Source organism: Notechis scutatus, unplaced genomic scaffold (genome assembly GCF_049901735.1).
Source record: "Notechis scutatus isolate UNSWTSFEM ecotype Mainland unplaced genomic scaffold, rNotScu1.2 NSCUSCF32, whole genome shotgun sequence".
Classification (NCBI taxonomy): Eukaryota; Metazoa; Chordata; class Lepidosauria; order Squamata; family Elapidae; genus Notechis; species Notechis scutatus.
In genome coordinates this window covers 57,501-165,000 of record NW_028263155.1, presented here as the reverse complement: position 1 = coordinate 165,000, position 107,500 = coordinate 57,501, and the positions used below count along the sequence as shown (strand labels likewise).

General features: G+C 54.4%; 4 protein-coding genes and 1 long non-coding RNA gene across 6 annotated transcripts in view; 2 read left to right on the top strand and 3 right to left on the bottom strand.

Moving 5' to 3' along the window:
- Positions 1-4,570, bottom strand: part of LOC113432482 (arf-GAP with GTPase, ANK repeat and PH domain-containing protein 3-like) — a 21,285-nt gene extending 16,715 nt beyond the window's left edge. The window contains 1 exon segment of the mRNA XM_087948901.1: positions 4,395-4,570. Coding sequence (XP_087805027.1) covers positions 4,395-4,570 — 176 coding nt within the window.
- A 9,190-nt stretch (positions 4,571-13,760) lies between these two features.
- LOC113432571 (arf-GAP with GTPase, ANK repeat and PH domain-containing protein 3-like) lies at positions 13,761-50,189 on the bottom strand. 2 transcript variants are annotated; one of them, XM_087948910.1, is made up of 9 exons: positions 49,584-50,189; positions 22,020-22,078; positions 20,585-20,672; positions 17,621-17,706; positions 17,350-17,491; positions 16,718-16,852; positions 16,443-16,570; positions 15,416-15,571; positions 13,761-13,848 (listed from the first exon to the last, which is right to left on the bottom strand). In XM_087948910.1, the coding sequence occupies exons 1-9, from the start codon at positions 49,891-49,893 to the stop codon at positions 13,786-13,788; spliced, it is 1,167 nt and encodes a 388-aa protein (XP_087805036.1). In that variant the 5' UTR covers positions 49,894-50,189; the 3' UTR covers positions 13,761-13,785. The 2 variants fall into 2 exon arrangements, with proteins under 2 accessions (XP_087805036.1, XP_087805035.1); XM_087948909.1 differs by lacking the exon at positions 49,584-50,189 and adding an exon at positions 25,921-26,752.
- On the top strand, positions 27,021-27,721 carry LOC148128505 (uncharacterized). The gene is made up of 3 exons (XR_015746354.1): positions 27,021-27,091; positions 27,427-27,576; positions 27,647-27,721. It is a non-coding gene; the product is annotated as an uncharacterized LOC148128505 (long non-coding RNA).
- Positions 50,190-61,101: 10,912 nt separating the features above from the next.
- On the top strand, positions 61,102-63,352 carry TMUB1 (transmembrane and ubiquitin like domain containing 1). The gene is made up of 2 exons (XM_087948900.1): positions 61,102-61,110; positions 62,866-63,352. The coding sequence occupies exons 1-2, from the start codon at positions 61,102-61,104 to the stop codon at positions 63,232-63,234; spliced, it is 378 nt and encodes a 125-aa protein (XP_087805026.1). The 3' UTR covers positions 63,235-63,352.
- A 7,368-nt stretch (positions 63,353-70,720) lies between these two features.
- Positions 70,721-83,274, bottom strand: SLC4A2 (solute carrier family 4 member 2). Its single transcript, XM_087948899.1, is given in 30 exon segments — positions 70,721-70,920; positions 71,060-71,233; positions 72,206-72,375; positions 72,491-72,565; positions 72,568-72,743; positions 73,029-73,177; positions 73,179-73,199; positions 73,379-73,468; positions 73,642-73,745; positions 73,748-73,801; positions 73,804-73,840; positions 73,976-74,170; positions 74,507-74,655; positions 74,744-74,912; positions 74,914-74,955; positions 74,957-74,970; positions 75,145-75,370; positions 77,023-77,064; positions 77,066-77,208; positions 77,300-77,422; positions 77,881-77,919; positions 77,922-78,035; positions 78,038-78,063; positions 78,473-78,608; positions 78,964-79,165; positions 79,394-79,530; positions 82,042-82,253; positions 82,477-82,604; positions 82,701-83,059; positions 83,271-83,274. Coding segments are annotated over 30 exon segments (3,591 nt in total). The 3' UTR covers positions 70,721-70,839.
- Positions 83,275-107,500: the final 24,226 nt, after the last annotated feature.

The following is a 107,500-nucleotide window of genomic DNA, read 5'->3' as shown; positions in this document are numbered from 1 at the left end:
CCGCCAGCCGCACCCCAACCGTGCGGGAGCGAGAACGAGCCAATGGAGGAGCCTTGGGTCGAGGAGGAGAGGCACCCCAAACGCCGGCCGGCGCCTAAGCGGTGCTAGAATCCCCACGCCGGACACTGGCCAGCTCCCGATGGGCGTGTCGCGAAGCATCTCCCGGGAGGCGAGATGACCTCCGGGACCCTCTTGCAAGCTAAGCGGCAACGGGCCGGGCCTCGAGACGCGTGCCGGAGCCCTTCGGCCCTAGGCCGGAGGGTCCTCGGGTGGGTTCAGACCCGGGGGAACCGCTCGGGTGCTCCCCCAACCCTCCGGCTTTTCAACCGCCTCACCCGCCGGCAAACAAACCCACCCGCCCGGCCATGGAAGATGCAGTGAGGGAGGCTGGGATTCAGCACGGTTCGCACCGGTTTGGACGAACCGGCTGTTGCGAATCGGATGCCCCGTTTGGTGAACCGCTGTTCGGACGGCCACCCGGCGTCCCGCCAGGGGCCCGTTTTGGATGCCCTGGTTAAGCCCAGGGCCTGGGTGGCGGCTCGGGGAGGGAGGAGGCCGGCTAGGCGATGCCCACCATGGCGAAGGCCTCCCAGCCAACCAGGCGGAGAACCGGTCGGTCAGTGTTTCGGAATCCCACCCTGGCTGGGATGGACCTCTGGGGTGGAGTGAGCTGGGGGTGCCCCAGGACCACCCTCCCACCCCCGCCCGAGCTCAGAGCAGAGGAAGGAAGGAAGGAAAGAGGGAGAGAGAAAGAGGGAGAGAGAGAAAAAGAGTAGAAGAGGAAGGGAAGAGTGAGTGGTTGAGAGACAGAAAGGAGACGGGGTGTGATTAGTGGGAGAGGAAGGAGGGAGGAAAGACAGGAAGAGAGAAAGAGAGAAGGGGGAGTCAAAGGGAGAGAGAGAGGGAGAAAGAGAGGAGGGTCTGAGGGAAGAGAAAGGAAAGAGAGAGAGAGAAAGGGATGGTGAAAGAGAGAAAGAAAGAAAGAAAGAGAGAGAGACAGAAAGAGGAGAGAAAGGGATGGAGAAAGAGGGAGAGATGGAGAAAGAGAGAGAAGAAAGAGAAAGAGAGACAGAGAGAGAGATGGAGAAAGAGAGAATGAGGGGGAGAGAGAGAGGGGAAAGGAGGAGGGTCTGATAAGTGGAAGAGGAAGGAAAGAGAGAGAAAGGATGGTGAAAGAGAGAAAGAAAGAAAAAGAGGAGAGGAAGAGAGAGGGGAGAAAGGGGGGGTCCTGATTGGTGGAAGAGGAAGGAAAGTGGTGTGTCTGTGTGTGTGTGTGTGAGAGAGAGAGAGAGAGAAAGAGAGAGAGATGGAGAAAGAGAGAAAGTGAGTGAGAGAGAGACGGAGAAAGAGAGGAAGGTTTTGATTAGGGGAAGAGGAAGGAAAGAGAGAGAAAGAGATGGTGAAAGAGAGAAGGAAAGAAAGAAAGGAAAGAGAGAGAGAGAGAGAGAGAGAGAGATGGAGAAAGAGGGAGATGGAGAAAGAGAGAATGAGGGAGGGAGAGAGAGGGAGAAAGAGAGGAGGGTCTGATTAGTGGAAGAGGAAGGAAAGAGAGAGAAAGGGATGGTGAAAGAGAGAAAGAAAGAAAAAGAGAGACAAGAGACAAAAATAGAGGAGAGGAAGAGAGAAGGAGAAAGAGGGGGTGCTGATTAGTGGAAGAGGAAGGAAAGTGGAGTGTCTGTGTGTGTGTGTGTGAGAGAGAGAGAGAGAGAAAGAGAGAGAGATGGAGAAAGAGAGAAAGTGAGTGAGAGAGAGACGGAGAAAGAGAGGAAGGTTTTGATTAGGGGAAGAGGAAGGAAAGAGAGAGAAAGAGATGGTGAAAGAGAGAAGGAAAGAAAGAAAGGGAAGAGAGAGAGAGAGAGAGAGAGAGATGGAGAAAGAGGGAGATGGAGAAAGAGAGAATGAGGGAGGGAGAGAGAGAGAAAGAGAGGAGGGTCTGATTAGTGGAAGAGGAAGGAAAGAGAGAGAAAGGGATGGTGAAAGAGAGAAAGAAAGAAAAAGAGAGACAAGAGACAAAAATAGAGGAGAGGAAGAGAGAAGGAGAAAGAGGGGTGCTGATTAGTGGAAGAGGAAGGAAAGTGGAGTGTCTGTGTGTGTGTGTGTGAGAGAGAGAGAGAGAGAAAGAGAGAGAGATGGAGAAAGAGAGAAAGTGAGTGAGAGAGAGACGGAGAAAGAGAGGAAGGGTTTTGATTAGGGAAGAGGAAGGAAAGAGAGAGAAAGAGATGGTGAAAGAGAGAAGGAAAGAAAGAAAGGGAAAGAGAGAGAGAGAGAGAGAGAGATGGAGAAAGAGGGAGATGGAGAAAGAGAGAATGAGGGAGGGAGAGAGAGGGAGAAAGAGAGGAGGGTCTGATTAGTGGAAGAGGAAGGAAAGAGAGAGAAAGGGATGGTGAAAGAGAGAAAGAAAGAAAAGAGAGACAAGAGACAAAAATAGAGGAGAGGAAGAGAGAAGGAGAAAGAGGGGGTGCTGATTAGTGGAAGAGGAAGGAAAGTGGAGTGTGTGTGTGTGTGTGAGAGAGAGAGAGAGAAGAGAGAGAGAGAAACAGAGAAAGAGATGGTGAAAGAAAGAAAAAGAGAGAGAGAGAGATGGAGAAAGAGAAATAAAGGAGAGGAAGAGAGAGAGAGAGAAAGAGATGGAGAAAGAGAAAAAAAGAGAGACAGACCGACAGACAGACAGACCCGGGTCCAAGCCGAGCCATCGGCGCCTTCCCTGAGAAAGAGCCCAAGGCCGCTAACCCCGAGAACCAAAGGCGAGAGAGAACGTTTTGTCGGCTGGTTGGTGTTCCGTAAAGGCGGTTGGGTTGGAGCGCCGAGCTTTCTCGCCGCCGGCCTGAAGCTCCTCTCTTACTTCTAACCAAGGCCCAGAGCGGAGGCGCGCGGCGGGGGGCACGGGGGAGGGAGAGGAAAGCACCCCCAAACCCCATTCAGGGCCATCCGGGAGGAATGGAGGGCGAGATGGTGAGGTTTCTGACTCAGTCTCCAGCTGGGGTGGACAAACCGGACGTTGCCCCACGGACCGGCAAAAAGGACGAGAGGAGCGTGTGCGTGTGTGCGCGTGTGCGCGCAGGTTGCGTTCTGGAGCAACTCCCCTCCCCCTGCTCCAGAGGGCAGGCAGCTCTGGCCGCCCCCTCCCCAATTTCTGCCCTGCTTCAATGTCATCGCCCCGTCGCGCCGAGCCCGGCGGCGGCGACGACCAGCGAGGCGGCGGCGAGAGAGCGAGAGAGAGAGGAGACCTGGGTCCCGCCGTAAGCTTTGTTAATTCTCCCCTCATTACATTTGAAATTCCACAATCAGTGTGCACTGTAATTGTCGAATTTGATGCTAATGATTAATGAATTAAACATGGATCCATCAATTAGTCCTTGGAGAATAATTCTGCATAAAGCAGCGGATAATGTAATTACAGTAACAAAGATAATGAGATGTTAACATCCACGCGGGGCCCCGACGTGACAAGATCACAGCAGGCAGGGCAAAGCCGATGGGGGGGGCGGGCGCTCGGAGGGAGCCAGGCGCTTGCCGTTCTCTGCCCCTGCGGCGCTGGGAAGGCCGGTGTGTGGGTGTGTGTTTTCACGCGGTCATGTCTCAGCCGCAGACCTTCCCGCGGGAAGCAGCCTTCAACCTCCTCTTGCGGGACGGGACGTCCCCCCCAAACTGTGGATACGGGAGAAGGGGACAAGGCTTAGAGGGGTAAGGAGGGCGGGGGGAGGAGAAGCTGAGAAGAGGCCAAAAGGAGGTTCCTCCCCCGCCCCCCTCCGCCGTCCCGGGAGTGTCCCGTTGCCTGCTGATTTCCCGACGGCTTTTTCGCTAGCCAAAATCAAAGCCCGACGGAGCCAGCTCGGCGCGCGCGCCCCCGAAGAACGAGGAAGGTGGACGAGGAGCGAGGAGGGGTCCATTGCCAGGGGAGGGTAAGGGGCCACCGAAGAGGTCCACGGTCACTCGATCTGGCCCTCCGAGCCCCCTCCGAGTGGTCCGGGCCAGACGACAAACATCGGGGCCACGGGCACCTATGGCACCCGCTGCTTCTTCTTCTCCTCCTCCTCCTCCTCCTTCCTCCTCCAACTTCCCAACTTCAGAGGCCTTGCGCCGATGCTCAGCCGTAATGGGGATTTAATGCTGGTGATTTGCATTTAATTAGACACGGAACACCGTTAATCGAGCCGCTCCTCCGTCGTCTCCTCCTCCCTTTTCCCTCCATCGCCGCCTCCTGCCTATTCAGAGCCCATTAGGGATGCCGGAGGAGGAGGAGGAGGAGGAGGAGGAGGAGGAGGAGGAGGAGGAGGAAGAGGAGGAGGGACGGGGCTGCCGCCACTGTCCACACCCCCGCAATCCAGCCAGACCCTGGCCCTCCCGATCCCTCCTCCCCCCTCCGCCACCCAACCCAGCCCTGGGGCCCTTACTGGATCCGCCGGGGAAGGGCAGAGCACTTCTCTCCTTGGCCAGGCCGTTGGTCTTGGGGCTGGCGCTGGGGACAGAGCGGCGGGGCCGGCGGCCGTTGCCGCCGGGGCAACCTCTTGCCGGGCACCTTCACCGTCGTCCTCAGCAAATCGATTTCCTTCCCGTGGACATTCTGCATGTAGTCCTGCCGGGGGGGGGGGAGGAAGGGAAGACAGGTTGGATTGGCCCCCACCTCCCTTGCTTTCACACACACACACACACACACACACACACACCCGCTTTGGGCCGGAGGCCTGGGAATCCCCCTCCGCTGGCTGGGAAGATTCGGGGAGTTCGGCTCCGCCTGCCTCCCGCAGGTCCCACTTTTGACTCAGTCTTTCCTTTGGGAGGACAGCAGTCGACAAGCTGCTCCCCCGCCACACCAGGCCCTTCCCTAGTCCTGCACACCCCCACCACCGCACCCCACCGGGAGTCGGGCGGGGAGGGTTTCCCTGCACTCAGCAGAAGCCTGGTCGTGGCCGGACGCTCCGCGACCAGACCGCGCCCCCGCGTGCCGCGTGCGCCCCGCTCGCCCTTGCCACCCACGCTCGGTCACACACCTCCCCCGACGCTTGCCGCATTTGACTGCCACGCCATAAAACCGCCCGATTCCTTTTCCCCATGCCTCCTCGCTAATTACGGCAAAGGCCCGTTCTCTCATTTCCTTTTATGACGGGAATTAACAACGAGTTCAAAGCGTGGAAAGCTATTAAGATGTGTGATTAAGCCACATTCAATTAGCTTCCACAAACAATTTAATTGATGTTGCAGATAGAATTAACAGAAGGTGATTGTGTGAACGGCTTCGGTGGCTGCAGAAGAAGGGGAGGCGCTGCCAGCCGTCGCCTCTTCGCCCACGCCTCGGCGTAATCCTCGGCGGGACGGAGGGGAGGGAGACTGGGGGGGTGGTCCCAAATCAGGAGGAGGAAGAGACTGGTGTACGTAGCCCTCGTTCTCCTCGCCTCAGGCGTGGCGGGGGTGGCGAGGGCCGGGGGCAGAACATTGGGAACTACCGGCAGTGCCGTCCCGCCGTTGCGGACAGAGGGAAAGTCCTTGGCTCAGCTGGGCGTCGGGCAAAGCCACAAACTGAAGTGAGAAAAGTGGGGAGTCCGCGGCGACCAACCCCAGGCGGGAGCACATCCTCCCTTGCCGAGTTCTCCCCCGCCCCGCCCGCCCGAACTCACATGAAGGCTGGGGTGGTAGGTCAGGAACGCCGTTGTCGCAGAGGGTCACGTACTTCTTCTTCCACTCCTTGTTCAGGGACTTCCCGCTGCGTTTCAGAAGCACCCCCTGCAGACGAAGAGTGCCGGACATCAACGGGACCTCGGCGGCCCTCCCCCCGTCTCGCCTCCCCTCCCCTTCTTCCAAGCGCTCTCGCGAGCTGCGTCGGAGGCGGCGTTTTTCCACCCCACCCCCAAACCGAAGCCGGCCTTCGTTCCGGCTGTGCGGCAGACGTGGTCGTCCAAGCAGGGAGGTCGCGTGTTCCTTTCCTGTCCCGTCCTGGATACGAGCCACGGAGTTGCCTCGGGACCGCAGCTCCGTGGAGGATGGAGGGCGGCGTCCCCCTTTCTTCTCGCCGGTCGGTCATGCCCAGGCAGCCCCCTCCCGGGACAGACAGAGGACCCCCCCCCCCAACGATGCTCAACCCACTTCCCGGCGTCCATGCGGAGATGTTCCCCCTCAACCCGCCCACCAAAAGCGAAACGTGGGGCTCCTCTTCCAGGGCGCCTCAAATCCAGATCCCGGACCGTCCCCCAGATTTCAACGGATCGGACGCTCGCCGGCGACGGAGTAGATGTTGCCCTGCTAGGTTGGCCAGAGGGCGGGGGGGGAGGGTAACCAGCCCTCCCACCAAAACGGCCGCCCAAAACCAGAGCAGGCCACAACCCCCTCCCTCTCTCCCCGCCAAGCCGGTTGTCGTCCCGCAGACCGAGTTTGTCCCCTCGTCCTTGCGGAAGAGCCTCTGGCAGGGGCCCTCCCCTCCCCCAAAAGGGGGTTTCTTGGGTCCCGGAAAACAGCGCCCCCCACCCTTTGTATGCCAAAGCTCCCTCCCCCAGGATTGAGCGGAGGGAGGGGAAGAGAGCCGGCCTGATCGAGGATGCGAGAGAATCCGGGCCGATGGGAAGGCAACGATTACGGGGAAGGAGGATGGCCTTGAGGGCTCCTTTCTTGTAAGCCCATCAGGCTGAGCAAGCCACCGGTGGCCCCTTCCTCTGCTTCCTCCCTCCGCACAGCCTTGACCCCCTCCCCCGCCCCCCCGCCCGGCAGAGCAGGAGGCTCCATTTCTTCTCTCTTCTTCTCCCCCCACCCCGTTCCCAATTCCCAGGCCCGGCGTTGGTGGGAGAACCCCCTCCCCTCCTCACTGCGGAGGCGGCAGGCGGTCGGCAGCGGCAGCAGCGGCGACAATATCCGGGGGTAATGAAGCAGGCAGAGCCAATGGCCCCCCAGGACCACTTTCCCCCCACCACCACCGCCACCAGCCTCCCTTCCCGCACACTTTCTCCCGAAGAATTTTAACACCAAACTTAATTGTAAAGTCGCGGATTGATTGGAAAATGCAAATGGCAATTTAAATGTAATCTAAGCGCCCAGCACGAGGCCCGGCTCCCCCTCCGAAGAGGAGGAGGAGGAGGAGGAGGAGGAGGAGGAGGAGGGGAGCCCCAATCTAACCCCCAACCCCCCACCCACCCCTGGCCCAGCCTCAGGGGAGCAGGCACACAGACAGGCACCCCTCCCCGCACACACGCACCACTCGGACAGGAGGACGGGCCGTCCGTCCCAGGGACGCCCCACCACCGGCACCCCTGCTGGCTCTCGGGGGTGGGGGGAGGCTCCCAGCTAAGATTCTGCCCCATTTGGGGCACACACACAGGCCTCCTCCAAATCCCACTCCTGGGCTGGCCCCTCCCCCTCCCCCGTCCCCTGGAGTCCCGTTTTGGATGCTGGTAAGCGCAACCGGGAGAGGAGGAGGAGAGAGGGAGGGAAAGAGAGAGAGAAAAGAGAGGGAGAGGCCAGCCCTCTCTCCTCTCCTCTCTTGTCTTCTCCCTCTTTCTCTTTCCTCCCTCTCTCCTCCCCGTCCCTCTCTGTCCCTCCCTTTCCCTTTCTTTCCCTCTCTCTGTCCCTCCCTCCCTCTCTCCTCCTCTCCCTCTCTCCCTCCCTCTCCTCTTTCCCCCTCTCTCCTCCTCTCCCTTTCTCTGTCTCTTTCCCTCCCTCTCCCTGTCTCTTTCCCTCCCTCTCCCCTCTCTTCCCCCTCTCTCCTCTCTCCCTCTCTGTCTCCTCCCTCTCCCTCTCCCTCCCTCTCTCCCTCTCTTTCCCTCCCTCTCCTCCTCTCCTTTCTCTGTCTCTTTCCCTCCCTCTCCCTGTCCTTTCCCTCCCTCTCCTCCTCTCCCCTCTCTCCTCCTCTCCCTTTCTCTGTCCTCCCCTCCCTCTCTCTCTTTCCCTCCCTCTCCCTCTGTCTCTTTCCCTCCCTCTCTCCCTCTCTCCCCCTCTCCTCTTCTCCCTCTCCCTCTGTCTCTTCCCTCTTTCTCCCTCCCTCTCTCCTCCTCTCCCTTTCTCTGTCTTTCCCTCCTCTCCCTCCTCTCTCCCTCCCTCTCCCTCTGTCCCTCCCTCTTCCTCCTCTCCCTTTCCCTCTGTCTCTTTCCCAACCTCTCCCTCTCTTCCCTCCCTCTCTCTCCCTCCCTTTCCTCCCTCTCCCTCTTCTCTCCTCTCTCCTCTCCCTCCCTCTCCCTCTCTCCTCCCCCTCCCTCTCTCCTCCTCTCCCTCTTCCCTCTGTCTCTTTCCCTCCCTCTCCTCTCTCCTCCCTCTCTCTCCTCTCCCTTTCTCTGTCTCTTTCCCTCCCTCTCCCTCCCTCCTCCTCCTCTCCTCTCTCCCTCCTCCCTCCCTCTCCTCCTCTTTCCCTCCCTCTCTCCTCCTCTCCCTTTCTCTGTCTCTTTCCCTCCGTCTCTTTCCCTCCCTCTCCCTCTCTGTCCCTCCCTCTCCTCTGTCCTCTCCCTTTCTCCTCTCTCTCCCTCCCTCTCCCTCTCTCTCCTCTCTCCTCCTCTCCCTCTCTCCTGTCTCTTTCCCTCCCTCTCTCCTCTCCCTCTCCCTCTCTCCTCTGTCTCTTTCCCTCCCTCTCTCCTCCTCTCCTTTCCTCTCTCTCTTTCCCTCTCCTGTCCTCTCTTCCTCTCCTCCCTCTCCTCCTCTCCTCTCCCTCCTCTCTCCTCCTCTCCCTTCTCTGTCTCTTTCCCTCCCTCTCCGTCTCTGTCCTCCCTCCCCTCTCTGTCCCTCCCTCTCTCCTCCTCTCCTTTTCTGTCTCTTTCCCTCCCTCTCCGTCTCTGTCCCTCCCTCTCTCTCCTCTCCCTTTCTGTCTCTTTCCCTCCCTCTCCGTCTCTGTCCACTCCCTCTCCCTCTCTGTCCCTCCCTCTCCTCCTCTCCCTTTCTGTCTCTTTCCCTCCCTCTCCTCTGTCCCTCCCTCTCTCTCTCCTCTCCTCCTCTCCCTTCCTGTCTCTTTCCCTCCCTCTCCCTCTCTGTCCCTCCCTCTCTCCTCCTCTCCCTTTCTCTGTCTCTTTCCCTCCCTCTCCCTCTGTCCCTCCCTCTCTCCTCCTCTCCCTTTCTCTGTCTCTTTCCCTCCCTCTCCCTCTCTGTCCCTCCCTCTCCTCCTCTCCTCTTCTTCTCCCTCCTCCCCTCATCTCTTTCCCTCCCTCTGTCTCTTTCCCTCCCTCTCCCTCTCTGTCCTTCCTTCTCTCCTCCTCTCCTTTATATGTCTCTTTCCTCCCTCTCCCCTCTGTCTCTTTCCTCCCTCTCTCTCTCTCCTCCTCTCCTCCCTTCTCTGTCTCTTTCCCTCCCTCTCCCTCTGTCTCTTTCCCTCCCTGTCCCTCCTCTCTCTCCTCTCCCTTTCTCTCTGTCTCTTTCCCCTCTCTCCCTCCTCCTCCCTCGTCTCTCCTCTCCTTTCTCTGTCTCCCCTCCCTCTCCCTCCCTCCAAATCCCTCCCTCTCTCCTCCTCTCCTTTCTCCCATCCCTCTTTCCCTCCCTCTCCCTCTGTCTCTTTCCCTCCCTCTCCCTCCACCTCTCTCTTTCCTCCCTCAATCCCTCCCTCTCTCCTCCTCTCCCTTTCTCTGTCTCTTTCCTCCTCTGTCTCTTTCCCTCCCTCTCCTCTCTGTCCCTCCCTCTCTCCTCCTCTCCCTTTCTCTGCTTCTCTTTCCCTCCCTCTCCCTCTCTGTCCCTCCCTCCCTCTCTCCTCTCCCTTTCTCTGTCTTTCCCTCCCTCTCCCTCTCCTGTCCCTCCCTCCCACTCTCTCCTCTCCCTTTCTCTGTCTCTTTCCCTCCCTCTCCCTCTGTCTCTTTCCCTCCCTCTCCCTCTGTCTCTTTCCTCCCTCTGTCTCTTTCCCTCCCTCTCCCTCTCTGTCCCTCCCTCTCTCCTCCTCTCCCTTTTCTCTGTCTCTTTTCCCACCCCTCTCCTCCTCTCCCTCCCTGTCTCTTTCCTCCCTCTCCTCCTCTCTCGTTCTCTGTCCTCCTCTCCCTCCTCCCTCTCCTCTTCTCTGTCTCTTTCCCTCCCTCTCCTCCTCTCTTTCCCTCCCTCTCTCCCTCCTCTCCCTTTCTGTCTCTTTCCCTCCCTCCCTCTCTCTTTCCCTCCTCCTCTCTCCTCCTCTCCCCTTTCTGTCTCCCTCCCTCTCCCCTCTCTGTCCCTCCCTCTCTCCTCCTCTCCCCTTTCTGTCTCTTTCCCTCCCTCTCCCTCCCTCTCCCTTTCTCTTTCTCTTTAGCTCCCTCTCCCTCTTTCCCTCCCTCTCCCTCTCTTTCCCTCCCTCTCCCTCCTCTCCCCTTTCTGTCTCTTTCCCTCCCTCTCCCTCCTCTCTTTCTCTTTCTCTTTAGCCCCTCTCCCCTCCTCTCCCTCTCCCTCTCTGTCTCCCTCTCTCCTCCTCTCCCTCCTCTCTCTTTCTCCTCTCCCCCCTCTCCCTCTTCTCCCTCCCTCTCCCTCTTTCCCTCCCTCTCTCCTCCTCTCCCCTTTCTCTGTCCTGTCCCTCTCTCCCTCTCTGTCCCTCCTCTCTCCTCCTCTCCCTTTCTCTGTCTCTTTCCCCTCTCTCCCTCTCTGTCCCTCCCTCCTCTCCTCCTCCCTTTCTCTGTCTCTTTCCCTCCCTCTCCCTCTCTGTCCCTCCCTCTCCTCCTCCTCTCCCCTTTCTCTGTCTCTTTCCCTCCCTCTCCCTCTCTCCTCTCTCCCTCCCTCATCTCCCTCCCTTCTCCTCCTCTCTCCTTTCATCTCTTTCCCTCCCTCTCCCCCCTCTCTCTTCTCCCTCCCTCTCCCTCTTTCCTCCCTGTCCAGGATGGCCCTAACTCTCCTCTCTTTCCCTCCCTCTCTCCTCCTCTCCCTTTCTCTGTCCCTCCCTCTCCCTCCCTCCTCCTGTGTGTCCAGGGATCCCCCCAGCCAACCGGAGCGTCCCCCCTCCCCTCCTCCCCTCCCCTCCTCCTCCCACGAAGGCAAAGCAAAGCAGGATGAAAGGGTCGGCGACATGGTGCCCGCCCGGTGGCCTTTTCTTCCCTCGCCCGAAAGGGCAAACCCACACAGGTGAGAACGCCCAGACGGGACAACAACCGCAAACACCGCATGGAGAGACACAGGCAGGCGCCCCCTCCCCAACACGGAGACCCTGCCTCCCCGGGAAGGGTCTTTGGAGGAGGACGGGGGGTGGGGAGGAGAGGGAGGGGGAGAAGAGCAATGCCAACCTGCTTAATGGGGATGGCCCGCCCACTGCCAATCATGTCCGCCTTACTCTCGGGGGGTTTCCGCTCGAGATCGGGGCCTTTCCGAGACTGGAAGAGAAGGAAGAGAGACAGGTGAGCGGTTAACCTCCCCCTCCCGGGGAGGAGGTTAGGAGCCGCTGTGTGGGGAGGGGGTGGGGGAGGGATGGGGTGAAAGCAGAAATGGAAGCCCACCCCGCTCCTCGTCCGTCCGTCCGTCCGTCCCGGGGAAGCCCAGATGAGACACACACACACAAACACACACTCCAACCCCGTCCAAACAACACAAGGCCACGGGATGGGATGGGAGCAGGAAAGCGGCGGTGGCGGCCAAGGGAGGAGAGGGGTTTTTTTTGGGGGGGAGGGAGGGAGGAGGGGGGAAAGCCGGAAAGAACAGCACCAGGCCCTTCCTCAGTCCAACCGTTTTATTGGGCGAAACACAAGTGGCACCTTACAAAGGGTGGTCAGGCAAGAGGTCAGGTTTGCAAAAGAGAGAGCGAGCGTCGGCCGCGGAAGAGCTTTTGCTTTACACTCGGAGCAGGCGGAGGACGGGGAGAGGGAGGGAGGAGGGAGGAAAGAGAGGAGAGGGAGGGAGAGGAGGAGAGAAGAGAGAGGAAGAGAGAAGAGAAGAGGAGGAAAGGAGAGAGAAGAAGGAAAGAGAGAGAGGAGAAAGGAAAGAGAGAGGAGAGGGAGGGAAAGAGAGAGAGAGAGAGAGAGAGAGGAGAGGAAGCGAGAGAGAGGAAGAGGAGAGGAAGGAGAGAGGAAAGGAGGAGGAAGGAGGAAGAGAGAGAGGAGAGAGGGAGAAGGAGAGAGGAAGGAGAGGGAGAGAGAAGGAAGGGAGAGGAGAGAGAGAGGAAGGAAAGAGAGAGAGGAGAGAGGGAGAGGAAAGAGAGAGAGGAGAGAGGAGAGGAGGAAACGAGAGAGAGAGGAGAAGAGAGAGGAAGAGAGAAGAGGAGAGAGGAAGGAAGAGAAGAAGAGAGAGAAAGGAGAGAGAGAGAGGAAGAGAGAGAGAGGAGAGGAGGAGGGAAAGAGAGAGGAGAGGGAGGAAAAGAGAGGAAGAGAGGAGGAGGGAGGGGAGGAAAGAGAGAGAGAGGAGAGAAGAGGAGGAGAAAGAGAGAGAGAGAGGGAGGAGAGAGAAGGAAGAGAGAGGAGAGAGGAGAGAGAGGGAGGGAGAAAGAGAGAGGAGAGAAAGAGAGGAGAAAGAGGGAGGGAAAGAGAGAGGGAAGAGAGAGGAGGAGAGAGGAGAAAGAGAGAGAGGGAGAGAAAGAGAGAGAGAGAGAGGGAAAGAGGAGAGAGGAGAGAGGAGAGAGAGAGAGGGAGAGGGAGAAAAAGAGAGAGGGAGGAAGGAGAGAGAAAGAGGGAGAAGGAGAGAGGGAGGAGAGAGAGAGGAGAGGGAGAGAAAGAGAGAGAGGAGAGAGAGGAGGGAAAGAGAAAGAGAGAGGAGAGGGAGGGAAAGAGAGAGAAAGGAGAGAGAGAGAAGAGAGAGAAAGAGGAGGGAGAGGAAGGAAGAGAGAGAGAGAAAGAGAAGGGAGAAAGAGAGGAGAGAGGAAGAGGAACGAGAGGAGAGAGAGGAGGAGGAGAGAGAAGAGAGGAGGAAAGAGAGAGGAAAGAGAAGAGAGAGAGAGAGAGAGAGAGAGGAGAGAGAGAGAGGAGAGAGAGGAGAGAGGGAGAGAACAGAGATAGGGAGGGAACGAGAGAGAGAGAGAGGGAGGGAAAGAGAAAGAGGGAGCGAGGAGGGAAAGAGAGAGAAAGAGGAAAGAGAGAGAGGAGGAGAGAGAGAGAGAGGAGTCAAGTCATCACCAATAAATAAAGGGGTCCATAAATAAAGCCGGGGATGTACAGTCCATTGAGGAGGCGTTTCGACACAGGAGAGAGAGAGAGAGAGAGAAGGTTCGCGCGCGAGAAATCACGGCACCATCGATTGGACAGTCAGAACCAACGCCAACGGCAGCAGGAGCGCTCCTCGTCCGGGCCGTTTCCCCACCAGCCCGCCAGCCGTCCGTCCGTCCGTCCGTCCGTCCCGCCCGGCGCACATTAGAAACTCCGGCCACTCCGGACCCGGGACAGGGCCAGATCGACGAGCTCCGAAGGAGGAGGAGGCGGCTGCTTCGCTCAAAGAAGAGGCGAAGAAGAGGAGGAGAAAGTCCCATGCAGGAGGGAGGGGAAGGAGGAAGAGGAGGGAAAAAACGAGAGCGAAGAGCGGCGGGCGCGGGAGAAAAAAAAAACCACAGCAAAGCGTCCTCGGCCCTCTCCTCCGTCTCCGGGCACTTTTCCGTCCGTCGTTCCGAAGGTGGCGCCTCCGTCGCCGCGAGGACTTCCGGGTTAAAAGTGCAGCGCTCAAGAGGCTTGACGGAGGGGTGGGGAGGGGGAGAGGAAGGGGAGGGGAAACAAGAGAGGTTTCCTGCGTGTTTTTCCTGCGTGGAAGGGGACCCGAGCGAGCGAGCGAGCAGCAGGCAGGTAGGCAGGCAGGCGGCGGGGCAGGCCACTAAGCGAAATCACTCCCAGTGCCTGCCCGGATCCGGCCCTGCAGAGCAACGAGAAGGGAGAGAGATTGGTATTTGAGCGGCCTGCGGCGGGAGGAAAGCCGGGGGGACACGGGGAGGGGACACGGGGTGTAAAGGAGGGGTGGGCGAGGGTTGGTCTTCTAATGTGGAAGGACTTGGAAAGGCCGCTTGGTGGACACAAAGGTGGAAACATTGGCGCAGATCTGCAAGCGTGGCGAGAGAACAGAGAGGGAGGGGAGGCAGGTTAGAACGCCGGGCGAGAGAGGGAGACCGGGGCGGTGTGCGGCACCGCCAGCCAGCCAGGCAGCGAGAGTGGCAGAAAGCAGGCGTCGGGCTCCCTCTGCTGGCCACAATCCACCCCCCACCGCACTCTTGTCGGGAGTCTCGTACGAGCCGTCGGGGGGAGGAGGAGGAGGAGGAGGAGGAGAAGCAGGCAACGGGGACGGAGGGAGGAAGGAGTAACTCAGCCTCGAGAAGCAGGACAGCTGTCCCTGAAACCCCCTGAAACCCCCAGCGTTGAAGCGCCCCCTCCCCCGGAGGCCCAGCTGGTTACACCTGGGCGTCCGGCAGCATCAGCCAACAAGCGCGCGACGTCGTGGAGAAGGCAGGGTTGCCGGCAGCGCAAAGCCATTCCAGGGGTTGTTGCGAACCGACAAGAAGCAGATGCTCGCTCCCTTATCCCCCGACCACAAGCGGAGCGATCGAGCGGAGCGGGTGGACAGCAGCTGCGGGAGGCGGGGGGGGCAGCAGAGGGAAGGGGAGGGAGCGGCGTGCGAGGGAGGGCAGGAAGGCCGAGCCCCCAAAAAAAAAACGGAGCACAGACGCCCCTCCGAAGCCAAAGCATGGATTTGGGGGTGGGGGGAGGACAGCGCATTCACACGAGGACAGTCAAAATGGAGGCCGGTTTCCCTCCCCACCCGCAGGTCCTCCCACCCAGTTGCACAGAGGAAAGGGGGGATTCCCTCCCCTCCCCCAGTGTGAGGTCTTTCCCCGCTCACAGAGCTGGCCAGCCAAGGTCCCAGCGCGGGTGCAAGCAAAAAAAAACACCAAAAACACACAGAAGGAGGGCTCCTCCTCCTATCCTGGCGGGGGGAAGGGGAATCTACGGTGCGGGGTGGAGGGCTTCTTCCTGGATCTAGTTTTGATAGCCCCCCACAGTGGGGGGGCATTTGCCCTCGCTCCCCTCTCCCCCACCCAAAAACTCATTCGCCAAGCTCGTCTCGGTTGGACGTCCTAACTAGGGGCGGGAGGTTGTCACGGATTGGGGGGGAGGGGGTTCTTAAGGACTGGAAAAATCCCTCCCCTCCCCTTCTCGGCAAGGCTTCCCTCCCCGCCAACCCCCCCCCCTGTTCCTGCTGCTGCCGACGTCCACCCAGAGTCCTTCCACCCCGCCTGGAAACTCTGCCGTTTCGGGGGTGGGGGTGGAGGGATGACAGGGGGGTCATGACAGTGAAGCAGGGACAGGAATTGGGGAGGGGGGACGGAGCAGCCCAACTTTTGGAGCGGAGGAGGGAGTTGCTCCCTCTCCCCCACCTCGTCCTTCTCTCCGAGAGGAGATTTTGGGGGCGAACAGAGCGTCCCCGCCCGGTTTGTCCACCCCAGCTGGAGACTGAGTCAGAACCTCCCCCTGGCGGCTCACATCAGCTGGGCCGTTGGAGCCCCGCGGGGGACAAGGCCGGCCCTTCACGAGAGAGGAGGGCTGCCAAACTGTAGTGGGGGTGTTACCCCTCGCCACCCTCCTCCCCACGCCCCCGGCCGCGCAGGACTCACTGTGAAGATGTTGGACCGGCGCTTGGACTGTTTACGGATGGGGGTGGGGGTGTTGGAGGCCGCGATGGTCTCGATCCGGAGTTCCCGCTGGCTGATGCTGGGCGTGGAGGGCACCGAGGAGGAGTAGTCGCTGAAGGCCCCACCCCCGTTGGCAGCCTGGGCACACAAAAGCAGGGCACGCGCGCCGTGAGCCGCGCGCGGTTCCCTCCTCCCCCTCCGGCGGCGGGCTGCCCACCCAAATCCCGACCCCGTCTTCTTTTTTCCCCCTAAAGCCAGGAGTCGGCCACCTGGGGGCTCCGGAGCTGCATGCGGCTCTTTCGTCTAGTCGGCAACGCAATTTTGGAGCTTGCAGTTTGGGGTGGGCGGCGGAGGACGCTGTGGCAAGGGGCGGCTTGTCCGGTCGACTCTCCCAAGGGAAAGCGCTCCAGCAGGAGGTCCAAAGAGACGTCGAGACTCTAGAGCAGAGGTCGGCCACCCCGCGACTCCGCAGCTGCAGGTGGCTCCGGAGCCCGATGTGACTCTTTCGCCGCTTTTGCTGCGGGCTCCCCGTTGCCCGTCGGCTCCCCGATGGGTTGGGTCTTTCGGTGGGGACAGGTAGAGGGAAAAGGACGCCGCTCGATGGCGGGGGAACCGCCGCCGGGTCTGGTGGGCTCCTGAATTGAACGGGCGGCTTCTGGTGACGACCTTTGGGGCTCTTGGAGGGGTGAAGGTGGCTGACTCCTGCCTTAAGCGTCTCTCCCCCTCACCGTTCCCTCTCCTCCCACTTCCGTCCAGTCGCCGCGCAAAGGAAACGGGGTGCCTAAGAAGAGTGGGGGGGGGGGGGAGAGCCCCGGGAGGGGAGAACCAGTCCCGAGACCACGACCCACGACCCACGACGGCCTCAAAACCAGGCAGCGCCGCCGGGGAGGGTGTGCCTGGAAGCCGTGCCGCCGTGCGCCCGCCGGCTCCCAACCCCTCACGCCGGTCTGGGCAAGCCGCTCCTCCTCCACCCCCTTCCCCTCCGCCCTCCCCCTCTGCTCAGCCCCACCTGGTTAATGTGGACGGTGGGCACGGAGGTGCCCGAGACGGAGGAGTGGCTGGGCGAGTTTGGCAGCGACTTGCAGGGCCCGATCGACAGCTGCTGCTTCTTCCTCAAGGCCACCACTTTCTGGGCCACTACCGGGGGTGGGGTGGGGGGTGGAGAAGAGGAGGGGGGGAGGGGTTGAGACTGGGGTGTCCCGGCCCATGGGCCCACGGGTTACAAGGGTTCCCCTCCCCCTCTCCTCCCTCCTTCCCGGCTTCCCCCCCCCTCCGCCGCCATACCGTCCTGGAAGACGCGCTCCACATTCAACCCGTAGGTAGCGCACGTCTCGTAGTAGGTACAACGCTTCAGGTCGTTGGACAGCTTCCGTGCCCGGGAGTCGTCGATCACCCGGGGGTTGGTGGCGCTGATGGCGTCTGGAGAGGAGGAGGAGGAGGAGGAAGAGGAGGAGGACAGATGGGGGGGCGGAGAACCACGGTGGTTGCTCTCCACCGGCCGTCTTTGGAAGCCATCGGAGCGGAGCCGTTCACACCGGTTCGAACGACCCGGTTGCTACGTTTGACGTCCGCTTGCTACGTTGACCATCGGCCGACAACAGGAGTTGAACCAAACCGCCTCACCCTGCACCGGAGTCTGCCCGCCGCCCGTTTCGGATGCAGGTCAGTGCCGGAGCCCGCCCAAAAAAAAAATGGGCCGAACCGAAAGTCCCGGAAACGAACCGCCCTCCCGGAAGCCCGAGCGAAGCCTCCGCCGTCGGCGTTCCGGTTGGCGGCGCCCACCCAGGCACAGGGCCGTAAAGCGGTGGCTGGGTTTTTTTGGGGGGGGTGGCATCCCCACCCCTGGTTGAAGGTCCTCCCGTTCCGGCCCCCGGGGTCAGAACGGCGGTCGTTGTTTAGGGTTGGATGGGCCTTACCTTGGGTGCCCACGAGGACCATGGGCACCTCCATCGTGTTGCGGTAACTGCAGAGCCGCAGGTAGTAGTTGTACACCGTCTGGAAGCTGATCTCGTCCTCCAGGCTGAAGACGAAGACCACCGCGTCCACCCAGGCGGCAAACGCTGGCAAGCGGAGGGAAGGCAGAGGCCTTGGTCCGGCAAGCTCCGTCGCGGGCGAGAGCTTCCGCTTGGCGGCTTAGCCCCTTTGGGCCAGGGCGGGCCGACGGGGAACCGACGGAGCGGTGCTTACTTGCAACTCGGGGGGTCCGCCTTCATCACGAATCAGCAAAAGGTAACTCTGCCCGTCCACCACGATCTCCTTCTTGAATCGGCCGCCTGGTGACGGAGACGGAGAGAGGGAGTAGCGCCCGCATCCGGTTGCCGGCAACACAGCGGCATCCCCTCAGCCCGGCTTGGGGGCGGGTGAGGACAGGCGGGCAACCCGAGAGTTCGGCGTTATCCTGCCCCCTCCCTCCCCTCACAAAACCGGCCCAGAACGGCTTGCCAATCCCCGAAACGTCCGCCGCATTTCGGAATCCCCCCCCTCCCGGCCGGGAGCAACCTCCACCCGGGTCAGCCCAAAAGCCGGAGGGTGTGTGTGTGTGTGTGTGTGTGTGTTTCTCTCCCAATACGACCACTCCTCCCCCACCCCCACCCCCAAAAAAGAAGGGAGACGCGGTGAGCACGGGGAGGGTGGGAGTTGCGGCCTGCCGGCGGCTAGCGGAGCGGGAGACAAAGCGCCGTCCCGACCATCTTCAGCTGCCTTCGGAGATCAAGCGGGAAGAGGAGCAGGAGGAGCCCGTTTGCGCAGGCGCCGAGCTGCCCGGCGAACAGGAAAGAGCGACGGAACCGGGCTCGACTCGGGAGGAACGGCCACGGGGCGGGAGCAGGGAGGCGGGGAATCGCCCCTCTCCGTAAGGGAGCAAAAGAGGAGGGGCTTTTTGCCGGAACTCCTTTGTCGTTGCCCGGGTGAAGGTCGTGGCGGTGCTCGGGCGACGTGCTGCTGGGCCCTTCCCTGTTAGCACCGTCTTTGGAGTCTCGGGCCTGGCGGCCTCGCTTCCTTGCCCCGTGTTTGGAGTCTTGGGTAGCGACTCCTTCCTTGTCAGCACCGTGTTTGGAGTCTCGGGCGGCTCCTGCCGGGCCCTTCCTTGTCAGCACCGTGTTTGGAGTCTCGGGCGACTGCTTGGAGCCCTTGCATGTCAGCACCGTGTTTGGAGTCTCGGGTGGCGACTGGCTGCCGGGCTCTTCCTTGTCAGCACCGTGTTTGGAGTCTCTGGCGACTGGCTGCGGGTCCTTCCTTGTCAGCACCGTGTTTGGAGTCTCGGGTGCGACTCGCTGCGGGCCCTTCCTTGTCAGCACCGTGTTTGGAGTCTCGGGTGGCGACTGGCTGCCGGGCCCTTCCTTGTCAGCACCGTGTTTGGAGTCTCGGTGGCGACTGGCTGCCGGGCCCTTCCTTGTCAGCACCGTGTTTGGAGTCTCGGGGGCGACTGGCTGCCGGGCCCTTCCTGGTCAGCACCGTGTTTGGAGTCTCGGGCGACTGGCTGCCGGGCCCTTCCTGGTCAGCACCGTGTTTGGAGTCTCGGTGCGACTGGCTGCCGGGCCCTTCCTGGTCAGCACCGTGTTGTTTGGAGTCTCGGGCGCGACTGGCTGCCGGGCCCTTCCTTGTCAGCACCGTGTTTGGAGTCTCGGGTGGCGACTGGCTGCCGGGTCCTTCCTTGTCAGCACCGTGTTTGGAGTCTCGGTGGCGACTGGCTGCCGGGCCCTTCCCTTGTCAGCACCGTGTTTGGAGTCTCGGTGGCGACTGGCTGCGGGCCCTTCCTGGTCAGCACCGTGTTTGGAGTCTCGGGCGACTGGCTGCCGGGCCCTTCCTTGTCAGCACCGTGTTTGGAGTCTCGGTGGCGACTGGCTGCCGGGCCCTTCCTTGTCAGCACCGTGTTTGGAGTCTCGGGTGGCGACTGGCTGCCGGGCCCTTCCTGGTCAGCACCGTGTTTGGAGTCTCGGGTGGCGACTGGCTGCCGGGCCCTTCCTGGTCAGCACCGTGTTTGGAGTCTCGGGTGGCGACTGGCTGCCGGGCCCTTCCTGGTCAGCACCGTGTTTGGAGTCTCGGGTGGCGACTGGCTGCCGGGCCCTTCCTTGTCAGCACCGTGTTTGGAGTCTCTGGTGGCGACTGGCTGCCGGGTCCTTCCTTGTCAGCACCGTGTTTGGAGTCTCAGGTGAGCTGCGGGCCTTCCTTGTCAGCACCGTGTTTGGGTCACTGGCGACTGGCCGGGTCCTTCCTTGTCTCGGTGCGACTGCTGCCCGTGTTTTGGAGTCTCGGGTCCTTCCTTGTCAGTGGCGACTGGCTGCCACCGTGTTTGGAGGGCCCTTCCTTCTTGTCAGCACCGTGTTTGGAGTCGTCTTGTTTGGAGTCTCGGGTGGCGACTGGCTGCCGGGCCCTTCCTTGTCAGCACCGTGTTTGGAGTCTCGGGTGGCGACTGGCTGCCGGGCCCTTCCTTGTCAGCACCGTGTTTGGAGTCTCGGGTGGCGACTGGCTGCCGGGCCTCTTGTCCTTCTTGTCGTCTCTGGAGCGGCGACTCTGCGGGCCCTTCCTTGTCGCACCGTGTTTGGAGTCTCGGCGACTGGCTGCGGGTCCTTCCTTCGCCAGCACTGCTGGCTGCGGGCGCCTTCCTGCCGGGCCCTTCTCGTCAGCACCGTGTTTGGAGTCTCGGGTGGCGACTGGCTGCCGGGTCCTTCCTTGTCAGCACCGTTTTGGAGTCTCTGGCGACTGGCTGCCGGCCTTCCTTGTCAGCACCGTGTTTGGAGTCTCTGGCGACTGGCTGCCGGGTCCTTCCTTGTCAGCACCGTGTTTGGAGTCTCGGGTGGCGACTGGCTGCCGGGTCCTTCCTTGTCAGCACCGTGTTTGGAGTCTCGGGCGACTCGCTGCCGGGCCCTTCCTTGTCAGCACCGTGTTTGGAGTCTCGGGTCCTGGCGACTGGCTGCGACGGGTCCTTCCTTGTCAGCACCGTGTTTGAGTCCGGGTCAGCACCGTGTCAGCACCGTTGGAGTCTCGGGTGGCGACTGGCTGCCGGGTCCCTTCCTTGTCAGCACCGTGTTTGGAGTCTCGGGTGGCGACTGGCTGCCGGGTCCTTCCTTGTCAGCACCGTGTTTGGAACTAGCTAGATAAGGCCAGGGGCTTCCCGGTTCCCCCCCCACGCCCCGCGGTGCCGGCACTGACCTTCCGGGGATTCCTCCTGCACGTAAGTGCCGGTGAGATAGCGGTGCACCAAGGCCGACTTCCCGCTGGACAGGTTACCCACAATCCCCTGCGAGAGGAAGGGGGAGACTGAGAAGAAACCACGACTTTTCGTGCCCCCACTCCTAGCGACGGCCAGAGAAAGGGGGGAAACTACCCAGGAAGGCCCGAATTTCGGGGAACGGCAGCTTCGGGGAGGGCTTCTAGCCCTCAACAGGGCAGGGGGGCATCCAGAGATTCTCCAGCCGAGCCCCGGAAAGGGGAGGGGAAACGCCAGCGAATGGGTGGATGCCGCAGGGTTACCCCAACCGCCCCCTTAAGCCCAAGATGGCTGCCCCAGTCCTTTCGCCCGGATTTGGGCCACTGTGTGGATCGGGGATGGGTGGGGGGGGGGCATCCTGTGGACATCCAGCCGGTCCCACTTCTGGGGCCCCTCAGCCCTGGGCAAGCCCCTTTCTCCCTGCCCTCCCCCCACTCCCTGCCCCTACCTCCCCTGAATGGTAGAGCCAAAGCCGCCGTGACCCCGTTCCCTAACCGTTCAGGACAAGCTGGATGATCTCCGAGGTCCCATTCCTGGGGAGGGGGGGGAGGGGAAGAACAAGAAGGGCCTGCCTCCCCAATCCCCATTTTCCCCCTTGGAGTTATTGCCTGGCCAAGATACAAGCCCAGAAGGCTGGTTTAAGTCTGGGTGGGTGGGCATTCAATATAAGAGAGTTGGAAGGGACCTGCTCGGTCATCTAGTCCAACCCCCCCGCCCAAGCACCATTGGGTGCCCCCACCCCACCCCCTCTTGCCCCCGCTGCCCTGGGCTCCCCAAAGGCCGAGCTAGGAAGGGATGGCACCCCCTCCCTCCCCTTTTTTCTGCCCCCCCTCCTCCTCCTCCTCCCTACTCGGGGTTGGACTAGATGACCCCTAAGGTCCCGCTCTTGTTCTTCCCATGAAATTGCCCCCGCTGCCCTGGGCTCCCCGAAGGCCGAGCTAGGAAGGGATGGCACCCCCTCCTTCCCCCTTTTTCTGCCCTCTTCCTCCTCCTCCTCCTCCTCCTCCTCCCTACTCGGGGTTGGACTAGATGACCCCTAAGGTCCCGCTCTTGTTCTTCCCATGAAATTGCCCCGCTGCCCTGGGCTCCCGAAGGCCGAGCTAGGGAAGGGATGGCACCCCTCCCTCCCCCTTTTTCTGCCCCCCTCCTCCTCCCTACTCGGGGTTGGACTAGATGACCCCTAAGGTCCCGCTCTTGTTCTTCCCATGAAATTGCCCCCGCTGCCCTGGGCTCCCGAAGGCCGAGCTAGGAAGGGATGGCACCCCCTCCCTCCCCTTTTTCTGCCCCCTCCTCCTCCTCCTCCTCCCTACTCGGGGTTGGACTAGATGACCCCTAAGGTCCCGCTCTTGTTCTTCCCAGGAGGTCCGTTTTACTTACGACTTTCAGCTCCGGGACGGAACGGCTGAGCGTCCACTCCTGGCTGTTCACAAAGGAGTCTGTAGGGAGCGAGAGAGCGACAGAGGAGGAGGAGGGGGTTTGAACCCTAACGGCTCCCCAAAAGGCCCCTTTTCCCTGCCTCTCCTCCCCCTCCCTCTCTCAAAGCGAGGGGGTCCTGCAAAGGTCGTCTAGACCACCCTCCTACCTTCCACCACCCCCTCTTTCCCGGTGGTCCCGAAGAAAACCCCCCCTCCCTCCCTCCCAGAGTGGGAAATGGCCGCCCTCCTGCCACCCCCTCATGGGAGGAAGCCATTCAAGAAGGGGCCCCACGAAGGTCATCTAGACCACCCTCGGGGGACCCCTCCATCCATCCCAGACATCAGGAAGCCTCTACCCCCCACCCCACCCCCAGTAACCCTTATGGGGAGGAAGCCTTCTGAATTCCCCCGCCTCCCCGTCTCTGCCCCATTCGGTAGGGCCCCACGAAGGTCATCAAGACCACCCTCGGGGCCCCTCCATCCATCGCAACAACACCCCACACCCCACCAGAAACCCTTATGGGAGGAAGCCTTCTGAATTCCCCCTCCCTGTCTCTGCCCCATTCAAGAAGGGGCCCCACGAAGGTCATCTAGACCACCCTCGGGGGCTAGCTCCATCCATCCCAGACATCACCCCACACCCCACCAGAAACCCTTATGGGGAGGAAGCCTTCTGAATTTCCCCCCCTCCCCGTCTCTGCCCCATTCAAGAAGGGGCCCCACGAAGGTCCTCTAGACCACCCTCCTACCTTCCCCTCTTTCCCAGGGGTCAGGAAGAACCCCACCCCACCCCACCCCTCCTACCCTCCAAGGAAGCCGTCCCTAGAGGGTGGAAGCAAGTGGGCCTGGGTTACAGAATCCTACAAGCCTTCCCCCCAGCGGGGAAGGGACCATGGAGGTCATCCAGCCCAACCCCGCCCCAGGGCGATTCCAATCGCTTCCTGAAGGGATGAGGCTCCTGGAGAGGGGAGGTTGGGTGTGTGTGTGTGTGTGTGTGTCTGGGGGTGTGTGTGTCCCTCCCTAAGGCCACTCCCTCCCCCTCCCCTCCCTTGTCTGCCCCCGCAGAGCAGCTGCCAGCTGAGCCAACACCCAAACTGGTTCTCCAGGTCTCCTCCTGGCAGGCGGCCCCCCTCCCTTCCAAAACAAGAGAGAGGGGGGCCAGAGCATCCCAGGTTGAGGGGAGGAGCAGCGGTGGGGAGGGGGGGAGGAAGGAGAGCCCCTCCCTCCCTTCCCCGGGCTGCCCCCCCAAAGCCCCTCGACATCCAGCGCTCCTCCCCCCTCCCTCCTGTCCTTCCTCTCCTGCAATCGCCCAGCCCCTCCCTCCCTTCGCCTGGCATTCAGGGTGCCCCCCAGGCTTTGGAAATGGACCGGCCCAGACCCAGGAAAGGAAAGGGGGTGGTGGGGGCTTTCTTCTGTCCATCCATAGGGGTGGGGTGGGACTTCCTCCTGCCCTGGGACCCAGCTCTGCCCACCCCCACCCCTTTCCGGTCCGGGCCGGTCCATTTCCAAAGCCTGGGGGGGTCGCTTGTCTTTGCCCCCCAAGGCTGGACGGGAGGGGGGGTGGAAATGAGAGGGAGAAAATGTCCGCCGCTCTCTCATCCTCCTCTTCCTCCCTCCCACACTGCTTGCATTGTGGCACGAACACGACACACACACACACACACACACACACAAACAGTCCTGCTTCCCCCCCACCCAGAGCGAGACCTGGGGGGGCGGGGGTTGGGCTAGATGACCTCCAAGGTCCTTTCCAACACATACACATACACACATATCCATTTTGATACATATTTGATAGATAAGATATAGAGATTATATATGGATATAGATTAGATATGGATATAGATTAGATATATAGATTATAGATATAGATTAAATATGGATATAGATTAGTTATATAGATTAGATATATAGATTATATATGGATATAGATTAGATATATACATTACATATAGATATAGATTAAATATGGATATAGATTAGATATATAGATTATAGATATAGATTAAATATGGATATAGATTAGATATATAGATTATAGATATATAGATTAAATATGGATATAGATTAGATATATAGATTAGATATAGATTAGATATATAGATTATAGATTAGATATATACATTAGATATATAGATTAGATATGGATATAGATTAGATATATAGATAAAATATATAGATTAGATATAGATATAAATATAGATTAAATATATAGATTAGATGTAGATATAGATTAAATATATAGATTATACATGGATATAGATTAGATATATAGATTAAATATAGATATATAGATTAGATATAATAGATCCATATAGATTATACATAATAGATCCATATAGATATGGAGATAGATTAGATATAGATATAGATTAAATATAGATATAGATATATACATTAAAGATAGATATGTATTAGATATAGATATAGATTAGATATATAGATTAAATATACAGATTATACATGGATATAGATTAGATATATAGATTAGATATAGATATTAGATATATAGATTAGATATAATAGGTCCATATAGATATGGATATAGATTAGATATATAGATTAGATATCGATTAGATAGAGATATAGATTATAGATATATACACAATTAGATATGGATTAGATATAGAGATAGATGAGATATATAGATTAAATATAGATTAGGTATAGATTAGACATAGATATATACATATAGATTAGGTATAGATATAGATTAGATATATAGATAGATTAGAAATAAACATAGATTAGATATAGATGTAGATTATAGATATATACACATAGATTATACATTAGATATATAGATAGATAGATTAGATATAGATTAGATATAGATATAGATTATAGATATATGCACATAAATTACATATAGATTAGATATAGATTATAGATATATACACACAGATTAGATATAGACATATACATGCAGATATAGATTAGATATAGATAGATATATAGATTAAATATAGATTATAGATTAGATATAGATTAGGTATAGATAGAGATAGAGATACAGATATATAGATTAGATATAGATATATACATATAGATTAGGTATAGATATAGATTAGATAGATTAGATATAAATCTAAATAGATTAAATATAGAGACAGATTATAGATATATACACATAGATTAGATATAGATTAGATATATATGTAGATTAGATATATAGATTATAGATATATGCACATAAATTAGATATGTTAGACATAGATATGGATTACATATAGATATAGATTAGACATAGATCAGATATAGATTAGATATAGATAGATTAGATATAGATACATAGATTAGATATATATATAGATTAGATATATATAAATTAGATATAGATACAAAGATTAGATATATATATATAGATTAGATATATATAGATTAGATATATAGATATACATATATTTGATATAGATTAGATATAGGTAGATTAGATATAGATATATAAATTAGATATATAGATATAGATTAGTTATAGATAGATATAGATATATAGATTAGATACATATAGATTAGATATATATAGATCAGATATATAAATATACATATACGCCCTCTGCCAATTGGGGAGGAGACCATCCAAAGGATGGGGAGGGTGGAGGTGGAGGGCACAGAGATGGGGACCCCCCCCCCCCACCTTCAAGAAGGGATTGGCCTCCCGATCTGGGTCAGCAACGGCGCTCGGGGGCGGAGGGTTGGACTAGATGACCTCCAGGCTCCCTTCCAACTCGGGTTAAAACTCTTTATCTGCCCTGAGTGGGGTGGGGGGTGCAGGAGGGGAGCTGGGGGGGGACACAAGAGGGGAGGGAGAAGGGGCTCTCCAGAGGCTGTCTAGACGCTCCCCTCACAGCGTCTCTCCTTACCGCGCCGTCGCCGGGCCGTCAGGACGGGCTCGGCGGGGCTCCCGGCCAAGCGGTCCCGGCGTCGGAGCCGGCTGCCCAGCTGTCTCCAGAACCCGCCTCCGAGCTCCTCCGCCTCGCTCGGCCCCGCGTCGGCCTCGCTCCGGCTCCGGCGCCGGGTAGGCCTCGCAAACAAGGCGGCGTCTGCGCCTGCGCCGGGAAAATGGCGGGCCCGGCCGCTGAAGCTTTTGCGGAGGCCGCTGAGGCGACGGCCGGCCGCCGCCCCGTCGAAGAGCTTCTTCCCTCCGTCGCGGGCGGCTACCCCACAGCGAGGCCCCCCGGAGAAGCCGCCGCCGCCGCCGCCGCCGGCCGGTCCTCCTCCTCCTCCTCCGCCTCCTCCCGCCCTGTCGGGCCGCCTAGCCGACCGCCAACCCAGCAGCAACTCCAACCAGCCGGGCCTGGGCCTGTCGGGCCTTGCTTCCGGCGAAGCCAAGCCGGGCGTAGGAGCCAAGCGGAGCCCGTTGCCCGGAACGCAGAGGCTCCTCGGCCTCCTCTTCTGCCGCTCGGCCGCCTCCAGGGCCGCCTCGACGGCCGTCGGGACGCCGGGCAGGTCCAAGGAGGCGCAGAGGAGGCTCCGGGCCCGGCGGGGGGGGCCCCCGACCGGCGGGGGGCTCCCGGGACGGAGGGGAGCCCTCCGCCATGAGCCGCCGACGGGACCCGCGAGGCCAAGGCTTCCCCCACCCGCCCCCCGCGCCCGGGCCTGCCCGGGCCTCGCCCTGCCACAGCGCCCGCGCCCCGCCGACATGCCCCGACTTGGCCCCGCGGGCGCGGCGGCGGCGCGGCGCCGCCCTGGAAAGCCCGGCGCGGATCCTCCTGCCCCATCCAGAGTTAGATTGAGGGAGGGGTTGGACTAGATGACCTCCCAGGGTCCCCTTGCAACTCCACCATCCTGTAAGGGTCTCCGATGTGAGCAGGGGTTGGACTAGATGACCTCCTAGGGTCCCTTTCCAACTCCACCATCCTGTAAAGGTCTCCTGTTTGAGCAGGGGGGTTGGACTAGATGATCTCCCAGGGTCCCCTTCCATCTCCACCCTCCTGTTAGGGTCTCCTGTTTGAGCAGGGGGTTGGACTAGATGACCTCCCAGGGTGCCCTTCCCACTTCACCACCCTGTCAGGGTCTCCTGTTTGAGCAGGGGTTGGACTAGATGACCTCCTGGGTCCCTTCCAACTCGGTTCCTCTCTCTACGGATCCGGAGTTTGATTGAGGGGAGGGGTTGGACTAGATAGCCTCCTGGCTCCCTTCCGACTCTTATCACTCTATGATATTGCTGCTTGATGAGTGGGTTGGACTAGATGACCTCCTGGGTCCCTTCAGACTCACTATGATATTGCTGCTTGAGGAGGGGTGGGACTGATGACCTCCGGGGTCCCTTCTGACTATCACTCTATGATATTGCTGCTAGATGACCTCTGGGGTTCCTTCCAACTCGCTTCCTCTCTCTAAGGATCTGGAGTTAGATTGGGGGAGAGGGTTGGACTAGATGACCTCCCAGGGTCCCCTTCCAACTCCACCATCCTGTAAGGCTCTCCAATTTGAGCAGGGGTTGGACTAGATGGCCTCCTGGGTCCCTTCCAACTCAGTCCCTCTCTCTAAGGATCCAGAGTTAGATTGGGGGAGGGGTTGGACTAGATGGCCTCCTAGGGTCCCCTTCCATCTCCACCCTCCTGTCAGGGTCTCTGATTTGAGCAGGGGTTGGACTAGATGACCTCCCAGGGTCCCCTTCCAACTCCACCACCCTGTCAGGGTCTCCAATTTGAGCAGGGGTTGGACTAGATGACCTCCCAGGGTCCCTTCCATCTCTACCATCCTGTCAGGGTCTCCGATTTGAGCAGGGGGTTGGAGTAGATGACCTCCTGGGTCCCTTCCAACTCGGTTCCTCTCTCTACGGATCCGGAGTTAGATTGAGGGGAGGGTTGGACTAGATGACCTCCCAGGGTCCCTTCCAACTCCACCATCCTGTAAGGGTCTCCTATTTGAGCAGGGGTTGGACTAGATGGCCTCCTTAGTCCCTTCCAACTCGCTCCCTCTCTCTAACCATCCGGAGTTAGATTGAGGGGAGGGGTTGGACTAGATGGCCTCTTGGGTCCCTTCCAACTCGGTTCCTTTTTCTACGGATCCGGAGTTAGATTGAGGGAAGGGGTTGGACTAGATGACCTCCCAGGGTCCCTTCCAACTCCATCATCCTGTAAGGGTCTCCTATTTGAGCAGGGGTTGGACTAGATGACATCCCAGGGTCCCCTTCCATCTCCACCATCCTGTAAGCGTCTCCTATTTGAGCAGGGGGTTGGACTAGATGGCCTCCTTAGTCCCTTCCAACTCGCTCCCTCTCTCTAACCATCCGGAGTTAGATTGAGGGGAGGGGTTGGACTAGATGGCCTCTTGGGTCCCTTCCAACTCGGTTCCTTTTTCTACGGATCCGGAGTTAGATTGAGGGAGGGGTTGGACTAGATGACCTCCCAGGGTCCCTTCCAACTCCATCATCCTGTAAGGGTCTCCTATTTGAGCAGGGGGTTGGACTAGATGACATCCCAGGGTCCCCTTCCATCTCCACCATCCTGTAAGCGTCTCCCTATTTGAGCAGGGGGTTGGACTAGATGGCCTCCTTAGTCCCTTCCAACTCGCTCCCTCTCTCTAACCACCCAGAGTTAGATTGAGGGCAGGGGTTGGACTAGATGACCTCCTGGATCCCTTCCAACTCGCTTCCTCTCTCTAAGGATCCGGAGTTAGATTGGGGGAGGGGTTGGACTAGATGACCTCCTGGATCCCTTCCAACTCGCTTCCTCTCTAAGGATCCGGAGTTAGATTGAGGAGAGGGGTTGGACTAGATGACCTCCCAGGGTCCCTTCCAACTCCACATCCTGTCAGGGTCTCCGATTTGAGCAGGGGGTTGGAGTAGATGGCCTCCCAGTGTCCCCTTCCATCTCCCCATCCTGTAAGGGTCTCCGATATGAGCAGGGGTTGGAGTAGATGGCCTCCCAGGGTCTCTTCCATCTCCACCATCCTGTCAGGGTCTCCGATTTGAGCAGGGGGTTGGAGTAGATGGCCTCCCAGGGTCCCCTTCCATCTCCCCCATCTTGTAAGGGTCTCCGATTTGAGCAGGGGGTTGGAGTAGATGGCCTCCCAGTGTCCCCTTCCATCTCCCCCATCTTGTAAGGGTCTCCATTTGAGCAGGGGTTGGGCTAGATGACCTCCTTGGTCCCTTCCATCTCCACCATCCTGTAAGGGTCTCCGATTTGAGCAGGGGTTGGGCTAGATGGCCTCCAGGGTCCCCTTCCATCTCCCCCATCCTGTAAGGGTCTCCGATATGAGCAGGGGTTGGGTAGATGGCCTCCCAGGGTCCCCTTCCATCTCCCCCATCCTGTAAGGGTCTACGATTTGAGCAGGGGGTTGGACTAGATGGCCTCCCAGGGTCTCTTCCATCTCCACCATCCTGTCAGGGTCTCCTGTTTGAACAGGGGGTTGGAGTAGATGGCCTCCCAGGGTCCCCTTCCATCGCCACCATTGTGTAAGGGTCTCCTGTTTGAGCAGGGGTTGGACTAGATGACCTCCCAGGGTCCCTTCCATCGTGTAAGGGTCTCCGATTTGAGCAGGGGTTGGGCTAGATGACCTCCTTGGTCCCTTCCATCTCCCCCATCCTGTAAGGGTCTCCGATTTGAGCAGGGGGTTGGGCTAGCTGGCCTCCTGGGTCCCTTCCAACTCGCTCCCTCTCTAACCATCCGGAGTTAGATTGACGGGAGGGGGTTGGACTAGATGACCTCCTGGGTCCCTTCCAACTCAGTTCCTCTCTGTAACCATCCGGAGTTAGATTGAGGGGAGGGGGTTGGACTAGATGACTTCTGGGGTCCCTTCCGACTCTGTCATTATATGGTTGTGTGGGTCTTGTGCTTGAGTAAAGGGTTGGATTAGATGACCTCCGGGGTCCCTTCTGACTCTCTCACTCTGGTTTTGCTGCTTGAGGAGGGGTTGGACTAGATGACCTCCGGGGTCCCTTCTGACTATCACTCTATGATATTACTGCTTGAGGAAGGGGTTGGACTAGATGACCTCCTGGGTCCCTTCTGACTCTGTCACTCTATGATATTGCTTGCTTGAGGAGGGGTTGGACTAGATGACCTCCGGGGTCCCTTCTGACTATCACTATGATATTGCTGCTTGAGCAGGGGTTGGACTAGATGACCTCCGGGGTCCCTTCTGACTATCACTCTATGATATTACTGCTTGAGGAGGGGGTTGGACTAGATGACCTCCTGGGTCCCTTCTGACTGTCACTCTGATATTGCTTGCTTGAGGAGGGGTTGGACTAGATGACCTCCAGGGTCCCTTCTGACTCTGTCACTATGATATTGCTGCTTGAGCAGGGGTTGGACTAGATGACCTCCAGGGTCCCTTCTGACTCTGTCACTCTATGATATTGCTTGCTTGAGCAGGGGTTGGACTAGATGACCAGCTGGGCCCCTTCCCACTCGAGAGACCCTTCCCACAATCTCCCAGTTAGAAGGGACCCCAGAGGTCATCTAGTCATCCAAGTCCCCGCTCTAGAAGGAGAGAGGGGGGGATCCCCAGAGAGCCTCCAAACGGATCCCTCCTCCCGGAGAGAGAGACTTCCTACCCCAAAGGAGCTCCCCCCTCCCTTCGCCGGAAATGCCAGCAGAGTGCAGAGTGGGGCTATGGCCACCGGAGGGCAGCAGAGACCAGCCATAGAGGCACTGGGTTAGAGAGGAAAGAGGGCAGCAGCTCCAGGCAGCCGATTCCCAAGTTTTTTTTTTTTTTTTTAAAACACAGTTAAACCCTTTCTAAAAAAAAATTCCTATTTTTAAAAAAATGTTCCATTAAATTAAGTTGGGTGAAAGCCAATTCAATTTCATTCAGTTGCATGAAGTTAAATTCAGTTGAATTAAAATGGAGTTGGAAGGGACCTGGGAGGTCATCTAGTCCAACCCCCACCCCCGCTGGAGCAGGAGACCCTGGCAGAAATATAGAATAGTGGAAGGGACCTTGGGAGGTCATCTAGTCCAGTACATTACATTAAATTGAGTTGGGTTAAATTAAATTAAGTTGACTTGAGTTGGGTTAAATTAAATTAAGTTGACATGAGTTGGGTTACATTATGCTGAGTTGAGTTAAATTAAATTTAAGTTAAATTGACTTGAGTTGGGTTAAATTAAGTTGAGTTGAGTAAAATTAAATTGAGTTGAGTTGGATTAAATTAAGTTGAGTTGAGTTAAATTGAGTTGAGTTCAGTTAAATTACATTAAGTTAAATTGACTTGAGTTGAGTTGGGTTAAATTGAGTTGAGTTAAATTGAGTTGGGTTGAATTAAGTTGAGTTGAGTTAAATTAAGTTAAATTGACTTGAGTTGAGTTGGGTTACATTAAGTTGAGTTAAATTACATTAAGTTAAATGACTTGACTTGAGTTGAGTTAAATTGAGTTGAGTTAAATTAAATTGACTTGAGTTGGATTAAATTGACTTGAGTTGGGTTAAATTAAATTAAGTGAAATTGACTTGAGTTGAGTTGGGTTACATTAAGTTGAGTTAAACTAAATTAAATTGAGTTGAGTTGGGTTAAATTAAGTTGAGTTGAGTTAAATTAAATTGACTTGAGTTGGATTAAATTGACTTGAGTTGGGTTAAATTAAATTAAGTGAAATTGACTTGGGTTAAATTAAATTAAATCATTGAAGCATATTCATTCGTGTATTCACTGCAGCTAGAATGGGATTTGCACAAGGTTGGAACAGTGAGGAGATTCCGAGGGGAAGAGAAGAAGGTGATTGGAAAACTACTACGCTGTGCAGAACTGAAGAGCTAAACGTTAGAAATCCAAGAGAAGAAGGAACGACGGGAAGATGAGATGATGTGGGATTCATTTTGATCAAGGGCTGGAAAATAAATAGGGAAGAGAGAAACTAAAGAGGACCAGCATAAAAGTGTCAACGCGGGGTAAGAATGACAATGGGAAGAAGATGGGGAACGTTAGAAGAATGAGATGTACGATGTCAGATTAGCAGGTCACTGGCACTCTATGATATTGCGGCTTGAGCAAGGGGTTGGACTGGATGACCTCTGGGGTCCATTCCGACTCTGTCACTCTTATGATATTGCTGCTTGAGGAGGGGGTTGGACTGGATGACCTCCGGGGTCCCTTCTGACTGTCACTCTTATGATATTGCTGCTTGAGGAGGGGGTTGGACTAGATGACTTCTGGGGTCCCTTCCGACTCTATCATTATATGGTTCTGTGAGGGCCTTGTCCTTGAGTAAAGGGTTGGACTAGATGACCTCCAGGGTCTCTTCCGACTGTCACTCTATGATATTGCTGCTTGAGGAGGGGTTGGACTGGATGACCTCCGGGGTCCCTTCTGACTCTCTCACTCTATGATATTGCTGCTTGAGGAGGGGTTGGACTAGATGACCTCCGAGGTCCCTTCTGACTATCACTCTGATATTGCTGCTTGAGGAGGGGGTTGGACTAGATGACCTCCCGGGTCCCTTCCGACTATCACTCTGATATTGCTGCTTGAGCAGGGGTTGGACTGGATGACCTCTGGGGTCCCTTCTGACTATCACTCTGATATTGCTGCTTGAGGAGGGGTTGGACTAGATGACCTCCCGGGTCCCTTCCGACTATCACTCTGATATTGCTGCTTGAGCAGGGGTTGGACTGGATGACCTCCGGGGTCCCTTCCGACTATCACTCTATGATACTTCAGCTTGACGAGGGGATTGGACTGGATGACCTCTGGAGTCCCTTCCAATTCTGTCATTATATGGTTCTGTGAGAGTCTTGTGCTTGAGAAGGGGGTTGGACTAGATGATCTCTAGGGTCCCTTCTGACTCTCTCACTATGATATTGCTGCTTGAGGAGGGGGTTGGACTAGATGACCTCCTGGGTCCCTTCCGACTATCACTCTGATATTGCTGCTTGAGCAGGGGGTTGGACTGGATGACCTCTGGAGTCCCTTCCAATTCTGTCATTATATGGTTCTGTGAGAGTCTTGTGCTTGAGAAGGGGGTTGGACTAGATGATCTCCAGGGTCCCTTCTGACTCTCTCACTATGATATTGCTGCTTGAGCAGGGGGTTAGACTGGATGGCCTCTGGGGTCCCTTCCGACTCTATCATTATATGGTTCTGTGAGGGCCTTGTCCTTGAGTAAAGGGTTGGACTAGATGACCTCCAGGGTCTCTTCCGACTGTCACTCTATGATATTGCTGCTTGAGGAGGGGGTTGGACTGGATGACCTCCGGGGTCCCTTCTGACTATCACTCTATGATATTCTTGCTTGTGCAGGGGGTTGGACTAGATGACCTCCGAGGTCCCTTCTGACTATCACTCTATGATATTGCTGCTTGAGCAGGGGGTTGGACTGGATGACCTCTGAGGTCCCTTCTGATTATCACTCTATGATACTTCTGCTTGAAAGAGGGTTGGACTAGGTGACCTCCAGGGTCCCTTCCGACTCTATCACTCTATGATACTGCTGCTTGAGGAGGGGGTTGGACTGGATGACCTCCGAGGACCCTTCTGACTATCACTCTATGATACTTCTGCTTGAAAGGGGGTTGGACTAGGTGACCTCTGGGGGTCCCTTCCCCACTCTGTGTCATTATATCTGATTTCCCTGACGCCCAGCACCCTCAGCCGGCGGAACTCCTTGCCACCGGACCTTGCGGACTGTCCACCGGTGCAAGAGGTGGGTCCGCCCTGCTCTAGGGGGGTCCAAGCAGGTAGGGTTGGGCTGGAAGACCTCTGGGGGTCCCATTTCCAACTCAGTCCAGCTAGCAGGAGAATGGGGCGCCCCCCAAAGCCATCTCCCGACGGTGAGGAAGGTGTCCCATCGTCCCCTGCTGCAAGGAAGGGAGGGCAGTGGAGGAGGTGGGGGGGGGGGAAGCCCCCAGACAGGAACCTCCTCACCGCAATGCCAAAGAACTTCCTGCCGAAGCCACAAAGTGCTTCCTGTCGGCACCACCGGCGGGTAACAGGTTCTTAAGAGATAATCAGAGTCGGGAGGGACCCCGGAGGTCATCCAGTCCAACCCCCTGCTCAAGCAGGCAATATCATAGAGTGACAGTCGGGAAGGTACCTCGGAGGTCATCCAGTCCAACCCCCTGCCCAAGCAGGCAATATGATAGAGTGGCAGAGTCGGGAGGGACCTCGGAGGTCATCCAGTCCAACCCCCTGCCCAAGCAGCAATATCATAGAGTGGCAGAGTCGGGAGGGACCCCGGAGGTCATCCAGTCCAACCCCTGCTCAAGCAGCAGTATCATAGGTGACAGAGTCAGGAGGGACCCCGGAGGTCATCCAGTCCAACCCCTGCTCAAGCAGCAATATCATGAGTGATAGTTAGAAGGGTCCTGGGAGGTCATCCAGTCCAACCCCTGCCCAAGCAGCAATGTCATAGAGTGGCAGAGTCGAGAGGGACCTCGGAGGTCATCCAGTCTAACCCCTGCCCAAGCAGCAATATCATAGAGTGGCAGAGTCAGGAGGGACCTCGGAGGTCATCTAGTCCCACCCCTGCTTAAGCAGCAATGTCATAGAGTGACAGAGTCGGGAAGGTACCTCGGAGGTCATCCAGTCCAACCCCTGCTCAAGCAGCAATATCATAGAGTGGCAGAGTCGGGAGGGACCTCGGAGGTCATCTAGTCCCACCCCTGCTTAAGCAGCAATGTCATAGAGTGACAGAGTCGGGAGGACCCCGGAGGTCATCCAGTCCAACCCCTGCCCAAGCAGCAATATCATAGAGTGGCAGAGTCGGGAGGGACCTCGGAGGTCATCCAGTCCAACCCCTGCCTAAGCAGCAATATCATAGAGTGGCAGAGTCGGGAGGGACCTCGGAGGTCATCTAGTCCCACCCCTGCTTAAGCAGCAATGTCATAGAGTGACAGAGTCGGGAAGGTACCTCGGAGGTCATCCAGTCCAACCCCTGCCCAAGCAGCAATATCATAGAGTGACAGAGTCGGGAGGGACCCCAGAGGTCATCCAGTCCAACCCCCTGCCCAAGCAGCAATATCATAGAGTGGCAGAGTCGGGAGGGACCTCGGAGGTCATCCAGTCCAACCCCCTGCCCAAGCAGCAATGTCATAGAGTAGCAGAGTCGGGAGGGACTTTGGAGGTCATCTAGTCCAACCCCCTGCTTAAGCAGCAATGTCAGAGTGAGAGAGTCAGAAGGGACCCCGGAAGTCATCCAGTCCAACCCCCTGCCCAAGCAGCAATGTCATAGAGTGGCAGAGTCGGGAGGGACCTCGGAGGTCATCCAGTCCAACCCCCTGCCCAAGCAGCAATGTCATAGAGTGGCAGAGTCGGGAGGGACCTTGGAGGTCATCTAGTCCAACCCCCTGCTTAAGCAGCAATGTCAGAGTGAGAGAGTCAGAAGGGACCCCGGAAGTCATCCAGTCCAACCCCTGCCCAAGCAGCAATGTCATAGAGTGGCAGAGTCGGGAGGGACCTCGGAGGTCATCCAGTCTAACCCCTGCCCAAGCAGCAATATCATAGAGTGGCAGAGTCGGGAGGGACCTTGGAGGTCATCTAGTCCAACCCCTGCTTAAGCAGCAATGTCAGAGTGAGAGAGTCAGAAGGGACCCCGGAAGTCATCCAGTCCAACCCCTGCCCAAGCAGCAATGTCATAGAGTGGCAGAGTCGGGAGGACCTCGGAGGTCATCCAGTCTAACCCCTGCCCAAGCAGCAATATCATAGAGTGAGAGAGTCAGAAGGGACCCCGAAAGTCATCTGGTCCAACCCCCTCCTCAAGCAGCAATATCATAGAGTGATAGTTAGAAGGGTCCTGGGAGGTCATCCAGCCCAACCCCCTGCCCAAGCAGCAATGTCATAGAGTAGCAGAGTCGGGAGGGACCTCGGTGGTCATCTAGTCCAACCCCTGCTTAAGCAGCAATGTCATAGAGTGAGAGAGTCAGAAGGGACCCTGCAGATCATCTAGTCCAACCCCTGCTCAAGCAGCAATGTCATAGAGTGGCAGAGTCGGGAGGGACCTTGGAGGTCATCTAGTCCAACCCCTGCTTAAGCAGCAATGTCACAGAGTGAGAGTCAGAAGGGACCCCGAAAGTCATCTGGTCCAACCCCCTCCTCAAGCAGCAATATCATAGAGTGATAGAGTCGGAAGGGACCCTGCAGATCATCTAGTCCAACCCCCTGCTCAAGCAGCAATGTCATAGAGTGATAGTTAGAAGGGTCCTGGGAGGTCACTTAGTCCAACCCCCTCAAGCAGCAATATCATAGAGTGATAGAGTCGGAAGGGACCCCGGAGGTCATCTAGTCCAACCCTTTACTCAAGCCCAAGACCGTCACAGGACCATAGGACACTCCCCCCCCCCGTCTTCCCCATCAGGCTCCAAAGGGCGGCCCCCCTCTCCCCATTTTGGAATGCTTAGATATCCAGGGGGAAGAGGGGGAGGGCCTGTCACCCACCCACCCCACCCACCCCCGGCCTTGGCGCCTTCGCCTTCTTTTCGCCTTTCTCCCTGCCGCCCCCGCCCACCCGGGAGACGGTTTCTATAGCGACGGCGGCAAAACACCCAGTGGGAAAAGAGGGAGTGTGGCAGGAAGTTCGGTGAACAGTCTCCCCAGAAGAGGGAGGGGGGTTGCTGGAGGAGGAGTGGGGTGGAAGCAGAAGTGGAATCGGCTACTCCAGCAGCTTCGGAGGGAGGGGTTGTCTCCTGGCGGAGCAGGGGGTTGGGCTAGATGACCTCTGAGGTCCCTCCCAACTCTATCACTCTATGATATTGTCTGCTGGAGGAGGGGGTTGGGCTGACAACCTCCGAGGTCCCTTCCGACTCTGTCACTCTATGATATTGTCTGCTGGAGGAGGGGGTTGGACTAGACGACCTCCAGGGTCCCTTCCGGCTCTCTGATATTGCTCCTTGAGGAGGGGGTTGGACTAGACGACTTCTCAGGTCCCTTCCGACGCTACCACTCTATGATATTGTCTGCTGGAGGAGGGGGTTGGCCTAGACAACCTCTGAGGTCCCTTCCAACTCTCTCACTCTATGATATTGCTGCTTGAGGAGGGGGTTGGACTAGACAACCTCTGAGGTCCCTTCCAACTCTCTCACTCTATGATATTGCTCCTTGAGGAGGGCGTTGGACTAGACGACCTCCGGGGTCCCTTCCGACTCTGTCACTCTATGATACTGCTGCTTGAGGGGTTGGACTAGATGACCTCCAAGGTCCCTTTCCAGCTCTGTATATTCTATGACTCTGTAAAGATCTCCTGCTTGAGCAAGGGGGTTGGGCTGGATGACCTCCGAGGTCCCTTCTGACTCTGTTATTACATGATTCTGGGAGGCTCTCCTGTTTGAGCAGGGGGTTGGACTAGATAACCTCTGAGGTCCCTTCCGACTCTATCACTCTATGATATTGCTCCTCGAGGAGGGGGTTGGACTGGACGACCTCCAGGGTCCCTTCCGACCCTGTCACTCTATGATATTGCTCCTTGAGGAGGGGGTTGGACTGGACGACCTCCGGGGTCCCTTCCGACTCTGTCACTCTATGATATTGCTCCTTGAGGAGGGGGTTGGACTAGACGACCTCTGAGGTCCTTTCCCAAATACCATCACCCGTCCTTCTCCGTGGGAAAAGACTGCTCCTCGCTGGCCTCCGTTGCCATCTTGTCCGCATTCTCCATCTTGCCACTCGTGGGTGGGTGGGCTCCTTCCCCAAATAATCCTCCCCCCACGGATCACACCGAGACACCCCCACTCCCTCCCCAAAGCCCCCACGATGGACGCCAGAACCGGAGTGCCGTCCGCCGTCCGCCTCGATCGGAGGGGGGAAATCCAGACGAGCCGCTGCTTCCCACCAGGACATCGAGACGGGAACCAGCCGAGGCTCCGAGATGGCGGAGCCCTTCCCTGTGTGTCCTTCCCCCCACCCCGGCCGTCCCAAATTCAAGGGCTGCTCCGGAGCAGTCCAATCCACCGGGATCGTCCGACACCCCCCATAAAGCCCTCCGCGATTCCCCGTCCGCGAGAACGCCACACACACACACGACGGGGACATCACCCCCCGCAGACGAATGGAAGAGACGAGCGGGCGAACGAAGCGAGGTCTCCCGGTGGGGATGGAGAAGGTTTGGAAGGAGGATACTAGCTTGAGATCTTGCTGTGGTGGTGGCAGCCCACGGCGAAGCCTCCGGGGTTAGGGATGGGGGGTGGGCCATGGTGGTGCCCGAGAGGAACCAAAGCCCACCCAAGGGTGGAGGGAGTCTCGGTCCGATTGGGCTTCTCGACAGGAGCGCCCGCCGTTCAACCCTGACCGAGACGAGACGGTTCCCAGGACGGGAACCAAAATGTCTTAAATTGAAGGATCCGGCTAGGAGGACAAGATTGGATTGGGGGTGGTGAGGAAAAAGGCCACTCCCTCTTTTCCTGCAGGTGGCCCAGAACCCAAAATTGGGAGGGGGAGGACTGCGGACAAACCTTTTGCTCCCGAGCCGCACCTGCGCCCTCGATGCCAACTTCCGAGGATGGCCCAATCGGGCCACGCTGGCTCTTTGCACCCGCTGAAACCTCCCAACCCCTCCCAGGTAGGACCGGGAAAGTCACCAGTGCTCCCCGCCCCGAAATAACAGCTTCCGGTGCTGCTCGCTAGGGGTCCAAAGAACAGAACCACAGAGTCGGAAGGGATCGCGGAGGTCATCTAGTCCAGCCCCCCCTCCCATCCAAGCAGGAGAGACCCTTACAGAAACTCGGAGCTGGAAGGAACCTTAAAGGTCATCTAGTCCAACCCCCCCTCCCCCATCCAAGCAGGAGAGACCCTTACAGAATCTCGGAGCTGGAAGGAACCTTAAAGGTCATCTAGTCCAACCCCGCCACCGCCGCCCAAGCCGAAGACCCTACCCACGCCATTTTTGACCCATTCCTTTCCCTGCACTGACCCCCTCTGCCTCAAGGGAGGGTTGATAGCCCCTGCCCCCTTCCTCCGGAGGGATTCTGAAAGCCCCCTCCTCGCGGACAGCCCCTAACCCTAACCCACAACCGGGAAGAGACGCGGCTGCGTGGCCTCCCTCTGCCTCCTCCCCTTCCACCTGGCAAAATTTAAGGAACACACCCACCCACCCACCCCCGCCGTCCCGAGGAAGGAGACGCAAAGACCTCCGAGAAGCTCAACCGGGGTTTCATCGGCCTGGACCTCGACCGAAGCCAAACAAAACAAGGGAATTCTGGGAGTCAAATTCTCGTCACGGCGGAGAAAACCCTGGGAGTTTTGTTCCGCTGCTCCGGATCGTTCTTCACCCTCCGAACCCGCCCTTCAAGCTGGCCCCCCCCAAACAGCCCAGAAGATCCCACCCACCCCAAGGGGTTCCTTCGGGCAACCGTCTCTTTCACCGCCCCAAACCGGATGCCAACTCCCCCCATTGCGGGATGCCCGCAGCTGAGAGACACCGGAACGAGAACAAAAACGGGAAACGCCGGCGCTTGGGGAGACCAAAGAAACCACGGCGGGCAAACCAGGACCCAAACTCCAACAGCCTTGGGTGCCAACCGGCAGGCGGGCACCTTTTGGGGCATAGGCGTCCAATGGAAGACCCCCTCCCCTCCCAGGTCTGGGGTGGGGGGTCCTCTCTTACAAACCTTATTTTAAAGTCACTCGCCCTCGTGGCGGGGACATATCGCATTGCACCTCGCTCGGTAAGACCCCCCAGAAGGGAGGAATCAAGGAACACGCCATCCTATGTGGTGGATGCGCCCCCGTAGCAAGTAACTCTCTTTTAATCCTACTATATCGTGCGATATTCATGCCGTATCGGGTTTTTTTTTTTTTTTAAAAAAAATCAACGTATAGAACGCGAAGGAGGTGCGTTTGTGGTTGATTTTCGTAGTCCCAATGTGCCCTGAAGATGGCATTTTAATTTGGGGGTACGAGGTGCAAGGACAATAAAGGAAAGGACACTTAATACGGATGAGGAAGTGGATTGAGAAAAGAACTAAATAACAATATAACAAACAAGCATGTTAAAAAAGAAAAACCAGATTAGGCAGAATAGCAGGGAAATAAGACCAAAAAAAACCAACAATATCTAATGCTACATTTAATAGCTAGAATTGTCTTGGTGCAAAACTAGGGGGAAAAAAAATGGTGTTACACCGTCGGACGAAAGTATGATTGGAGTCTACCCAGATGGGATAGGCACCAAGCAGCTTTAGGACAGCTTTTTTGCTCTCTCCTCCTTGTTCCCACAGCAAATAACGCTTTCAGTTTCCAAACAGCCCTCCACTCTCTTCACACCCTGACAGGATGCTAGCCAGATGAAGACCAATGGATGCTGGGAGGCAGAAGCACAATTCCCCCCCCCCTTATTTTCCTCGCCAAAAAACTAAGCCCCACCGCATAGTTTCGGAGCGAAACTACCTGGTGTATCTAGCTAGTAAAGGATAGAGGAGAAACCGCATATTATTTCATTTGGAATGCATGGTGTAATTGGTTCGATAGTAGGCATAAAGATATTACAAGTGGAACAATATATATAAAGGAATATATAGGTAGATTCCTTTATATATATTGTTCCACTGTAATATCTATCTATCTATCTATCTATCTATCTATCTATCTATCTAGATATAGATATAGATAGATATAGATAGATAGATAGATAGATATAGATATTACAGTTATATATTATAATTGGTTCAATAGTAGGCATAAAGATATTACAAGTGGAACAATATATATAAAGGAATATATAGATAGATTCCTTTATATATATTGTTCCACTGTAATATCTATATCTGTATCTGTATATGTAAATGTATATGTATGTATGTAGTATATGTATATGTATGTATGTAGTATACGTATATGTATATGTATATGTATGTATGTATATATATATATAGTTATGTTTTTGCAGGTATTTATATGAATGGTATTTTCTATTAAGCTGTGGGAAAATACCTGAAAAAAACGAAATACCAAACATATAAATCCATCCATCCATCCATACATGTATATATGTATATTCCTGTTACCTAACCAAGCATACCATTTTTCCCAGACCGTATAGTATCCCTTTTCTGGTACATAGGTATATGTATATATAATTAAAATGGATGGAAAGCACATGTATACCGATACCGAAAAGTTGCCAAGAATGAAAAGGGTGTTATAAAAGGAGGAAAATTGTTTTATAAAAATAATATTAAAAGAGAGAGAGAGAGAGAGAGAGAGAGAGAGAGGGAGAGAAAGCTTACGGAAGTGAGGATGCCTAGAAACCTTGGAGGTCAATAAACCAACATGAACTTGTGCGGAAATGAATAAACTTACAATGGACTTGCAAAGAGATGGAAGGAAAAAAAGAATATTAGATGGTCTGGGAAAAATGGTATGTTTGGTTAGATAAGAGGAATAAAAGACAATGCTAAATGTAAATGATGTATATAGGTGTGTATATATATGTGTGTGTGTGTGTATAGACATACACATACACACACACACATATATATATATATAAACACAATACAGAAGCCTGATGATGGCAGATGAGATTCTGCCAAGACGTTGCTACAAATTTAAAAGCACAACTATAATGACGTGGGAAAATATCCGAACAAAGCTGAATACTATATATATATATATATATATATATATATATATATATATGTTTTCTTAAGTTTCATGGGTACTTACATGTATGGTGTTCGGCTTGGTTCGGTATTTTCCCACGTCATTGTAGTTCTTTTAAAGTTGTAGCAACGCTTCAGCGAATCTCATCTGCCATCATCAGGCTTCTGTATTATAATCTCTGTGGTCAGACTTTTACAGAGTATTATATATATATATATATAATATATATGAGTATTATATATATACTTTATATATAATATAAAGTATTATATATATGAGTATTATAAAGTATATATATGAGTAATATAGAGTATATATATGAGTATATATATATATATATATATATATATATATAATACACACACACACACACACATACATACACACATACATACATGTAAATGAATATGGAAAAGTCGATGCCACAACTTACTATGAAAATTGTAAATACGATTTGTTTTTCAAATTGTAAAATTCAATAAAATTTATGTGTATATATATATATGTTTGTGTGTGTAACAAATATGTATGTATGTATGTATGTATGTATGTATGTATATCAATGAATATGGAAATGTCGATGCCACAACTTACTATGAAAATTGTAAATACGATTTGTTTTTCAAATTGTAAAATTCAATAAAATTTATGTGTATATATATATGTTTGTGTGTGTAACAAATATGTATGTATGCATGTATATCAATGAATATGGAAATGTCGATGCCACAACTTACTATGAAAATTGTAAATACAATTTGTTTTTCAAATTGTAAAATTCAATAAGATTTATGTGTATATGTGTATGTGTGTGTATATATATATATGTGTGTGTGTTTGCATATATGTATGTATGTATGTAAATTAATATGGAAATGTCGATGGCACAACTTACTATGAAAATTGTAAATACGATTTGTTTTTCAAATTGTAAAATTTAATATTATTTATGTGTATATGTGTATGTATATATATATGTGTGTGTGTGTTTGTGTGTGTATATATATATGTAAATTAATATGGAAACATCGATGCCACAACTTACTATGAAAATTGGAAATACGATTTGTTTTTCAAATTGTAAAATTCTAATAAAATTTATGTGTATGTGTGTGTGTGTGTGTGTGTGTGTGTGTGTATATATATATATATATATATATATATATATATATATATATATATATATATATATATATGTAAATTAATATGGAAACGTCGATGCCACAACTTACTATTAAAATTGTAAATACGATTTGTTTTTCAAATTGTAAAATTCAATAAAATTTATGTGTATATGTGTGTGTGTGTGTGTGTGTGTGTGTGTGTATATATATGTATGGCATTCAGCTTTGTTCGGTATTTTCCCACGCCATTGTAGTTGTGCTTTTAAAGTTGTAGCGACGCTTCGGCAGAATCTCATCTGCCATCCTCAGGCTTCTGTGTTCGGTTATTTTTGTGTGTCAGGGTTGGCAGGATTAAAAAGAACCCCCCGCCAATGGCTGGTTTGCTTTTATTATTATTATTATTATTATTATTATTATTATTATTATTATTATTATTATTTGGGGAGGTTCTCTGAGCCCAGAGGCTGGAAAGATGCCCGGCCAGGCCATTACAGAGGCCTCTTCCCTCCCCGCCAGCCTGCTGCCCCTCACGCCACTGGCCTCAATGGCTCTTCGGGCCTGGAGGAAGGAAGGAAAGAGAGAGTGAGTGAGAGAGAGAGAAAGAGAAAGAAAGGGAAAAGGAGAGAGAGAGGGGTCTAGTGGAAGAGGAAGGAGAGAGAGAAAGAGAAAAGGAAAAGGAGAAAGGGGTCTGATTAGTGGAAGAGGAAGGAGAGAGAGAAAGAGAAAGAAAGGGAAAAGGAGAGAGAGAGGGGTCTGATTAGTGGAAGAGGAAGGAGAGAGAGAAAGAGAAAAGGGAAAAGGAGAAAGGGGTCTGATTACTGGAAGAGGAAGGAAAGAAAGAAAGAGAGAAAGAGAAAGAAAGGGAAAAGGAGAGAGAGAGGGGTCTGATTAGTGGAAGAGGAAGGAGAGAGAGAAAGAGAAAAGGGAAAAGGAGAAAGGGGTCTGATTACTGGAAGAGGAAGGAAAGAAAGAAAGAGAGAAAGAGAAAGAAAGGGAAAAGGAGAGAGAGAGGGGTCTAGTGGAAGAGGAAGGAGAGAGAAAGAAAGAGAGGAAGAGAAAGAAAGGGAAAAGGAGAGGGAGGTGTCTGATTAGTGGAAGAGGAAGGAAAGAGAGAAAGAGAAAGAGGGGAAGGAAAGAGAAAGAGAAAGAAAGGGAAAAGGAGAGGGGTCTGATTAGTGGAAGAGGAAGGAAAAAGAGAAAGAAAAGGGAAAAGGAGAAAGAGGGGTCTGATTAGTGGAAGAGGAAGGAGAGAGAAAGAAAGAGAGAAAGAGAAAGGGAAAAGGAGAGGGAGGGGTCTGATTAGTGGAAGAGGAAGGAAAGAGAGAAAAAGAGAGAAAGAGAAAGAAAGGGAAAAGGGGAGAGAGGGGTCTGATTAGTGGAAGAGGAAAGAGAGAAAGAGAAAGAAAGGGAAAAGGAGAGAGAGAGGGGTCTGATTAGTGGAAGAGGAAGGAAAGAGAGAAAGAGAAAAGGAAAAGGAGAAAGAGGGGTCTGATTAGTGGAAGAGGAAGGAGAGAGAAAGAAAGAGAAAGAGAAAATGGAAAAGGAGAAAGAGGGGTCTGATTAGTGGAAGAGGAAGGAAAGAAAAAGAGAGAAAGAAAGGGAAAAGGAGAGAGGGGTCTGATTAGTGGAAGAGGAAGGAAAGAGAGAAAGAGAAAGGGGAAGGAAAGAAAGAGAAAAGGAAAAGGAGAAAGAGGGGTCTGATTAGTGGAAGAGGAAGGAGAGAGAAAGAAAGAGAAAGAGAAAGAAAGGGAAAAGGAGAGAGGTCTGATTAGTGGGAAGAGGAAGGAAAGAGAGAAGAGAAAGAGGGGAAGGAAAGAGAGAAAAGGGAAAAGGAGAAAGGGGTCTGATTAGTGGAAGAGGAAGGAGAGAGAAAGAAAGAGAAAGAGAAAAAGGGAAAAGGGAGAGAGAGGGGTCTGATTAGTGGAAGAGGAAGGAAAGAGAGAAAGAAAGAGGGGAAGGAAAGAGAAAGAGAAAGAAAAGGGAAAAGGAGAAAGGGGTCTGATTAGTGGAAGAGGAAGGAGAGAAAGAAAGAGAAAGAAAGAAAGGGAAAAGGAGAGAGAGGGGTCTGATTAGTGGAAGAGGAAGGAAAGAGAGAAAGAAAGAGGGGAAGGAAAGAGAGAAAGAAAGGGAAAAGGAGAAAGGGGTCTGATTACTGGAAGAGGAAGGAAAGAGAAAGAGAAAGAAAGGGAAAGGGAGAGAGAGAGGGGGTCTGATTAGTGGGAAGAGGAAGGAAAGAGAAAGAGAAAGGGAAAAGGAGAAAGGGGTCTGATTAGTGGAAGAGGAAGGAGAGAGAAAGCAAGAGAGAAAGAAAGAAAGGGAAAAGGAGAGATGGAGGTGTCTGATTAGTGGAAGAGGAAGGAAAGAGAGAAAGAGAAAGAGGGGAAGGAAAGAGAAAGAAAGAAAGGGAAAAGGAGAAAGGGGTCTGATTACTGGAAGAGGAAGGAGAGAGAAAGAAAGAGAAAGGGAAAAGGAGAGAGAGGGGTCTGATTAGTGGAAGAGGAAGGAAAGAGAGAAAGAGAAAGAAAGGGAAAAGGAGAGAGAGAGGGTCTGATTAGTGGAAGAAGAAGGAAAGAGAGAAAGAGAAAGAGAAAGAAAGGGAAAAGGAGAGAGGGGGGTCTGATTAGTGGAAGAGGAAGGAAAGAGAGAAAGAGAGAAAGAGAAAGAAAGGGAAAAGGGAGAGAGGGGTCTGATTAGTGGAAGAAGAAGGAAAGAGAGAAAGAAAGAGAGAAAGAGAAAGAAAGGGAAAAGGAGAGAGAGGGGTCTGATTAGTGGAAGAGGAAGGAAAGAGAGAGAAAGAGAGAAAGAAAGAAAGGGAAAAGGAGAGAGAGAGAGGGTCTGATTAGTGGAAGAGGAAGGAGAGAGAAAGAGAAGAGAGAAAGAGAAAGGGAAAAGGAGAGCGAGAGGGGTCTGATTAGTGGAAGAGGAAGGAAAGAGAGAAAGAAAGAGAGAAAGAAAGAAAGGGAAAAGGGAGAGAGAGAGGGGTCTGATTAGTGGAAGAGGAAGGAAAGAGAGAAAGAAAGAAAGGGAAAAGGAGAGAGAGAGGGGTCTGATTAGTGGAAGAGGAAGGAAAGAGAAAAGAAAGAAAGAAAGAAAGGGAAAAGGAGAGAGAGGGGTCTGATTAGTGGAAGAGGAAGGAAAGAGAGAAAGAAAGAGAGAAAGAAAGAAAGGGAAAAGGAGAGAGAGGGGTCTGATTAGTGGAAGAGGAAGGAGAGAGAAAGAAAGAGAAAGAAAAGAAAGGGAAAAGGAGAGAGAGGGGGTCTGATTAGTGGAAGAGGAAGGAAAGAGAGAAAGAAAGAGGGGAAGGAAAGAGAAAGAGAAAGAAAGGGAAAAGGAGAAAGGGGTCTGATTACTGGAAGAGGAAGGAAAGAGAAAGAGAAAGAAAGGGAAAAGGAGAGAGAGAGGGGTCTGATTAGTGGAAGAGGAAGGAAAGAGAAAGAGAAAGGGAAAAGGAGAAAGGGGTCTGATTAGTGGAAGAGGAAGGAGAGAGAAAGCAAGAGAGAAAGAAAGAAAGGGAAAAGGAGAGATGGAGGTGTCTGATTAGTGGAAGAGGAAGGAAAGAGAGAAAGAGAAAGAGGGGAAGGAAAGAGAAAGAAAGAAAGGGAAAAGGAGAAAGGGGTCTGATTACTGGAAGAGGAAGGAGAGAGAAAGAAAGAGAAAGGGAAAAGGAGAGAGAGGGGTCTGATTAGTGGAAGAGGAAGGAAAGAGAGAAAGAGAAAGAAAGGGAAAAGGAGAGAGAGAGGGGTCTGATTAGGTGGAAGAAGAAGGAAAGAGAGAAAGAGAAAGAGAAAGAAAGGGAAAAGGAGAGAGGGGGTCTGATTAGTGGAAGAGGAAGGAAAGAGAGAAAGAGAGAAAGAGAAAGAAAGGGAAAAGGAGAGAGGGGTCTGATTAGTGGAAGAAGAAGGAAAGAGAGAAAGAAAGAGAGAAAGAGAAAGAAAGGGAAAAGGAGAGAGAGGGGTCTGATTAGTGGAAGAGGAAGGAAAGAGAGAGAAAGAGAGAAAGAAAGAAAGGGAAAAGGAGAGAGAGAGGGGTCTGATTAGTGGAAGAGGAAGGAGAGAGAAAGAAAGAGAGAAAGAGAAAGGGAAAAGGAGAGCGAGAGGGGTCTGATTAGTGGAAGAGGAAGGAAAGAGAGAAAGAAAGAGAGAAAGAAAGAAAGGGAAAAGGAGAGAGAGAGGGGTCTGATTAGTGGAAGAGGAAGGAAAGAGAGAAAGAAAGAAAGGGAAAAGGAGAGAGAGAGGGGTCTGATTAGTGGAAGAGGAAGGAAAGAGAGAAAGAAAGAAAGAAAGAAAGGGAAAAGGAGAGAGAGGGGTCTGATTAGTGGAAGAGGAAGGAAAGAGAGAAAAGAAAGAGAGAAAGAAAGAAAGGGAAAAGGAGAGAGAGGGGTCTGATTAGTGGAAGAGGAAGGAAAGAGAGAAAGAAAGAGAGAAAAAGAAAGAAAGGGAAAAGGAGAGAGAGGGGTCTGATTAGTGGAAGAGGAAGGAAAGAGAGAAAGAAAGAGAAAGGTCTGATTAGTGGAAGAGGAAGGTAAGAGGGAGAGAGAGAGGGAGAGAAAGAGGGAGGGAGGAGAGAGGAGGGAGAGAGAAAGAGAGGGAAGGAGAGGGAGGAGAGAGAGAGAGAGAAAGAAAGAGAGGAGTGGCCTCCCCTCCCTGCCTCCATTCTGGCCTGGGGATCCCACCAATGGCTTCCCAAGCAGGAAGGCTTGCAATGGAGCAGGAACTGGGGAGGGAGGGGAGACGGTCTTGCTGGCCCCCTCCTCCTCCTCCTCCTCTTCCTCCTCCTCCTCCTCCTCCTCTTCCTCCTCCTCCTCCTCCTCCTGTGTCTGCCAAAACTCCCCCTACTTTTGGAGAGGGCCAGGAAGGCAAGGCTGGTGTTTGTGTGTGTGTGTGTGTGTGTGTTCTGCGCCCTCCCCTCCCCCCCGCCGTTTTCCTCCCCCTCTCCCGTGCCCACCCACCTCAAGGCCCATGCGCCTGGGCAGAGCCCCCGCCCCCCCCAATGCTCCACGACCTGGAGGAGAGAGAGAGAGAGACTGCAGGATCTCTCACCCACCCACCCCCTCCCCACCCCGCTCCCCATGGATCCCTTTAGGATCCCCTCCGCAGGATCCCTCCAGCGCTCCGCCACAGGGCAGCTTTTGCCACAGGGCAGCTTTTCCTGAGCTGGAGGAGGAGGAGGAGGAGGAGGAAGAAGAAGAAGAGGAGGAGAAGGAGGAGGTGGAGGAAGAAGAAGAGGAGGAGAAGGAGAAGAGGAGGAAGGAAAAGAGGAAGAGGAGGAGGAAGAAGAAGACAAGGAGGAGGAAGAGGAGGAGGAGGAAGAAGAAGAGGAGGAGGAGGAGGAGGAAGAGCAGGAGGAGGAGGAGGAAGAAGAAGAAGACAACAAGGAGGAGGAAGAGGAGGAGGAAGAAGAAGAAGAGGAGAAGGAAGGAGAAGAGGAGGAGGAGGAAGAAGAAGAAGACAAGGAGGAGGAGGAGGAGAGGAGGAGGAGGAAGGAAGGAGAAGAGGAGGAGGAAGGAGAAGAGGAGGAGGAGGAGGAAGAAGAAGAAGGAGAAGAGGAGGAGGAGGAGGAAGAAGAGGATAGATATTTATCTATCCTCTTCCTTGTCCTCTTCTTCTCCTCCTCCTCCTCTTCCTCCTCCTCATCCTCCTCGTGCTCTTCCTCCTCCTCCTCCTCTTCTTCTTCCTGCTCCTCCTCCTTATTCCTCCTCCTCCTCTTCCTCCTCCTCCTATTCCTCCTCCTCCTGCCCCCCCAGAAGCCGACAATTCAGGCGCTGGCCAGCTCCCTTCCTCCGTCCTTCCTTCCCGCAGACAAAGGCCTTTCCCAGCCTTCCCGCGGTTGGTGGTGGTGGTGGTGGTGGTGGAAGGAAGCGTCCCCCCTCCCCCCCGACCCCCTCCCGACCCCCTCCTCCTCCCTCCTGAAGAGGTTGGGGGAGGGGGAGGGAGACGACCTCCCCCCCCTCCCCCCTTGCCGCCCTCCCTTTCTCCCCTCGCTCCTTCGGCTGGGGTGGGCTGCGTGGTCGGGAACCCCCTCCCCTTCCCCCTGAAAGATGGGAGCCCCTCCCCTTCCCCTGAAAGATGGGGACCCCTCCCCTTCCCCCTGAAAGATGGGGACCCCCCTCCCTTCCCCTGAAAGATGGGGACCCCCTCCCTTTCCCCCGAAAGATGGGGACCCCCTCCCCTTCTCCCCGAAAGATGGGGACCCCCTCCCCTTCCCCCGAAAGATGGGGACCCCCTCCCCTTCTCCCCGAAAGATGGGGACCTCCTCCCTTCCCCCCTGAAAGATGGGGGACCCCCTCCCCCTTCCCCTGAAAGATGGGGACCCCCCTCCCCTTCCCCCTGAAAGATGGGGACCCCCCTCCCTTCCCCTTCCCTGAAAGATGGGAACCCCCTTCCCCCTGAAAGATGGGGACCCCCCCCCTTCCCCTGAAAGATGGGGACCCCCTCCCCTTCCCCCTGAAAGATGGGGACCCCCCTCCTCTTCCCCCGAAAGATGGGAGCCCTCCCCTTCCCCCCCGAAAGACGGGGACCCCCTTCCCCCCCGAAAGATGGGGACCCCTCCCTTCCCCCGAAAGATGGGGACCCCTTCCCCCTGAAAGATGGGGACCCCTCCCCTTCCCCCCGAAAGATGGGGACCCCCTCCCCTTCCCCCGAAAGATGGGGACCCCCTCCCCTTCCCCCTGAAAGATGGGGACCTCCTCCCCTTCCCCCGAAAGATGGGAACCCCCCTTCCCCAAAAAGATGGGGACCCCCTCCCCTTCCCCCTGAAAGATGGGAACCCCCTTCCCCCGAAAGATGGGGACCCCCTCCACCTCCTGGGTCCCCCCCAAAAAGAAAGGGCGGTGGGGGTGGGGGTGGGGAGGCCGGCCCTTTGTCCCTTAAGCGCGGGGTCCCTAGGGAGGGGGCGGCTGACTCTTCTCCCCCGCCCCCCAGCTTACCCTCAATGGAGATGACGTGCTCGCGGATCTGGTTCTGCAGCGCCACCTCGTCCACCCGCTCGATGAGGTCGTAGATGGCGTAGATGTTGGGGTGGACGGACTCGAAGCGGCCGATCTCCGCCCGGATGGCCGCCGAGTTGGAGAGCCCGAACTGGGGCGGGGAAGGCGGGACGGGCCCGCCGGGAGCCCCTGGGGACGCCAAGCTGGACGCTTCCCGAGGGTGAGGAGCCGGAGGAGCCGGAGGAGGAGGAGGGGGAGGAGGAGGAGGAGGCTGGCCCGGGCTCGACCCGGGCCCGCCCGGGAAGTTCATGCGGCGGAGGAGACGGGGGTGGGGGGAAGAAAAGAAGAAGAAAAAAAAGGAAGGAAGGAAGGAAGGAAAAAGGACGGAGGAGGAGGAAGAAGAAAGAAAGAGAGAGAGAGAGAGAGAGAGGAGACGGGGGCGGGAATCAGCGGCGGCGCTGCATGGCTGGCTGCGCTCGAGATGGCCCCTCCTGCTCCGCCGGCCCCAGCCGCGCCGCGTCACCAGCCGCCCCCTCCTCCTCCTCCTCCTCCTCCTCCGCCTGTCCTCAGCACCCAGAGAGGGAGGGGAAGCCGGGCCGGGGTCTCTCTCTCTCTGCTGCAGCCCGAGGGGTTCCGGAAGCCAAGCGCCTGCCGGGAAGGGATGGCGGAGGAAGCCAGGCTCCGAGAGAGAGAGAGAGAGAGAGAGAGAAAGGAGGAGTGGGGAGATTAGATACAGAGGGAAAGACTGTCAATGAGATGGTTGGATTGGTATAGAGATGTAGAAAGAGAGAAAGAAAGAAAGAAAGAAACAAAGAAAGAAAGAAAGAGAAATTAGAGAAATACTGTAGATTAGATAGATAGACAGATGGATTGATAGATACAGACAAAGAAAGAAAAAGAAAGAAAGATTAGATGGAGAAATACTGTAGATTAGATAGACAGACAGATGGATTGATAGATACAGAGAAAGAAAGAAAGCAAGAAAGCAAGAAAGAAAGAAAGAAAGAAAGAAAGAAAGAAAGAAAGAAAGAAAGAAAGAAAGAAAGAGAAATTAGAGAAATACTGTAGATTAGATAGATAGACAGATGGATTGATAGATACAGAGAAAGAAAGAAAAAGAAAGAAAGATTAGATGGAGAAATACTGTAGATTAGATAGACAGACAGATGGATTGATAGATACAGAGAAAGAAAGAAAGAAAGAAAGAAAGAAAGAAAGAAAGAAAGAAAGAGAAATTAGAGAAATACTGTAGATTAGATAGATAGACATATGGATTGATAAGATACAGAGAAAGAAAGAAAAAGAAAGAAAGATTAGATGGAGAAATACTGTAGATTAGATAGATAGACATAGATGGAAAGAAAGAAAGAGAGAAAGAAAGAAAGAAAGAAAGAAAGAAAGAAAGAAAGAAAGAAATTAGATAAATACTGTAGATTAGCTAGATAGATGGATTGATAGATACAGAGAAAGAAAGAAAGAAAGAAAGGGCTTAGATGGAGAAATACTGTAGATTAGATAAATAGACAGATGGATTGATAGATACAGAGAAAGAAAGAAAGAAAGAAAGAAAGAAAGAAAGAAAGAAAGAAAGAAAGAAAGAAAGAAAGAAAGAAAGAAAGAGATTAGATGGAGAAATACTGTAGATTAGATAGATAGACAGATGGATTGCTAGATACAGAGAAAGAAAGGAAGAAAGAAAGGAAGGAAGAAAGAAATTAGATAAATACTGTAGATTAGATAGATAGATGGATTCATAGATAGAAAGAAAGAAAAGAAAGAAAGAGATTAGATAAATACTCTAGATGAGATAGATAGACAGGGATTGATAGATAGAGAGAAAGAAAGAAAGAAAGAAAGAAAGAAAGAAAGAAAGAAAGAAAGAAAGAAATTAGATGGAGAAATACTGTAGATTAGATAGACAGATGGATTGATAGATACAGAGAGAGAAAGAAAGAAAGAAAGAAAGAAAAAGAAAGAAAGAAAGAGATTAGATGGAGAAATACTGTAGATTAGATAGATAGACAGATGGATTGATAGATACAGAGAAAGAAAGAAAAAGAAAGAAAGATTAGATGGAGAAATACTGTAGATTAGATAGACAGATGGATTGATAGATACAGAGAGAGAGAGAGAGAGAGAAAGAAAGAAAGAAAGAAAGAAAGAAAGAAAGAAAGAAAGAAAGAAAGAGATTAGATAAATACTGTAGATTAGCTAGATAGATGGATTGATAGATACAGAGAAAGAAAGAAAGAAAAAAAGGGCTTAGATTGAGAAATACTGTAGATTAGATAAATAGACAGATGGATTGATAGATACAGAGAAAAAGAAAGAAAGAAAGAAAGAAAGAAAAAGAAAGAAAGAAAGAAGAAGAAAAGAAAGAAAGAAAGAGATTAGATGGAGAAATACTGTAGATTAGATAGATAGACAGATGGATTGATAGATACAGAGAAAGAAAGAAAGAAAGGAAGAAAGAAAGGAAGGAAGAAAGAAATTAGATAAATACTGTAGATTAGATAGATAGATGGATTCATAGAAAGAAAGAAAGAAAGAAAGAAAGAAAGAAATTAGATGGAGAAATACTGTAGATTAGATAGACAGATGGATTGATAGATACAGAGAGAGAAAGAAAGAAAGAAAAGAAAAAGAAAGAAAGAAAGAAAGAAAGAGATTAGATGGAGAAATACTGTAGATTAGATAGATAGACAGATGGATTGATAGATACAGAGAAAGAAAGAAAAAGAAAGAAAGATTAGATGGAGAAATACCTGTAGATTAGATAGACAGATGGATTGATAGATACAGAGAGAGAGAAAGAAAGAAAGAAAGAAAAAGAAAGAAAGAAAGAAAGAGATTAGATGGAGAAATACTGTAGATTAGATAGACAGATGGATTGATAGATACAGAGACAGAGAAAGAAAGAAAGAAAAAGAAAGAAAGAAAGAAAGAGATTAGATGGAGAAATACTGTAGATTAGATAGATAGACAGATGGATTGATAGATACAGAGAAAGAAAGGAAGAAAGAAAGAAAGAAATTAGATAAATACTGTAGATTATATAGATAGACAGATGGATTGATAGATAGAGAAAGAAAAAGAAAGAAATTAGATGGAGAAATACTGTAGATTAGATAGACAGATGGATTGATAGATACAGAGAGAGAAAGAAAGAAAGAAAGAAAGAGATTAGATGGAGAAATACTGTAGATTAGATAGATAGAAAGATGGATTGATAGATACAGAGAAAGAAAGAAAAAGAAAGAAAGATTAGATGGAGAAATACTATAGATTAGATAGACAGATGGATTGATAGATACAGAGAGAGAGAGAAAGAAAGAAAGAAAGAAAAAGAAAGAAAGAAAGAAAGAGATTATATGGAGAAATACTGTAGATTAGATAGATAGACAGATGGATTGATAGATACAGAGAAAGAAAGGAAGAAAGAAAGAAAGAAAGAAAGAAATTAGATAAATACTGTAGATTAGATAGATAGACAGATGGATTGATAGATACAGAGAAAGAAAAAGAAAGAAAGATTAGATGGAGAAATACTGTAGATTAGATAGACAGATGGATTGATAGATACAGAGAGAGAGAGAAAGAAAGAAAGAAAGAAAGAAAGAAAGAAAGAAAGAAAGAAAGAAAGAAAGAGATTAGATGGAGAAATACTGTAGATTAGATAGATAGACAGATGGATTGATAGATACAGAGAAAGAAAGGAAGAAAGAAAGAAAGAAAGAAATTAGATAAATACTGTAGATTAGATAGATAGAAAGAAAGAAAGAAAGAAAGAAAGAAAGAAAGAAAGAAAGAAAGAAAGAAAGAGATTAGATAAATACTCTAGATAGATAGACAAATGGATTGATAGATAGATAGAGAGAAAGAAAGAAAGAAAGAGATTAGATGGAGAAATACTGTAGATTAGATAGATAGACAGATGGATTGATAGATACAGAGAAAGAAAAAAAAGAAAGAAAGAGATTAGATGGAGAAATACTGTATATTAGATAGATAGATGGATTGATAGATACAGAGAAAGAAAGAAAAAGAAAAAGAAAGAAAGAAAGATTAGATGGAGAAATACTGTAGATTAGATAGACAGATGGATTGATAGATACAGAGAAATAGAAAGATTAGAGAAATACTGTAGATTAGATAGATAGACAGATGGATTGATAGATACAGAGAAAGGAAGAAAGAAAGGAAGAAAGGAAGGAAGGAAGAAAGAAAGAAAGAAAGAAAGAAAGAAAGAAAGAAAGAAAGAAAGAAAGAAAGAAAGAAAGAAAGAAAGAAAGAAAGAAAGAAAGAAAGAAAAAGAAAGAAAGAAAGAAAGAGATTAGATAGAGAAATACTGTAGATTAGATAGATAGACAGATGGATTGATAGATACAGAGAAAGGAAGAAAGAAAGAAAGAAAGAAAGAAAGAAAGAAAGAAAGAAAGAAAGAAAGAGATTAGATAGAGAAATACTGTAGATTAGATAGATAGACAGATGGATTGATAGATACAGAGAAAGAAAGAAAGAAAGAAAGAAAGAAAGAAAGAAAGAAAGAAAGGAAAGAAAGAAAGAAAGAAAGAAAGAAATTAGATGGAGAAATACTGTAGATTAGATAGATAGACAGATGGATTGATAGATACAGAGAAAGAAAGGAAAGAAAGAAAGAAAGAAAGATAGAGAAAGAAAGAAAGGGATTAGATGGAGAAATACTGTAGATTAGATAGATAAACAGATGGATTGATAGATACAAAGAAAGAAATAGATTAGATAGATAAATACTGTAGATTAGATAGATAGACAGATGGATTGATAGATACAGAGAGAGAGAGAAAGAAAGAAAGAAAGAAAGAAAGAAAGAAAGAAAGAAATTAGATAAATACTGTAGTTTAGATAGATGGATTGATAGATACAGAGAAAGAAAGAAAGGAAGAAAGAAAAAGAAAGAGATTAGATGGAGAAATACTGTAGATTAGACAGATAGATAAACGGATGGATTGATAGATATAGAGATACTGTAGATAGATAGAAAAAGAGAGAGCCTTACTAAGAGATAGATTAGATTGATACAGAGATACTGTAGAATTAGAGAGTGATATAGACATGCTATATAGAGAGAAATTAGATAGATATAGACATACTGTAGATTAGATAGATTGATATAGATATACTGGAGAGAGTTGATAGATAGCTAGATATTCCTTTATATATATTGTTCCACTGTAATCTTATTTTATACATACATACATACATACATACATAGATGATTGATAACTAGATATTCCTTTATATATATTGTTCCACTGTAATATCTTACTATATATATCTCATATAGATAGATGATTGATAGATATATATTCCTTTATATATATTCTTCCATTGTAATATCTTATTATATATATCTCATATATACATAGATATAGATGATTGATATTCCTTTATATATATTGTTCCACTGTAATATTATATATATCTCATATAGATAGATGATTGATATATATATTCCTTTATATTGTTCCATTGTAATATCTTATTATATATGATTATATACATATATACATATATACATCATATATACATGTATACATATATACATATATGTTTTCTTAAGTTTCGCGGTACTTACATGTATGGCATTCAGCTTAGTTCGAGTTATTTTCCCACGTCATTGTAGTTGTGCTTTTAAAGTTGTGGCAGCGTTTCGACAGAATCTCATCTGCCATCATCAGGCTTCTGTATTGTGTTCATCTGGGTGAACACTATACAGTATACACAGATGAACACTATGCAGAAGCCTGATGATGGCAGATGAGATTCTGCCAAACGTTGCCACAACTTTAAAAGCACAACTACTAGCGTGACGGAAAATACCTGAACAAAGCTGAATGCCATATGTAAATCACGCAACAAGAAAACAATATATATATATATGAATGATTGATATGTTCCTTTATATATATTGCTCCACTGTAATATCTAATTTTATGTGTGTGTGTGTGTGTGTGTATATTATGTAGATGGATATTCCTTTATATATATTGTTCCACTGTAATATGTTATTACATATATCATAGATAGATAGATAGATAGATGATTGATATATGGCCTTTTCTAATCCCTTCTCATATACTTTTCTTGAGTAACAACCCGAGCAGCTGTTTACCCCGAGTCAAGACGGTTCGCGAAGAAAAAAACCAAAACAAAACACTAGCTCAGCTGTCGACTCCGTCCTTGGGGAATTGACTTGGAGCCTCCAAGGGGTAATTTTCTAGCTTTTTTGTGGGGTGGGTGGGTGGAAGGAAATATGGCAATGGGAGTGTGGGGAACACAACGCCAACGGCGTCTCTGCCCACCCTTAGCCTGGCCTTCTCGGACAAACCGGGAGCTGATGTGACAAGCGTTGCCATGTGCACCCCGCCCGTCGATATTTTTTTCCCTTCGTCGAGGCTCATCCCTCAAGACCTTTAATTACCATTTTTGTTTTTTTAAACAAGCCATTGTAACTCCAAACGGTTGCTGTCGGTAGAGCCTCGAGGCGCACGGCTCTTCCCATGGTTTGGTTTTTTTCTGAACGGTCCCCGTTAAACGGCCGTGAAGCTTTCCGACGTGTGTTGGGAAGCTATAAATACGATAGTAAGAAATTCCCTCCGAAATTTCCTCTGGAAAAAAGGCAGATATCATCATCCCAAAGATGGCCCCTGTTTATTGACAAGCATTTATTTATTGACAAGCATTCCACTGAATGACGATAGCTATTTTATCAGACATTTGAATCAGACATTGTTTCATATTTTCTAAAATTATTTCTGCTTCTAATATCACCCTACTATCTTATGTACCTTTGCAGAATCCCTTTTTCCATTAAGTTTTCACCCATTATCTCTAAATAGGCTGGGTGAAACCAGGTTTAATAGCAGTCACTGGGAGAGGGATTTTGGGAGTCTTAGTGGACAACGAGCCAAAGATGAGCCAGTAACTGTGTGTAGCGGCCGCCCAAAAAATCCAAAATTGCATTAACAGAGGGATATAATCCAGACCAAGGGAGGTACTAATACCGCTTCCAGTTTTGGTCCCCAGACTATAAAAAAAAAATGTTGCTTCACATCAAGTAAGAAACAGGCATGTGAAAGAAAGAAACACAGAACTAGTAAAATGTTGAAAAGAAATGGCTTTTTCAGAGATAATGGTTGATGAATTAAAAAGGGGATTCTGCAGGGTGACAAGAGGTAATAAGAATATCTCTGCAATTAAAAATATTTAGAAAATAGGGTAATATAGATATAATATAGACTGATAACTCTTATTAAAAGGGGGGGAATATGCTGTGGAATCCAATTGAAAAGATGGAATGATTAATGGTTTATTGGGAATTAAGATGAGGGAATAAAGGTATATTCTAATCATTAAGGTGCCACACTCAAAATAGTAAAAGAGGGGAAACTTATACTTGTTCTTTTTTCTTTTTTTGTGGGTGTGTTAAGATCTGTATTAATTTAGAATTCATAAAAAAAAATATGTAATGGAAAGGGAATATGACAGACTAAAGAACCAGCTAAATTAATAAGTTTAATATAGATTATTAAAAGCAAGGAGAGACATTGGTAACTTCATTATTACCACTATTAGGCAAATATATATTGTTTATTTTTATTTTTAAAATAAATATTAAGGATTATATTTGAAATAATTGAAATGAAATAAAAAGATGTTTAGATTGAGATTAATGAAAGAATTTAGAATTAAACTTTATTATTATTTATTAGGCAAACACATATTGTTTATCTTTATGTTTAAAAACAAATACTAAAGGGTTATATTTGAAATAATTGAAATGAAACAAAATCGATTGAGATTAATGAAAGAGGCTAGAATTAATGTGTTTGTTTCTCTCCTTACTGAAAATTTGGAATGGAAAAGGTAATAATAGAATTAAGTATGCATATATCAATGTATAATTTCTGTCATATTTGTATGTAAAGATGATGACCCGGAAATATGTTGTCCACTAAAAAGAGATTTTTGTTTTTAATGTGAAAAACTGAATAAAGTCTGTTTAAAAAAAAAAAAAGATGTTGAGATTCTAGAAAGAGGGCCGAGAAGAGCAACCGGGATGATGAGGGGACCGGAGACTCAAACCTACGATGAACGGTTGCAGGAAGTGGGCCCGGCGACTCAAGAGAAGGACCAGGGGAGACGGGAGAACAGCCTTCCAATATTTGAGGGGCTGCTCCAGAGAGGAGGAAGGGGGGAGTCAAGCGATTTTTCCAAAGCCCCCAACGGCCAGACGAGGAATCATGGATGGGAAACTGATCCAAGGAGAGATTCAACCTAGAAAATATAAGGAGGAACTTTCTGACCGATCGAAAAAATCGACCCATGGAAGAGAAATTTATGCCTTCAGAAGTTGTGGGAACTTCCATCCGTCCGGGAAGCATTCAAGAAGAGACTGGACTGCTCTCTTGTCAGGAACGGTGTAGGGTCTCCTGCTTGGGCAAAGGAGGGGAGTTGGACTAGATGACCAACAAGGTCCCTTCCGACTCAGTTCATCTTGTTCAACCGCATCAGCCGTCTTTCCCAGCTGCGCCGCTTGCGGCACTCAGACATCCTGGAGTTTTGGCATCATCCTGGCTTTCTCCCCTTTCGTTTCTGGCGTTCCTTGCCGCAGAAATCTTGGGATCTTTCCCAAGGAATTTCCCTCTGTACTCGGGCTTCTTCTTTTACTCGGTCCCTCCACCCTCCTTGAACGGATCCACCCTGCAATGGATCTTCTTCGATCCATTGGTTTCCCCGGCTCGTTTTCAGCTTCAAAGGGCCGTTCTCTTTGAGGCTGCGGAGTTGCGATATCCTCTTGTCGGACACCTGCCTTGCCGGCCCCTTCTTTCTTTTGCGACCGGCAAACCTTTCCGGAAGGTCTCTGAGATCGATCCGGAATCGATCTGGAACGCCGTTATCGGCTGCAGAGGCCTTCCGGAAAGCGTTGCCGGCCGCAGAAGAAGAAGTTCCTGAAAGGCCTCTGAGAGCAAAAAGGAGGCCGGGCTGTGTATGCGTGTGTGAGATGCGCAAAGACCGGGTCTTATTTTTGGGGAAACCCGGAGTAGGGCTTCAACGGGCGTTTGTTTCTGCCACCGTTTCTGCTTGTCGGTCTTTCCCTTTAGTGTCTTCGTTTCCTGAAGGAAGCCATCTTAATTTCCACCGCTTCCCGGATGCTGCTGGAGAAAAGACGGTGGCGGGCCTGGACCTTCTCCGAGCGGGGCGGAATCTCACGTCTCCCCTTCCGGAACAATCTTCAGGCCTCAAGGAAGAGATTTCTCTCTCCCTTGACAAGGAGCGAAGGAGAAACATCCTAACGGCGAGAACAATCGGCCACCGGACAATCGGCCACTGTGGAGGAGACTCCATCCCTGGAGGCTTTCAAGAACGGGGACATTGATTTGTTTCGGGGTCTTATGTTTGAGCAGGGAGGGCGAACCTTTTCGGGACCGAGCGCCCAAACCGATATGCGCATGCATGCGTGTGCCTTTGCACATGCGGAGCGCCAGAGCACGAAGACCAGTGAGCCGGTGCACGCAGGCCTGTTTTGTTTTGACTATTTTGGTGGCCATTTTGAGCCTGAAAACGGCCTGCTTTTTTGAAAGTGGTTTTCGGGTTGCTTCGGCCATTTTGGGGGCTGTTTTCAGGGCATTTTTTTGGGCATTTTCAGACTGAAAATGGCCCCCCAATGGCCTGTTTTTTTACCATTTTTCAGGTTGGCCATTTTGGGGCATTTTCAGGGCGGTTTTTTTTGGCTGTTTTCAGGTTCATTTTTCGGGGTATTTTCCGGGTATTGTTCGGGCCATTTTCAGTGTGAAAATGGCTCAAAAAAATGACCTGTTTTTAAGCCATTTTTCAGGTGGTCATTGGCCATTTTGAGCCATTTTCAGGGCGTTTCTTTGGCCGTTTCCTTCTTCTCTCTCCTCATTCTTTTTTCCATTACTTTTCTCTTTTTCTTCTCTCATTTTCTTTATTTCCTTCCTTCCTTTCTCTTTGTTCCATTCTTTCTCTCTTCTCATCTTCCTTCCTTTCCTCCTTTTTCTTTTTCCCTGCTTCCTTCCTTCTCTCTTCTCATTGCCCTTCCTTCTTTTTTCTGTCTTCTGATTCTTTTTCCCATTCTCTTTCTTTTCTTCTCATTTCCCTCCTTCCCCTTTCCTCTTTCTTTCTTTCTTTTCATTCTTCCCTCTTCTCATTTTCCTTCCTTCCCCCTTTCTCTTTTTTTCTATTCTTTCTCTTTCCTTCTTCTCTCTTCTCATTTTCCTTCCTTCCTTCCTTCCTTCCTTCGTCTTCTCATTCTTTTTTTTTTCCATTCTCTTTCTTTCTTCTCTTCTCATTTTCCTTCCTTCCTTTATCTCTCTTATTTTTCATTTCCTTCCTTCCTTCCTTCCTTCCTTCTCTCTTGTCACTTTCTTTCCTTCCCTTTCCTCTCTTCTCATTCTTTTTTCGATTCTTTCTTCTCTTCTCGCTTCCTTCCTTCCTTTTTCTCTCTTACTTTTTCCATTCTTTCTTTCTTTCTTTCTTTCTTTCTTTCTTTCTTTCCTTCCTTCCTTCCTTCTTCTCTCTTCTCATTTTTTCCACTCTTTCTTCTCTTTTCTCCCTTCCTTCCTTTTTCTCTCTTATTTTTTCCATTTTCTTTCTTTCTTTCTCTTCCTTCCTTCCTTTTCTGTCACTTTCCTTCCTTCCTTTTCCTCTCTTCTCATTCTCTTTTCCACTCTTTGTTCTCTTTTCTCCCTTCCTCTCTCTTATTTTTTCCATTTTCTTCCTTCCTTTCTCTTCCTTCCTTCTCTCTTGTCACTTTCCTTCCTTCCTTTTCCTCTCTTCTCATTCTCTTTTCCACTCTTTGTTCTCTTTTCTCAATTCCTTCCTTTTTCTCTCTTCTTTTTTCCATTTTCTTCCTTCCTTCCTCTTCCTTCCTTCTCTCGTCACTTTCCTTCCTTCCTCTTCCTCTCTTCTCATTCTTTTTCCACTCTTCTCTTCAAGGAGGCCGTCGCGCGCCAGTGACGCCGACCCGGAAGCGCCTTTTCCCTTTCCGAGCGCCCAGCCGGGCGTCGCGCGCAGTGACGCCTTCCCGGAAGCGCCTTTTCCCTTCCGAGCGCCCAGCCGGGCGTCGCGCGCGAGTGACGCCAACCCGAAAGCGCCCTTTTCCCTTTCCGAGCGCCCAGCCGGGTCGTCGCGCCCGAATGACGCAGACCCGGAAGCGCCTTAAGCCTCGTCCTTCGCAGCCCCAAGGAGGCCGTCGCGCCCGAATGACACCGAACCGGAATCGCCTTTTCCTTCCGAGCGCCCAGCCGGGCCGTCGCGCGCAGTGACGCCGACCCGGAAGCGCCTTAGGCCTTGCCCTTCCGAGCGCCCAGCCGGGCCGTCGCGCGCAGTGACGTCACCCGGAAGCGCGTCGTCCTCTTCCCCCAGTTCCAGCGGCCCAACCAAGGGCCCGCCCGGCGGCAGGTCGCGGGCGAGTGACGCAAAAGCGCTGCGACCCCGGAAGTGGGGCCCGAAGATGGCGCTGGTGGAGGCGTCGGGGACGAGGTGACGGCGCTGGCGGCGCTGGTGGCGGCGGTGGGCCTGCTGGGCCTGGCCTGGTTCTCCACGCGGACCGGCGAGCGGGGGGAGGCCGCCCTCCCCGAGGAAGCCCGACCCGAAGGGAGCCCCAGCCCCGCCCGGACCGGCAGGAGGAGGAGGAAGAGGAGGAAGGGGAGGAGGAGGAGGAGGAAGGAGGAGGCCCGGCAGGGTCCCCCTTCGTGCTGCGGCTCAAGTTCCTCAACGAGACGGAGCGGCTGGCCCAGGTGCGGCCCAGGGACACGGTGGGCGCCCTCAAGAGGTCAGGAGGGGAGGGGAGGGAGGGGAGGGGGAGAGCCCCCTCCCCACAGCCCTCTTGGGGAGCCAGCAGGATAGCGGGGGGGCAGAGGGAGGGGGTTGGGGGGTAAAGGGGAGGGCAAAGAGGACAGGTGGAGGTGGGGGCAGTGTGGCAGTGGGGGGGGAGAGGACAAGGGGTGGGTCAAGAGGGAGGGAGGGGTGGGAGGAAAGGGAGGGTCAGGAGAGCTTCCTCCTCTCCTCCTCCTCTTCCTCTTCCTCTTCTCTTCCTCCTCCTCTCCTCCTTCTCTTCTCCTCCTCCTCCTTCTCCTCTCCTCCTATTCCTCCTCCTCCTCTTCTCCTCCTCCTCTCCTCCTCCTCCTCCTTCTCCTCCTCCTCCTCTTCCTCCTCCTCTCCTCCTCCTCTTCTCTTCCTCCTCCTCCTCTCCTCCTCTTCTCCTCCTCTTCCTCCTCTTCCTCCTTCTCTTCTCCTCTTCCTCCTCCTCCTCTTCTCCTCCTCCTCCTCTCCTCCTCCTCTCCTCCTCCTCCTTCTCTTCTCCTCCTCCTCCTCCTCCTCCTCCTCTCCTCCTCCTCTCCTCCTCTTCCTCCTCCTCCTCCTTCTCTTCTCCTCCTCCTCCTCTTCCTCCTCCTCCTCCTCTCCCTCCTCTTCTCCTCCTCCCCTCCTCCTCTTCCTCCTCCTCCTCTCCTCTCCTCCTCCTCCTCCTCTCCTCCTCTCCTCCTCCTCCTCTTCTCCTCCTCCCTTCTCTTCTCCTCCTTCTCTTCTCCTCCTCCTCCTCTCCTCCTCCTCTTCTCCTCCTCTTCCTCCTCTTCCTCCTCCTCCTCCTCTTCTCCTCCTCTCCTCCTCCTCTCCTCCTCTTCCTCCTCCTCCTCCTTCTCTTCTCCTCCTCCTCCTCTTCTCCTCCTCCTCTTCCTCCTCCTCCTCTCCTCCTCCTCCTCCTCCTCCTCTTCTCCTCCTCCTCCTCTCCTCCTTCTCTTCCTCCTCCTTCTCCTCCTCCTCCTCCTCCTCCTCCTCTTCTCCTCCTTCTCTTCTCCTCCTCCTCCTCCTTTTCCTCCTCCTCTCCTCCTCCTCTTCTCCTCCTCTTCCTCCTCTTCCTCCTCCTCCTCCTCTTCCTCCTCCTCCTCTCTTCCTCCTTCTCCTCCTCTTCCTCCCTCTCCTCCTCCTCCTCCTCCTCCCTCCTCCTTCTCTTCTCTTCCTCGTCCTCCTCCTCCTCTCCTCCCTTCTCTTCTCCTCCTCCTCCTCCTCTCCTCCTCCTCCTCTCCTCCTGCTCTCCTGCTCTCATCGTCCTCTCCTCCTCTTCCTCCTCCTCCGGCCACCGCCGCTCTCCTCCTCCTCTCCTCTCCTCCTCCTCGTCTTCCTCCTCCTCCGCCCACCGCCGCTCTCCTCCTCCTCTCCTCTCCTCCTCCTCGTCTTCCTCCTCCTCCGCCCACGGCCGCTCTCCTCCTCCTTCCAGGCTCTGCTTCCCGGCCAGGAGCAGCTGGTGCGCCTCATCTACCAGGGCCACCTCCTCCGGGACGACGGGCAAACCTTGGCCGCCCTCCACCTGGCCCCCAACAGTGTGGTCCACTGCCACCTGAGCCAGCGCCGCCCGCCTTCCGCCGACCCGGCCGCCGCCGAAGGAGCCCGGACCGAAGGCGAAGCCTCCCGCGCCGCCCCGCTCAACGTGGGCACCTTGATGATGCCCCTCCTGGTGCTCCTGCTGGCCGCCCTCTGGTACGTCCAGCTGCAACACCGCCACGTCTTCACCGCCACGGCCACCACCTGCCTGACCGGCCTCACCCTCCTCTTCAGCTGCGTGGCCTTTGCCGTCTACCGCAGATGACCGCCAGACGGCGAGGCGGGACTCCGTTGGAGAGACCGACGCCGGGCGATCTCAGCTTTGCCAGGGCAAGACTGAAACCCCCGGGGAGGGAGGGAGGGAGGGAGTTTGGGGTTGGGCTGGATGACCTCCCACGGCCTTCCTTCCCCCACTCCGCCCTTCGAAACTCCTCAACCGCCGGAAGGGGTGAGGGATTTTGTTTGTCTTGGATTATCTGTCTTTTTTCCCATTCAAGCTGCTTGAAAGGAAGAAACGGTCTCCGCAGAGGAGGGAGGGGAATCCAGGCACGGATCTCCACTTACGACGGGTCTCCGCAGAGGAGGGAGGGAGGGGAATCCAGGCACGGCTCTCCACTTACGACGGGCCATTCCTCAGCCTTGTGGAGGACCGTTGGGGGGCTGATTGGGATTGGCGACCATCACAAGGGCCTCGGGAGGCGGGGCTTTGACCAGCCTGGTGGCTGTGTGTGTGTGTGGGAGGTTCACTTAACGACGGGAGCAAAGGAATGTCACTCAATGGGGCTCAGCTCCCTTCAGAAAGAGGAATGTTGGGGTCAATCCTTTCCTTCCTTTGTCTCCCTTCCCTTCTTTCTCCTTGCATTCCTTCCTTTTTCTTTCTGTCCCTTTCCTCTATTCTTTCGTTTGCTTCCTCCATCCTTTCTTTTTCTTTCTTTCTCCCTTCCCTCCTTTCTCCTTGAATTCCTTCCTTTTTCTTGCTTTCCTTTCTCTTGCTTCCTTCTTTCATCCTTCCTTTCTCTCTTTCTTTCTCCCTTCCCTCCTTTCTCCTTTCTTTCCCTCTTGTCTTCCTTTTTCTTCTCTTCTTTTTCTTCCTTTCTCTTCCTTCCTTCGTCCATCCTTCCTTCCTCCCTTCCCTTCCTTCCTGTCTCCCTTTTTCTTTTTCCTCTCTCTTGCTTCCTTCTTCCATCCTTCCTTTCCCCCCCTCTTTTTTCTTTCTTTCTCTTTCTTTGTTTCTCTTTCTTCTTTCTTTCTTTCTTTTTCTTTCTTTCTTTCTCCCTTCCCTTCTTTCTCCCTTCCCTTCTTTCTCCTTCCCTTCTTTCTCCTTTCTTTCCTCCCTGTCTTCCTTTTTCTTCCCTTTTTCTTCCTTTCTCCTCCTTCCTTCCTCCATCCTTCCTTTCTCTCTCCCTTTTTCTTATTCCTCTCTTTCTCTTTCTTCCTTCTTCCATCCTTCCTTTTTCTTTCTTTCTTTCTTTCTTTCTTTCTTTCTTTCTTCCTTCCTTCCTTCCTTCCTTCCTTCCTTCCTTCCTTCCTTCCTTCTTTCTTTCTTTCTTTCTTTCTTTCTTTCTTTCTTTCTTTCTTTCTTTCTTTCTTTCTTTCTTTCTTTCTCCTTTCATTCCTTCCTTTTTCCTCCTTTCCTCTCTTCTTTTTTTCCTCTTCCTGCCTCCATCCTTTCTCTCTCTCTCTCTCTCTCTTGTTTCTGTCTCCGTTTCTTTTTCTCTTTCCCTTTCTCTCCTTCCTTCCCTCTTTCCTCTTCTCTTCCTCTTCCTCCTCCTCTCCCTCCCTCCCCTCCCCTCCCAGCTCTGGTAAAAGGGATCATCCAGGAGGAATGGAAGATTCCCCTTCAGCCCAGGGAATCTTCAATAAGGGACACAGTGACACCCACACTCATGTCCGAGGAAGTCGTCGTTAAGCGAGACATCGAGGCACTTGAGCACACCCTCCCCCCCTGGCTTCCCTGTGGCCAGAAGCTGCCCGGGAGGGGAAAGCTGCGGATGCTCCCCACGGACACCCCCCACAGCTGGTACGGACGGTCGTCCAATCACAACCCTGCGTCCCCCGTAAGCGCCAGGACCCCGTCGCAAGTCCGTCAGGCTCACAAAAAATGGAGGCTTGCCTGTCAATCAAAAGTCCAGGGCGCGTCAGGGCGGAAACTAAGCCCCTTCCCTGCCCTCCCCCTTTCTCTCTCCCAGTCCTGGTGCTTCCATTGCCCCCCAAAATAAAATAAATTTGCTACCTTCCAAAATAAAATAAAAAAATCCTTGGAAAGAGGTTTTGTTTGTGGAATAAAAGGACATTATTATGGACATTGTTGAGATTGATTATTCTTTTTTTTTTTTAAATAAACAAAATAATAATAAATACATTAAACTTTTATTAATTTTACAGTGAAAACAAACCAACAACACCCCTACAAATGAAAGAAAAGAAAAAAGTCAATAGAAAGAAACAATAGAAAGCAATTAAAAACATTCTCCTCTTCCAACAGTTTGTAAGATTTCTTTCTTTCTTTCTTTCTTTCTTTCTTTCTTTCTTTCTTTCTTTCTTTCTTTCTTTCTTTCTTTCTCTCTTTCTTTCTTCTCTTTCTCTCTCTCTCTCTCTCTCTTTTTCTTTCTTTCTTTCTTTCTCTCTCTCTCTCTTTCTTTCTTTCTTTCCCTTCATTTATGCCAGATACACCCCCCGAATCTTTACATGCATATATCTGTATATCACTGCTATGGGTTTCTCCTGTCCTCTTTTGTCTTATCGTATAAAATCTTATCCTATAATTCTTATTCTTATAATTATTCTGAATTATTTTTTATGATTTCTTTTATTTATTACTGCAATCTATCCGGGATCTCCCGATTCTTCAAGGGGAGAAGCAACCAATCATCATCATCGTTATTTTATTATTTTATTTATTATTATTAATAATAATAATAATTTTATTTATTGCTGCAATGTCTGGGATCTTCCAATTCTTCAAGGGGAAAAGCAACCAATCATCATCATCGTTATTTTATTATTTTATTTATTATTATTAATAATAATAATAATAATTTTATTTATTGCTGCAATGTCTGGGATCTTCCAATTCTTCAAGGGAAAAGCAACCAATCATCATCATCATTATTTTATTATTTTATTTATTATTATTAATAATAATAATAATTTTATTATTGCTGCAATGTCTGGGATCTTCCAATTCTTCAAGGGGAGAAGCAACCAATCATCATCATCGTTATTTTATTATTTTATTTATTATTATTAATAATAATAATTTTATTTATTGCTGCAATGTCTGGGATCTTCCAATTCTTCAAGGGGAAAAGCAACCAATCATCATCATCGTTATTTTATTATTTTATTTATTATTATTAATAATAATAATAATAATTTTATTTATTGCTGCAATGTCTGGGATCTTCCAATTCTTCAAGGGAAAAGCAACCAATCATCATCATTGTTATTTTATTATTTTATTTATTATTATTAATAATAATAATAATTTTATTTATTGCTGCAATGTCTGGGATCTTCCAATTCTTCAAGGGAAAAGCAACCAATCATCATCATCGTTATTTTATTATTTTATTTATTATTATTAATAATAATAATAATTTTATTTATTGCTGCAATGTCTGGGATCTTCCAATTCTTCAAGGGAAAAGCAACCAATCATCATCATCATTATTTTATTATTTTATTATTATTAATAATAATAATTTTATTTATTGCTGCAATGTCTGGGATCTTCCAATTCTTCAAGGGGAAAAGCAGCCTGGGAGGAAAGAGCGGTTTCCTGCCCCCCCCACCCCTCCAAAAAAAAATTGGAACTGCTCGCCACCGGATGTTGTGGGGGCTTTGTAACTGGTAGCTTTTGAAGACTGACACTCCCCTGTCTGGAATGGTTGAGGGTCTTCTGCCAGAGCAGGAGGGTTGGGGCTGGATTGGATGACCTCTGAGGTCCCTTCCCACTCTTATTCGAGAAGGGTCTCAGCAGAGGGTTGGACTGGATGACCTCCGAGGTCCCTTCCCACTCTGCTATCCTATGGTTCTCAATGGTCCTTATCGGGCAGGGGGTTGGGCTGGATGACCTCCAAGGTCCCTTCCGGCTCTGTTATCCTATGGTTCTCTAAGGTCCTTATCGGGCAGGGGGTTGGGCTGGATGACCTCCGAGGTCCCTTCCGGCTCTGTTATTCTATGGTTCTCTAAGGTCTTAATTGGGCAGGGGTTGGACTGGATGACCTCCTAGGTCCCTTCTGGCTATGTTATCCTATGGTTCTCTAAGGTCCTTATCGGGCAGGGGTTTGGGCTGGATGACCTCCGAGGTCCCTTCCAGCTCTGCTATTCTATGGTTCTCTATGGTCCTTATCGGGCAGGGGGTTGGACTGGATGACCTCCTAGGTCCCTTCTGGCTCTTATCCTATGGTTCTCTAAGGTCCTTATTGGGCAGGGGGTTGGGCTAGATGACCTCCGGAGGTCCCTTCCCACTCTTAATTCGAGAAGGGTCTCTGCTTGAGCAGGGGTTGGACTGGATGACCTCCGAGGTCCCTTCTGGCTCTCTTATTCTATGGTTCTCTAAGGTCCTTATCGGGCAGGGGTTGGGCTGGATGACCTCCGAGGTCCCTTCTGGCTCTCTTATTCTATGGTTCTCTAAGGTCCTTATCGGGCAGGGGTTTGGGCTGGATGACCTCCGAGGTCCCTTCCCACTCTGCTATTCTATGGTTCTCTATGGTCCTTATCGGGCATGGGCTTGGACTGGATGACCTCCGAGGTCCCTTCTGGCTCTCTTATTCTATGGTTCTCTAAGGTCCTTATCGGGCAGGGGGTTGGGCTGGATGACCTCCGAGGTCCCTTCCCACTCTGCTATCCTATGGTTCTCAATGGTCCTTATCGGGCAGGGGTTGGCCTGGATGACCTCCGAGGTCCCTTCTGGCTCTGCTATCCTATGGTTCTCTATGGTCCTTATCGGGCAGGGGTTGGGCTGGATGACCTCCGAGGTCCCTTCCCACTCTGCTATTCTATGGTTCTCTATGGTCCTTATCGGGCAGGGGGTTGGACTGGATGACCTCCGGAGGTCCCTTCCCACTCTTAATTCGAGAAGGGTCTCTGCTTGAGCAGGGGGTTGGGCTGGATGACCTCCGAGGTCCCTTCTGGCTCTGTTATCCTATGGTTCTCTAAGGCAGGGGTCTTCGAACTTGACAGCTTTAAGATTTGTGGACTTCAACTCCCAGAATTCCTCCTCCAGTCATGTTAGCTCAGGAATTCTGGGAGTTGAAGTCCACAAGTCTTAAACTTGCCAAGTTTGAAGACCCTTGCTCAGTCTAAGGTCCTTATTGGGCAGGGGTTGGGCTAGATGACCTCCGGAGGTGCCTTCCCACTCAATTCGAGAAGGGTCTCTGCTTGAGCAGGGGTTGGACTGGATGACCCCGAGGTCCCTTCCGGCTCTCTTATTCTATGGTTCTCTAAGGTCCTTATCGGGCAGGGGGTTGGGCTGGATGACCTCCGAGGTCCCTTCCGGCTCTGTTATTCTATGGTTCTCTAAGGTCCTTATCGGGCAGGGGTTGGGCTGGATGACCTCCGAGGTCCCTTCCGGCTCTGTTATTCTATGGTTCTCTAAGGTCCTTATCGGGCAGGGGTTGGGCTGGATGACCTCCAAGGTCCCTTCCCACTCTGCTATTCTATGGCTCTCTATGGTCCTTATCGGGCAGGGGGTTGGGCTGGATGACCTCCGAGGTCCCTTCCCACTCTGCTATCCTATGGTTCTCTATGGTCCTTATCGGGCAGGGGGTTGGGCTGGATGACCTCCGAGGTCCCTTCCCACTCTGCTATTCTATGGCTCTCTATGGTCCTTATCGGGCAGGGGTTGGGCTGGATGACCTCCGAGGTCCCTTCCCACTCTGCTATTCTATGGCTCTCTATGGTCCTTATCGGGCAGGGGTTGGGCTGGATGACCTCCGAGGTCCCTTCCCACTCTGCTATTCTATGGTTCTCTATGGTCCATATCGGGCAGGGGGTTGGGCTGGATGACCTCCGAGGTCCCTTCCCACTCTGCTATTCTATGGTTCTCTAAGGTCCTTATCGGGCAGGGGTTGGACTGGATGACCTCCGAGGTCCCTTCTGGCTCTGTTATCCTATGGTTCTCTAAGGTCCTTATTCGGCAGGGGTTTGGGCTGGATGACCTCCGAGGTCCCTTCCCACTCTGCTATCCTATGGTTCTCAATGGTCCTTATCGGGCAGGGGTTGGCCTGGATGACCTCCGAGGTCCCTTCTGGCTCTGCTATCCTATGGTTCTCTATGGTCCTTATCGGGCAGGGGTTGGGCTGGATGACCTCCGAGGTCCCTTCCGGCTCTGTTATTCTATGCTTCTCTATGGTCCTTATCGGGCAGCGGGTTGGACTGGATGACCGCCGAGGTCCCTTCTGACTCTTATTCTCAGGGAGCCCCACGTTGGACGCGGGGAAGGACGAAGGGACTCGTCCGCCCGGGGAGGAAAAAAATGCTGTTTTCTCGGAGCGGGAGAGAATTTGGGGGTGTGTGTGGGTGGGGAGCAGCTTTTAACGGGACGCGGTGGCTCTGACCTCGTCGATCGGAAGGGTCGGCGGTCCGAATCCCCAGCGCCGCGTCCCGGAGGGAGTTCCGGTTCCTCGTGCAAGGAGACAACAAAGGCCAACCCACTTTGGTGGGAAGGGAACAGCGTCGTCCGCAGCGTCTAGTCCCACAACCCACAGGGCCACGGAGATGATGACGCCGGCTCTTCTTTGCCGTTGGAACGGAGACGAGCAACGCCCCCTAGAGCAGTGGCCCTCCAACCTTTTTTGGTCCCACGGCCCGGTCCCGGCATCACCAAATGATCCACGGACCGGTCCTGGCATCAGGACGCACCACCAAGGCAAGGCGAGCCGAGCGACTGGCGAGCCAGCCCGTCCCTCGCTTCTCCCCGCCACCTTCAACTCCTCCTTTGTACCTTCGCGCCGTCGATGGGCTTTTGGCCTCTTCATCTCCTCCCGAGAGCGCGAGACTCCACCGCCATCGGGACGGCTCTTCGTTCGAAGCCGTTCCCCCCACCCCTCTTCGACGAAACTACGGCGCGAGGATTCCTTCAGCACCCAAACGCCGCTTTCCATCCAACCGAAGACCGACAAGCTCACCCCGGAAGCCCCTTCTCAAGCGCCGTCGAAACAAGATGGCGCCCAAGCTAAGGAGGCGGCCCGGGACAAAATGATCCACGGACCGGTACCGGTCCGGCGCCCGACTGGCTCCCGGAGCAGAGCAGGAAACCGTGGGGGGTGGTGGTGGTGGTCCGTCCGTCCGTCCCCGTCTTTCTCTGGCCGCTTCTCTCTTCCTGAACCCCACGCGAGGCAGCTTCCCCGACATGGCGCGCGCACACACACACACACACACACACACAGAAAAGTGGCGAGACACCCGTGTAGGTTTATTATCCGTCCATGTTTGACACCCCTGCTTCCCCTCCTCCTGGGACCCCCATTTCAGCACGGCCTGGCCCGGGGGGTCAATTACTTGCTCCGAGTAAGCTCCGAGTAGGCTTACTCTTGTCCTGAAGGAGCGGGGGGGGGCTCAAAGGCGCCAGGTTGGGCGCCCCGTCCTGTCTCGATCAGTTCCTTTCCTGGCCTCCCCGCACTCTGCTGGAGACTCTAAACGCCGCCGTGGTCCTTCCTGAAGAGGCTCGTGTGTCCCCCCCGCTCCGGCTGGTTGCATAGAACGGAGGGGGTGCGCGTTAAGCTTTCCAGCGGCGAATGAGACAAGACCCCGCGAAGGATCCGGAGGGTCTCGCGCCCGTTTTCCCACATGCGAAGGCACTGGGGTGAGAAGGACGGCGGCGGGGGGAGGGAAGGCGTCCTCCGTTGGTTTCGGCGTTCTTTCCTCACACCGGCATGGGCATCTCGTTGTACTCGTCTACCCCTTCTCTCTCATCCAAGATGGGCTCCGCCTCAGCCGCGTCCAGCTGTTGGCGTGCGCGCGCGCGAGAGAGAGAGACACACGAACGGGTGATGGGCTCGGTCCCCTCTGGGACTGGCCCTACCCACAAACACACACACACCACACACACCTCTGCCACCACCCCCCCCCCCCCGTAAACTTACACACTTCATCTCCCGCTCCGTGAAGATGCGGCTGAGCAGGCACAAGCGGAGAGGCACGGTGAGGATGAGGATGAAAGGAAAGGCCAGCGAGGCCACGGTGGACATGACGGCCCAGAGGACGGCTAAGCAGGCCAGTTGGAGGAGCGTGAAGAGGTGCATTCGAAGGGTGCGGACCTGGGGAAGGAGGAAAAGGAAGGCCGGGTTGGGAGCCGGAGGGAGGAAGGGGTCAGTGGCCGCACTTGCGACATCAACCGACACGTAGGTGGGAGACTGTGCGCAGGGCGCGGTGGGCGGTTCACACCGGTTCAGGCGAACCGGTTGTTCGTCGAGCCAGGAGTTGCAACGACGGGATGGCCCTGCCCGACCCCTCCCCTCCTCCCAGGCGTCCCAACGTGGCCCCGATTTGGATGGTGGGAAAGGGCCGGGCCGGCGTGGAGACTCGAGTAGAGTGGACAACGGGCCTCCCGGAGGTTCTGGAAGGCCGGAAATGGGCTTGTTTCTTGCTTCCGGAAGCCAAGAAAGAGGGAAAACGGTCGTCCCGGAAGTCCGTCCCGGTTACTTTCCGGCCTCCGGAGCCCGAGGACAGGAGGCCGACTAGGCCATGCCTACCCCGGCCATGCCCACCCAGCCACCGGGCAGTTGCTCCGTTGCCGTGAACCGCCCGAATCCCACCCAAGACTTGGAGGTCCCGAGGGCTGCCACCGTGGCCTCGGGAGAGGCCGGCCTGGAGCGACGCCGAGGGGCTCCTCATCCCGCAGGAGAACCACGGAACCTCCTGCCTTCGATCTAAAGAACGCGTCCCGACGGGGCCGCAAACCCCTGCCGCGCGTGGTTGTGTTGGCTCTTGGGGAGGTTTTTGGAGCCCACCGACTCGCAGTTAAGGTCAAAGGCAGTGTGACCCCCAACGGCTGTGGCCGTAGGCAATGCCCCCAAATAGCTGGTGAAGGTTAAAACAAACAAAAAATAACCGTTTTGGCTGGACAAATGATTGTAAAAGGACGGGAGTGACGGCCCTGGCGAAAGAGATCGGCTTCGCAGGGAGAAAGAAAGGAACGAGAAAGGAAGCAAAGAGAAAAATTTAGGCGGGAGGGAGGACCAATCCACAGACCTCCCCGCTCTCCCGGAGGTGGGTCCGGACAGCCTCACCTTCTTGACGTACGGCACATCCGGGTGGTGCTTGGGCGGCATCAGGAGCAGGTGGAGACGCTCGTAAAACTGGATCCCGTTCAGCGAGGTGACGCCCATGTAGAGGAAGATGCCGAAGAGCACCGCTAGGGGAATCCGGCGGAGCAGGTCCCCGATGACGATGGACAAGCCTGGCCGGGAGGAGTAAGGCAGGGTTAGGCCACGCGGGCGGGCGGGAAGGAGGGAATCCCAGCCGTCCGCGCCCCCGTATCCCCCGCCAATCGGCGGGCGCGTCGAGCGGCTCACCGACGAGGACGGCCACCAGCAGGCCGGTGACGCGCTGCTCCTTCACCTCCTGGATTTTGGGCTTGTCCCCGGGGCCACCGCCTTGCTCATGACGGTCAGGGCGTTGGCGTGCGTGACGGAGCGCACCGTGGCCGCCGCCAGCCACGGCAGGCCGAAGAGGGCGCAGAAGCCGCCCATGGCCACGATGAGGAGCAGGTCGAGGTGGAACCCGGAGCCCTTCTGTAGCTTCCGCTCCTTCTTGCTGATGATCAGCCTGTGGGGCAGAGCGGGGGAAGCGGTGGTGGGGGGATTCCGCCGGTTTGGACCGGTTGGAGCGAACCGGTTGTTCGCACGATCCGTTGGAACCTGCATCCCTCCGCGCCCTGAGCTCAGCTCAGCGGCGCTCCAGCGGAAGGTAAGTTTGGGAGCTGAAAAAACCGGCGTTTCTCAAACCACCCGCGCACGCACAAAAGCGCTTTTCAGCTGTGCGTCTCCTCTCCATGCGTGCCCCCCCAAAGACCGTTGGAGAGTGGGAGCGGGGCCAGGATGCAAGACTCACGTGGTGATCTGCGTCTCCATGAAGATGAGGATGAAGACGAGGACGGCGGGCAGGACGCTGGCCACCATCATCCACACCGGAAAAGGTTCACCGCTGCTGCCCAGAGGGTTAATCACCCAGCCGCGCTTCTCAGGGGACGTCACCGAGAAAGCCGCTGGGCACGGAGAGTTTCTGCGGGGGGCGACACGATGACACACAGCGGGAGAAAAAAGAGACGGGCGGGGTGGACAACGACTGAGTCAAAACTAAAGGACCAAGCAGAGGTTCATCAGGGGATGACGAGCCAGACGGGAAGTGGCTACACGGTGGCTCCTCCCTTTACGGGCGTCCAGGAACAACCCCGCTCCTACCTGAGTGTAAGTGTCCTGGATGCTGGAGTCCACCAGCACCATGAGGAGGATGGCGATCGGCACCCCAAAGTCGCCAATCACTCGCCGGACCTGCCCGGAGAGATCTGCTCAGCGACGGGAGCCTCCTGAGTGCGGGGTGGGGGGGTGAAGGGGCGTTGTCGGGACCCCGCAGCACCTCTTCCGATGGCGACAACTCTCTCTTCTCCCAGAACCTCCCCGCCACACACGGAAACCCCCTCCCCTCCCGCCCCGGGACAGGCCACGCACCCGGCCGGGGAGCGGCTGTTCTTGAACTTCCGCAAGAAGAAGGCGATGAAGAAGGTGCCGGCCATCAACACCAGCGAGAGGAGGGCCGTGTTGGGTTGGCGGTCACTTCCGGAGCATCGCGGCCGATCGTCCCGTTCTCGAGTCCCGGAAGGCCGAGGTGGCGTTCCGCAGCCGTGCAGGGTGCGCCTGGAAGATCTGCGCGGGAGGAAGGAAGCGAAGGGGTTCAGGCATCCCCGGGGGTTGGCTTGGACTAGGTGACTTCCAGCTCTGGAGATCTAGCTTGTGTCTCCGCCGTGGGACCCTCCCCCTTTTCCCCCCGCGGCGACTCACCTTGATGAGTTTGAAGAAGGTCTCGTAGATGAAGATGAGGGAGATGAGGAACGCGAAGATTTCCTGGGTGAAGCGCGAGACGAAGCGCACCAGGAAGCTGCCCTCGAAGGCCACCATGGCCAGCACGATCAGGATGAGCCAGAAGCCGATCCAGACGCGGCCCACCAGGTACTCCAGGCTGTGCGAGGCGCAGAACTGCCGACGGGGCGAAAAAAAAAGGAGCACGGGTTTCATCCGGGATCGACGACGGGGCTCCCGTCGAGCGGATGTGTTTGCCCCGAAACGGCCGTGAACCGCCCGAATCCCACCCCAGGGAGAAGAAGACTTGGAGGTCCGAGGGGCTGCCACCGTGGCATCGGGAGAGGCGGGGCTGGGATCAACGCCGAGGGACGCTCCTCGTCCCGCAGGGGAACCACGGAACCTCCGGCCTTCGATCGAAAGAACACGTCCAACGGGGGGGGCCGCAGCCCGAGCGGATGTCCCTCTTTTTGGCCCAATCGGACATTCTGGACAGGCCGCGTCCCAACTCACCGTGAAGAAGGCTTCCTCGAAAACCAGGAGGGGCCCCGAGAAGCCAATGACCAGGAGGGGCTGAGCCCCCAGGAGGCAGAAGACAACCCCCTGAAGCGCCGTGGAGATGATCAGCTCGGAGACCCCAATGAGCCCCTCGGTTTTCTCGCCTGGGAGAAGACGGAGAAGGGGAGCTGCGGTTCATCCCTGCCTCTCTTGTGGCTCCCAATTGCTCCGGTTTCCCCCCCCCTGGCTCACCCAGCAGGCCCCCAAAGGTGATGGCGGGCGAGAGGGCGGCAAAGTAGATGAAGATGACAGCCGCCAGGCACTGAAGGGTCCAGAGCGTCTCGGAAATCGCTGAGAGTACTTCGGATAACGCCCGACGGACATCCCGGACGAGTCCCCCAAGCGGTCGTCCGGTGCGTTGGAAGCGAGTCGGCCTCCGATTCGTCTTCCTCCTCGCCCGCTTTCCAGCTTCAGCAACGCTGGGGGAGGAGAGCAAGCGGGGGGATCTGGGAGGGGGAGGCCTGCTCCATCCCTAGAGCCCGGCAATCGGCACTCGGCATTCCCCGGAAGAGATCTAGCTCTGCCGACGCAACGGAGGGAACGGAGCAGGAGAACTTGCTCTTACACACCCAACACAGAGACATACCGCGTACCTTTCTCCTCCGGCGACTTGGGCTCCAGGGCCGTCCCGGCCGTCAGCCGCCGTTCCTGCTCATCCCGCCGGCGGAGCATCTCCCGCTGGAAGTGCACCACGCTCCGCAGCAGCTCCTCGCCCTGCACCTCCGAAGGGGGCAGCACCACGCTGCAGTCCAGGAACTCGTTGATGGCCTGTAGCAGGTCCTGACGGTCGTCGGCCAAGTAAGCCGCCTCATGGAATTGCTGGGGAAGAGTTGGGCATGGAGAGTTGGCCAAGGAGAGTTGGCCATGGAGAATTGGCCATGGTGGGTTGGCCAGGGAGAGTAGTTCATGGTGAATTGGCCATGAGGAGCTGGCCATTGAGGAGTTGACCCTGGGGAGTTGGCCATGGAGAGTAGGACGTGGAGAGTTGGCTAAGCTGAGTTGGCTAAGGTGAGTTGGCCATAGAGATTGGGCACAAGTGAATTGCCATGGGGAAGTTGGCCATGAGGGAGTTGGCCATGAAGAGAGTTGGCCATGGAGAGAGTTGGCCATGGAGAGTAGGACATGGAGAGTTGGCCATGGAGAGAGTTGGCCATGGAGAGTAGGACATGGAGAGCTGGCAATGGAGGTAGGACATGGAGAGTAGGACATGGTGAATTGGCCAGGGAGAGTGAGCCACAGAGAGTGAGCCATGAAGAGTTGGCCATGGTGAGTTGGCCATGGTGAGTTGCCATAGAGAGTTGGCCAAGAATTGGCCATGCTGAGTTGGCCATGGAGAGTTTGCCAAGGAAAGTTGACCATGAGTTGACCATGGAGAGTTGGCCAAGGGAGTTGGCCAAGGAGAATTAGCCATGTAGAGTTGGCCATGGTGGGTTGCCATAGAGGGTTGGCCATGGAGAGTTGGCCAAGGAGAATTGGCCATGGAGAGTGAGCCACAGAGAGTGAGCCATGGAGAGTTGGCCATGGTGAGTTGGCCATGGAGAGTTGGCCAAGGGAGTTGCCATGAAGAGTTGACCATGGAGAGTTGGCCATGGAGAATTCACCATGGTAGTTGGCTATGGGGAGTTGGCCATGTTGAGTTGGCCATGGAGAGTTGACCATATTGAGTTGGCCAAGGAGAATTGGCCATGCTAAGGACCAGCCAAGGAGAGTTGGCCATGGAGAGTAGGACATGGGGAATTGGCCACGGAGAGTGAGCCACAGAGAGTGAGCCATGGAGAGTCGGCCATGGTGAGTTGGCCATGGAGAGTTGGCCATGCAGAGTTCGCCAAGGCGAGTTGACCATGGACAGTTGGCCATGAGTTGGTCAAGGAGAGTTGGCCATGGAGAGCAGTACATGGTGAATTGGCCATGGAGAGTGAGCCACAGAGTGAGCCATGGAGAGTTGGCCATGGTGAGTTGGCCATGGAGAGTTCACCAAGGAGAGTTGACCATGGACAGTTGGCCATGAGTTAGCCATGGAGAGTTAGCCAAGGAGAATTAGCCATGTAAAGTTGGCCATGATGAGTTGCCATGGAGAGTTGACCATGGAGAGTTGGCCAAGGAGAATTGGCCATGGAGAGTAGGACATGGAGGAGTAGAGACATGGTGAATTGGCCATGGAGAGTTCGCCAAGGAGAGTTGACCATGGACAGTTGGCCATGGTGAGTTCGCCAAGGAGAGTTGACCATGGACAGTTGGTCATGAGTTGGCCATGGAGAGTTGGCCAAGGAGAATTAGCCATGTAGAGTTGGCCATGCAGAGTTCGCCAAGGCGAGTTGACCATGGAGAGTTGGCCATGGAGAATTCATCAGGGTAATCGGCTATGGGGAGTTGGCCATGTTGACTTGGCCATGTTGAGTTGGCCATGGCAAGGAACCCTACGACCCCTCCTGGAAGGCGCCCGGCGCCGTGTCCCGACCCCACAACCCTACCTTGTCGGACATCAGGGTGGAGATGGAGCGTCCGATCTCGTTGGTAGTCCATGTTGGCGCTACTGGGGCCCAACAGCACGAACAGGAAGCGGACCGGGACCGGGACCTCCAAGACAGCGTCCAACTGGGCCGCCTCCTTCAGCCGGACGAAGGCCATGGTGGGCTGGTCGAGGAACTGGACGCAACCTGCGGACGGGGGTGGGAGGCTGTCCGTCAAGGCCTGACCACACCCCCCACGTCCAGGAAGTCCCTCCCCCCGGAGCCCCGATGCGCTTACCGACAAGCACCACGGTGGCTTCGGCGTTGTCCGGGATCTTCTCCAAGAGCTTCAACTCATGTTTCGACTTGGAGCGAGTGATGGGGCCGGAGAGGACAGGGGAGAGCCACCTCCTTCGGTAGGCTCTAAGGGAGGAGGATGGGAGCCGGAGTCCGGTGGCCTGCCGGAGGGGCCGCCCCCACCGGATGCCCCTCTCTGGCGCCCGAGCCCCCCATCCTTCCCCAAACCTAATCCCCTACCAGTTAAGAAGCCCCTTGATAACAGTTAGCACAGTTTGGAAGGGAGCTGGGAGGTCATCTAGTCCAACCCTCTCCCCTTACGAAATCAACGGCCCAAAAAACTGGGACGAAGCCTCCCAAACTGCCGTCAGCTGACCTTGGGGTGGGGTGGGGGGGTGTCCCAGTCCATTTAGGGGTGCCAGGGCTGCTTGACAGACCCCCACGGCCCTCTTCTGTGGGCCTCGGAACCCGTCCTTAAGCGAGGACCAGCTGCCGTTTCGGCCGACGGATGTCGTCTTTTTCCCCTCCTCCTTTCTGCAAGCCTTCTGGCGTCGGTGATGTTACCCAGCTGGGTCACGGAACGTCTTACCTCCTTCTCCATGTCCACCCGCGTCTCGTATTCCCGGCGGGGCCGATGAGCGGGTCGGTCACGGTGGGCTCGGGGCCTTCTCCCACGTGGTTGGCGCTGTGGTGGTGACCCAGCAGAGAGCGAGCGAGCGGCGAGATATTACGAGGAAGGAGAATTCTTTCTCGTCGCACGGATGGCTGAGGAGAGACCACCTTGGGCGTCACGTTGGGCCTCCGGCGACCCCATGCGGACCAGAAGAGAGAGAGACGCTCGCCCGCCCGATAAGCGGCGTTCCGCGCACCCGCGCGACACGACCCATGCTGTCCAGGCGGGACAACTTCTCCCGTCCGGATGAGCGATCCGGACCATCAACCTCCGCGCTCTAGACGAGCAACGTTTGTATGAGCAATCCTCAACGGTCCAGACGAGCAACGTTTGCCGTACGAGCCGCTCTCGGGCCTCCGAACGAGCCACCCTGGCGATACGGACGAGACCCCCCCCCCGCCGTCTGGATGAGCCAGCCTCATGCTCCCCGCTTCCTTTCGGCTGGGGTGCAAGGAGGAGCGAACCGTGCGATGGTCTCTCGTCGACCTTTGACCTGCTCACCTATGCTTAAGCAGCAACGCCCGCAGCACGTTGGCACGGTCCTCGGCCCGGATCTGGTCGGAGATGATCATCTGCTCCACCACTTGGTGGGCCACCCCGGGCAGCGTCTTCTGATCCAAATCCAGAAGGACGGCACCTGGCCAGGGGAAGAGGAGGGAGGAAGGAGATGGCCACCCTTATCGGCTGCTCTCGTTCCCGTTCTCGTTCCCTCCTCGACGAGGAACCCATTCGGAGTCCGTTTGCTCCATCTCCTGCTTCCGTTTCCCTCTTGGATTCATCGTCGTACTGGCCAGCTGGAAAACTCGGTCCCTACCCCGCGCCCAGCCCGATTCCAGAATCCGCCAGGATCAACCGGGAGGCCGGAAACCCGGTTTTCTCCGGGAATCCTCCAACCGTTCCTGCCTCCCCCGTTCCTTCTTTCTGTCCTCCCAGCGGGATTCATGGACCGTTGCTTCCATTTGGGAGCCGTTCGGATCCCCGGCCAAGGCCACCGTGCCGGCGAGAGTCGCCTACCGTGGGCGGCGTCCTGCGGAGCTCCAGCAGGCTTCGGAAAGAGAGGGAGGCCACGTGGGGTTTGCCCCAGCGGTCCGTCTCTTCCTCCACGTCCTCCTCAAATTTGATCCAACGGGCCGTCTCCTTCCACTGCAGCTCCTGGTTCTTGTCCACGATCAGCTCGTTCAGCTCCACAAAGACCTGCGCCGATTGGGGGGGAAAAGGCAAGAGCGACGCTTGGAGTGGGGGTGGGGGAGGAGGGACGCCGGCAAAAGATTCCCCTCCCCTCGCCGAGAGTACCTTGCGGGCCTCCGTTTCAGGAATATGTCCATACGGGGGAAAGCCACAGGATATGAAAAGCTCCGCCCCGATCCCCCGGTCGCAACCGCGGACTTTTTCCTCCCCTCCCTTTCCCCCCCCCCCGCTCACCTCGTGGGGCTTCCGGTCCTGCTTCCGCAGGCGGGCGCTGGCCTCTTGCCGATCCTTGCCCAGGTGGACCACCTGACCTTTGGCGCTCTTCCGAACCAGGTGACGGCGCACGCCAGGCACGTCCTCAAATCGGTGGCCTTGAGGATCGGAGGGAAAGGGGGAGGGGACGCTGACAGGCAGTCCAAACCCATCCCCCTCCCTCCCCCTCGGCTCACGTCCCCCCTCCCCTCCCAACGAGGGGGAGGTCTGGGCCCTCCTTTGCACCCCCTCCCCGTTCCCGAGGTGACCGTCTGTACACGTCGTTTCCAACTCGTGGTTCGAGGGACTAGATGCGGCGGCGCGGCGACGCCGCGTGAGATTCAGCCGTTCACATAGCGGTTGGGAAGAACCGTTGCTCTAGTTGGGGAACTGAGAGCAGGCTGCCTTTGCAGAAACGGCGAAGAACCAACTTAGCCCAGGAACGGCGCCTCGGTTCCAATCCCGGACAGGACGGACCCGGATCGGGTAAAACTTCGGCGGAGGCGAAGTCTGGGCTCCGAAGCAGCGATCCAACCTAAGACTTCCGCGGGACGCCGCTGGGCCTCCGCCTCGGTTCGATCCCGGACAGATGGACCCGGATCGAAAACTTCGCGGAGGCGAGTCTGGGCTCAGCGATCCAACTTAAGACTCGCCGGGACGCCGCTGGGCCTCTGCCTCGGTTCCGATCCCGGACAGATGGACCCGGATCGAAAACTCGGCGGAGGCGAGTCTGGGCTCCGAAAGCCCGATCCAACTTAAGACTCGCCGGGCGCGCTGGGCCTCTGCCTCGGTTCCAATCCCGGACAGATGGACCGGATCGAAAACTCGGCGGAGGCGAGTCTGGGCTCCAGCAGCGATCCAACTTAAGACTTTCCAGGAATGCCGCTGAGCCTCCGCCGGTTCCAATCCCGGACAGATGGACCCGGATGAAAACTCGGCGGAGGCGAGTCTGGGCTCCGGAACGCGATCAACTTAAGACTCGCCAGGACGCCGCTAAGGCCTCTGCCTGGGTTCCGATCCGGACAGATGGACCGGATCGGCTTCAAGCGGAGGCGAGTCTGGGCTCAAAACTGATCCAACTTAAGACTCGCCGGGACGCCGCTGGGCCTCTGCCTCGGTTCCGATCCGGACAGATGGACCCGGATCGAAAACTCGGCGGAGCGAGTCTGGGCTCAGCGATCCAACTTAAGACTTTCCAGGAATGCCGCTGGGCCTCCGCCTTCGGTTCCAATCCCGGACAGATGGACCCGGATCAAAACTCGGTGGAGCGAGTCTGGGCTCAGCGATCCAACTTAAGACTCGCCGGGGGGCGCCGCTGGGCCTCTGCCTCGGTTCCAATCCCGGACAGATGGACCCGGATCGAAAACTCGGCGGAGGCGAGTCTGGGCTCAACGCGATCCAACTTAAGACTTCGCCGGGCGCGCTGGGCCTCTGCCTCGTTTCCGATCCCGGACGGATGGACCCGGATCGAAAAGCTTCGGCCCAGGCGTCTGGGCTCGAGCGCAATCCAACTTAAGACTTTCCAGGAATGCCGCTGGGCCTCGCCTCCGGTTCCGATCCCGGACAGATGGACCCGGATCAAAAGCTCGGCGGAGCGAAGTCACAAACTCGAACGCGATCAACTTAAGACTCGCAGGCGCTGACGCTGGGCCTCTGCCTCGGTTCGATCCGGACAGATGGACCGGATCGAAAACTTCGCGGCGGAGCGAAGTCTGGGCTCCGAACGCGATCCAACTTAAGACTTTCCAGGAATGCCGCTGGGCCTCCCGCCTCGGTTCCAATCCCGGACAGATGGACCCGGATCAAAAACTCGGTGGAGGCGAGTCTGGGCTCCGAGCGATCCAACTTAAGACTCGCCGGGACGCCGCTGGGCCTCTGCCTCGGTTCCAATCCCGGACAGATGGACCCGGATCGAAAACTCGGCGGAGGCGAGTCTGAAGGCTCCGAACGCGATCCAACTTAAGACTTCGCCGGGACGCCGCGCTGGGCCTCTGCCTCGGTTCCGATCCCGGACGGATGGACCCCGGATCAAAACTTCGGCGGAGGCGTCTGGGCTCGAGCGCAATCCAACTTAAGACTTTCCAGGAATGCCGCTGGGCCTCCGCCGCCGGTTCCGATCCCGGACAGATGGACCCGGATCAAAAACTTCGTGGAGGCGAGTCTGGGCTCTAACGCGATCCAACTTAAGACTTCGCCCGGGACGCCGCTGGGCCTCTGCCTCGGTTCCGATCCCGGACAGATGGACCCGGATCAGCTTCGGCGGAGGCGAGTCTGGGCTCCGAACGCGATCCAACTTAAGACTCGCCGGGGCGCCGCTGAGCCTCTGCCTCGGTTCCGATCCGGACAGATGGACCCCGGATCGAAAACTTCAGGCGGAGGCGAGTCTGGGCTCAAAGCGATCCAACGTAAGACTTACGCCGGGACGCCGCTGGGCCTCTGCCTCGGTTCCGATCCCGGACAGATGGACCGGATCGAAAACTTCGGCGGAGGCGAGTCTGGGCTCCGAACGCGATCCAACTTACGACGCCCTGGGACGCCCTGGGCCTCCCCTCCCCCATCACCCTAACCCCATCCCCGTCGGTTCTCAAAAACACCTTCCCCCTCTTTCTCCGCCCCTCCCGCATCCTCACTCTTCATGTAATCCAGGTCGGCCGACGCCAAGGTCAGGGCCTCCGTCTCGTCGGTGGGCACCTTCTGGTAGCGGGCCTGCTCCATGCCCGTCATGCTGCCGATGCGCCGGCGTTCGTTCAGGTTGTAGCTGCGGTGGGCCGGCTGCGATTTGGAGAGCGGGCGCTCGGCGGGGGAGGCGCCCTCCGCCGGGCCGGCCTCGTCGAAGTCGGAGCTGAAGGATACGGGGGCAAGCGTTCAATCTCCCATCCCGTTTTCCTTCCTTCGACAACCTGCCGTCTCGGGGGCATGGTGGCCATTAAACAGGAGGACGGAGACCCCGCCCACCCCCCCTGCGGGCTCTTCCAAACCCTCCCGCCACTTCCTCCCCCCTCCCAGGAAAGCCCCCCCCCCTATCCCGCCTCCCGAACCCCCGCAACCGCCCCGTCCTCCTTTACCCGCTTGATTTTGCGGCTCCGTCCATCGGGGGACTCCCGGTCGGTCGCGAGGGTAGAGGGGGGATTCCGTCCGGCTCCGCGGCGAGAGAGCTCTGCCGTTCGGCGGCGTCATCCTCCTGCAGGAAGAACTGGCGGGGGGCGAAGGGAGGATCAGCTCCAGGGATGGGAAGCCCACTCCTCTCGCCCGTCCCCTTACGACGGACGCTCCCCCGTTGAGCCCGTACCTGCACCCCTTCCGGAGAACTGTTGGCGAGGAGCTCGTCCGGGGTCGGGTCGGTCTCCGTGTCGCCGGTGTCATCCTCGCCTTCCTCGTCCTGGCCCCCTTCCGCCTCTTCTTCGATGGTGGGGGTCTTGCCGGGCGCCGAGGGGGTCTTCTTCTCCTCCTCTTCCTCCTCGTCCTTCTTCTTCCTTTTCTTCTTCTTCTTCTCGTTTTTCGATCCTTTTTTCCTCCGTCCCTCGGAGGGCAGGTGGGCGGAGAGCGGGTGGTGGATATGGTGGGAGGACTGGCGGTGGTCTGCGGAAGAGGAGGGGGTCTGCCGGGATGGGAAGAGCTTCTCCCCAACACCCCCGTAAGGGTCTCCCGCTCCAGCAGGGGGGGTTGACTAGATGACCCCCGAGGTCCCTTCCAACTCTGGGTCCTTCTAGGATTCTTCTATGACTTCAAGGATCTCCTTCTTGACCAGGGTTGGACTAGATGCCCTCCGATATTTCTCTTCCACTTGTCCTTCTATGATTCTCTAAGGATCTCCTTCTTGTCCAGGGGGTTGGACTAGATGCCCTCCCGAGGCCCTCACCCATCCTCATGACTTCTGTGATTTCCTTAACAGGTTTAACTATGCCTCGAGGTCTTTCTCCTCGCCTTCTTTCTCTTATGATTCCCTGGGTGATCCTTCTCATCCAGGTTGCTGACTAGATGCCCTCCGAGGTCCCTTCCCACTCTTGTCCTTTCTATGATTCTCTAAGGATCTCCTTCTTGACCAGGGTTGGACTAGATGCCTCCGAGTGGTCCTTCCTCCCGAAAAGCCCTTCCAATTCCGCAGCCTTTTTTTTTTTTTTTTTGGAAGAGACGCTTCTGAGTCTGCGCGGCGCTCCCCCTCCCTCTCCTCCACGCTTAGACTGAGCCTTGGCCCGCGCGAGGCCCGCCGAGTCGTAGTCTTCTCTCTCTCTCTCTCTCTCTCTCTCTCTCTCTCTCTCTCTCCCTCTTCACTCCTTACTGGAAGCGTCTTCGCATCTGCGCCCTGTTGACGAGCGAAAGAAAGGAGCACGCCGGGAGCCGTAGTCTTTTTCTCTCTCTCTCCTCCTCGCCACTCTTACCAGCGTCTTTCTGCGACTGCTTTCCGAGCCAAAGAAGCGAGGCGCGCTGAGTTGCAGTCTCCGGCTCTCGGGAAACCTTGCGCAGGAGGGGAGGGAGGAAGAGGAGGGAGGAGGAAGGAGGAGGAGGAGGACGAGTGGCGAAGTGGGTGAGCTGAATGGGGTCGCGCCGTCGCAGAAAACATGAGAAACTGGAGAAGATCGGAGGAGGGTGGGTTTCCGCCCAAGGCGGGGGGGAGCGTGGGGGAAAGTGGTGGGGAGGATGTAAGTGGATGGACAGCCTCCAAGGGAGCCCCCTCCTCCCCTCTTCTGTAGCCAGGAGGGCAGGGAGGGAAGGGGGCTTTAAGCTTAGGGGTCTACTGGATTTGAGACCCTCCCCTTGGGCCCAAAGTGGGGAGAAATGGAGGGAGGGGGCTTGGGGGTGAGGGGTCTAATGGATGGAGGTTCCCTCCCCTTGGGCCCAAAGGGGGAAGAATGGAAGGGAGGGGGATGGGGGAGGGTCTAATGACGGAGACCCTCCCCTTGGGCTCCAAGGGGGAAGAATGGAAGGGAGGGGGCTCTGGGGGAGGGGTCTAATGGATGGAGGATCTCCTTGGGCCCAAGGGGGAGGGAGAATGGAAGGGGAGGGGGCTTTGGGGGAGGGGTCTAATGGAGGAGACCCCTCCCTTGGCCCAAGGGGGAGGGGAGAATGGGAGGAGGCTCTTTGGGGGAGGGGTCTAATGGATTTGGAGACCCCTCTCTTGTGGACAAGGGGGGGAGGGGAGAATGGAAGGAGGGGGCTTTGGGGGAGGGGTCTAATGGATGGAGACCCCCTCCCCTTGGGCCCAAAGGGGAGAATGAGGAGGGGGCTTGGGGAGGGCTCACTTGCGGAGACCCCTCCCTTGGCCTGCAAGGGGGAGGGGAGAATGGAGGGAGGGGGCTTGGGGGAGGGGTCTAATGATTTAAGAGACCTCCCTTGCACCCAAGGGGGAGGGGAGAATGGAAGAGGGCCTCGTGGAGGGCCCATCGGACGGAGACCCTCCCTGGGCCCAAGGGAATGGAGAGGGGAGGGGGCCCCTCGGGGGAGGGGCTCCGCCTGGACGGAGACCCCTCCCCTTGGGCTCTAAGTGGGGAAGAATGGAAGTGAGGGGGCTTTGGGGGAGGGGTTCAATGGATGGAGACCCTCCCCTTGGGCCCAAAGGGGGAGAAATGGAGGGAGGGGGGCTTTGGGGAGGGGTCTAATGGATTGACCCTCCCTTGGGCCCAAGGGGGAAGAATGGAAGGGAGGGGGTTTGGGGAGGGGGTCTAATGGACGGACCCTCCCCTTGGGGCCTGAAGGGGGGGAGGGGAGAAGGGGAGGGAGGGGTCTTTGGGGGAGGGGGGGGCTGCCTCTGCGCCATTGCTCTCTCTCCCCTTTCCTTCCACCTCAAACAGGCAATGGAGGCACCTGGCTTTTCAGTTAAGAACTGGGAGACCCAATAAATCGTGGTTTCAAATCGGGTGCGGCGTGGGACTATCGCACGACGAGGCAAGCTGGGCGGGGGTTGTGTGTGGGGGCTCTTCTCCTGCCCCCCGCTCTGACTGATGTATCTCCCAGGAACCCCTTCGCTGCGCCAAACTCCCGCCTCCTTCTCCAGGGGGCGCATCAGGAGGCCCAGATCGCCTTCAACCTCAGCCTCCTTGCACACACCCTCCTGAGGGTCTTCAGGGGAGAGTGGGGTGGGGGAGGGCCCGGCCCTCGGGGAAGGGGGAGGGTCACCCCCTCCGTGCTGTATTTAGGGTTCCTAGCCCGCCCTGCGGGAGATCTGCCTGCTGAAGGAACTCAAACACAGCAAGAACATCGCAGTGAGTTGGGGAGGGGAGGGGGCTTCAAGGGGTGGTGGCTAGGGTCACTCTCTAGGAGGATCGGGACCCCCGCCCGCTTGGTCAGAGTCCTGGGAGTCTGGGAACCCTGCCGCTTGAGTCCCGTATTCGATCCCTGCTTGCTTGAGTCCCTGATTCCAGAATCCCCTGTCTCATCTATCCCGTATTCCGGGATCCTCTGCTTTCCGCTTTGAGTCCCATTCGGGATCCCTGCTTGCTTGAGTCCCGTATTCCGGGATCCCCTGCTCATTTGAGTCCCATTCCAGGATCCCTGTCTCATCGAGTCCCGTATTCCGGGATCCTCTGCTTCCGCTTGAGTCCATTCGGGATCCCCTGCTTTGAGTCCCATTCCGGATCCCCTGCTTCGCTTGAGTCCCGTATCTAGGATCCCCTGTCTCTGTCTGTCCTGTGACCGGGATCCTCGCCTCCGCTTGAGTCCCGAGATTCCGGGATCCCCGCCTGCTTTGAGTCCCGTATTCCAGGAACCTCTGCTGCTTGAGTCCCGGTCTGGATCCTGCTTCGCTTGAGTCCCGTATTCCAGGGAACCTCTGCTGCTTGAGTCCCGTGGATTCAGGAACCCTGCTTCGCTTGAGTCCCGTATTCCAGAACCTCAAGCTGCTTGGAGTCCCGCATTCGGGATCCCCCTGCTTCGCTTTGAGTCCTGATTCTGCAGATCCCTGTCTCATCTGAGTCCCGTATTCGGGAATCCTCTGCTTCGTTTGAGTCCCGTATTCCAGGAACCCCGTTTCGGCTGAGTCCCGTATTCCCAGATCCCCTGCTGCTTGAGTCCCGTATTCCGGGATCCCCTGCTTCGCTGGGAGTCCCGTATTCCAGGAACCCCGCTGCCTTTGAGTCCCTTGTATTCTGGGATCCCCGCTTCGTTGAGTCCCGTATTCCGAACCCCGTTTCGCTTGAGTCCCGCATTCCGGGATCCCCATTTCGCTTGGAGTCCCGTATTCCAGGAACCCCGGCTGCTGAGTCCCGTATTCCAGGATCCCCTGTCTCATCTGAGTCCCGTATTCCGGGATCCTCTGCTTCGCTTGAGTCCCGCATTCCAGGAACCCTGCTTTCGCTTGAGGTCCTGATTCCGGGATCCTGCTTCGCTTGAGTCCCGTATTCCAGGAACCCCTGCTGCTTGAGTCCGTATTCCGGGATCCCCGTTTCGCTTTCAGTCCCGTATTCCGGGAACCCCGTTTCGCTTGAGTCCCGTAGATTCGGGATCCCCGCTTCCTTGAGTCCCGTATTCGGGAACCCCTGCTTCGTTGAGTCTCTTGCTCTGGGACCTCCTTTGTCGGAGTCCCTGTTAAGTAGGGCAGGGGAAGGGGATAATGTGCGAAGACCCACACACCCAGACTCTTCCTCCCCTTCCAGTTTGCACGACGTCCTGCACAGCGACAAGAAACTGACGTTGGTTTTTGAATTCTGCGACCAAGTAAGGCGATGGCGGAAGAGGGGACCCTCCCCAAACCTCCTCTGCCCCAGATGCGAATCTCCTCCGTTGATCTTCCAACGCCGCGGGTCTGCTCAACACTTCGCCGAGTGAACCGCTGAATCTCGACGTTTCTCGCTTCCAAAGGGACGCAACCTCAACCGGCTGACTTCTCAGCCCTGTCACTTGGGGAGGGGGCTTCCCTTGCGACCACCCTCACCCTGCCCCCTTGAAAATGGGAAGCTCTCCCCATATCCTCGGTTAGAAGACGGGGATGGGACGGGCTGCTCCTCCCCTCCGCCACTTAGGCTTCCCTGCAGGACCTGGGAAGAAGTACTTGACAGCTGCAATGGCGATTTGGGACCCAGAGATTGTGAAGGTAAGACGGTGGGGAATTCAACCGGTTTTAGTGGGAGGTAAAAGTGTGCGCTCAAAACCGCCCGCTTTCAGCCTGGGAATCCAATCCCTTTCTCCGGGCAGAGCGGAGGCGCCGGCGCGCATCCGCTGTACTCTCACGAGTCAGCCGGGCTGAGAAAGACAAAAATACAGCACGGACTGAGTCAGATGGGGGTCAGATCCGACGACTGTCTGACAACTGTTCTTTCACTGCCAAACTGCTGATGTCCGCTGCTTTTGAGGCGGGAGGTGGGCTTTGGGACTCCAGTTGCCCCGCACCCTTCCGCTGACTGGCTCACCACCTCCCTCTGCCCCGTCGCCTTCCCCCCGCAGTCCTTCTTCATGTATCGCTGCTGAAGGGTCTCGGCTTCTGCCACAGCCGGAACGCCTCTCCTTCACCGACCTCAAGCCGCAGAACCTGCTCATCAACCGAGTGAGTCGAATGGGGAGGGGGCTTCCTCCGACAACCGCTCCGCTGCTCCTAATGGGACAGGGGAACGGTGAGCCCTCCCCTCCCACCTTCCGGATGCTCGCACGGGCTGGCATTTGTCCAAACGCCGGGCGCGATGCCAGGGTCGCCGCAGGTGCACGTGGGGGGCGGGGGCGTGGCAGAATTGGCCCTTGAAATCTGGAATCGTCTCTAAAATTCCTCCTGGGTTTCCCACCGCCCTCTTTCCTGGCAGGGAACCCACCAAAGTTTGGACCCACCAAAGTTATTCTCGCTCAGTTGAACTTTCTGCCGCTGGGGATGGGCGGGAGGGACGGGCTGGCACCCGCCAACGGTGAGCTGGATTGGTTGGCATTTTCAGGAGGGGGTGTTCTCTCGCCTCCCCATGCGCCAATGGTGTGCTCCCCCCCGCCCTCCCCTTCCTCCAACCGACCTCTCTTGCCTTGGTATCCAGAACGGGAGCTGAAGCTGGCGTGGACTTCGGGACTGGCGCGAGCGCCTTTGGCATCCCGTGTGCGCTGCTATTCGGCGGAGGTGAGCACGGAGAAGACCCCCACCCCGGACTGGCACCCCATCGCACTCCCCGAGGGAGTAGCCCTCCCCACACACCCTGGCAAAACCCCTTCCAAGGAGGAGACGAGAGGGGTGGCTTGCCAGGGACCTCCTGACTGGATCGCAAACGGGAAACGGTTTGGGGAGGAGGTAGCGCGGGACGAGATATTTCATAGACCAGAATCCTAGAGAGCGGAAGGGACCTGGAGGTCATCCAGTCCAACCCCCGTGCTCAAACGGGAGACCCTGACAGAATAAACACACTTGAGGGGCCTCGAGGACACCTAGCCCACCCCTCCTCAAACAGGAGACTCGCATTCGAATGAGAAGACTTGCAAGGGACCATGGAAATAAAATACATCGCAATAGATCATATAAGAGTAAAGATAAGATCATGTAATGATATGTTATTGTTGAATCTAATGATTGTACGAGAACATAAATTAGGTTTTGTGAAAGTTAAGTTTTTGTTTGAAAAGGATGATGTGGAATTTATAATGATAGTCTAATGTGACCTAATAATAAGCATGATAAGTATAATAAGCATGGGTAATAAGAAACATAATAACAATAAACATAGCAATAATAAACATAACCACAACCACAAATAAAACAACAGTAATAATAATAATATTATAATAATAATAATAATAATACACAATAATAATAATAATAATAATAAATATAAGTATAATAAAAGCATACATGCATAATAATAAACAACATAATAAACATAAACATAATAAATGTAATAATAATAACCATAATAATAAACTATAATAAATATAATAAGTATACGATAAACACAAACATAATAACCATCATAATAAAATAATAAACATAAACAAACATAATAAACAATAAACATAAACATAATAAACATAAACATAAACATAATAATAATAATAATAATACTAATAATAATAAGCATAATAAGCTTAAAGGAATAGCAACTGACACACTGTATTTAATGGAAAGGTGGTTTTATTTGTTTTCTTTATGTTTGTATATATTTGTAAAGGTTTGTTATTTCAAAGAAATACCTCTTTTTTTTTTTAAAAAAAAAAAAAATGGACTTGAAGGGGCTCTTGGAGGTCATCCAGTCCAACCCATCCCTGCTCAAAACAGAGTCTTTACCGAAGGACAGAACTGAAAGGGACTCTCTGTGAGTCGCACTCACCCACCTCCATCGCAACAGGAGACCCTTTTGCTTGAAGGACAAGACTCAGAAGGGACACGCAGAGGTCATCCAGCCCCACCCCCCACCTCCAATATACCTCCATTCCCTCGGCAGAATCGCTGGGGCTGGGACCTTTACTCTCTTTCCCCTCCCTCCTCCTCCACGTTCTCCTTGGCTTCAAACCCCGCTTAATTGCGCTGGGGGTGGGGTGCCTGCTTTTCCCTCCCCCACCCCCTCCAGGTCGTGACCTCTGGTATCGCCCCCGACGTCCTCTTCGGGCGGCTCTACCCACCTCCATCGGCGTGGTCGCCGGTTGCATTTTCGCCGGTGAGGCCGAGATAGTGGACGGGCGCGGAGGCGGAGGTGTGGTTCCATGGTCGGACGGGATCTGACTTCTCATCTCCTGTCCTCCTCCTTTCCTCTTCCAGAGTTGGCCACTCCGCCGCCGCCGCTTCTTCGGCAACGACGCCGACGTACCAACTCAAACGCATTCTCCATATCCCCGCCATGGGGGCGGGGGGCGCAGATGGCCCTGTTTTTGGAGGAGGAGGAGGAGGGTTCTCGGACGAGCGGTCTCTGTCCCTCCGATCCTATGACCTGCTCCACGCTGCTGGGGGACTCCGCCGAGGAGTGCAGCACTGCATGACCAAACTCCCCGATTACAAGGTCGGTGTCGGCGGCCCGAAAAACCTCCTGCTGGTTTTTTTTTTTTTTTTAGAAGGGTGGGGTGGGGGAGCAGTTCAGCCATTTGAAATCGAAAGCGCCTTTTCCGAGCATTTCTCCTCAAGAGCGAAGTGAAGTTTTGCCCTGTAAAGGTCTTAGAGCGGAAAAGGGGATTGACTGCTGAGGATTGACTAATGGATGGGTCTCGTTGGGAGAATACGGATTACCCACGCGCCCCAAGGGAGGGAAAACAAGGGAACGCCACTCAGAGTAGGTTAAGCACTCGGACACATTCACGCCCCGCCAATCCTTCGGCCCGGTGGATTGAATGGGGGGTGTAACATGACGCCGCCGACTCGGGAGATCACCTCATCTATGGTCGCCTTGAGCCTCAGGTGGACTCAGGGGGGAGGGTGGTTAGGTGCTGGTCCTTCCGGAAACACCTCCGGGCGCGCCAACCCCTGCTTCTTCAACTCTCCCCGCTCCCTCAGCCCTACCCGATGTATCCCGCCACGACTTCCTGGTCAACGTGGTGCTGAACCTGCTGGCCAACCGGACGGGGATTTGCTCCAGGTGAGCTGCGCCCTCCTGGCTCGTCCCGCAACTGTCTCCTCGGGCCAACCCCACCTTACCCTTTTTGGCAGGAGGAGGGAGGAAGGGGCAGGATGTGTGTGTGTGTGTGTGTGTCTGCAAACTGCTTGCCCCGGTTGGAACAACCGCCGCTGTTGGACGCCCATCCTTGCCATCCTTTCCACGGTCCTGCTTCGGGCGCTGGTTAGTACGGATGCCTGTGGACACTGGGGGCCACGCAGCACCGAAACATGCCAGGCTCCTCTTCCCTATTTGGCTCGCCAGAACTCTGTTAGTGCAACCTGCACCACTGCATTCGCCGAGGACGCTCCAGCATCCGTACTTCACCGACTGCCCGCTGTGACGGGGGAGATCCGGGACGGCGGCAGCTCTCGCCGTAGGGGTGGAAGCCTGTCCTTCCCCTCTTCCCTCCCCAACAACCCTTCCCAGACCAGTGTGGGGAGGGGAAACACCCTGGATCTGAATTTAATCCTCCCCTTTTTTCCAAGTTGTGAATATCCGCACCCGAGATAAAACGTCACTATTTCTTCTCTTGAGGTTGTTGTTTTTGTCCTGAGGGGATTTTTCTCCCGGTCCTCCCCAAATTGTAGCGGGGCGGTGGAGGGAAGGGGCAGGCGTTCCCCATCGGGCCCCTCTCCCAGGTGTCGCCGGCAACGGCTCCGCAGCGGTTCGGCCGAACCGGGTGGTGTGATTTCTTCCCCCCAAATCCGGGTTCGGCCAAACCAGTAGTTACGACGAGATGGTATCCCTTCCCTTCCCCGTGTCCCCCCGGGCCCATTTTGGGCGAAAAACGGGCCTACCAGAAGGTTCCGGAAAGCCGGCTTCTGGCCTGAGCCCGGAGAAGCAAACATCCGCGCCACCGCGGCGCATGGTGAAACCGACTAGGTCGCTGCATTCACCTGGGCAATTTGTATGGAGAAACGTAGCTCGATTCTTTGACCGCCCCCTCCCCCATTTCTCCTCCCCAGCCCCGCCGTCAAGACGACCGCGCTATTTCCCAAAAAGGTCCCCTAACGATCAGACATCGATTTTCAGGAGGAGTCCCCGCCGCAGCTCGTCTCTCTCCCCGCGGCAGTCCTCGAGGAGCCCTTGAGCTGTATGCGAGATGACGATATTCCCCGGTCGTGAGCCGACCAGGTAGGGTTCTGTCCTTGGGTGGAGGAGGGTGTGGAGTTGTCTCAGCAGGCCAACTCCTCGATGCCGCTTTCTAGAGGGTGCGTCAAGATAGCCTGCCTCGCGGGTATCCCACTTCCACGCCACACCGAGGTCGCAACGGACGGGGCGGATGAAGCTTCTGCGGAGCGCGGAGAAAGAAAGGAACGTTGGAAGTGGGTAGGTGGGCGTGAGTCCCGTCACTTCCTCTTTTTCCTTCCTCCCCCGCCCATGGTTGCCTGTTCCCTTCCCCACCTCCCGCTTCCTCCGGATCCGCGGCCTGGGAGCTGAGGGGAAGGGGAGCCCACGGTGGGGAGGAGACCGCGACCTGGGTGTGTATGCAGCTGCGCATGGGGAAAACTGCCTTCTCCTGGCGCAGGAGATGCCAAATCAAGCGCGAAGTGGGAAGCAGGGGAGGCGGAGAGAAAAAGGAGGCAACGGGAAGGGACGCCGGGTTGAAAAAGTGGGGAAAGGGGGCGTCGGCGAGGGTGTTCCAGAGCACATGCAGAACGCATCTCTCCAAGATGACCCCCATGGAGGCCCCATTCTCCAAACCTCCCCTACTCTGTTGTGGCGGGCTTCCTTCCTGGCCTGATAGTAGCTGGAGACTTAGCACCAGAGTGCTGAGGGAGAGGTGAGGAGGGAGACGGATGTCGGCGTTGAAAGCTGCCTCCTTCTCCATCCCCTCTCCCGCCGGTTGCTACTCACCTTGTACAGGCTTACTCCACAATCTTCCTGAAGGCAGCAGGCTACACCGATGAGGGTAAGCCCATTTGCCCCCCGCAATGTCCCCTGGAAAGGCAAAAAGCTGGGTCTGCTAGACGGCGGGCAACCCTTTCAGATCGCGCTAGCTCTTGATGCCTCCGACCGCCGCTTGCCGTACCTTTGGGGGCCCTCGCCTATGGCTTAGGGAGTCAACGGTGGCGATGAACGGCCCCTCCCATCAGGAGTAGAAGAGGAGTACAAAAGGGGGCTTTGCAGTGGAAACAACAAGGAAGGAAGGAAGGAAGGAAGGAAGGAAGGAAGGAAAAGGAAGGAAGGAAGGAAGGAAGGAAGGAAAGAGAGAGACAGAAGCAAAGGAAGGGAAGGAAGGAAGGAAGAAGGAAAAAAGAGAGACAGGAAGGAAGAAGGAAAGAGAGAGACAGGAAGGAAGGGAAAGAGAGTAGAGAGAGAGACGAAGAAGGAAGGAAAAAGAGAGACAGGAAGGAAGGAAGGAAGGAAGGAAGGAAAGAGACAGAAGAAGGAAGGAAAAAGAGAGAGAGAGACAGGAAGAAAGGAAGCGAAAAAGAGAGAGACACGAAGGAAGGAAGGAAGGAAGGAAGGAAGGAAAGAGAGACAGGAAGGAAAGAGAAGGAAGGAAGGAAAAGAGAGACAGGAAGGAAGGAAGGAAGGAAGGAAGGAAGGAAGGAAGGAAGAGGAGGGAAGGAGAAAGAGAGTGAGACAGGAAGGAAGGAAGGAAGTAGAAGGAAGGAAAGAAGGAAGGAAGGAAGAGAGAGAGACAGGAAGGAAGGAAAGAAGGAAAGAGAGAGAGAGGAAGGAAGGGGAAAAAGGAAGGAAAGAGAGAGAGAGCAGGAAGGAAGGAAGGGAAGGAAAGGAAGGAAAAAGAGACAGGAAGGAAGGAAGGAAGGGAAAAAAAGAGAGAGACAGGAAGAAGGAAGGGAAGGGCTGAAGGAAAAAGAGAGAGAGACAGGAAGGGAAGGAAGGAAAAAGAGACATGAAGGGGAAGGAAGGAAAGGAAGGAAGGAAGGAAGGAAGAAAAAGAGACAGGAAGGGAAGGAAGGGAAGGAAGGAAGGAAAGAGAGAGAGAGACAGGAAGGAAGGAAGGAAGGAAGGAAGGAAAGAAGGAAGGGAAAAGAGAGACAGGAAGGAAGGAAGGAAGGAAAGAGAGAGAGACAGAAGGAAGGAAGGAAAGAGAGAGAGACAGGAAGGAAGGAAGGAGAGAGACAGGAAGGAAGGAAGGAAAAAGAGAGAGACAGGAAGGAAGGAAGGAAGTGAAGGAAGGAGGAAAGAAGGAAGGAAGGGAAGGAAAGAGAGATAGACAGGAAGGAAGGAAGGAAGAAGGAAGGAAGGAAGGAAGGAAAGAGAGACAGAGAGACAGGAAGGAAGAAAAGAAGGAAAGTAGAGAGGAAGAAGGGAAGGAAGGCAGGAAAAAGAGAAAGAGACAGGAAGGAAGGAAAGAAAGTAGAGACAGGAAGGAAGGAAGGAAAAAGAGAGAGACAGGAAGGAAGGAAGGAAGGGGAAGAAGGAAGTGGAAGGAAGGAAGGAAGAATAAAGGAAGGAAGGAAGAAGTAAAAGAGAGAGAGAGGAAGAAGAAGAAGGAAAGAGAGACAGTGAAGGAAGGGGAAGGAAAAGAGAAGAGACAGGAAGGAAGGAAGGAAGGAAGGAAGGAAGGAAGGAAAGAGAGATAGACAGGAAGGAAGTTGGAAGGAAGGAAGGTAAAGGAAGGAAGGAAAGAGAGACAGAGGGGGAGAGGAAGGAAAGAAAAGAAGGAAAGAGGAGGAAGGAAGGGGAAGGAAGGAAGGAAAAGAGAAAGAGACAGGAAGGAAGGAAAGAAAGAGAGAGACAGGAAGGAAGGAAGGGAAAAAAAGAGAGAGACAGGAAGGAAGGAAGGAAGGAAGGAAGGAAGGAAGGAATAAAGGAAAGAGACAGGAAGGGAAGGAAGGAAGGAAGGAAGGAAGGAAAGAGAGAGAGAGGAAGGAAGGAAGGAAGGAGGGGAAGAAGGAAGGAAAGAGAGAGAGACAGGAAGGGAAGGGAAGGAAGGAAGGAAGGAAAGAGAGAGAGAGACAGGAAGGAAGGAAAGAAGGAAAGAGAGAGACAGGAAGGAAGGAAGGGAAGGGAAGGAAAGAGAGAGAGACAGCAAGGAAGGAAAGAAAGAAAGAGACAGGAAGGAAGGAAGGTGGAAGGAAGGAAGGCAAAAAGAGAGACAGGAAGGAAGGGAAGGAAAGAGAGAGAGACAGGAAGGAAGGAAGGAAGGGAAGGGAAGGAAGGAAGGGAAAAAGAGAGAGACACTAAGGAAGGAAAAAAGAGAGAGACACGAAGGAAGGAAGGAAGGAAGGAAAGAGAGAGACAGGAAGGAAGAGAAGGAAGGAAGGAAAAAGAGAGAGACAGGGAAGGAAGGAAGGAAAGAGAGAGACAGGAAGGAAGGAAAAGAGAGAGAGAGAGAGGAAGGAAGAAAGGAAGGAAAGAGAGAGAGACAGAGAGACAGGAAGGAAGGAAGGGAAGGAAGGAAGGGAAAAGAGAGAGAGACAGGAAGGAAGGAAGGAAGGAAGGAAAAAAGAGAGAGACAGGAAGGAAGGAAGGAAGGAAAGAGACAGGAAGGAAGGAAGGGAAGGAAAGAGGGAGAGAGAGAGGGGAAGGAAGAGAAGGAAGGAAGGAAAAAGAGAGAGACAGGAAGGAAGGAAGGAAGGAAAGAGAGAGACAGGAAGGAAGGAAGGAAAGAAGGAAAGAGAGAGGAAGGAAGAAAGGAAGGAAAGAGAGAGACAGAGACAGGAAGGGAAGGAAGGAAGGAAAGACAGAGAGAGACAGGAAGGAAGGAAAGAAAGGAGAGAGAGACAGGAAGGAAGGAAGGGAAGTAAGGAAGGGGAAAAGAGAGAGAGAGACAGGAAGGAAGGAAGGAAGGAAGGAAAAAAAAGAGAGAGACAGGAAGGAAGGAAGGAAGGAAGGAAGGAAAGAAGAGACAGGAAGGAAGGAAGGAAAGAGAGAGAGAGGAAGGGAAGAGAAGGAAGGAAGGAAAAAGAGAGAGACAGGAAGGAAGGGGAAGGGAAGGAAGAAGGAAGGGCAAAGAGAGGAAGGAAGGAAGGAAGGAAGGAAAGAGAGAGACAGGAAGGAAGGAAAGAAGGAAAGAGAGAGAGGAAGGAAGAAAGGAAGGAAAGAGAGAGAGAGACAGAGAGACAGGAAGGAAGGAAGGGAAGAAGGAAGGAAAAAGTGAGAGACAGGAAGGAAGGAAAGAAAGAGAGAGAGAGACAGGAAGGGAAGGAAGGGAAGGAAGGAAGAGAAAAAGAGAGAGAGACAGGAAGGAAGGAAGGGAAGGGAAGGGGAAGGGAAAAAGAGAGAGACAGGAAGGAAGGAAGGAAGGAAAAAAGAGAGAGACAGGAAGGAAGGAAGGAAGGAAGGAAAGAGACAGAAGGAAGGAAGGAAGGAAAGAGGGAGAGAGAGAGAGGGGAAGGAAGAGAAGGAAGGAAGGAAAAAGAGAGAGACAGGAAGGAAGGGGAAGGAAGGAAGGAAAAGAGAGACAGGAAGGAAGAAGGAAAGAAGGAAAGAGAGAGGAAGGAAGAAAGGAAGGAAAGAGAGAGAGACAGAGAGACAGGAAGGGGAAGGAAGGAAGGAAAAAAGACAGAGAGAGACAGGAAGGAAGGAAAGAAAGGGAGAGAGACAGGAAGGAAGGGAAGGGAAGGAAGGAAGGGAAAAAGAGAGAGAGAGACAGGAAGGAAGGAAGGAAGGAAGGAAAAGAGAGAGAGACAGGAAGGAAGGAAGGAAGGAAGGAAGGAAAGAGAGCAGGAAGGAAGGAAGGAAAGAGAGAGAGAGAGGAAGGAAGAGAAGGAAGGAAGGGAAAAGAGAGAGACAGGAAGGAAGGAAGGAAGGAAGGAAAGAGACAGGAAAGAAAGGAAGGAAAAAAAGAGAGAGAGAGACAGGAAGAAAAGGAAGGAAAAAGAGAGAGACAGGAAAAGAAGGAAGGAAGGAAAAGAGAGAGACAGGAAGAAGGAAGGAAGGAAAGAGAGAGACAGGAAGGAAGGAAGGAAGGAAGGAAGGAAAGAGAGACAGGAAGGAAGGAAGCAAAGAGAGAGACAGGAAGGAAGGAAAGAAGGAAAGAGAGAGAGTGGGAAGGAAGAAAGGAAGGAAAGAGAGAGACAGAGAGACAGGAAGGGAAGGAAGGGAAGGAAGGAAGGAAAAGTGAGAGACAGGAAGGAAGGAAAGAAAGAGAGAGACAGGAAGGAAGGAAGGAAGGAAGGGAAAAAGAGAGAGAGACAGGAAGGAAGGGAAGGAAAGAACGAAAGAGAGAGAGACAGGAAGGAAGGAAAGAGAGAGAGAGACAGGAAGGAAGGGAAGGAAAAGAGAGAAAGAAAGAAAGGAACAGAGAAAGAAAAAGAGAAAGAGAGAAATAAAGAAAAAGAAAAAGAGAGAAAAGAGAAAGAGCAAGAAAGAGAAAGAGAGAGAGAGAGAAAGAAGAAAGAAAAAGAAAAAGAGAAAAAAAGAGAAAGAAAGACAGAAAAAGAAAGAGAAGAAAGAAAAAGAAAGAAAAAGAAAAAGAAAGAAGAGGGCTGAAGGGGGACCCTGGAGGTCATCTAGTCCAGCCCCTTGCTCCAGCTGAGACCTTGACATAGAATAAGGTGATGGAAGGGCCCTGAGCTCAGCTGGGGAGTCAAATTCTAGACCTCCGAGGTCATCGAGTCCAACCCGCCACTCCAGACAGGCAGGCAGGCAGGGCGTGTTCTTCTCTAATGTCTCTCTCTCTCTCTCTCTCTCTCTCTCTCTCGGCCCCCTCCGCCCCTGAATGCAGAGGCTGAAGGGAGCCTTGAGGTCATCTAGTCCAACCCTCCGGTCCAAGACAGAGGTCCTCCAGATGGGGAAGGGGGGGCTCCTCTCCTCCCTCCCTCCCTCCTCCCCCGCCCCCTCCCTCTGGAGGACTCTCTGCCCTCCAGGGAAACTCTCCTCCTCCCCATGGAATAGGCGGAGCTGGGACAGGGGACCCTGAGGTCATCCAGCCCAACCCCTCCCGAGGGAATCAGAGAGCCGGAAGGGACCCCGGAGGTCATCCAGCCTGACCCCCTGCTTAGGCAGGAGGCCCTATTGAATCAGAGAGCCGGAAGGGACCCCGGTCATTCAGCCCGACCCCCTGCTTAGCAGGAGGCCCTTATTGAATCAGAGAGCCGGAAGGGGACTCTCCCGGAGGTCATCCAGCCCAACCCCTGCTTAGGCAGGAGACCCTTATTGAATCAGAGAGCCGGAAGGGACCCCCGGGAGGTCATCCAGCCCAACCCTCTCAGCAGAGCCTGTCAATCAGAGAGCCAGCTGGGCCCCTGAGGCCATCCAGCTCACTCTCTGCTTGGCAGAGACCCCACAACCAGAGTTCAGGCAACCCGGAGTGGCTGTCCAGTCGCAACCGCTGGCAGGAGCTTGATGAACCCAGAGCTTGAAGCGGTCCCCAGAATTGTCCAGCCCACCCCTGCTTGTGGTGACCTATTGAACCCAGGCTTGAAGGCGCCTCCAGGCTTGATCCAGCACAACCTCCTGCTTAGGCAGGAGGCTCCTTACTGAATCAGAGAGCAGGAAGGGACCCCCGGAGGTCATCCAGCCCGACCCCGCTAGGCAGGAGACCCTTATTGAATCAGAGAGCCGGAAGGGACCTCCTTCGAGGTCATCCAGCCCGACTCCCCTGCTTAGCAGGAGGCCCTTATTGAATCAGAGAGCCGGAAGGGACCCCTGGAGGTCATCCAGCCCAACCCCCTGCTTAGGCAGGAGACCCTTATTGAATCAGAGAGCTGGAAGGGACCCCCCGGAGGTCATCCAGCCCAACCCCCCTACTCTAGGCAGGAGACCCTTATTGAATCAGAGAGCCGGAAGGGACCCCGAGTCATCCAGTGCCCACCCCCTGCCAGGCAGGAGACTCCCACAACCAGAGAGCCGGAAGGGACCCCTGGAGGTCATGCAGCCTAACCCCTGGAGCCTGGGCAGAAACCTGCCCACCCCTTCTCCCCCTTGGGGTGGGGGAGCATGGGCCCAGAGGGAAGGAGCCTGGAATTAGGCGGGGGAGGTGGAGGTTGGGGGATAGAGGGACATCCCGCCTCAGGCAGCACCTCTCTTTCAATCCCCCCGCCCCCTCGCGGGTGGGAGGGAGGGAGGGGGAGGGGGGCCGTTTCGGGCGCTTTCAATCACGTGGTTTGCAGGCAGCCTCCTGATCACTTTCGCTTTCCTTCCGACTTTCGCTTTCCGGCAGGGAGGGGGAGGAGGCATCCCAACCCGACACACACACACAATCCTAAGAGTTGGAAGGACCTCCGAGGTCATCCAACCGACCCTCCCTCTCCTCTTCTTCCCCTCCCTTCCTTCTTTCTTCCCTTCTTCCTCTTTCTCTTCTTCCTTCCTCCCTCCTTCTTCCCTAAATCTCTTTCTTTCTTTCCTTCCCTCTTTCCTTCTTCCCTCCTCCCTCCTGCCTTTTTTTCCTTCCTTCTTTCTTCCCTCCTTTTCTTCTCCATCGTCTCCCTCCTCCCTCCCTCCCCTCCTTCCTTCCTTTCCTTCCTCCCTCTTTCTTCTTCCTTTTCCTCCATCCCTCTCCTCCCCCCTTCCTTCCCCTTTCCTCCTCCCCTCCTCCTTCTTCCTTCCCCTTCCCTTTCTTCTTCCTCCCTTCCATCCTTTCCTCCTCCCCTCCTCCTCCCTCCCTCCCTTCTTTCCTTTCTCCTTCCTCCCTTCTATCCTTTTCTCCATCCCTCTCCTCCCTCCCTTCTTTCCTTCTTCCTCCTTTCTTCACTCCTTCATTTTCTCCCTCGCTCCCTCCCTCTCCCTTTCCATCCCTCCCTTTCCTATCTTCTTCCATCCTCCCCTCCCTCCCTCCCCTCTTTCCTCCTCCCTCCTTCCCTGTTTCTCCTTCCCTTCTCTTTCTTTCTTCTTCCTTCCTTCCTTTTCTCCATCCTCTCCCCTCCCTCCCTTCCCCTCTTTCCTTCTTTCTTTCCTCCTCCCTCCCTCCCTCTCTCTTGTTCCTTCTTTCCTCCTCCTTCTTCCTTTCTCTTCCTTCCTCCCTTTCCTTTCTTCTTCCTCCCTTCCTTCCTCTTTCTCCTTCCTTCCTCTCTCCTCCCTTCTCTTCTTCCTTTCCTTCCTCCCTTTCCTTTCTTTCTTCCTCCTTCCTTCCTTTTCTCCATCCTCTCCTCCCCTCCCTCCCTCCTCCCTTCTCTATTGTTCCTTCTCTTTCTTCCCTCCTTCATTTTCTCCCCTCCCTCCCTCTCTTCCTTTCCTTCCTCCCTTTCTTTTCCTTCTTCCCTTTCTTTTCTTCCCTTCCTTCCTTTTCTCCATCCTTCCTTCCTCCCTCCCTCCTTCTATCTTCCCTCCTTCCTTCCTTCCCTCCTTCTTCCTTCTCTTCCTCCCTGTTTCCTATCTTCTTCCATCCTCCTCCTCCCTCCTCCCTTCTTCCTCCCTCCTCTCCTTCCTTCCTTCCTCCCCTCCCTCCCTTCTTTCCTTCCTTTCTCTTCCTTTCCTCCATCCTCTCCTTCCTTCCCTCCCTCCTCCCTTCTTTCCTTTCTTCTGCTTCCTTCCTTCCCCCTCCCCTCCCTCCTTTCCTTCTTCTTTCCTTCCTTCCTTCCTTTCCTCCCTCCTTCTCCTCCCTCCCTCCCTCCTCCCTTCTTTCCTTCCTTCCTTCCCTCCATCCTCTCCTCTTTCCTTCCTTCCTCCTCCCTCCCTTCTTCCTCCCTCCTCTCCTGCCTCCCTCCCTTCTTCCTTCTTTCCTTCCTTCCCTTCCTCTTTCCTTCCTCCCTTTCCTTTCTTCTCTCCTTCCTTCCTTTTCTCCATCCCTTCCCTCCCTCCCCCTCCTCCCTCCTCCCTTCTATTGTTCCTTCTCTTCCCTCCTTCATTTTCTCCCCTCTCCCTCCCTCTTCCTTTCCTTCCTCTTTCTTTCCTTCTTCCCTTTCTTTTTCTTTCCTTCCTTCCTTTCTCCATCCTCTCCTTCCTCCCTCCCTCCTTCTATCTTCCCTCCTTCCTTCCTCTTCCCTCCCTCCTTCTTCCTTCTCTTCCTCCCTTGTTTCCTATCTTCTTCCATCCTCCTCCCTCCCTCCTCCTCCCTTCTTCCTCCATCCCTCCTTCTTCCTCCCTCCCTCCTCCCTTCTTCCTTCCTTCCTTTCCTCCATCCTCTCCTTTCCTTCCTCCTCCCTTTCTTTCCTTTCTCCTTGCTTCTCTTTCCTTCCCCTCCCTCCCCTCCCTCCTTCTTTCCTTCCTTCCTTCCTTTCCCTCCCTCCTCTCCTGCCTCCCTCCCTCCTCCCTTCTTTCCTTCCTTCCTTCCTCCATCCTCTCCTTCCTTCCTCCCTCCCTCCTCCCTTCTTCCTCCTCCTCTCCTCCCTCACTCCCCTTCTTCCTTCTTTCCTTCCTTCTTTCCTTCCCTCCTCGCTTCTTTTTATAGCCCACGCTCGAGGCGAAAGCGAGCGAAAGGAGGAAGCAGGAGGCTGCGAAGAGAGAGCGTGGCCTGTCAGTGCGTGGGGCTCCTCGAGGCCGGAAAACCGGACCCCCCAACGGAGCCTTGCCTCGATGCCCCTCCAAACTGCTCCCCCCCAACTCAGGTGGGTTTGCCCTGCTTTGCTGCTTGCTTCCTCCGCCCGGGCCGCCACCACAGGAAACGCGGGGGAGGAGGAGAGGTTTGCCAGGCCTCCCCTTCCCACCCCGGGCCGAGGGCCTGTCCTGGTAGTGGCGGGTGGGGGGACGGAGGGAGCGGGAGGAGACCAAGGGAGGTTGGGGGAGAGGTGAGCCGGCCCTTTCGCTCTCGCCTTGCCTGGGCAGAATGGGGGAGAGGGGACCTCGGAGGTCATCCAGTCCAACCCCTCCCTCAAGCAGCAATATCATAGAGTGAGAGAGTCGGAAGGGGACCCTGGAGGTCATCTAGCCTGACCCCTTCCCTCAAGCAGGAGACCTTGACCGAATCAGAGGGAAGGGACCGAGTCATCCAGTCCAACCCTTTACTCAAGGACAAGGCCTCAACCTATATGTTATATCTGGTGAACCTGGGAAATACCAGTCCCATCCCCATGCTCAAGTGCAATATCATAGAGTGATAGAAAGCTGGGAGGGATTCCTCGGAGGTCATCCAGTCCGACCCCTTCCTCAACCAGGAGACCTTGACCAATCAGAGCGATATGGGACCTCGGAGGTCATCCAGCGTCTGACTTGTGAGACCCCCTCCCCCAATGAATGAAATATTGATATTCGTTTGCCTGATCCCCTTTAAAGGGTTTAAACTATCCCCCCAAAACAGGGCATTCTTCTTCCGTGGGATCCTGGAGGTCATCCAGCTCTGACTTCTCGGATGGTCTTGATGTCCCATCCCACAAGAGTCCTCATTTCACAGCCAGGATGGTCTCAACTTCTCCCCGGAGAGACCAAAGCAGAAAAGTCCCCAAAATGGGAGGGGGGCTGTGGGGGCTGGGATCGATGTCTCTCCTTCTCGGGCGGTGGGGTGGGGGGCGGGTTGGACTAGATGACCTCCGAGGTGCCCCCTTCCCGCTCTCTCCTTTCTGTCATGCCGTCCGAGTCGGCGCGCTTGAGCACGGGCTGGACTAGATGACCCTCTCTCTCCCGAGCTCCTCTGATACAACTCGGCCGGACTTCTCAGCAGCGGGCCGGACTAGATGACCTCCGAGGTGCCCCCCTTCCTGCTCTAGTCGGATCGGATCCAAGGGGGGGACAAAGGACGAATGCCCGCCCCCTCCCCCGTGTGTGTGTGTGTGTGCGGACAGCAGAAACCCCCACCATCCCCACCCCGAAAAAGAGCTCCCGGGTCAGTCTAGATGACCTTGCAGGCAACGTTGTGGGGGGAAAGGAGGGAGGGAGGGGGTGTGTGTATGTGCGAGTGGGTGCGTGAGACGCTCTCCTAGGGCTGCTCCAAAAGGGTCGAAAGGCCGTCGTCCATCTTCGGAGTACTCGCCTCGTCCCTCCTCACCCGCAACGGATCTTTTCCGCACATATTGTGGGGGGTGGAATTTGGGGGGAGGCGGAGAGACTCACCCCTTCGGAGGAGGCGAGGGACGGCGGTGGTACTCGGCGGACATCCGGCCGCGGCTCATGGCCAATCTCTCTCCCGGCGAGCCAACGCCGCTGACCGCTTACCCTTTCTCGTTCTCCTTAGGGCTCAGAGGAAGGAGTGGCGGCACCATCACCTGTGACGGGAGAAGCGCCGTCAGTGGGGGGGGGCGGTGCGGGGGGGCACCCCATTCTCCCCCTCCCCTCCCCCCTCCCCAACATTCCCGGAGGGTCCCGTGCCCGGCCAAGCGAAGGCGCCAACGAGTCCTCCTATCCCACACCAAAGAGCGAGGACGAGCGGTGGGTGCGCCCAAGTGGCGGGAGACGGGGGAGGTCTCGAACCCCGGCACATCCCTTCTTCCCATGCCACCTTGAGGAGGGGGACGGGGGTTGTGCCCACCCCCCGATTGGCCCACGCGTAGGACATGTGGAGGAGCAACGGCGCGAGTTTCCTCCGCCCCCCGTCCCGGCCCGAAACGAGTGGACACACACACACATACACACTTAAACCCGGGCTCAAAGAAACCCGACCCCGTGCCCGCCTGTGCCAACCAGTCCGCCGAGGAGACCCCCCTCCCCCACCCCCGGTAAGAGGAAGGAGGGGGCGGGCAGCCTCCCTCCCCTAACCTGTCGAAAGAACCCATGCACACCCACCCTCCCAGCCACCCAGCCACGCAAACACACCCATGCACTCTCACCCAGGCACACCCACCCAGGCACACCCACCCAGGCACACCCACCCACCCACCCACATCCACACATGCACACCCACCCACGCACACTCACCCAGGCACACACACACATGCACACTCACCCACGCACACTCACCCAGGCACACACACCCAGGCACACACACCCAGGCACACCCACCCAGGCACATCCACACATGCACACCCACCCACCCACGCAAACACACCCATGCACACTCACCCACGCAGCCACCCACCCACGCAAACACACACATGCACACCCACCCACGCAAACACACCCATGCACACCCACCCTCCCAGCCACCCAGCCACGCAAACACACCCATGCACTCTCACCCAGGCACACCCACCCAGGCACACCCACCCACCCACCCACATCCACACATGCATACCCACCCACGCACACTCACCCAGGCACACCCACCCATGCACACCCACCCAGGCACACCCACCCACCCACCCACATCCACACATGCATACCCACCCACGCACACTCACCCAGGCACACCCACCCATGCACATCCACACATGCACACCCACCCACCCACGCAAACACACCCATGCACACCCACCCATGCACACCCCCACCCACCCACCCACATCCACACATGCACACCCACCCACGCACACTCACCCAGGCACACACACCCACGCAAACACACACATGCACACTCACCCACGCACACTCACCCAGGCACACACACACATGTACACTCACCCACGCACACTCACCCAGGCACACACACCCAGGCACATCCACACATGCACACCCACCCACCCACGCAAACACACACACACATGCACACTCACCCAGGCACACAAACAGACGCATGCACACCCACCCTCCCAGCCACCCACCCACGCAAACACACACATGCACACCCACCCACGCAAACACACCCATGCACACCCACCCTCCCAGCCACCCAGCCACGCAAACACACACATGCACTCTCACCCAGGCACACCCACCCAGGCACACCCACCCACCCACCCACATCCACACATGCACACCCACCCACGCACACTCACCCAGGCACACCCACCCATGCACATCCACACATGCACACCCACCCACCCACGCAAACACACCCATGCACACCCACTCCCCTAACCTCTCGAAAGAAAACGAATCCCTGTCCAGCTCCCAACGACTGAGTCAGAACCTGCCCCCAGCCGGCAGGGAAGGCGGGACCAGCCGGGGGACACTGGTTGGAAAGGGAAGGGAGACGACAAGGCGGAAGAGCCGTCAATCATTAACCCAACGGATTTGGCCCTTCCAGGGCCCGCCGTCGGGCACCCCGCTGCCAGCCTGACGGACGGGGTGCCCTCTCCAAAGGATGCCCCCTCCCCCAAAAAAAAAATTGGGGGAAAGGTGGGGGGAGGCCCTGCTGCCCCCTGGGACGGGAAGCTATCTCGAATTCGGCGAGGCGGGCAATTCGGCGAGATCGGGCACCCAACGGGGTTGGAAAGGCTCCTTTCTTCTTCTTCCTCCTCCTCCTCCTCCTCCTCCTCCTCCTCCTCCTCCTCCTCCTCCTCAGGCTCCCCCGCCCCCAAAAAAACAACCTCTGCCCGGTCACTCACCTCCGCCACCCCTAGAGATGCCAGGCCATGCCCGGCACGAGGGAGGAGGGCATATAGGGAAGCCGGGCAGTGAGTCACCCTCACAAGGTCGGCAACGGGGTGGTGGACGGGCCGGCACAAGCCCCCACCCACCCACACTCTTCCTCGCTCCCCCGCCGCGGCACACCCTTTCCACGCCGGCCCGCCGTGCCAGGCCAGGCCAGACGCTAGAGAAAGGGGCGACCCCTCCATGCCGACGCTCTCCTTTCCCCCCACCCCCCATGCCGACGGCTTTTTCTTGCCTTCCGGGGTGGCCAACATCCCCCAACGAGGCCAGGCCGGCCCCCCGAAAACAACCAAACCAACAAACAAAAACAACAACCCCCGAGTGGCCCGCTTTCCCCGACGGCCGAAGCTTTCCACGCCAGCTGAACCGGGGGGGGGGTGGGGGTGGGCGAGGAAAGGAAAGCCCTCGGCGCATGCCCGCCTGGCGAACCCCCCTCTCGCCCCCAACTTGGTCCATCCGGGGTGGGGCGAGACCCAAAGCTGCGGCCAGGATGGTGCCTGCTTCGCCGAGAGGCCTGCGGCCCAGGTGGCCCGAGGGGAAAGAAAGCCCGCTGCGGTTTCTCGGCAGCGTCCAAACCCAGTGTTGACTGTCCAACTTTGTGCCGGCGGCGAGGACCGGCGGGCACCCCAAAAACGGCACGGGGTGGGGGGACAACGACGACGGACGGACGGACCGTCCCTTCCCCGTGCCGATTGAGGACGGGGGGTTTAACCTCGGCGGCCCACCCAGCTTTCCCCTCCCACCCGCCGCCCGGCACACACACACGCATGCACACAACCGGGCTGGCCAAAGTCGTCTTGCCCCCCCTCTCCCTTCTCTGCCTGGTGCCATCGTGGAGTGGGGGGGGGAAGGCTGTGAGGAGGAGGAGGAGGAGGAGGGCTGGGCTGGGCGCCAAGCTTGGGAAGCCGGAGTTGGCACCTCCGTCGGGCGCCGCATTCCAGCGACGAGCCCCAGCATGCCCGGCTAAGAGGATTTATGGGCACCGCGGTGCCACTCCGGAAGGCCGGGGCAAACAAATCCGCCCCAGATTTTCCCCCTCCCTATTGTGGGGAGGAGAGGCATCCTTCCTCCTCCTCCTCCTCCTCCTCCTCCTCGCCTTCTTCGGCACGGCCCGCTGGCCAAACGCCCTCAAATCCAGCCGGGTGGCTTTATAGAGAACCTCGAGGAACCCTCAGCCCTGGAGGAATCGCCCCACCCCCACCCGGAGCAGGCGGGCATCCGGGAAGGGGGGTGGGCTGTGCCCGCTTAGCGGGGCCACTTGAGGCTGTGCCGTGAAACCGCCGGAAACCAACCAACCAACCAACCAACCAACCAACCAAAAATCGCTTAGTGGCCCCCTTTCCTGCCAACCAAAGCTTCACCACGCCAGCTGAACCAGGGCGAGGAAAGGAAAAAGCCGACCTCTTCTCAGTTCATGCCCGCCTGGCGAAGCCCCACCCCACCCCAATTTGGCCCAATTTGGGGGCGGGGGGGAGGACGAGACCCAAAAGCTGCGACCAGGATGGTGCCTGCTTCGCCGACAGGCCGGCGGCCCGGGTGCCAAGGGGAAAGAAAAGCCCGCTGCGGCTTCTCGGCAGCGTCCAAAGTTGACTGCGGACTCTCGAACCGTCGTGAGGTGCCCGCCGGGGGCAGGGTCGGGGTCACATCAGCGTGGGACGACACGTCGACCCCCGCCGCAACCGGGGCCCCTTCTTAAAAAAAGGACACTTCACCAAGCGGGCCTCGCTTGGCACTAGCCGAGCCAAAACCGACGGAGGGGGCACACCTGCCCGCCGTCGGCAGGGAGGAGAAAGCCACGTTGGTGGTGGGGGAGGTTTCCCCAAGACAGGGAAAGCCCCCTCCTCCCGCTCCCCCAAAACCAACCGCCCGTCCCAGGTTTGCCTTTGGACCCCTGCCCTCCCCCCGGTCTCCGACGAGCTGCCAAGCGGACATCCCAGAAGAAGCTTGGCATCTCCCGGCCGACGGATTCCCCTCCCTCCCCCTCCGAGACGGGCATCAACAGTCCCCCCGCCCCCTGGTCCAGGAGGGAGGGAGGGGAGGCCAGCTGAGACATCCCCTCCTCCCCTCCCCATAGGAGCCCCTCACCTGCTTCCAGGCCCCGCCCTCCTCCCCAGGGGCCGGATTCCCCCCTCCCCTCCGAGACGGGCATCAACAGTCCCCCCCTCCCCCGTGGTCCAGGAGGGAGGGAGGGGAGGCCAGCTGAGACATCCCCTCCTCCCTCTCCTCCCCTCCCCCTCCCCACTTCCCCTCCCCCATAGGAGCCCCTCACCTGGCTTCCAGGCCCCGCCCTCCCCTCGCCCCCCCGGGCTTGGCTCCTCCGCTTGGGCACCGTGTCTCGCTTGATCCTTCTAAGCCTCCCGCCACTCTGCCCGAGGAGGAGGAGGAGGAGGAGGAGGAGGAGGAGGAGGAG

Bases quoted from the DNA above. Each gene is read 5' to 3' on its own strand.
- LOC113432571 (XM_087948909.1), bottom strand. From the start codon at position 26,701: ATGTCGGCGGGGCGCGGGCGCTGTGGCAGGGCGAGGCCCGGGCAGGCC. The intron at 20,673-22,019 runs GTAAGTAAAACG...TTCCTCTCGCAG, and splicing joins CCGTCCCGGAGCTGAAAGTC to GGGATTGTGGGTAACCTGTC. The intron at 17,707-20,584 runs GTCAGTGCCGGC...CTCCGTCACCAG, and splicing joins GCAGGAGGAATCCCCGGAAG to GCGGCCGATTCAAGAAGGAG.